The sequence below is a fragment of the Suillus clintonianus genome, assembly GCF_016758775.1.
Source record: "Suillus clintonianus strain FC179 chromosome Unknown DEU56scaffold_80, whole genome shotgun sequence".
In the NCBI taxonomy this organism is placed as follows: domain Eukaryota; kingdom Fungi; phylum Basidiomycota; class Agaricomycetes; order Boletales; family Suillaceae; genus Suillus; species Suillus clintonianus.
The window spans coordinates 36,145-170,622 of NW_024539304.1; the positions used below are offsets into that span (position 1 = coordinate 36,145).

General features: G+C 48.0%; 29 protein-coding genes across 29 annotated transcripts; 14 read left to right on the forward strand and 15 right to left on the reverse strand.

Annotated features, from left to right (window-relative positions):
* The first annotated feature begins 3,416 nt into the window (after positions 1 to 3,416).
* DEU56DRAFT_556152 (uncharacterized protein) lies at positions 3,417 to 6,348 on the forward strand. Its single transcript, XM_041346791.1, has 11 exons — positions 3,417 to 3,628; positions 3,680 to 3,743; positions 3,797 to 4,008; positions 4,064 to 4,249; positions 4,304 to 4,434; positions 4,488 to 4,619; positions 4,678 to 5,001; positions 5,056 to 5,187; positions 5,244 to 5,530; positions 5,584 to 5,622; positions 5,677 to 6,348. Exons 2-11 carry the CDS (start codon positions 3,705 to 3,707, stop codon positions 6,199 to 6,201), a joined length of 2,007 nt encoding a protein of 668 aa, XP_041204903.1. The 5' UTR covers positions 3,417 to 3,628; positions 3,680 to 3,704; the 3' UTR covers positions 6,202 to 6,348.
* A 1,365-nt stretch (positions 6,349 to 7,713) lies between these two features.
* On the forward strand, positions 7,714 to 9,676 carry DEU56DRAFT_822902 (uncharacterized protein). Its single transcript, XM_041354174.1, has 7 exons — positions 7,714 to 7,844; positions 7,896 to 8,021; positions 8,076 to 8,414; positions 8,465 to 8,596; positions 8,649 to 8,962; positions 9,012 to 9,050; positions 9,106 to 9,676. Exons 2-7 carry the CDS (start codon positions 7,934 to 7,936, stop codon positions 9,526 to 9,528), a joined length of 1,335 nt encoding a protein of 444 aa, XP_041204904.1. The 5' UTR covers positions 7,714 to 7,844; positions 7,896 to 7,933; the 3' UTR covers positions 9,529 to 9,676.
* Positions 9,677 to 14,584: 4,908 nt separating this feature from the next.
* On the reverse strand, positions 14,585 to 15,332 carry DEU56DRAFT_743137 (uncharacterized protein; the record flags this gene model as incomplete). The annotated part of the gene is made up of 2 exons (XM_041348989.1): positions 14,585 to 15,007; positions 15,057 to 15,332. Coding segments are annotated over 2 exons (699 nt in total), but the record flags the coding sequence as incomplete, so codon positions are not given.
* Positions 15,333 to 17,802: 2,470 nt separating this feature from the next.
* On the reverse strand, positions 17,803 to 18,393 carry DEU56DRAFT_697367 (uncharacterized protein; the record flags this gene model as incomplete). Its single annotated transcript, XM_041347254.1, has 1 exon — positions 17,803 to 18,393. A coding segment is annotated over one exon (591 nt), but the record flags the coding sequence as incomplete, so codon positions are not given.
* Positions 18,394 to 19,583: 1,190 nt separating this feature from the next.
* DEU56DRAFT_711743 (uncharacterized protein) lies at positions 19,584 to 20,595 on the reverse strand (the record flags this gene model as incomplete). Its single annotated transcript, XM_041347512.1, has 5 exons — positions 19,584 to 19,674; positions 19,726 to 19,901; positions 19,954 to 20,089; positions 20,146 to 20,336; positions 20,389 to 20,595. Coding segments are annotated over 5 exons (801 nt in total), but the record flags the coding sequence as incomplete, so codon positions are not given.
* Positions 20,596 to 22,469: 1,874 nt separating this feature from the next.
* Positions 22,470 to 25,108, forward strand: DEU56DRAFT_743123 (uncharacterized protein; the record flags this gene model as incomplete). Its single annotated transcript, XM_041348986.1, has 4 exons — positions 22,470 to 22,624; positions 22,673 to 22,982; positions 23,039 to 24,761; positions 24,807 to 25,108. The coding sequence occupies 4 exons, from the start codon at positions 22,470 to 22,472 to the stop codon at positions 25,106 to 25,108; spliced, it is 2,490 nt and encodes an 829-aa protein (XP_041204908.1).
* A 2,878-nt stretch (positions 25,109 to 27,986) lies between these two features.
* On the forward strand, positions 27,987 to 28,418 carry DEU56DRAFT_743102 (uncharacterized protein; the record flags this gene model as incomplete). Its single annotated transcript, XM_041348985.1, has 2 exons — positions 27,987 to 28,143; positions 28,249 to 28,418. 2 exons carry the CDS (start codon positions 27,987 to 27,989, stop codon positions 28,416 to 28,418), a joined length of 327 nt encoding a protein of 108 aa, XP_041204909.1.
* A 680-nt stretch (positions 28,419 to 29,098) lies between these two features.
* On the reverse strand, positions 29,099 to 31,116 carry DEU56DRAFT_960610 (uncharacterized protein; the record flags this gene model as incomplete). Its single annotated transcript, XM_041359321.1, has 6 exons — positions 29,099 to 29,117; positions 29,173 to 29,298; positions 29,349 to 30,411; positions 30,466 to 30,572; positions 30,623 to 30,751; positions 30,809 to 31,116. 6 exons carry the CDS (start codon positions 31,114 to 31,116, stop codon positions 29,099 to 29,101), a joined length of 1,752 nt encoding a protein of 583 aa, XP_041204910.1.
* Positions 31,117 to 37,674: 6,558 nt separating this feature from the next.
* On the reverse strand, positions 37,675 to 38,615 carry DEU56DRAFT_903490 (uncharacterized protein; the record flags this gene model as incomplete). Its single annotated transcript, XM_041356639.1, has 4 exons — positions 38,495 to 38,615; positions 38,246 to 38,434; positions 37,940 to 38,188; positions 37,675 to 37,882 (listed from the first exon to the last, which is right to left on the reverse strand). Coding segments are annotated over exons 1-4 (708 nt in total), but the record flags the coding sequence as incomplete, so codon positions are not given.
* Positions 38,616 to 43,456: 4,841 nt separating this feature from the next.
* Positions 43,457 to 46,795, reverse strand: DEU56DRAFT_758971 (uncharacterized protein; the record flags this gene model as incomplete). Its single annotated transcript, XM_041350277.1, has 11 exons — positions 43,457 to 43,893; positions 43,923 to 44,309; positions 44,360 to 44,434; positions 44,489 to 44,678; positions 44,738 to 44,753; positions 44,788 to 44,936; positions 44,989 to 45,324; positions 45,516 to 45,572; positions 45,625 to 46,110; positions 46,253 to 46,501; positions 46,547 to 46,795. The coding sequence occupies 11 exons, from the start codon at positions 46,793 to 46,795 to the stop codon at positions 43,457 to 43,459; spliced, it is 2,631 nt and encodes an 876-aa protein (XP_041204912.1).
* A 1,505-nt stretch (positions 46,796 to 48,300) lies between these two features.
* Positions 48,301 to 50,719, reverse strand: DEU56DRAFT_960621 (uncharacterized protein; the record flags this gene model as incomplete). Its single annotated transcript, XM_041359322.1, has 9 exons — positions 48,301 to 48,623; positions 48,670 to 48,697; positions 48,720 to 48,996; positions 49,056 to 49,275; positions 49,321 to 49,694; positions 49,744 to 49,955; positions 50,003 to 50,344; positions 50,395 to 50,546; positions 50,647 to 50,719. The coding sequence occupies 9 exons, from the start codon at positions 50,717 to 50,719 to the stop codon at positions 48,301 to 48,303; spliced, it is 2,001 nt and encodes a 666-aa protein (XP_041204913.1).
* Positions 50,720 to 54,322: 3,603 nt separating this feature from the next.
* Positions 54,323 to 56,425, reverse strand: DEU56DRAFT_822918 (general substrate transporter; the record flags this gene model as incomplete). Its single annotated transcript, XM_041354175.1, has 13 exons — positions 56,373 to 56,425; positions 56,233 to 56,316; positions 56,079 to 56,178; positions 55,949 to 56,031; positions 55,839 to 55,897; positions 55,739 to 55,783; positions 55,459 to 55,549; positions 55,372 to 55,391; positions 55,072 to 55,320; positions 55,007 to 55,013; positions 54,670 to 54,957; positions 54,542 to 54,596; positions 54,323 to 54,481 (listed from the first exon to the last, which is right to left on the reverse strand). Coding segments are annotated over exons 1-13 (1,267 nt in total), but the record flags the coding sequence as incomplete, so codon positions are not given.
* Positions 56,426 to 62,423: 5,998 nt separating this feature from the next.
* Positions 62,424 to 65,318, reverse strand: DEU56DRAFT_556359 (general substrate transporter). The gene is made up of 17 exons (XM_041346792.1): positions 64,844 to 65,318; positions 64,749 to 64,791; positions 64,609 to 64,692; positions 64,457 to 64,556; positions 64,322 to 64,404; positions 64,212 to 64,270; positions 64,118 to 64,162; positions 64,065 to 64,068; positions 63,998 to 64,014; positions 63,848 to 63,938; positions 63,760 to 63,779; positions 63,460 to 63,708; positions 63,394 to 63,400; positions 63,056 to 63,343; positions 62,927 to 62,981; positions 62,710 to 62,868; positions 62,424 to 62,656 (listed from the first exon to the last, which is right to left on the reverse strand). The coding sequence occupies exons 1-17, from the start codon at positions 65,026 to 65,028 to the stop codon at positions 62,526 to 62,528; spliced, it is 1,620 nt and encodes a 539-aa protein (XP_041204915.1). The 5' UTR covers positions 65,029 to 65,318; the 3' UTR covers positions 62,424 to 62,525.
* A 2,389-nt stretch (positions 65,319 to 67,707) lies between these two features.
* On the reverse strand, positions 67,708 to 69,797 carry DEU56DRAFT_903495 (uncharacterized protein; the record flags this gene model as incomplete). The annotated part of the gene is made up of 4 exons (XM_041356640.1): positions 67,708 to 68,372; positions 68,424 to 68,500; positions 68,554 to 68,722; positions 68,773 to 69,797. 4 exons carry the CDS (start codon positions 69,795 to 69,797, stop codon positions 67,871 to 67,873), a joined length of 1,773 nt encoding a protein of 590 aa, XP_041204916.1. The 3' UTR covers positions 67,708 to 67,870.
* An 891-nt stretch (positions 69,798 to 70,688) lies between these two features.
* Positions 70,689 to 75,848, forward strand: DEU56DRAFT_556422 (AAA-domain-containing protein). The gene is made up of 10 exons (XM_041346793.1): positions 70,689 to 71,825; positions 71,885 to 72,044; positions 72,094 to 72,165; positions 72,217 to 72,390; positions 72,440 to 72,894; positions 72,947 to 73,079; positions 73,134 to 73,343; positions 73,393 to 73,547; positions 73,600 to 74,133; positions 74,181 to 75,848. The coding sequence occupies exons 1-10, from the start codon at positions 70,830 to 70,832 to the stop codon at positions 75,672 to 75,674; spliced, it is 4,383 nt and encodes a 1,460-aa protein (XP_041204917.1). The 5' UTR covers positions 70,689 to 70,829; the 3' UTR covers positions 75,675 to 75,848.
* A 662-nt stretch (positions 75,849 to 76,510) lies between these two features.
* DEU56DRAFT_556493 (uncharacterized protein) lies at positions 76,511 to 78,779 on the forward strand. The gene is made up of 17 exons (XM_041346794.1): positions 76,511 to 76,731; positions 76,787 to 76,868; positions 76,926 to 76,939; positions 77,000 to 77,108; positions 77,166 to 77,183; positions 77,239 to 77,264; positions 77,317 to 77,342; positions 77,397 to 77,434; positions 77,485 to 77,509; positions 77,570 to 77,581; positions 77,642 to 77,657; positions 77,713 to 77,853; positions 77,905 to 77,964; positions 78,022 to 78,049; positions 78,100 to 78,157; positions 78,211 to 78,459; positions 78,514 to 78,779. Exons 1-17 carry the CDS (start codon positions 76,667 to 76,669, stop codon positions 78,522 to 78,524), a joined length of 978 nt encoding a protein of 325 aa, XP_041204918.1. The 5' UTR covers positions 76,511 to 76,666; the 3' UTR covers positions 78,525 to 78,779.
* A 442-nt stretch (positions 78,780 to 79,221) lies between these two features.
* On the reverse strand, positions 79,222 to 82,563 carry DEU56DRAFT_556518 (uncharacterized protein). The gene is made up of 11 exons (XM_041346795.1): positions 82,114 to 82,563; positions 81,923 to 82,056; positions 81,739 to 81,871; positions 81,549 to 81,689; positions 81,183 to 81,499; positions 80,607 to 81,133; positions 80,410 to 80,553; positions 80,204 to 80,356; positions 79,661 to 80,152; positions 79,482 to 79,604; positions 79,222 to 79,431 (listed from the first exon to the last, which is right to left on the reverse strand). Exons 1-11 carry the CDS (start codon positions 82,486 to 82,488, stop codon positions 79,355 to 79,357), a joined length of 2,616 nt encoding a protein of 871 aa, XP_041204919.1. The 5' UTR covers positions 82,489 to 82,563; the 3' UTR covers positions 79,222 to 79,354.
* A 7-nt stretch (positions 82,564 to 82,570) lies between these two features.
* On the forward strand, positions 82,571 to 85,487 carry DEU56DRAFT_822953 (glycoside hydrolase family 85 protein). Its single transcript, XM_041354176.1, has 7 exons — positions 82,571 to 82,784; positions 82,841 to 82,858; positions 82,944 to 83,017; positions 83,077 to 83,160; positions 83,215 to 83,496; positions 83,557 to 83,662; positions 83,713 to 85,487. Exons 1-7 carry the CDS (start codon positions 82,608 to 82,610, stop codon positions 85,258 to 85,260), a joined length of 2,289 nt encoding a protein of 762 aa, XP_041204920.1. The 5' UTR covers positions 82,571 to 82,607; the 3' UTR covers positions 85,261 to 85,487.
* A 1,661-nt stretch (positions 85,488 to 87,148) lies between these two features.
* Positions 87,149 to 89,547, reverse strand: DEU56DRAFT_916154 (calcium-activated chloride channel-domain-containing protein; the record flags this gene model as incomplete). Its single annotated transcript, XM_041357832.1, has 4 exons — positions 87,149 to 88,471; positions 88,527 to 88,928; positions 88,983 to 89,262; positions 89,309 to 89,547. 4 exons carry the CDS (start codon positions 89,545 to 89,547, stop codon positions 87,149 to 87,151), a joined length of 2,244 nt encoding a protein of 747 aa, XP_041204921.1.
* A 203-nt stretch (positions 89,548 to 89,750) lies between these two features.
* On the reverse strand, positions 89,751 to 92,130 carry DEU56DRAFT_822965 (heterogeneous nuclear ribonucleoprotein HRP1). Its single transcript, XM_041354177.1, has 6 exons — positions 92,069 to 92,130; positions 91,609 to 92,014; positions 91,176 to 91,216; positions 90,949 to 91,109; positions 90,645 to 90,896; positions 89,751 to 90,589 (listed from the first exon to the last, which is right to left on the reverse strand). The coding sequence occupies exons 1-6, from the start codon at positions 92,097 to 92,099 to the stop codon at positions 90,002 to 90,004; spliced, it is 1,479 nt and encodes a 492-aa protein (XP_041204922.1). The 5' UTR covers positions 92,100 to 92,130; the 3' UTR covers positions 89,751 to 90,001.
* Positions 92,131 to 92,201: 71 nt separating this feature from the next.
* On the forward strand, positions 92,202 to 93,454 carry DEU56DRAFT_822970 (PdxT/SNO family). The gene is made up of 5 exons (XM_041354178.1): positions 92,202 to 92,401; positions 92,458 to 92,589; positions 92,637 to 92,836; positions 92,889 to 92,972; positions 93,034 to 93,454. The coding sequence occupies exons 1-5, from the start codon at positions 92,356 to 92,358 to the stop codon at positions 93,286 to 93,288; spliced, it is 717 nt and encodes a 238-aa protein (XP_041204923.1). The 5' UTR covers positions 92,202 to 92,355; the 3' UTR covers positions 93,289 to 93,454.
* Positions 93,455 to 107,832: 14,378 nt separating this feature from the next.
* On the forward strand, positions 107,833 to 109,578 carry DEU56DRAFT_983012 (uncharacterized protein; the record flags this gene model as incomplete). The annotated part of the gene is made up of 12 exons (XM_041359924.1): positions 107,833 to 107,950; positions 108,016 to 108,048; positions 108,099 to 108,118; positions 108,170 to 108,184; positions 108,230 to 108,268; positions 108,318 to 108,346; positions 108,405 to 108,418; positions 108,674 to 108,733; positions 108,789 to 108,923; positions 108,977 to 109,205; positions 109,262 to 109,319; positions 109,375 to 109,578. 12 exons carry the CDS (start codon positions 107,833 to 107,835, stop codon positions 109,576 to 109,578), a joined length of 954 nt encoding a protein of 317 aa, XP_041204924.1.
* A 2,770-nt stretch (positions 109,579 to 112,348) lies between these two features.
* DEU56DRAFT_983013 (uncharacterized protein) lies at positions 112,349 to 113,164 on the forward strand. The gene is made up of 3 exons (XM_041359925.1): positions 112,349 to 112,889; positions 112,944 to 113,088; positions 113,149 to 113,164. The coding sequence occupies exons 1-2, from the start codon at positions 112,401 to 112,403 to the stop codon at positions 113,052 to 113,054; spliced, it is 600 nt and encodes a 199-aa protein (XP_041204925.1). The 5' UTR covers positions 112,349 to 112,400; the 3' UTR covers positions 113,055 to 113,088; positions 113,149 to 113,164.
* A 3,130-nt stretch (positions 113,165 to 116,294) lies between these two features.
* DEU56DRAFT_983014 (uncharacterized protein) lies at positions 116,295 to 117,998 on the forward strand (the record flags this gene model as incomplete). The annotated part of the gene is made up of 13 exons (XM_041359926.1): positions 116,295 to 116,367; positions 116,433 to 116,465; positions 116,516 to 116,535; positions 116,587 to 116,601; positions 116,647 to 116,685; positions 116,735 to 116,763; positions 116,822 to 116,835; positions 116,888 to 116,919; positions 117,081 to 117,147; positions 117,206 to 117,340; positions 117,394 to 117,625; positions 117,682 to 117,739; positions 117,795 to 117,998. 13 exons carry the CDS (start codon positions 116,295 to 116,297, stop codon positions 117,996 to 117,998), a joined length of 951 nt encoding a protein of 316 aa, XP_041204926.1.
* A 1,641-nt stretch (positions 117,999 to 119,639) lies between these two features.
* Positions 119,640 to 120,083, reverse strand: DEU56DRAFT_743154 (uncharacterized protein; the record flags this gene model as incomplete). Its single annotated transcript, XM_041348991.1, has 1 exon — positions 119,640 to 120,083. The coding sequence occupies one exon, from the start codon at positions 120,081 to 120,083 to the stop codon at positions 119,640 to 119,642; it is 444 nt and encodes a 147-aa protein (XP_041204927.1).
* A 2,561-nt stretch (positions 120,084 to 122,644) lies between these two features.
* Positions 122,645 to 124,270, forward strand: DEU56DRAFT_823053 (uncharacterized protein). The gene is made up of 5 exons (XM_041354179.1): positions 122,645 to 123,264; positions 123,327 to 123,350; positions 123,405 to 123,467; positions 123,527 to 123,736; positions 123,792 to 124,270. The coding sequence occupies exons 1-5, from the start codon at positions 122,905 to 122,907 to the stop codon at positions 124,038 to 124,040; spliced, it is 906 nt and encodes a 301-aa protein (XP_041204928.1). The 5' UTR covers positions 122,645 to 122,904; the 3' UTR covers positions 124,041 to 124,270.
* Positions 124,271 to 124,655: 385 nt separating this feature from the next.
* DEU56DRAFT_557062 (uncharacterized protein) lies at positions 124,656 to 127,481 on the forward strand. Its single transcript, XM_041346796.1, has 13 exons — positions 124,656 to 124,838; positions 124,906 to 125,077; positions 125,128 to 125,280; positions 125,332 to 125,864; positions 125,919 to 125,972; positions 126,032 to 126,212; positions 126,271 to 126,361; positions 126,416 to 126,522; positions 126,574 to 126,778; positions 126,824 to 126,968; positions 127,022 to 127,191; positions 127,247 to 127,260; positions 127,320 to 127,481. Exons 2-13 carry the CDS (start codon positions 124,944 to 124,946, stop codon positions 127,348 to 127,350), a joined length of 1,818 nt encoding a protein of 605 aa, XP_041204929.1. The 5' UTR covers positions 124,656 to 124,838; positions 124,906 to 124,943; the 3' UTR covers positions 127,351 to 127,481.
* A 2,149-nt stretch (positions 127,482 to 129,630) lies between these two features.
* DEU56DRAFT_983018 (uncharacterized protein) lies at positions 129,631 to 131,488 on the forward strand (the record flags this gene model as incomplete). The annotated part of the gene is made up of 14 exons (XM_041359927.1): positions 129,631 to 129,703; positions 129,769 to 129,801; positions 129,852 to 129,871; positions 129,923 to 129,937; positions 129,983 to 130,099; positions 130,158 to 130,171; positions 130,224 to 130,321; positions 130,373 to 130,378; positions 130,433 to 130,492; positions 130,548 to 130,682; positions 130,736 to 130,967; positions 131,024 to 131,081; positions 131,137 to 131,400; positions 131,451 to 131,488. 13 exons carry the CDS (start codon positions 129,631 to 129,633, stop codon positions 131,338 to 131,340), a joined length of 1,065 nt encoding a protein of 354 aa, XP_041204930.1. The 3' UTR covers positions 131,341 to 131,400; positions 131,451 to 131,488.
* Positions 131,489 to 133,873: 2,385 nt separating this feature from the next.
* DEU56DRAFT_758990 (uncharacterized protein) lies at positions 133,874 to 134,424 on the reverse strand (the record flags this gene model as incomplete). The annotated part of the gene is made up of 2 exons (XM_041350278.1): positions 133,874 to 134,025; positions 134,076 to 134,424. Coding segments are annotated over 2 exons (501 nt in total), but the record flags the coding sequence as incomplete, so codon positions are not given.
* Between the last annotated feature and the right edge of the window lie 54 nt (positions 134,425 to 134,478).

Below are 134,478 nucleotides of genomic sequence, written 5' to 3' on the forward strand. Positions count from 1 at the left end.
GGGAATCGTCGAGGCAAGAGAGTTGGGCATGCTTACTAGGAAAGACTCTTTCCTTCGTTAGAGTGATAGTAGAGCGTGAGGGTATTCCTCCCCGTTGTGTATGGTCAGCGTCAATGTCACCTGTCCATGGTTGCTTCCGCGGGATCAACACACCCCCTGATTTTTATGAAATCTGTACCTGCATTGTGTGGGAATAACTTATGACACCCCCAGCACTGCTTCAATATTGTTGTTCATTGTACTCTGATATCCGCCAATAAAATACAAAGTATCTTCTCAACCCACTCTCCTTTCGACGCCCAAAATAAATAAACAAAGGTGTCAGGGACTGGCGTGGCCGAGCACTGTTACCATACTATACGTTGCTTCCGTTTCGTGGCCTGAGCCATTATTCTCTACGCGAGCTGATCATCGCGTATGTGCGCAACCTTATGTCCATTACCTACTGAATCTATTTTATGTAACAAGAGCGATAAGCCTGCCCTCAGCCCTGTTATCATTAATATTTACCTTTATAGATAACAGAGAACATCGTTCGCTTTCGAATCCCCATCATAGGAAGAGCGAATGCAAACTATCCTCCAGAGGGTTGCAATACAAGAGAGAATCTATAAATGTTTAACAGCACTGGGAAAAAGGTGAGCATCGTCATGCTAGTAGTAGTACTTGGCTGATGGTGATGGGCCTGTCAGGCTGTCCCATCAACATCAGATTGATGCCAAGGGATAACATGTACTATGCATCAATTGGCAACGTGAACTCACAAATTTGGACTATATGGCCGATCCTGACACGGTCCCAGTGTGTTGAAGTTGATTCTTCGGTATTGGGTCTGAATTTGGTTTGAATGAACAGAACAAGATATGTAAGTACAGTGGCCGCCCAGCGCGCTCAACAATCGCACGTGATGCAGGTCTGCCCGTGTGAACGTACGACGTAGAACTTGACAGCCCATTTGACTCAATTGATGCCACTCGATTCTTCAATCATCCCCATGTCCCGGAAATCCCTTGCAGCGCTTGCAAGGACATGCAAAGCTTGCTCACGAGCCAGCTATGCATTTTCTTTGGTCTGAGTTGGATGCTAGGCTGTGTGACGAGGTTACATCCAGACATATATTGTAGCAGTTGGGTCAAGCTCGGTCAGTGCGGTTTATGTTCATTTCATTTCGTCCATTGGCTCACCGAGCACTAGACGCACTACTTCCGACGGTTCTGAAGGTGTCAAACTATTGTCTGAGCATGAAGGCCATCTTTTTTCGCGTCACATCGGTCGCGTTCGCTTATTGAAAATATTGTACGACGGAATTTTCCCCCTCTGTCAGTCTTCCCGATCGAGTGATTATTATCATTATCATTATCAACGGATCAAGATCTGAACAAACACTCGCATCTCTTCCTGTCCCCCAGGTTGCATCGCTGTGCCCTACCGGTCGTTTACCCGGAATTGAAGTCTGTTGCCACCCGTTGTGCTGCATTAGAGGACTCATCCATCAAGGCCTCCCTAAAAAGCAGAGTCGGAGATAGAGCCGGAATGCCTGAGGGTTCCTGATTTGAATGTTCCGTAAGATCAGGAACTCTTGGGCAGCACTTTGACGGCGATCACACAGTCTCTTGGTTTCACGCTGTTGCGAACTCTGCAAGCCGGCTCCATGTTTGCCCCATCTAACTTGACGACGACCTTCTCGTGGAAGCCTTTTTTTCAAGTTGGCCGCACATCCGCGCACTTGAATTGGGGACTCGCACTGTCTTGGCCCACCGTTACATTTCAAAGATACTTCGTCTATGCCACCACATGCGTACCCTGCGAACGGCAGTGAATGATGCACGTATCGATATTGATCTTAAAGCCGAGTCATTTCAACACAACTTTCTACACACGCTGGATGTACGCTCCTCTTACGCAGCGGATGACAAAGCGCCGCTCGCATCGTTTTCTCGATAGGCTTCCCCGTGCCCGCGTAATGACCTACGAGCAAGACAATGGAAGCCGCCTCCTGATGGCCTGGCTGGCGCGATATCAACAGGCATCCCAAGTCTTTCAGATCTTCCGCGATTCTTAGACGCCAGATCACAGGAGCGGCCCTAACGACCGGAGCCCAGAATGTGTACTCTTGTTCGGTAATTGCACTGGAGTCTCACGTTTAGAACGAGGGAGATGTGGGACGAGCAAGGGAGGTCATGCTTAGGCCTGTGGCCCGTACCTGTGCTTGTCCAGAACTCGAACAATGATTTGTGCGCCGCTGTCACAAGCTTTCTTAGTTTGACTCTTCGGATCAACCAAATTTACAAACAACTCTCTTGGCGAGGTTGAGTTGAATTTTTGTTGGTTGGTTGGTTTGGACAACCATTAATATTGGTTCAGGCAGTCACCCATTCACGTTTGGACTTGAGCCTTGCCAGTTTTATAAGTCAGGTGCATAGTCAGGGATGACAAGTGCTGCCGAGTAATAATATTAATAGACTTGCAATTAATAGATTGATACTCCGCTGCATCCTAGGCGGAGACGGCCTGTTCTCTGCCTAGTGCCTACAGCATCCTCTCCTTTTATGCAGTGGTTCGACATGACCTCGAGTATACAACTAAACAGGTCACAAACCACGGGAAAAAAATTGTAGGAATATGATACCCAGCCGCGGTCCTGAGTCAACATTCAACGTTCCATATTGATCTCTGGCTTGTGCTCATTGAACTTTTCGAGCCAGATGAGGGAGTCCGGCCCCGGGGCGATGCACATGCCCTATCACAACGTTCCATTCTGCTCCACCGGCCGACTTTTTGCATATTTGTGCCTCGGCTGGATCCTGCGCATATTATGCCTCGAGGCCTCATCACTGGTGGTAATTTCAAAAACTGTTCAATCCACACAATCGACACTATTTTCTGATGAATACCGCGGCCACCGCACTGCTTCTCCACCCTGGCAGTGTCTAGGCTACTGCATGATATACTGCTGTTTTGTCTCTTGCATGTGATGATCCACCACATGTACCTTTTGGTGATGTTATCACGACAATGTCCCGTTACTCGTCAGTGGATCTCGAAGTTTTTCCAATTCTAAATTGCTTTCTGACCGCACAGATATAGTGCTGCTTCAGAACTTGAACCAAGGAATATAACACGAAACTGTCGGACGGTTCTATTCGGGTGGTGGGTCTCCTATTTTAAAACATATTATTCTCGCGCTTATCGAGTACATACGCGGTCTTTACAGAGTCGGCGCTTAGTTTTGAACACAGCTCCGTTCCATCAGGCAGCCCACATGCATTCTGCACTGCAGATGCGTTTCACCGTAGTGACCGACCAACTCTCATGTCATGCATCAAGCGCGCACACGTTCTATGTAGCTGCTCATTCCCACGGAATATTATCTCGAACATTTTTTCAACTGTTCGATACGCTCCCCCGATGACGCGCGGGTTCCGAGCGACTGCATAACCTGGTTCTATGGTAAGAAATGAGGGACTCTGGACTGCTGATCTACTCGCCGATCATTGGATTTGCAAAAGAGTGCGGCAGAATGTCTTTCAAATGCAAACAACCTATAGCTATACACCCTGCTCAGCCATGGGCGTCAAGCATAATAGAGGTACGTTACGAGAAAAAAATCAAATGGACGGTACCTTTTGTTCGGAAATATGTTAACTATATAGCCTCTTCTCTGATCGCATAGTTTCAGTGATCGAGCAGCGTGCTCACCTGCAATGTTCTCAACAATGGTATCGTCACCTTTTAAATTCAAGGTATATCCACTTGCATATTTGCGCTCCTTAGGCGATGCTGAGAACACCGACAGGCGTTCTTCACCCGTCATACTTTTCCATTATTGGCAACCATGGTCACACAGTCCCTTATTCTCGGTTTTGGATGGGGCTTTATGGGCGCCCTCTGGTATTACCAGTACATGGCCCTCCCGGATTGGACAGTCAAATTAATTCTCGAATACCCAACGACCATGACTTTGGTGGTATCTCTAATCTCCACTGTATTGTCTGTGATCACGACAAGGTCGGTTGAATTTCCGCGAGACCGCAACGGCATGTCCTGACCTCATGTTTCCCAGCCTGCTCGCATTCTCGATGAAGGAGGCTCTGAGGCATGACTTAGCAAAGGGCATCTCGCTGTTCGGGCTCCGCGCTGCAATTGCGCTGACGAAACCGACTTGGATTATCTGCAGAGATAAGAGACACTGGAAGTACGTTTTGCTCACAGGCACCGTCTTCGCGATGATGACTTTTCTGAATTCCTGGTAAATATGCGAAGCCTTGGCTTTTTCAAATACTTATCTGGAATTTCCCTGCAGTTGGAACACGCTGCTCTTGCCAACGCTGATCGAGTGGTCAGTCACACTATCAGGAACTGAACTGGACATTAGCAACAGTGCCTTTAACGATATACTGAGTGCGCTTTTGTTAAACAATTCAGCTCAATCTAGTTCGTGCAGTTTGTGTTATCATTTTTGGTCTCATCATTCTTGTTTTACGCAGCATATACCAAGGCATTCGAAACGTTGGATATTACTGCCCTCTTCAGTGGCGCTTCTGCCGCAAGTTATGATGCCGGTGTGCGCACAAGCAGTATCTTTAATTATAATGGAGTCTCGTACAGCGAGTCGACAAGTGTGTGAGACTTCAATTCCATGTATTGTTGAAAGCTCATCGCAGCACATTTGACTAGATGGTCTTCTCCCTGCTGTGAATGATTCTGATTACAGCGGCTCTCCTGTTGCCCAGACCGCAGTTGGACTTGCTTTTACCAGTGGTTTCGTGCCAATCAATACAACAATTGACTTAGGTCGCCACCGTTTTGGTTCCCCTCCCCAGGGTCTCGGAAAGAACTATACCGTGACCCAGCAAGGCCTCACTGCAGAGGTCAACTGCCAAGAGCGGAACATTTCTGTATACTCTTATAGCGCCAATTCGAATAACTTCTCAGTTTCATTTCCCACTGGAGACAGCATCGGCTTGACGATGTGGGAAGTGGTAACAGAGTGTCCAAATGGCAAGCAAAATTATTTCTGGAATTTTGAGAAGAATATCACATCTTACACTACAGGAAACAGCTCTATGTTATACTCGACCTTTGCAAACGCGACTACTCTTGACATGAACCCCGATACTGAGGGCTTTCTTCCAACAGTCGTGTGTCCGCAGCCAGGCGCTCCAGGTTTCAGCCCGTACACGTTCGGTAAGCGAACGAGCCCGCCCGTTCACTATGTACTCACCAATTCAACCTTCTGAAAGATATTCTAATGGCAGGCCGTGCTAAATATGCGTTCCTGCCTACAACGGTCTGCGAGGTCGTACTGTACGTGACGACAGTGGACGTCACATATGATCAAGGAATTGTTTCGGCAGCGGTAACTGATCGTCGTCCTTTCGAAGACTCGAACATGGCCCTCACTGAGTTCATTGCGAGTGCGATCATGTACCAAGCAGAGAACAATCAAGGCTTCCAGGCCAATGTTATCGGGGACTACTTGACTGCTTACGTTGATAGCAACTCAACGGATGCCATTTTCCGTCAAATGGTAAGAAAACTAGTTACTGCTGTGCTTGGATGCAAATAATTCATTGACTACAGGAAGACTATTGGCGCGGGGTGGTAGAATTCAGTGGCACAGTAAGTTGCAATCACTTCTTCTGGCGAAGACGCTGATGGCTTTGTCTCTGGTAGTTTTTGAGATCTGGTTTCTCTGCCACCGGCGGTCTTCCCTGGACAGAAATACCTTCCCACATGTCTGTTGTCACGAATGGCACCATGTTCGTTAACACGTATGGCTGGGAAGAAGGGCGTCCCATCTACCTGTTCCTGTTTGTGATCTTCACGCTCATTTGGCTGGTAACTGTCATTGCCGCTGGATTCAGCTTGAGGAAAGAACTGCAACATCCGCGGGGAGGCGGTGTCATGTTTGACTACTGCGACCCCATTCACCTCATCACGGCTGCTGCGGCTGGTGGGCTAGAAGGGAAGCTCTATGGTCTTGAGCACCCTGATTGTTTGAAGAGGAATGAGGAGATTGAGATTCGGTATGTGGAAGAGGGGATTAGCCAGCAGGGAAGGATGGTCAAGAAACGGCTAGAGGTGGTATCTCGTCCTGAACTGCAGCCTACCATGCAGATGCCGGTGCCGGAACCGCACCATAATACCTTGCAGATACAGGTGCCGGATTTACGTCGATGGCACAGTAACTTCATATAGCGAGGATGCATGATGGATTTCATTACATAGTCGGCCGGCGGCAGGAACATGGCTGGATCCGAAATACTGCTTCGATGACAGCGTCTGTACCGATTCATCGAGCTGCATGTTCCTTATTCATACTCAGATATACCGTCTCGTAGTCACACAGGGTGGTTTCTATCGGACCCTAGCCTTCCGATAATGTGATCTTCGCGTTCCAGCCTGAACGGTAATGAAATACATACCGCCCGCTCAACCGATTAAGCATCAATACTGTGGGAAAGTGGCCTGACATCAAACCACGGTCATCCCAAGTCATGGCATGTACATGCCCCTCTAGCCTAATGCATTGAAGATTCTCTTTAACTCGCATGCCCCCCCACGCCTTGGAGCTCGTAGGATGTTCTATCACCGCGCGCTGAGGGTGCTGCTGAGGGATGCAGTTTCCTTACAAGTATGGGAAATTAAGCGTCTTTCTCCCAAGTCTGCCATGACACTTGAATCTTCGAAGGATCTATGGCGCTAAAATTTAGTTTCTTAGCAAAGAAAACTGGGCAGGTAAGTCATTTTCTTCGTGTGTTGCTTTCGTGGATTAATGAATATAAACCCTTAAGTAGCAGAGTTCAATCGGTCAAGGGAAAGTTTAGACCTCATTCGTACCTTCAATCTGGAGTAGTATTTAGTCTGTGTAAGCACGTTGATGTGGCACAGACATATGCTAAGTCCATTTCCAGTGGGTTCTATCGCCCAGTTTGCCTTAGAGTTCCCGAGGGCAAGTTGTCTTGGGCGAACCAAGATTTTAAATGACGCGATGTGTCTATGTCTACTTACCATTGGTAATGGAGAGTGCGTTACCGATCATCCTCATTATGTGGATCCTGCACAGTTCCGCTCAAACTTCTGCTTCTATAGTTCAGGCTGTGTCAAGCGGTCGTGGCGTGCATGCAGCAAGGTCCATGCTCCGTCAAGTATATATTTCCGAGTCCCAGCATCGATTCTGCATCAATCCCTGCTCCTGCGATGTATCATATCCCCGTCAACTTTGTGCGCCTGACAACTGTCATCGGTAGCCAGATTATTATCTTGGCATTTGGATACGGATTCCTTGGTGCAGTTGCCTACTTTGAGTACCTTGCGCCAGTCGATCCAGTCTGCGAGTTAATGAGGAGTTATTCTGGAGAGTTGACAATGATTGTCACATTAACGGCAACTGTACTATCAGTCTCCAACGCTACGTATGTATACCTTTTGCTCTTTTCGACTGATTAATTAGTGACATGATTTTTTTTCTGTCAGTCTTTTCACGGTGTCAGTCAAGGAGGCACTGAGACATCGCATGTGGCAGCCCATTTCTCTAATTCACCTGAGCACTGGTGTCGCTTTATCACAGGGCTCTCATATTCTGAAACGTCGGCATGTAGGATTGACCATCTTGACGTTGTTCGTCTTTGGGACGCTAAAGCTCTTAACGGCCGGGTGCGTCTTCTCTGAAAGCATTGTCGAGATCCTCTCATTTGATTGGAATCACAGGTGGACAACTCTCTTGACACCGACCTATTTCCAGTGGCCAGTACAGTTTATTGGGTCCGAACTTGACATTACTGGAAACGCATTTTCCACCTTGCTCCACGAAGAATTCTTGCGAAATGGTCTCGCTGACAGTGTGTGTCTCCACTTTCTTTGATGAGATGGTCGTAAATGGGACAACAAAGTCCAGGACAATGCTTTCGAAATTCTCGACATTGGCGGAATGCTCAGTGGAGTCGCTGCTGCTGGATTCTCCTTCGGTCTTCCTGGAACATTCAATTTCAATGGTGCAAAATATAACATATCTACTCGTAGGTCCAGCCCCTCAGGTCACTCGAAACTTTTTTGCGATGCTGTGTAACTAGAGGGGGTCGTGCCTACCATTGAGGAGTTTTCCGGCTCGGATGGAATTCCGGATTCTAATAATACTCGTCTCGGGTTTTCTGGTGGAAATGTCACGGTCAACACCAAAGCCATACCTGGATCGCACACCAGCGTGTCTATTCCTCAGGGCTTCAGCAGGAACTATTCCATGTGGCAGCAAGGGTTAACAGCCAATGTCAGCTGCCGGGCTATTGACTCGAATCAAACGCAGTACGTATGGAACACAAACAACTCCTACATTATCTATGCCAACGCAGCTGCTTCGAACAACTCCATCACTGGTCTCCGTTTGTGGAATATCAGTGCAAACTGTGGTCCCAGTGAGTTAAGATCTTGGATATCTTGTCTCAAGTTCACGTACAGTTCCTAGATACGCTTACGACGTACGAATACGTGACCATGGTGGATGCAAACGGAAACGCGAGCTCGTCAGGGAGTGGCTTTCTTCCTTCCATTGTCTGTCCGGGACCTATGAATATGAATCAAACTCATACAAACTTCAGTAAGCCATTGAAATATGCCATTGTAATTGTTAACTGAATCTGTCCCTGTAGCAATTTTCTCACAAGGATTTTACAAGTATCAGTTCCTTAAAGCTAGTGTGTGCGATGTGGTCCCCCTGTTGACCACAGTCCGTGCCAATTATTCCAATGACTTGATTTCTTCCGAGGTCATTTCGTCCACCCCATTCCAGACAGAGAATGTCCAGCTACTGTCATTCATCGCTGGAGTTGCCAGGTTTCAGTCGATCAACTCGCAGGGGCTTATGAGTAGCGCAATCGGGGATACCCTTTACTCCATCTATTCCTCGACTACAATCGGATCCATTAATGACAATCTCAATGACACGGTGGTTTACCTCGAGCTCGTAAGTTTCATATCATATTGTCGTGATCCACCTCTTATAACTTTCTTAGGAGGATTACTGGCGTGGTGTTGTTGAGTTCTCATCCACGGTGAGATTGCTAGTCCTCTCAATATAGTCCAAATTGACCTGTCATTACTTCACAGTTCCTTCGCTCTGGGTTCATGGCCGTGGGCAGCTTCCCCGATAACGTCATCCCGAACAACATTTCTTCTCAAGTCAATGGGACCATGTTCATATCGACGATAGGCTGGACTCGCTGGGCTAAGAAATCACCAACATATCTGCTCGCTACACTCCCACTCACCACTATCACCATCCTTACATTCGCCTGCGCGTTGTACAGTATTAGGGAGGCATGGAAAGACCGAAGGTCTGGTCACTACCACAGGACCACCTTTGACGCATCAAACACTATTCATCTCGTTATGGCATCCGCTTCTGGGGAGCTCACACTCGCTGGTTTCGATAAGCAAGGGATTATCGTCAATGAGGATACGAAAATTATCCTTGATGAGTCCGAGCATGCCAAAAAGAAGTTTGTGCCAGCAGTGAAGGAGATGGCATGATTTTTAGCCATATCACGGCATGGTAATTTCTGTTCTCCTTAGTCTTGTTTGATATTTGTAGGGCACGATTCGAACTGCAGTGGTAAAGGTGATTATTTCGGGTTTTGGCGACACATTATGAATGTAATTTTGGACGAACAAACTAGGGACTGGTGATCGTCGTCCTAAACGCATGTTGAAGTGGTGCATCCACGACTGCCTGTGTATCGCGAGCAAGGCAAGGGTGCTACGCTACGACAAAGCTGATTGGCTAACTTCATGCATTCCGCACGGAGTGCTGCCTTCGATGCGATGATGTGACTCCTCTGTAATGCTCGTGAATGTGCAATCTTTGAACAATATGCAAACGTGGTACAAGTGCGTTGAGCATGTGATGATGAATGGGGACAGCCTGAGTCACGTAAGTTGAACAGCAGGCACAAATAATAAGCTTGCTTGTTTTAACTTTTCGCAGAGACTCCAACACCGGCCTCGAGCTCTCAAAGCTGCTGTAATTCATTAAAAGTCACTCTAAAGTATTCCCGCCGGCTTTACCATCCGGGAGTCATTGCCTGACAGCCTCCGCTCGTTATTACCACATCACGCTGGACTGGCATGTTGACCACGCGCTAGGTGCTATTGTTGTTTCATCTATCATCAACGTTATGCTGTATTCCTTGGGGTAAAGAATAATCGAGCTTTCCTTACATAGTTATTAGTGATAGCGCACACCCATTTCTCAGGATCATTCACTTGAATTGGTCTAGTGGTGGTTCAACGAGGCTGTACGTATAATCAACTTTCGGAGTGTTTTCTGTGGCAATATTGATATTATTTGTGTCTAGGCAAATAATGATAATGCAAGCCGAATTAAACAGCAATTCCAGGCTCGATGGGGGCCAGCTGTTCTATTGACTTGTACTGTAGTGAGCCCAATGGAACACTCCAAGCCTCCTCCATACATGTGGTGTTACGAGATCTCGCTACAATTCTTCCATTTATTCATAGCCTCGTCGTGGTTTAGGCTATGAAATGAGGTAATCTCACCATGAACTTGTCACGATGCAGGCAAGGGCCCCGAAACTTTGGAGTTAGCACTCCGTCAAATTGATCCTATTTCTATCCGAGCACCGTGATTGATTCTGCACTACCCACCCTGTACGATGTTTCGATTGCCCATCAGCTTTCTGCGTCTCACCGCCATTATCAGTAGTCAGGCTATTATCCTGGCATTTGGGTACGGATTCCTTGGTGCAGTTCTCTATTACGATTACCTCTCTCCACCCGATGAAGTTGGCAACTTATGGAGGCATTACCCTGGAGAGTTGACGATGGTTATCACATTGATAGCAACAGTGCTTTCAGTGATTACCGCTACGTATGTATACCCTTTCAATTTCTATAACTTACTATTCAGAGAGAGATGACATCCCTCTAGTCTGTTCACGATTTCAATCAAGGATGCACTAAGGCATCGGATGTCGCGGCCCATCTCTCTCGTTCAGCTAAGCGCGGGTGTCGCTTTGACAAAGGGCTCGACGATCTTGAGACCTGAATACTTGGGACTGACTACCCTGACACTGTTCGTCTTTGGGGTGCTCAGACTCTTGACAGCTGGGTAAGTCGTCTCTGGGAGCATCGTACTATTTCAGTGGTCTTATTTAAGTGCGGATATAGGTGGACAACCCTCCTGACACCAACCTACTTCCTATGGCCAATACAGATGCATGGATCCGAACTTGACATTACTGGAAGCGCATTTTCTGCCTTGCTTGCCGAAGAATACCAAAAGCAGGGTCTCACTGACAGTGTGTATCCCTATCTTTTGTTTTGTCCCGTTACTCATACGACGGACAACCCAAGTCCAGGACAATGCTTTCGAAGTTCTCGACATTGGCGGAATGCTAAGTGGAGTCTCTGCTGCAGGATATACCTATGGTCTTCCTGGGACATTCAATTTCAATGGCGCAAAATACAATGTATCCACTCGTACGTCCAATCGCTCAGGTCACTTGAAACTGCTTTTTGATTATGTGTAAACAGAGGGAGTCGTGCCTACCATCGAGGATTTTTCTGGCTCGGATGGAGTTCCCGGCGCTAATGGTACTCGTCTTGGGTTTTCTGGTGGAAATGTCACGGTCAACACAGAAGCCGTGTCGGGAGAACACACCAGCGTGCATATTCCTCAAGGCTTTAGCAGGAACTATTCCATGTCGCAGCAAGGGTTAACAGCCAATGTCACCTGCCGGGCCATTGAATCGAGTCAAATGCAGTACGTTTGGAACACAAACGACTCCCAAATTATCTACGCCAATGCAGCTGCTTCGAACAACTCCGTCACTGGTCTCCGTTTGTGGAATATCAGTGCAACCTGTGCTACCAGTGAGTTTGGATCTTTGGTATCTTGTCTCAAGTTCACTGACAGATCCTAGATTTGCCGACGACGCAGGAATATGTGACCATGGTGGACGCAAGCGGAAATGCGAGCCTGTCGGGGAGTGGCTTTCTCCCATCCGTTGTGTGCCCAGGGCTTAGGGATATGAACAACACTTATACAAACTTCAGTGAGCCATTGGAATATGTCTTCGTAGTCATTGACTAACTCTGTTCTTGTAGCGATTTTTTCACAAGGGTTTTACAAATATAGGTTCCTTGATGCAAGCGTGTGCGATGTGGTCCCCCTGTTGACCACAGTCCGCGTCAATTATTCCAAAGACTTAATTTCTTCCGAGGTCATCTCGTCCACCCCTTTCCAACTAGAAAATAGCAATCTACTGTTCTTCATTGCTGGAGTTGTTAGGTTTCAGTCGATCAACTCGCAAGGGCTTTTGAGTAGCGCAATCGGAGATACCTTGTACTCCATCTATTCCTCAACAACTAACACATCTATCGACGATAATCTCGGAGATAAAACGCAGGTTTACAAGGAGCTTGTGAGTTTCCTGTCGCAACGTCCTTACTGATCTTCAACTTGAGTCTTTCTTAGGAGGAATATTGGCGTGGCGTCGTGGAGTTTTCTGCCACAGTGAGGTTTCCACCTCCTTCAATCCAATCCAAATTGACTTGGCTTCGATTTGTAGTTCCTTCGCTCCGGTTTTATGGTCGTGGGTAGCTTCCCGGATGATACCATCCCACCCTACCTCTCTTCCCCAGTCAATGGAACCATGTACATATCGACAATAGGTTGGACCAAGCGGTCGGCGACATATCTTCTCGCTATCCTTCCCATCACCATTATCACTATTCTCACATTCGCCTGCGCTTTGTATAGTCATTTGCAGGCTCAGATTGAGAACGGTCGCTATAGGACCACCTTCGACGTGTCAAACACCCTTCATCTCATTATGGCATCCGCCGCTGGGACTCTCGCACTTGAAGATTTTGGGAAGAAAGGGATTATCGACAACGAGGGCGTGAAGGTGCAGCTGAAGGAGTCCAAGGGCGATGATGGTGTGATGAAGAGGTTTGTGGTAGCTGATTCTTCGGATTCGGTGTGATCGAAGGAGAATCTCGTATTATATCAGGTACCATCGCGCTGTGGCAGTTGTCTGTTTTTACCCATAACCCATTCTTACTCTTGTCTAGTGTATGTAGGGCCTCGAGGAAAATGTAAACTCGATGTACGACACCCTATCGAAATATGCGATTGAATTCTGCTGGTTTCTTATGTCAGTCAAACTGAACACACGGTCATGCCTTCAAGCAGTGGTATGTCATTCTTGATCTTATTTATGGCGCACGTGGCCTAAGCAGACCGTGTAGCCCAACTTATCTGGTTGGCAGCCCAGGCCCAGATTTTGTATCATTTTGCAGCGCCCGATTCGGAAACGTTAATTTCCGTGCGCTTCACCAATGGAACCGAAACTTTGAGGGATCCGAGATGAAAATATGCAGTGATGAAGCACATGGCCAGCACAAGCATGCGGTAAGTGGGATAAAAAGAAAGCCTGTGTAAGGTGAAGGGGCTAAGATGACGAGCTCGGATAGAGCTCGTATAGGCTAAACGTAGTGCTACTGAGAGGCGCAGAACGCTGCTTGTGCAGAGAATGGGATTTTTTACGCTAAAACGTGAGGAAAAGGAGAAACGAATCAGCGGTGTGTTATGCTGCTAATTCGGGTTTTTGTGTGGGAAGGTCTGGCTTTGCCAGACCGACGCAGCGACGCGCCGGGTTTGTGCTCGAAACGAGGCTCCCGAGAATAAGAGGATTTTGGAGATAAAAATCGATCTCGGGAAGGAAGAACAAAAACAGACCTTCTGAGCGAGTTCTGATCTAGGCCGTGTGCAGACCTCGGGCCTGAAGGAGACAAAAGTCCAGACCAACCTAGAGCGCAGCTCACAACAAGACGAGTCTCCTTCGGAGACCGACCACACACATAGAGCTGAGCGAAAAAGATGCATTGCACGATGAGAACAAGAGCGCACAAGTAGCAGACAAATGGCCTAAGTTAAGTGTAACGTGGAGAGGGATGATTAAGATGAAGCGGCCGAACGTGGAAGATGATGATGTTGAGCAAAGGTATTCATGAGCGAGTCTAATTCAGTAAAACGTTGCGGATTGTAAGATGCTGATACGAAAAGTGGCAAGATGGTCTCGATACGACGCCAGTAATCTAGAAAGGATCTGGAATTCCAACGACCTTGAGTTGCGACAATGTCTGGATGTATGCCCCCCAACAAGAGCTCAGTAGCTCCGCCTATGCGAAACGCGTGACCTGGTAGAGCTGGGAATCCTTGCGCCTCCCAAATCTCACTGCACCGCCTCATGAAGACTGGCTTGGCGAGTGGCACCCAACCGGTGGTTGAGGTGTCTTGGTAGGAAAAAAGGGGAGCAAATGAGGGGATGGATGTGTTGACGGAAAGGTGAAGTTCCAAAGCGACGATTGGGCAAGTTCGATGGTTGCGTGCCGTGACAGAAATGTCCGCGCCAACTTCCTTGGTGGTCTTTGTCCAAGGTATGGGGAAGGAGACGGATCGGGTGGAATCCGCTGCAGTATTGAAGTTGAGCGGCAGTATGGAGCGTGACACGTGTTTAAGAGGATTGAATAGCCCCAGGCTAGGGATGAGCAGTTCACCCAAACGGCAGCAGGACCAGAAGGCTACCATGGCAACGGCACCGACAGCGCAGTCAAGGTGGGACGCAGGATCTAGATTGTCGAACAGAATGGATAAAGCTTCTATGGTCACGGGAGGACGTTTTGCACGATGAGAGGACGGAGGAACCATCTTAGAGAAGCCTCTGCGAGTGTGATGCAATAAGGAAGCTGAAGGCCAAGGTGCGCCGTTGATAATGTGCCAGAATTGTAAGCCGCATAGCCAATTGTTAAGAGTCTTTGCAGACGCGGAGCCGGCATGCGCCGCTGCGAATTGAGCAACAAGAACCTCTGAAGCGGGCATGCGATCGTGTTCTGGGACGTTGATTGAATCGCAAAATTGCGTGAAACGCAGGAGCCCAGCTCCATAATTACTGCGCGTGTCTTGATCAAGGGAACGGATCATGACCTAAAGATGCATTAGGATGTATAGAAGAGAAGGACGCGGGATGGCGTACGTGAAAGAGACGATATAAAGAATGATCAGGGAATCTGCGTTCAAGATCGGCTTGCCACTCAAGACCTGCCGGAGTGGACCATATAAGGAGTCTGTCGCTAGCGAGGACAGGTGGACGATGAGAAGAAGGAGCGATAGAAGAACCAGGGCGAAAACGTGATGTACGTGGGCGAGAGGTTTGTAATGATTGCGCGACAGATTCTCGTAGGACGGAGGGTGTGGAGGCGATGCCTGCCCAAAATTCGTCTGCAGAAGCGCGGACATCAACACCCTCCATGAATTCACGATAGAGATCACTCTCTTGCATGGGAGAAGAAACGATGAATGGGTTTGGGAATGGAGGGAGGTGAAGGTAAACGAAGGTGCGAGGGAGGATATATACCTCGCGACACTGGATCCGCCAGGTTGATCAGAGTGTTTACGTAGATCAAGGATAAAGAGACACACGATTCGCGTAGTAGTTCCTCGGAACGTTGAATGCACAGGTTGATTTGGAAATTGGAGCTCCTGCCTTTCTGGAAGGCAGCAATAACACCTTGGTTATCGCTGCGAATGAGGATGTCGGCGTCCGTGATGCCTTTTGAGTGGATAAGGCGAACCGCTAACTCAACTGCTACTGCCTCAAGCCAGCCGATATCGCGGGATGGACCTCGCCATTTAGGCGTGGTGGACCATGCGTCCCAGTGTTCGTTCCACACGATGCCTATGCCTGTTGTGGTGGAGGCGTCAACCCAAATTCCATAATCGTGAGTGGGAGGACGCGGAGATAGAGGAATGGGTGTGGGATCCGAACGTAAGAGTTCTAACCACCATTTGAGATCAGAGACGGCGGATTTGCGGAGCCAACGAGGGGCGTGTTCGTCTGGATAAGCGGCTATGGCTTTATAAACACTGGAAAGGTATGAACGCCCATGAGGATATACAAATGTGGCGTGAGTGAGGCATCCAGAGACGCGCTGGAGTTCGCGAAGAGAGACGCGAGCGTGTTCAAAGAGGGCAATAAAGTCTGACAGGCGAGAGATGTATTTTCGCCGCTTTCGTTCGACGAGAACGACAGTTCTGTCGGGGACGCTCCAAAAGAAGCCCACGTACTCTCCGTCGTCCTTGAACGGTTGACCTTTGGACTCGTGCCATGGAATGTTGGCTTCTGCGACGAGAGACTTGGCACTGGATAGATCATAGTCGTAGTAGTGGACTTGGCCGTTTGAGAGACCGTAGAATATGCCGTGAGACGTGGGGAAACGCCAGATGTAGACGTCATCAACCCATTTGCTGGTGGGTTTGATGTCGAGAGCGTGCCAGATGTCCACTGTTGCGTCCGCAACTTCGCCTTGCAAACCAGTGGCAGATGAGAGTCCGAATGGGATATTATGATCAATATAAAGTTTACCGTCGTGATAGACAATGAGGTAAGCTTTGTGCATTGGGAGGCACGGGATGCTGCGATACGCTGCCTCGATGTCCAAGGTAGCGAATTGCGCACCTGGAGGTGCGTCGCGGATCTGCGATGGATGTTGAGTATGGATGTGAGACAGTGGTGTGCACCGAAAATGCGACTCTCTTGACTGTGCCTTCGAACGCGCAATGAAACAGGTGAACCTGAGACACGACACGCAAAGTGCATCCAGCCAGAGGAAAGACGCGAGAAAGTGGTGCGAGAGAGAAGGGTAAAACGTACTATGTCCGCAAATTCGGCCGCGGTACCCCACGTCGTGGGATATTCGCTAGAATCAATTCCATCATTGATGGAATGGCCTGCAGAGCCCCGGTAGGATAGATTACGACAAACTCTATACTTGTCTGGTTCTCCGTCGATGCCTGCTTTAACAACGACCTGGAGAGGAGAGGAACGAAAGTGTCCAATCTTGTTGAAGAGCTCCTCGTGCGTATACGTCCCCGAGAAGCGATTTTTGGAGAGCTCGTCTGCGACGTATTCGTCGCAGACTGTTTTGAACATGTCGGCACCAGGGAGATTATTGGGAGTGTAAGTGGAAGTGAGGGGATCGAGGTTGCCGATGGGAAAGCCATTTCGGAGCTTCCAAGTGAGCTCGGGGTATTGGTCGACGAGATTGGTGCGTCGCAAGAGATTGTCGAAGCCGTTTGCTGAATATGGCGTGTTGATGCGAGAGAAATCGGGGTCGGAATCATGCGAAGAGGACTGATGCTGCAGAGAATCGAAGTAAATGTGACGAGGAAGAGCTGCGCAAGAAGTGGGGACGCTTGGGGTCCACGTCAAGAAAGTGTCTTCGTGCGGAGTCTCAGATACACTGGCGCGAGAGCGCACCGTGTTCTGTTTTTCCGCAGAAGGAACAGACGTGTTGGTCCACATGTTCTCGTTTACAGACGCGACGGGGATTGTTGAGGTTGAATCCGACGCAGATCTGGGTGCCACTGGAACGGCGACACAAGTTTCCGGAAGCGTATTTCGCGAAAGTTTGTGAGCCTTTCGCCGATGTCTCTTCGCTGCAGAGAGAGAAACGGTGGCCGAGTCTTCCGCAGATGATGCAGAGAGGGTCGGTGGACTGAGAGGGTTTGTTGGAGTCACGAAAGGAAGGGGTTGGCGTGTCTGATGTTCTCTTGTTGTTGCGCTTAACAGAGGCATTGCGGTCGTAAGGCTCGTAGCGGGTACCAAGCGAAGAAGGTTGACGGTCAGGAAAAGAACGATCAGTAAAGAAGGCGTCTTGGAGAGTAGAATACTTTTTCCGCTGGAGGCGAGCTTCCCACTCAGCTTGATTGTGCTGGTGGGGGCGGAGAGCGTAGTTCTGACGGGTCTCGATGTCGAATTCGAGAATGGCACGAAAATTCTTGCGAACGGCTTCGTCCTTCGAGAGCAGAGAGAAATGATTGGTCCATCGCTTGAGGGATGCTTGATCGCCGACATCGGCGATCCAAGTGAGGTATCGTTGGTACGCTTCTTGCCAAGTGAGAGTGTCGAGGTTGACTTCGCTCTCAAATTGTGAGAGATCAAGGAGATGGTGTGATAGCCCGTTAACGTGAGTCTTGGTGCGCTTAAGGGAATGGCCTTCCCGATGTAGACGTTCAGTGTTTTCAGCCGAAAACAGCGTGAGCGGACAGTATTGTCCAGCGTCAGCGAGATCTTGAATAAATGAATGGATCCCGAAGTTGTAAGTGGAGTCGATGGTGCCGGATGAGAGCACCTCCTTGGAACTGTCAAATAAGACTTTGGCGACGGGGGTGACGTTGGGACGAGAAGCAGTTGAAGATTGATTGGGCATAATAGAGTTTAGAAGTACCGATCCTTGTACTTGAGAAGCTGGGGAAAGCTGTGCAAAGGCGGCAACCCAATGATGAAGCTTATTAGCCGGTACATTGGGATTGGGGGGAAGGTTAAGGATGGGCTCATCTGCGGGAACATTAAGTTCCCCGGCGTCACGACGGATTTGGAGTGCGAGATTGTCAGCGACGCGACGCGTGTTTTCTGCGACGGTCTGATCATAGGATAAACTAGTGGTAGCAGTAACGGGATTAACCGAAGAGGATGCGGTGGGTACGATAATGTTAGAGGAAGTCATTGTATGGTAAGAAAAAGGTCGAAAAAATCGTACGCGCGTCGCACAGGAAGATGGGAATGAGAAGAAAAGAAACGAGGCAACGAGAATCTGCGAAGTCCCGTCTTATGAGGAGTGCACGGGCCCCAGTGCTTCACTAAGGAAGAAGCACTGGGAGGGAGGATCTTCACGTGACAGCTCTACGAAGGCCTAGCTTCACGCGTCAACGCTCGCAAGCTCGCGATCCGCTGTGGAGCAACCACTTTTTTGAGCAAACAGACACAAACAAACGTTAAGGCCTTTTTGCAACTGGAAGACGATTCGTGATCATGTTCCGTGGAAAACCACCTAGCTAGCTAGTTAGTATCCATTTGGGATGTTACAGCGAGGAAGTGAAAAGCAAGGACACTGCAGGATTGTTGAAGGAAAGGCGACAATACGGCCCATCAAACCAGACACCGCCATTAAAAGCAGACACAGAGCCTGGCGCGCAACCTCGTCGTCGAAAGACCACATAGAACCCATGACACTGCGAAATCTGGAGAATTGCATAGCTGCAGCGAGATGGATCGACTCGTGATATACATGCCCATTAATGGCAGTAGCGCTCACAAAGTTCACATGAGTGTACGGCATGTCAAACGTACATCAGGAAAAACGGGAACTCCAATATAGCGCTACAGAGGCTATGTAGCACTTATAGCCTGGTTGCATCTCCCCCCCCAATATTGTACCATGTAGCCTAGGATATATTTTTAGTTGCACAATATAGTGTCTGGTATCTCGTACCTTGGCAATGTAGCGCAGCTATGTAGTGATCTATAGTAAGTCATTGTGGTAAGTACATCTCATGGTACATCATACTACTAGCACTCAGGCTTGCGCACTTGCAAATAGCAGGGAGATCAATGGCATGCATTCACGGTTTAATACAGTGGTCAATTCTACTCGGCCTCGCCATCAACACCCTCAGACTCCAAGCCAGACTCCACCTCGTCACTGGCCTCAGCGCCGCCAACCTGTTGATATTCACGGATTGCTTTGTTGATCTCGTCGTCGGACAAACACTCTTCGTCTCCAACATTGATCGGATCCACCTTTGCATGCAACCTGTTGTATGATTGTCAAACTTTGAAGTTCAAATCCTTGAGATGTACTTACCTGCCATTGTTGTTGAGTTCCGTGAGGATACTATTGAGTATCCCATGATCCTTCGTTCGATCGTGAAATTTTTTGAGGTTCGTGAGATGTCGATCATAAGCTTCCTTGTATTCACCGCTCGAAAAGCTGATATCCGTGCGTTCGCCGTCATACCATTCATCGATGCAGCATTCAGCCTGCAGACGAAAATGTCACTGGCTAAAGCCAACGAGAAATAGCACGACTCACTGCGGTGTACACCAAGGCCAATGCAGGTATCGGAAATGGAGAAAAAACGTCCTCGAACACGACTCCATCATCCTTCTTGTTGCGGTACCAAACTAAATTTGCTGCTTGCTGATTTAACCTTGTACGAAATAGACCGCTGCGAGGCACGTTGTTCTTTCTGTCCCCGAGGTCCTTTCAACCAAATGTCAGTACAAAACATGACTCGAGATATGAGAACGCACCCGGTAACACATCCCAAATTTATCCTTGAGCTGACGGGCGAGTTTGCGATTCCTAGACTTGATGGACTCCCGATTGGTGGACTCGAAACCGTAAATACTCTCAACAAGTGGGCGAACCTTCCCTTTCACCTCACTCGTGAGATGCGATGTGCGCCGCGTAATCTTGATCCAGAAAGAAATTAGATAGATGAAATAATAGAACTCGAACACGTACCATTTGTATAATCTCTCCATTAAAACCAATCTCTATCTCATAATGGTTGCATGCCTCCTTCCAGGCCTCCTTCGCCCACAATACCTGAGTCATTCGATCCGGATAGGCATACTCGGATGCGAGCCGCACACAAAAATGGCTGATTGCATACTTGATAAGTTGCTGGACCGCTACCTCGTAATCCCGGGCCGCTACACGGCCCTTACTCTGATGAATCTTGCGTGGAAGTCGAGTCTGTTCACCTTGCTGTGGCGAAGGCGAATGTGAGGACTCCCGCATCCGTTTACGACTGTGTTCACCCTCATCATCTGAGGGTGGTAGTCGCATACGCTTCAAGTGGCGCTGATCTGTGTGATCATTCAGCTCCCATTTGAATGGATGGTAGAGTACTACTCACCCTCATAGTCGTCACCCTCACCATAGAATGTATCTCCACCAGCAAACACATCGCTGTCGTCCCCATCGTGGGTGTTGGGGTCTTCGTTGTTGTTGTGGTCTTCGTAGTCGTCATGGTCTTTGTAGTTGTTGTCGTCTTCATCGTTGTCGTGGTCTTCATAGTTGTCGCCATTCTGCTCAGTGCCGTCATATTGCACACCATTGTTCAAGTCGCCATTGGACTGCGCACGTCGGAGTTGAATGAGCTCGTTGGCGCGTGCCGTCGTCAACTTCCTTGGTGCAGGCGGGGGTTCACGATTCGGGGGTTCACGATTGAAAAACCCAGTCTCCTTGGAAACAAAGCATCAACGTCCAAGTCAAAGTGAAGTTAATCATGCGGCTGACTTACCTTGGTAAGAGGGTCATCACACCAGCCGCCCCCAGAGCCCCCAGACACAGATGTTCTTGATGGAGCTGGTGTGTGAACCTTTGAGTTTGATCAGTGGTCAAATGCTAACGGTCAAAGGTATTCCAAGCTTACCTGTGTGAAGGGCTTTGGCCGTGGGGTGTGCTTCTCTCGTGGGGGGACTGTGCTGAACCGGGGTCGCAGATCAAGTGGACCATTGGCTGATACATTACCTTTGGACAGGGCGATGGCCTGTGATGAGAACTGTGTGCTGTCTTGTGTAGCTGGGCATGATTAAGTAGCCGGAAACTGATGCGACAGTCAACACTCACCTCTGTCGCCACGATGTTTACGGGTGGGCTTGATTTTTTCTTGCCCACTTGGGCGGCGTCGTGCCTCACGGCGCTCTTGGTCCTCCTCGACTATGTATGATATAGTTAGTAATAATAGTGGTAGTGCATAAAAATTAACATACCTTGGTACAAGGCCTTCTCTGAAGGACGACGTTCACGTCGTTGACGCTGAGAGGGACCAGAATCAGTGTGATTGATAAGATTACTCAGCGCTTGGCGAGTAGGAGCAGTAGAAGACATTCTGGGTGTGAATAGGAAGTTAGAATGTTAGGAGGAGAATATGGGGACAGAGCGCACCTTTGTTATAACGTCCCATCCTTTATAATGTCGCGTCGCGTCCGTGAAGTTAGACGATCAACAATCGACGTGCTGCAATCAACAATCGACGCGACGCGCTGCATCAACAACACAAACGCGTGAAGTCAGGTGCACTGGCAACCTGCGATCTTGAGAGATGGTACTGATCTTGAGGAAAAAACTTTCGATGTCCGATGTCGGACAGATGGCACAAGTCAGCCAGGTGAAACCGGACGAACTGTCACTTACAGGTCGGCTTTTTCGGCTTGTCAACCTCCTGCTCCTCCATCATGCACCGCTGCAATTTTTGCCTGAAAGGCAATTTCCAAACTGCGAGAGCCGTTAGCATTCATATCAGCAGAACTAGAGCCTGTAAGGAACACATGGACCGGCTGCGCAACCACGAGCAAGCCTCAAAAGAGACTACACAAGCCACACCCAACAATGACCATGAGATGGACGTTGGCGGAGACATACCTTGGGAGTTTGATGGCCAGGCGGATGGCATACAGGAAGAGCTAAGATCCGTGACACCAGATCAGCATTGCGGTGTCCAAGTTGAAGAAGTAGATGATGAGGAAAGTGTGTGGATGCGTTTCGTGCAGTCATACCCAGGTCGGGTAGCGCAAACGCTGGGCCACGCTGAAACAATGTTCCATGACATCAAAGCCCAACAAGAGGCTCGAGGCCTGGATCCATGGGCGCCGTTCGCAGATGCAGAGGAATGGGGACTTGTCAAATGGTTGGTATCGCGGGTGGGCCAAAATGCCATAGATGAATTCATGAAACTACCAATAGTAAGTCAGTGTGTTTCAGCTGCGATTCACAATGTACTCACCAATGCGCAGACGAGCTGCCTTAAAACATCTTTCACAAGCAAGTACAGTCTGATGAAAGCAATAGATCAGCTTCCCCGCGGCACAGAATGGCAGTTGAAGAGAATAAGCGTTGAGGGCAACAAACTCACCAATGAACGGCAGTATGAGACTGAGGATCTTGAGTTGTGGATGCGGGACCCAGTAGAGTGCATCCGCGAACTCATGGGAAATCCGGAGTTCGATCACATGGTGTCCTATGCACCAGAGAGGGTGTTTTCAGACGTGGAGGGCAAGACCAGGCGGTTTGATGAGATGTGGACAGGTGACTGGTGGTGGGAGATGCAGGTAAGCGCCAGTGTCAACAAATCTGGCAAAAAAACGCACTAAAGCCTTTCCCACAGGGAAGATTGCCCCAAGGGGCCGTTGTCGCTCCAGTTATCCTAGCGTCCGATAAGACTTCGCTGTCGCAGTTCCGGGGAGACCAGGAAGTTTGGCCTGTGTACCTGAGCCTCGGAAACATCTCAAAAAATGTCCGATGTCAGCCATCCAAACACGCCACAGTCCTCATCGCATACTTACCGATTTCGAAGCTAGAATGCTTCACGCGCGACACGCGGTCCGTTGAACGTTATCGGCTCTTCCACTATTGCATGTCGCTGGTCCTGGAGCCATTGGTCAGGGTAGGTGCGGAAGGAGTCGATGTCACCTGCCCAGATCGTCAAGTACGACGCCTGTATCCCATCGTGGCAGCATATATTGCTGATTTTCCAGAGCAGTGCCTGGTGGCGTGCTGCATGGAAAACCGGTGCCCGAAGTGTGTAGTGGGCCGAGAGGAGCGAGGGGACATGAAGAAATCACCAATGCGAGATCGAGACTCCACGGTCGAAAATCTGCGCTTGCACTGCGATGGTGAAATAGGAAAAGATCAGTTTGAAGGAGAGCTGGGACTACGAGCGATCTACTCACCATTCTGGGCGACGCTCCCTCACAACGACATCTTTTCATGCATCACCCCCGACATTCTACATCAGCTGCATAAAGGAGTTTTTAAGGATCACATTGTTAGCTGGTGTGCTGATATCATAGGCGAGGAAGAACTTGACGCACGGTTCAAGGAGATGACGTCGTATTCAGGACTCCGACACTTCAAAAAAGGCATATCCAAGCGCAAACAATGGACGGGGGCAGATTATCGCGAGTTGCAGCGTGTCTTTCTTGGTGTGATTGCTGGCGCAGTTGACAACAAAGTTCTGACGGCAGTGCGTGGCGTCTTAGATTTCATTTACTATGCACAGTATCGCACGCACACGGATGACACACTTGCCCATATGCACGCCGCCCTCACCTCATTCCATGCCAGTAAGCACATTTTCGTCGACCTCGGGGTACGCGAACACTTCAACATTCCGAAGATTCATTCGATGATCCATTACATCGATGCCATTCGCTTTCTCGGCACTGCGGACGGTTTCAACACTGAATTGCCTGAACGGCTACACATTGATTTTGCCAAACGGGCTTACCGTGCATCGAACCGCCGCGACTACGTCATGCAAATGACAACCTGGCTACAACGTCAAGAGTCCATCCACATTCAAGATGCCTACATTCGCTGGTGGGAATCCCATCACCCCGTCAATCAAGAGTGGCAAGACTCGGATGCCAGTGACTCTGGTTCAGATTCGGATGGCGCAGGAGTCGGACCTGGACTATTGGATAACCATGTTGACTTACCCTCTCAGGTCCAACGGTTCACAATGGCAACGGGTTCTCGTGGCTACTTCGTCCCTAGGACATGTCCGTTTCCGAATTCAACAATCCAGCGCTTACTTACCGACCACGATGCATCCCTTTTCATTCCAGCTCTTGAAGAATTCCTTCAGAAACATGTTCGAAGCTGGTCACGCCGAAAACTCACATCGCAAGATCGGGTGGATGTTTACAAGTACCTCAAGATTCTCTCTCCACCACGACCCCATATCAACAACCGCAAGTGCTTGTTCAAAGTTCGTGCGTCGCCAGTGATTCCTGCGTCAGACGTGAGGAGACCGCCGTCACCTGCACACTTTGACAGTGTGTTGGTGATTGAAGATGGGAATGAGTACACCGGTCGAGGTATATCTGGTGAGCATCATAAATTGGTTGTGGGCTCGTTCTGACCTACCTTAGGTCTGCGAGTGGCCGAAGTCCGAGTCATTTTCAAGCTTCCATCACGTCTCGGTAATTTTCCACACCCGCTGGCTTATATTCACTGGTTTCGACCCCTTCAAACGTTTGATGAAAATGTGCACAGCTTCCGCCTCAGCAAGTCTTCACGTCAGCGTGGTCCTAACGCACTGGTGGTACCGGTCCATCAAGTTCTTCGCCCATGCCATCTTATCCCTCGCGTTGGTCGAGAGTCGGACGTGCGCGAAGACTTTTATCTTAACAGGTACATAGATCTGGAATTGTTTGACCGCTTGTCTGTATAGCTATGCTACCATTACTATTAACTATAGGGTGCAATATTGACTATGAGTTGTTGGGAAGATTACATAGCTACTATTGGCTTCACGGCTCGCTACATTGCGATATTTAGTGCAATGGATGGTCTATAGGTGCTCTATTGTACTACCAAGGCTACGTAGTGCTATATACTGTTGCGGCGTGCAACTCGCGTCCGACCTTTTTCCTGATGTACTCTCTGACTTGACCTGAACTCCCATTGTCCCCTACTTTCCGCCCGTCGCTATCGTCCTCGGTAAGTAATGAATTTGGAATTTGATGGGCGAAAGCTGAGACAGTGCTGCACTCGGTAGTTAAAATTCTGGAATGTCTCCGCCCACCACCAAAAAGAAAGAGATATCAGCAATAACGCCTCGCCAGAAATTTGAAGGACACACCGCGGTGGTCTGGGGCGCCATACACCTGCTTGACGGACAGCAGATGATTACTTGTTCAGAAGATGGCTTGCTGCGGGTATGGAACTTGGAGAGCGGGAAACAGATAGGAGAAGACTGGCGGGACGGAGACAGTGGCGAGCTCAGTATAACGTTATCCCCAGATGGGAAGAAAGTGGTTAGCGGGAGCAGGGACGGTGGAGTGAGGTTGTGGGACATCGAGACATGCAAGGTCATCGCGAAATGGACGGGACACACAAAGGAAGTGTGGTCTCTCTATTGGAGTCGAGATGGTCAGCGAGTGGTGAGCGGATCTTTTGATGGGACTGTAAGGCAATGGGATGTGGAGAGCGGAGAGACGATCCTGGCACCCGGGCTAATCAAGACAGGGCATTTCGCAGTGTACGCAGTCGTCTATTCGCCAGACACTACCATGATTGCGACTGGTGGACATGATAAACCCTGGATTGAAGATGAAACCGAGTCTTCGATTGAAATCTGGGATGCGAAGACAGGCGAACTTGTCGCAACTCTCAAAGGACACACAAATACTGTGATGTGTCTGGCTTGGACCCCGGATGGAAAAACGCTCATCTCCGGGTCATACTATGACTTGATTCGGACATGGGATACAAAATCATGGAAGGAGGTCGTAGTTCTGGATGAGCACACTTCTCTTATCTATGGCATGGCAATATCTCCAAATGGCCGCATCCTCGCAAGTGTATCGGTCGACCAGACAGCGCGATTGTGGAACCTCGACAACGGCCAGCCTATCAGTTCTCCGCTCCAACATACACATGCACTTGTCTGCGTCTCATTTTCTACGGATGGAAAACTACTAGCAACTGGCTCCTGGGACACCAATGCGTACACATGGGATATTGCTACCGTTGTTAGAGAAGCTGGTCTCGACAAACTTCTGTTGGATCCACAGGTGAGTCAACATACCTCATTTATTTCATTCTCACAACTGAATGCGCTCTGCCAGGCCAACAAGTCGGAACTCCGTGTATGTAACACTTTCGTAAAATATCTCATTGCGTTCAAACACGTACACTATAGGTCAATGCTACACGACATGCGGTCCAGCGACGTCAGCCTGCCCATTGGGTACCCCAAGGGTTTTTCGATGACACACGAGAACATGTATGTCATTACTATCACTTTGATGTTTTTTCTGACTTCGTGTGCTCAGATCTCTCCACGAAGCCGCCTCCACTCCTCAGCACCGCAAGGAAGCACATTTCTTGGCCGCTTATTCCACCGCAGCCACTCCGATGCACGTGATACCTCACCGTCCTCTGTCGACTGGGCTCGACACCTTTTGAAACGGCGCGGACGAGATAGTGAAGGCATCGAATTCCACGGGAGCAGCCCAGCAGTTGTTGAGGTCCCGTACGCACAGGGAAAACGTGTATGTTTTTTCTCCTTCTCAGACGTTTGACTCGTCTTCACATTATGTAGAGGAATGCGTCAGCAAGAGAGAAACGAAAAAAGAAACCATTACGCACCACTCTGGGCAGCTCGCGGCCTCCCAAGCCCAACGCCACACAAGCCAGTGGTGCGACTCAGACACAGCCATCTTCGCAACCACGACCACCTGTTTCCAATTCGTCTACCACACCTGCTATTGGTGATACCACCGCAGCTACAAATTCCACTTCCTCACGCCCTGACGCGACAATAAGACAGGCTGGGTGCTGGACTCGCTTCTGGCTCTTCGTTGGTTGTTTGTCTCCTGAATACACGGATGGTCGTCATCAATCTACGATGTCATCGTCCCGATGATTTCCCGCGTGCCTCTACCCGATTACACGCCTTTCTACTATGTTTTGGACCGTCCTTTTTTATACCACACACCTCCTCACCTCCATCTGCAATATACAATACGCAGAGGCTACGTGTTTCATGTTTCTTTGCTTGTCGATCTGACTTACCATGCAATACGATGCAACCACTCTGATAAACATTCCTTGACGTATCTGCCATGCTGAAGGAGGAGGTTACAGTGGATGAATAACTACAATGGTGACCTCCAGCCTTTCATATTTACTTCTCACCAGACACAACGCGCGGTTTCACAATTGAAGCCGGTATCACGATTTGAATCTCTCTCGGCTTGAACGAAATAGACAGCTCGTTATATGAGATCGTTCCGGGATAATGTGATCTGCTACGTTGTGGTCTCGGATTCTATGTCTAGGATACAGCTGGTCGAAAATAAGTTGAAACCGAATGAAAGGGGTTACCACGGCCACCCGGACTGGACGAACATACGTCGACAGACCACAAAGAACATATGACATTGCGAAATCTGGAGAATTGCTTAGCTGCAGCGAGATGGTTCGACTCGTGATGTACTACATGCCCATTAATGGCCCGTTGAGCCAGTAGCGCGCATAGAGTTCACACACTTGAAACCGGATCTGCGGCACTGAACGCTTCCCGGTTTCCTTTACCTACTTTCATGGATCCTTTCAACTTGAGACGGAAATTTGAACGGTTCCGGGTCCTCATCATAGGAAGGGCGAATGCAGGAAAAACCACCATCCTACAGAGGGTTTGTGGCACACAAGACAGTCCAGAAATATATGACAGCGCTGGGGAAAAGGTGCGCATCGCTAGTAGTGGTAAGAAGCTATCATTGACCCATCGAAATCAGATCGATTCCGCCATTTTGATGACATCTAGAGAGGCAAGCTATGCAATTAGTTGGTAGTAACATGAAGGCTTGACGTATTCTCAGCGCGGACAGCACGACATCGAGAATGAAATGGTGTTCAGAAACAACCCAGGTTTCGTCTTTCATGATTCACGTGGTTTTGAGGCTGGCGGGGAATCTGAATTCAACAAGGTAACAGGCTATACTGTCCAAATTATGCATAACCATGTGTGGTAAGAAACTGCATGGTTATGCATGGTTGTCTGTAGTTCTAGATGGGTGAGCCGTTATGCATAATAGATTCCCACCATGCATAATGCTGCCAGAGATGATCCGCCACACCATTTCTCAATTCGGGTACCCACTTTGTGCAGCTCTTAGCCTAATTTAGCCCATCTCCCTTCTTGTATACCCTCGGCGGGACACGCCTTATATCCCCTGGTTCCCCGCACCCCGATTTGGCAGTTCTTAGCCTGATTTAGCCCATCCCCCTTCTTGTACACCCTCAGCGGGACACGCCTTATATCCCCTGGTTCCCCGCACCCCGAATTGGCAGGAAATCGAGATTTTACATTTGCCGTACCTTTGATGGCCTAGCCCTCATCGATCTCTGCGCATCAGCGGAATTTTAATTCATTTCTAGGTATCGGTATTGCCTGAGTATTAAGACTGGCTGCTCCTCTCGTGCCTAGATATGTAAATATTCACGCTATGTCCTGTCTGCCTTGAAAATATTAATAAGACTGGTTGCTCTTGTGCCTGATCATGCAAAATTTCACGCTTATGTCTTGTCTGCCTTGAAAATCTGCCTTTCATCTCACAAAACGCGAAGTCTCAACAAGAAATATGCTCATATTCTCAATATGTCAACAACACAAGACACGTAAACATCGACAGAACACAAAATGTAGGTAGTATCACATAGCCTTTCTCCTCCTAGAATTGAGTTAGTGTTCGCGCTTGCAAATAATAAACACTCAAAATCACAAACCTCTTTTGAGAATGGCCACCTATGCTATCAGCCTGTGCCAAACGTGTCGTCTGCTGGCGCACGCGCTTTGTCTTCCTAACAGCAGGAACAACTACGTCATCGGCTTGCACAGCGGAGCCCGATGCACTACCGACATCAGAAGGGAGGAGCGCCAGCTGTTCTGAAACCTGGGCAACCTCAACAGTGGAGGGTGTGTAAGAGCAGAATCCAAGTCCCTGGCACAGCTGGAACCACTAGCAGAGGATACTACCGGTGGCGCCAAAACCTGAGCTGTTCCAGCAGCTGTAACCACTGGAGGATCAGGCGGGTGTGTAGAGGAACTGAAGTTATACTTTTCCGTTGATACCGGGAAGGGGGCAAAAGACGGTAATGGGGTGGCAATAGCGGATGTACTGCGGAAGCGAAGGCGAGGGGGTGTCATGAGGGCAGACGTGGATGTACTGTACATCTGTTTCCTCCATGAGGTAATGGGAGTTTCCGGCATTGGACTAGATGATGGCATTGGACTGGATGATAAGGTAAGATCTGGCAATGAGTCTCCCATAGTGGACGCTGGGGTGGTTGCACCGGATGATAAGGAGTGGGCAGGTAAAATGAAATCGAAGTTGGATGCCGGGGTGCTGGGTACACTGGTGCCATAGGGATCAAAAGACATGGCGTCGGTGGTAAAGCCAGCGGGTATTTGATTGTCAAAGGTAAGGCCGGCGCTTGTGTCTCCCATAGTGGATGCCGGTGTATTTTCGCTGGATGACAAGGAGCAGGCAGGTAAAGCGAAATCGTAGTTAGATGATGATGTGCTGGCGAAGCTGGCGTCATATGGATTGAGGGACATGGAGGTGTCAGTGCCAAAGTTGGTGGACATTTCGTTATCAAAGGTAAGGCCAAGGGGGTTGCTGAAAGGCAGAGGTCCCTGCATCTGAGACGAGTCGACACCTCGCAGGGTGTCCGAGAGTGTCTGCATCTGAGACGAATTGACACCTCGCAGGGTGTCCGAGAGTGTCTGCATCTGAGACGAGTCGACACCTCGCAGGGTGTCCGAGAGTGTGAGGGGGGCATGCAGGGCAGTTCCATGTGATGCTGGAGTCACGGTCGATGACGCACCCTCCAGTGACCCAGATCCTTCACCTGAGGGAGATGAAATCGCGGGTGGTAGACCGTTTGCAAGTGAAGTTGTGGGTGATAGACTGTTTGTGAGTGGGGCGACGACGTCCATGGCACGAGACTTTCTGACATGCTCGGCTATTGAATCCAATGAGTATGTGTGACCGACCATCAAACGGAAATGTTACTCACGAAACAGTGTTCCAACAAATTCCAAGTATGGATTGAGATGCTTCTCAATGAATTTTGGGGTGGCTTGCCTCCAATTGTGTCCATCTCCATTCACTCCTGTATGGTAACTAAGAAGTCTTGAGCATTCTGAAAATGAATGAGCGAATATGAGACGCACCTCATCGCATTTAGTTTGCCACCAAGATGAGGGTCAGGCCCAGCACCAATAACAGTCCATTCCCACCCTGTCATGTCCTTGATGACTTGCAAGAACTGCGCAATGGGAGCAGTACACTCCTGGAGAGCGCTGGTAATAATGTATAAGCAATGGGAAATTGGTGTACGGGCAAAAGCCGAAACTTACGTTGCATACTGTTTATTGGTAGGTGCGGATTTTTCAATAAGTGTGACTTTCGCTTCGTGCTCTTCTCGGACCTTCTCCTCACACAAAGCTTGGACTTCTGGTGGTGCGGCTTCATATGCTTCGCGTGTAAGTTTTCGAATAGCTGTCAATTTTTCCTGTTTAGTAACGAGCTCGCCGGACTTAATGGCGTCTTGAACCCGCTCTTTTACTTCCTCCTTATAGGCAATGGTCGAAAAGATCTCGGCAGGGGTATGAACCCGAGTTCCTTTTGCTTTGTTGGTTAACGTTTTCTGGATTACTCTAGTCATTGAGTTCACAGCGGAACGGCCACTTCGTTGGGACCTATAATTAAACCAGGTTCGTATTTGCTGTTTTGAGAATATCAGTATGTACATCATCGATGAGGGCATCATGAGGGCAGTGCTTACCTGTCTCCGCTGTCTTGTTACTTGAGGGTCTTATATAGAAGCGTGTAAAAATGCAGTGACAATCACAACTACACTTTCATAAGACTAAAAGTTGCCAGCTCCTCAAGTCCACGGTCAACGGATTTTTGTTCACTTCTCGGTTGATAACGTGTCGTTCGTGGGTGGTCAAAGAGTAAACAAGTTACCTCTATTTGTTTGAAGAAACTATATAGAAATGCAACTGTGGATTTGTCGTGAATAGAAATATGATAGGTATGTTTCACCCTAGTAGGTCGTGTTTCAACCTATGAAAGTCTGTTTCAACTTTGTCGTGTTCTCCTGTTTCGTGTCTCTCTAAGCCGTAAAAGAGAGAGGTATTCGTTAAGTATACGTGGAGCTTAGCTCAATAAAATAGTAATAGCGAGCAACCTAGTTAATCGTATAACTAGCAGTTACTTTGTTGAAATGATACTTGCACCCTCACTATGTCTTGCCTTAATCTCACTCTCAAATAGTGGGATAGGTTTAGAGTGGAAGTTTAACTTAAATTCGTACTTCACCGGCACTTTGACTATGTCTTGCCTTAATCTCACTCTCAAATAGTGGGATAGGTTTAAAGTGGGAAGTTTCAATGTCTTCTAGGCACCAATGGCCTGCACTTATGTGTAAAGTGGGAAGCTATATTCACAGGGTGTAAAATGGGCTCCTTTTATACCTTTTTGGAGGCCAGATTACTAAGCATGATTCATCACATGGATTGGTAAGAATGTGCTTACAAACCCTACCATTTGGTGTGCTGAGTCAGCTTGTTTACTAAATACATTATAAATACAGTGCTATCTTACAAAGCATGATAAATCAAAGGTATGAGTCATCTCATGGATTGGTAAGATTGTGCTTACAAACCAAGCCTTTTGGTGAGCTGAGTCATCCTGTTTACTAAGAAGATTATAAATACAGTGAAATCTTACAAAGCATGATCAGTCAAAGGCATGAGTCATCTCATGGATTGGTAAGATTGTGCTTACAAACCAAGCCTTTTGGTGAGCTGAGTCATCCTGGTTACTAAGAAGATTATAAATACAGTTGCAAGTCTTACAAACCATGACGAATCAATGACAAAACATGATGAGTCAGGCTGAATCCTTACAAATCACCTTATTTCCCAGTCACATGACCTGATTACAAACATGATCAGTCAGCTAGTGAGAAAGTCTGATGAATAAGCCAAGAAAAATAGAAAGAAATGGAAGGTCACAGAACAAAATAGAAATACATAGAAATCCCCGTGTATGATACGAGAAATGAAACACGAGAAACGAGGCTTCAGAAAACAGACTGATGAATCAATGGAAAATGATAGAATCACTTGGTGATATGGTAGAGTACAGTTCATTATACCTTCCTTATCTTTTGTATAGCACACATGTCATGGTATGAACTGCATACCATGCATGACATCCACCCGGCACAAGAAATTACAACTGTCCCCAGTTGTGTGCGTAGTAGATTTTTTAACTGAAGAGGTCGAAAAAATTTCGATGAAATTTGAACATCATGGACATAAATTTTGATATGTGGTCTTTGCCGTTGACGGTGCAATGGTTTAATAATCCGAAGAGAGAGAAGAATGATCGGATTCTGATGACGATAAATTTTCCTCAGAGTGTTGAGCGTCGACAAGGGTATCAGCAATTTCGCGTAAGGCAGGATCACTTCGGCTGACATACGGAATCAATCTAAAGGCAGCTACACCACGTCTAGACAGAGTTCCATTCATTTCTCGTAAAATGTAAGATCCTCCTTTGGTTTGTCTCTCAACAACAAAGGGTCCTAAGTATCTTGGTTTGGTTTTGCGATTCAATTCTTTCTCAACTTGAGTGTTTCGGACAAGGACAAGATCACCAGGATGGAATGATTTCTTATGCATCCTGAGGTGATATTTTTGTTCAAACTGAAGCTTAGACTTAAATCTTGCCTTCTTTCAAGGTCTTTGCTGCACGTCTCAAGTCTTCAGTTCTTCTTTCGATTTGGCGTATTCGTAATGCGAGGAAATCAACGGAGTTCATATTCGCGTGAAATCCATCAACAAGAAATGTAGTCTCAGTAAGATCGAAAGGTAAGACAGGGATGTACTCCATGAAGGAGGTAAAATGGTGAGAATCCAGTTGCACGACTGGTCGTAATGTTTTCGGCAAAGAGTGCCTGAGGAACCTTCTCAGGCCAACGTGAGATGTGTTTTCCACAACTTTTTACTATTGCTTCTCTGATATTGAAGTGTCCACGTTCAACTACCCCATTGGCTTGTGAATTGTAGGGTGAGATTTGAATATGTGGAATGTCCACTTGTTCAAGTAACTGTTGGAATGCTCCCTTAACTTCAGGGCCATTATCTGTGACAATCTGTCCAATTGCACCATATCGGCAATACAAGTCTTCCCAGAAGAACTTGGCCATAGCTTTGGCGGACGCAGATCGTAGTGCTCTTCCTTCTACAAATCGTGAGAGATCATCACGAGCTAACACTAGATGCTTCATACCATTCCCGGTAGGCATCTTGAGTATGTCGATATATGTCTTTGTGAAAATTGTAGCAGGTGTAGAGACAGTGATAGGAATGTGCATTTTCTTAACGGTTCGAATTTGACAGTCATGACAAGACTGCACGTGATGCTTGACGTCGGTATACATGTGAGGCCAGAAAAATCTGTAACGTACGGTTTCAAAGGTTGATTGAATTCCTTTGTGGCCTAATTCTTCGTGTGCACCCATGAGTATAGAAATTCGTTTCTCAGGGTCGAAAATGACAAGTAAAGGTGGTCTGTCAGGTAGGCGTTTATACATTTTGCCATTCTGAACGAAAAACCTAGTGGTTCGCTTGACAAATTTCCTTCGTTTTGCAGTACTCTCGAAGCTTGGTGCTTCTAATGTAGTGAGGAATTTAAAAATGTCAGTCAAAGTCTGCTCGTGATCAGCAGCTGACAAGTATACAGATGGTAGTGTGCTTTCGCTATATGATTTGGTGGAAGAACTTGTGATAGATGACAATAAAACGATCTCATCTAACCAAGAATCGTCTTCGGGTGTGATTTCTTCGTCTGAACCAAGAGGGCGTCGAGATAGGCCGTCTGGTCCTTTAAAATTGGTAGCAGGTACGTGATGAAGTGTAAAATCGAATAGTAGGATTCCTTGAATCCATCTGTTAATTGTGGCATTGGGTTGAAGATCGGGCTCATTAAGCATGCCCTTAATATATTTTGCAGTCAACTTCAACATGAAGGTTTTGTACTCCAATAATGTGGAGTCGATAGTGACGTAATGCACGGAAAAGACCATAGAGCTCCAGCTTAGGTTGGGAATAACGTGACTCTGCTTCTCCCATAGGTAAAGAACCATAGCGTGCTGGACGTCTTTTTCCATCATCATCGATTTGTGACAAGATGATTCCCACAGCTATGAAGCTGGAATCAACAGAAAGGTAAACAGGGTTTGAAGAGGTGTAGTCAATACTTCTCATGGCAGGTGCTGAACATACACGCTCCTTCAAAGTTTCAAATGCTTCATTTTGTTTCTCCCCCCAAATGAAAGGGGTGTCTTTTTTCCAGAGCTGAGTAATAGACTTTGCTAGCTCGGAAAATCCTAGTATCCAAATACGAACAGTTCCACAAAGGCCCATAAATCCTCGAGCTTCCTTGACTGTGGAAGGGATTGGCCAGTTAAGAATTTTCGATATTTTCTCAGTATCAGGTAGTCTTCCTTCTGGTGTGCACCTTTGTCCAACGATAAGCACACTAGGAAGGCATAGTTGAATTTTTGTAGCGGAAAATGTTGCACCTACGTCTTTGATACGGTGCATCACTCGGTGAACGTCGTTTGCGTGTTCCCAAATAAATTGTCTAATCCCTGGATTTTCTTTTAAGACCGTGGGATTTCCTTCATTGTCTGGGTAGATGGTCTTTGGTCCTTTGACAGGAAGATCATCAATAAAAACATTGGCTACTTTAGGGATTTCGTCCTGCAGAACAAAGCTCGTACATTTCTGAAATTCTGCAGGCGCGTTCGTATATCCCATTGGTAATGATGTCCATCGGAGCAATCCTAATGGAGTTAGGAAGGCTGTTAAATCTCGGCTATCTGGGTGCATTTTACGTGCATCAAATCCCCAGAATAAATCAAACACAGGTGTAACACTGAGCTCCAGCAAATGATTCTACGAAATCATCCACTATTGGAATGAGACCAGCAGTCTCGAATAGAAATTTTGTTTAATGGTTGGAGGTCATGAACTAGTCGGAGTTTACCATTTTTCTTAAGTACACAGAACCATCGTGAGCGGTAAGCAGATTGGCTTGGTTCGTATACTCCTGCATTGATCTTGGACTTGAGTAGTTCAATAACTTTCTGACGTATCCCAGGCGGGATCGGAATATTCTTGTATTCCCAAGGCACGTGTGGAACGGTGGGAATAATATACGGAGTGAAGTATGATTCCTTGAGGGTCCCCCTGTCGGTTTCCTCGAAGGCGAGTGTTTCTTGGTTTAAGAGCATAACATGTTGAAAAAGCTTCTCCTCCTCAGGCCAAAGAAATCCTTGTGAGTTTAATTTTAGACTTTGAAGTCTTTCTTGGGTTAAGTGATCACTAGGAACGAAATTGGGAGGATATGGAGTCAAATGGATTAAATTTCGTAGAGGGTCGTGCGGAAAATGACGATCCACGCGAGCTTCCTGAGGAAAAGTTACCAGACACGGGCTTCACTTTCTTGTCAACTCGTTTATACATAGTAAGCACGGGGTTTTCCTCAGGTAGACAATCGGTTTCCGTTGTGATGATAAGATCAGACTCGCTGTCCGAGTCATCTTCGGTTTCTTGATAACAAGAATTTTGTGAATCCTTAAGTCTCTCGTAGCAATCTGCAATGGTCTCATCCTCCAATAAGTCTTGGGGATAGACTAGACATTCAGATGTTGAAACTGTCTCAAAAACATTAGAGACACTAAGACTAAGGTTTTTGTGTTGATTGGGCTTAGAAAAATCAGACAAGTTTTCGGACCGCAAAAGAATCGAATTACGGAACAAGTAACTCGTATCTAAAGCTATCACTTCTTGACTTTTTTCTCCTATACTTCGTAGCTTACAAAGCGAACATGGAAGCCTGCATTGTGGGTTTTGTATAAGAACAAACAAACACAAACTCATGAGGCAAAGCATGAAAAGGGAAAATAAGAAAATGATGGCAATATAAATACATAGCTTCGAAACAATGGAAACGAGGGTCCATGTTTTTGTTGATAAGTTGATTTTGACGAGAACGAGTAGAAGTCGATAAGGAAATTTACACGATGGAAGAAAAAACGAGCTTGAGGCCAGAAAAATCGATAAGGCAAAAAACGAGGCTTGAAAATCACTAGAGTTCGAAATGAGTAATGAAAATGGTATAGAATTGAAAAAGTTCACCTCTAGAACACTAGAGAAAAAACTTCTTCGGCTTCGGCTGCTCATCCTCGTCCTCTTCATCAATGTCCGAGAGAACATACCCTTCGAACATTTCGGACTGAAAAGGGGAGGTAGCCACAATGACAAGTCCAGTTCTCGCGATCCTGAGAACAAGGTCTCGATCGAACGCGAAACGAAGGATGTCACGAATAGTCCCAACATCAAGAAGTCGAGACTCAGTAAGGGCACTAATGGTGTCCTCATCAGGGAAGGGCATAAGTAGAGTGTCGAGAATTTTCGAGGCCAATTCTGGTTCTCCGTGGGCCTCGGCAATAGCTGCGTATGAGTTAAAACGTTTAGCCTCGCTCACCGAAAAGAACGGGTTAACGTCGTCGTAGCGCCCGGCATAGGTAGAATTTGTTAACCCCCCCTGAACGTGAAGGGAGTTGTCACATTTAATGGTGCCGGCGCGGGTAGATGCTTCTGCGAGCATACGAGTCGAAAGGATGGTTTCAACGAGATGGATAAGGTGTCGAGTGTGGGCACGATGATCAGTGATTTCGTGGACGCGTTCTTGCCACGTTCGGCCCGAACGAGGTCCACCGGTGGGGAGTTTCTGTCCCCCAGAGATAACAGGGTGTCCAGGGTAAGTGCCGTCGTGGAATAGATGCACGTTCCAGTCGTTCGCGATGAGTTCGTCCTGGCAAAAACAGTAGGACTCGATGGCGTGAACGACATTGGGGATGTAGACGGAATGATAATCATTATATCTAGAGGCTTCTGTTAGTAGATAGCCTTCGGCTTCGGACTGCGTTAGTCCGTCAAACGAAATAGAAGTCTTCCCGTCTGCGCGAGAAAGACCAGAGTAAGGAATGGTGCCGCTAGTGGGCATATGCGCAGGCTCAAAGTCGTTAATCATGTGCACGTCCTCGCTAGACTCAACGGCTCTCGAGCCTCTTAATTCAGGCTCGGTCGGTGTAGAGCTGTGAAGCCTTGTATCGGAAAAACGAGACAGCAAATGATCAATTGGTTTAATTAAGCTAGCTTTCGAATTCGGGGGTGTACGAGGAAAAACACTCGAGGGATAGGCTGCACTCGAGTTGAAGTATGTTGGAGGCTCCTCATTGGGCATTGGATGGACAAAGAAGACGTCGAACTTGTCCTTTGAGCCCTCAACATTATTCTGAGCCTCTTTAGCGGCAATGTCAGGCCGGTCTTCGTTTATACGGCCCGCTGGATTGATATTAGTGGTGAGCGCATCATTTGGATTCAATGAATACACGTTCTCACCCTTAAAAACGTTGTCGATGGATTCGTTTTCGTGCCGAGAGACATCTTGATTGATGTCTTCGAGGTTGGGGTCCAGAACGGGTGTACGCGAGACATCGGCCTCGTCGTTGAGTGCCGTGTCTGCGAGCAGCGTAAGTCCTGGTTCGTTAGTGCGGGAGACGACATTGTTGTTTGATGATGAGTTCTCCCTACCAAAGTTCATGGTAGTGGGAGACATGGTCTCGATGGGCGGAATGAGGTTTTGAGACACTGACAAGTCAAAAATGTTGTCAGTATGAGTAGGCATGAATGAGTTAGGATAGCTACCCAAAGTCCTGAACGTATTCTCAATGCCGTTGGACATGCGTTGGGTGTGCGTGAGGTTGGTTGACAAGGTGGGTGAAGTCCCAGCGCGAGCCTCTGAGATGATAGGCGTGGAGGGATGAGTCAAGGTCCCAGCGCGAGCCTCTGAAAGGATAGGCGTGGTGGGATGAGTCAAGGTCCCACCCAGGGCGTCTATATTGGAATGCATGAAGTCTGAGTAAAGGGTGGCAGAGAAAGAGGCGGAAAACTCACCAGTCCTCCCTCCTTCAATGCTACTATCTTCCAGCTCATCCTCCTCCCTAGTTGAGTCGCCCATAGATAGAGTGCCGTTAGGGAAAGGTCCCTTGGAGACGGCTCAGACAGACAGGCGTCTAGCCCAGAGTCCTCAGAGTTGGCGCCAGGGTTGGGGTTGCCAACAGGGATGTAGCCAGTTGCCGGCGCTACAATAGGGTTGTCAGGACTGACAGACCCACCCCGCCATACAGGTGAGTAGGATGGAGAGGGAGGAACGGACTCGGTAGAATCGATAAGGGACGATAAGGGGGATGACTGGAACGAAAGCGTTAAGGCATCGTTTAGAATAGTCGTAGTGAACCGGAAATTTCCGGGGTTCTGGAATAGGAAGTCGGCCAATTCGGCACGACTTTGGGTGAACGTGTTGTCCGGCATATTCCGGGCGTGAGACGAAATGTCTGATGTAATGATGGATGGTTGATGCCTCGCGCTGATCTTCCCAGGCACGAGGCTGATTGGCATTGGGCGCAAAGTCATATCTGGCCCGTTTTTTATAGACGTTTGAATTTCATTTAATCTTAATTGATCTGAGTAAGTCAGAGGGTTACTTAGAAATCTCTGACGCATCAAATGCTCGGCTTGGAGCACATTTTCAATTTCCTGAGTAATATGATTGGAATTTCCCGGGGATGGATTACTAATTTTAATTTTGTCCAAATCTGGTGATTCTTCGATGATCTCATAGAACATGCTAGATTCTCACAAGTTTCCGATCCATGTAGCCGGTTCAAAATCCCAATTTGGGTCATTTCCATCAGGTGTACACAGTAACTCGTACCTGACCTCCAAATTTAGCGGATCTTTAAATAGCAACCATGTGCCATCTTTCCTCTCATCAATAGACACATAATTACCACGCTGCCATGGTCGGCCCAATAATAAACTGAACGGCACGTGATCTCCGACAAATAAATTCGCCTGTGTACTAACACCTCCACAGTTTAGTGGCACGTTTTGTACAAGTCCGCGTAGTTTGCCTTCGCCGCCGTTTGCGTCATTCATAGATATAGACTTCGCGATGTCGATAGGTCTGTTGATAATGGTTTTCCAAATATGTTTATTCACAATATTTAATTGTGAACCGGTGTCAATAATCGCGTTGATGGCCTGGCCATCACATTGCATGGCTATTTTGATTAATAAACCACGCGTATTTGTCCACACGGAGTGTGCTTCAATTTTCGAATTGTTTCCTAATGGCTTTGGCTTAATCGCGTTAGCCAGAATACCACTAAGTTCTCGGGAAGTTCCGAGGAGTTCTCCTACCTCCAATCGGATTGGTGTCTTAAGAACCGTCTCAAGAATTCGCTCTGGCTTTACTTTAGCCGATATATCTGAGACACGTTGACGTGTTGTACCTCGCCGATCAGGGTTCAAGTTCGGTTTGTAAGTGTTTTCCTTCACTTTGTCATTCTTTTTCATTTCTTCGACGTCATCCATGATGATGTCATCACTATCCCAGTCCTTGTCAATACTTTTGACTCGTTCCTTTACGGATAGGCTGGGCTTGTTGATACTTTGGGACTGGAGTGGGTTCAGCGCTCTTAGCTTTAGGTTGGATGGGGATCCTAGTTGGCGTCTTCTTAGGTACGCTTTCCTTTCCCTTGTTTTCATCCTTCCTTAGCGTCTGTCCTTGCTTGGGTGGAAACACCTTCTCAGTAGCGCTCTTTCCTTCCTTGAGTAGAGTTTCGCGTAGTCCTTTCAACTGGATAGACACGGTACTCATCACTCAGAGTCTTCGCTAGTCTCTTGGAGGTAAGTGTTCCTTCCAACTTTCACTCTCGTCAGTCTCCGTCTGTGACTCGGTGTCATATTCTTCGAATATACGCGGTAGATTTCTTACGTTTCACGCTTAACGCTGACGGTGCGTTTTGTTGACTTTGATCATCAATTTTGATGAAGTTAGACGTAGGCGTTTTATTCTCTCTGTTGAACGCCTCGACAATAGGACTCCTCTGGCATTCTCCTAATTATTCTCCCATCAGGCCTAGCTACTTTGCCTCTCTCAGTTCTGGTGAGCTTACCGTCTGTCACAAGCTTTGTCAGCTGTGGACAGTTGGTCATGCTGTGCCCTGTCTCGCCGCATCCATAGCATTTTCGCTCTTGGAATGGTGTGTCAGGGGTAGAATAAAACCTAGAACCTGGATTGCCTCGGTACTGATAGTCCCCTCGGGTCGAACTAGTTCTGCCATCTGTAGTCGCATTGTTCCTAGCAGTTGTCCGGTTTTGCGAATAGACAAAGTTGTCTCGCTTTTTAGCTGGAGCAGCTACTAAGTCTTTAATCGTAGGGTCCATCCTAGTTGCTCTATAGTATAGCAACGCATAGTCTGGGTCCTCAAGTGAGATTGAACTCATTTGCTTGATAAGTCCCTCTATCTCAGTCCAAAGGTTCCAAGGAGTTATTTCCCTTAGGATTAATACCTTTCTGATCTTGATAGGAACTTTTATCATTTTTAATTCCTTTAGACTTTACTTTCTTAGTCTCTTTCTTCTTTGTATGCTTTCCTTGGGTTTTGGAATTCTTACGAAAAAACTCCTGTTCGGATTCGCTTGATTCCGTGTCTGAGTCTTCGTCCGAAGATTCCTCACTCGATTTTTCAGTCGTCTGTGTCCTGAATCGATATCAGACACTAGTAAATCTGCATCGAACCTGTCTCGATGTAAAAGCTTCTCTGCAGTGATCGCAACTTTGTCAACTGGGAAGGCTAGCGTTAAATCTCTGTCTGGCTCGCTTGCCATAAGTCTGGACTCGATTTTAGTCCGGAGTTTTTTATTGATTCCCTCCCAGAAGTAACTGGCATATTCTTCGCTTGTTATTTTGCTAGCTTGCTGAAGCCAGCCTCCAATGCGGATAAATCCCCTTACGTACTTCTTCCAAGCCGTAAGACTAGAGATTCGCTTATCGCGCATTGTTTTCACATAAGAAATCAGATCCTTTCTCCTATATCGTTTAGTGTCCAGGTCTGCATCATAATACTTCAAAATGTCCGCTTTGAGCTTGCTCCAATCCGGAGTCCTGAAGCTCAATAATCCTTCGACGAATTCTGTGACATGGCGTGACATATACTGTGTGACAGATTCACACTTATCAGAGTCAGAGACTACATTATGATAGTCACATAACTTTTCGAAATGTTTCAGAAATCCTTTAACTTCTGAATAGCTCCCTTTGAATTTTGCCGGTGCCGCTTTGGTACCCGGGTTAGGCATTGTCAACACGGAGAGCGTTGTCATGTTGAAATCCTATACAATATGAACGATAGTAAACGATTTGGTGCTTCGAAGAAAATCCGATGTTTTATCAATTTTGCTCGAAGTCTTGACAATACGGTAGTTTCTTTTGTAAAGCCAAACAAATAAAGCCACCCTCGCGGTGGGCTCCAGTGATGTCTTGTTACTTGAGGGTCTTATATAGAAGCGTGTAAAAATGCAGTGACAATCACAACTACACTTTCATAAGACTAAAAGTTGCCAGCTCCTCAAGTCCACGGTCAACGGATTTTTGTTACTTCTCGGTTGATAACGTGTCGTTCGTGGGTGGTCAAAGAGTAAACAAGTTACCTCTATTTGTTTGAAGAAACTATATAGAAATGCAACTGTGGATTTGTCGTGGATAGAAATATGATAGGTATGTTTCACCCTAGTAGGTCGTGTTTCAACCTATGAAAGTCTGTTTCAACTTTGTCGTGTTCTCCTGTTTCGTGTCTCTCTAACCGTAAAAGAGAGAGGTATTCGTTAAGTATACGTGGAGCTTAGCTCAATAAAATAGTAATAGCGAGCAACCTAGTTAATCGTATAACTAGCAGTTACTTTGTTGAAATGATACTTGCACCCTCACTATGTCTTGCCTTAATCTCACTCTCAAATAGTGGGATAGGTTTAGAGTGGAAGTTTAACTTAAATTCGTACTTCACCGGCACTTTGACTATGTCTTGCCTTAATCTCACTCTCAAATAGTGGGATAGGTTTAAAGTGGGAAGTTTCAATGTCTTCAAGGCACCAATGGCCTGCACTTATGTGTAAAGTGGGAAGCTATATTCACAGGGTGTAAAATGGGCTCCTTTTATACCTTTTTGGAGGCCAGATTACTAAGCATGATTCATCACATGGATTGGTAAGAATGTGCTTACAAACCCTACCATTTGGTGTGCTGAGTCAGCTTGTTTACTAAATACATTATAAATACAGTGCTATCTTACAAAGCATGATAAATCAAAGGTATGAGTCATCTCATGGATTGGTAAGATTGTGCTTACAAACCAAGCCTTTTGGTGAGCTGAGTCATCCTGTTTACTAAGAAGATTATAAATACAGTGAAATCTTACAAAGCATGATCAGTCAAAGGCATGAGTCATCTCATGGATTGGTAAGATTGTGCTTACAAACCAAGCCTTTTGGTGAGCTGAGTCATCCTGGTTACTAAGAAGATTATAAATACAGTTGCAAGTCTTACAAACCATGACGAATCAATGACAAAACATGATGAGTCAGGCTGAATCCTTACAAATCACCTTATTTCCCAGTCACATGACCTGATTACAAACATGATCAGTCAGCTAGTGAGAAAGTCTGATGAATAAGCCAAGAAAAATAGAAAGAAATGGAAGGTCACAGAACAAAATAGAAATACATAGAAATCCCCGTGTATGATACGAGAAATGAAACACGAGAAACGAGGCTTCAGAAAACAGACTGATGAATCAATGGAAAATGATAGAATCACTTGGTGATATGGTAGAGTACAGTTCATTATACCTTCCTTATCTTTTGTATAGCACACATGTCATGGTATGAACTGCATACCATGCATGACAGCGTGAACAGTAAATCATCTACAAAATGCAGGTATCAAAGTATAGACTTGAACAGGTAGAAAAAGACGGTGCCCTGAAAGGCTTTGAAGAAGAAAGATACTGTGAGTTAAAATGTCGAGCCGAACATATTGATATTAGTGAAGTCAAACACAGGATTGTCAACATCAGTTGATGATGACGGCGCAGGGCCATAGATTCGATCTAATGTTTCCAACGCAGCATCACAATCAAAGGCGCCAAGTTGAGTAAGGCCATTAGGATGATTGTCGCCATCGAGGGGACTGCCAGGCACATAAGGAGGAAAGGTAAAATGAGTGTTGGCGTCAAGGGAACTCCCAGCTGCGTGGGGAGTGGAGGAGTTGGGAGCGGCGTCAGATGGCTTGAAGGTGAAGTTGGGAGTGGTGATGGATGGCTCGAAGGTGAAGTTGGGAGTGGTGACGGATGGCTCGAAGGTGAGGTTGGGAGTAGTGTTAGCATTAGACGGCTGATGAGGAGAGGGTTGGGGAGTTGTCTCCCCACCATTGTCCCTCGCCGTTGTCCTCGCTGTTGTCCTCGTTGTTGTCCTCAATCACTGTCCTCGATAGTCTCAGCACTTTTGTATTTCTTGCGCTGAGCTGTGTTGTCGTTACTATTGGTAGCTGCCAGCCTCTTGCGCTTCGTCCCTTTGTCGGATCGAGTCCGTCGGTGAATGTCTTCGATCTCGCCACTCTTGAGCTTCTCATTGTGCTCCTGACAGATCTTCGCGAATTCTTCATCCGTTAAAGTCTTCCAGAATGTAATACGTGTATCCCACAAATGAAAAAGTCTTTCAAGCTCTGGGAGAGCGCTAGAGACTTTGCTAAGGTTCACAAATGGGATGTTGTCGGGCCATCCCACTATTGTAACTTGATAACGTCGCACGATGTTGCGGAAATAGTGAGTCCACTGCATGTTGGCATGAGGTTCCCCAGTAATCTTCCCTATAGTTTAGTGTTAAGCAAATACTTCACGGAGAAGGGGAAAAACTTACGAAGACCACTGTTGATTATCTCGCGGATGGCTGAACGTACATCAGAGACGCGATCTTTGTGATTTTTTGCGGCCCCTGGTTGAAGATTAAATTAGCGTGACAAAACAAAATAAAAAAAGCTGCTCATACCTTTCATTCCTTGGATGGCGAAGCCCTCCATTTTACTGACCAAGTCTTGATTGTCAATACTCATCACAGAGTGCATGAAGTGCTCAACACCTTCGGTCGTGAAGGTTACACCACGGAGGGGAAGATCGGTTGACCCACGGGTCGTGTATAGGATAGTTTCTGCACCCGTTCGACAACGCAGGCTATTGAGCTAGTATTAATTAATAGTATTAGTCAAACTGTGAAATAAAAATCAAGGGGGAAACGTACCTCATTTCTCCACAGCCTTTAAGGTCTGTGTGATATCGATAATCTTGGACTTGGTGGAGATCCGTGTGCCGGTCGTCTTCGTCTTCGTCCAGTCGGTATACTCCTTCAGCAGGACTTCTTGTTCTTCCTTCGAGAGTGCAAGATACTCATCCTTATGCTCGCGAACTAGTTGTTTGAGCGTGGTCTCGACCCTGGTTCCCTGTAAGACATAGTATTAGTGCGTTCAAAGTGTGAGGAAAAACCAGACTTACGATTCTCACTGTCTTGACCTTTTTTCCAGCAGAACGCGTTCCACATATTCGGTTGGTGCGCCTCGAGCGTAGTATTCCATGACCAATATATAAATCATTTTGTACCCGGCGAATGCTCTTGTGGTGGGCTGATGCAATGGTCTTCGTTGCGTCGTCGAGCTGGTTCCAAGCCTCGTCAAGAGCAACCTTAAACTGACGAGATTTGGCACGTCGTCCAGCAGTAAGCGTGGCGCGTGCCTCTTTGCTCATGGTGACTTTTGGACGGATGCGAGGGTGTTGTGTTCGAACACGCCTCGAGTCATTCTTGCTAGTATAGAAAGATTGGGACACCATTGTCTGCAGGAGGGGAAGCGAAAACCAAGTCAGCCCAAGTAGCACGCGAGTCTGAATATTTACCAAACACGGAGACCATTAATTGTCTCTCTGATCCACGATATAGATCCCACAGTAAATTGACACAGTGTTGCAAACTAAGAAGTCCAACGTTATCTACAATAGTATCAACAATCCAAAGAGGTAAAGCGCACATAAAAAGACCAAATAGCAAGCCACTTTAGAATGACGGAGAGCACAGACGATTTACGCTAGTGATCGATTAGCATGCAAATATGCGCCACCTATAAATATACCACTAACCTCGACAATCTCATGGTTGAGTGGCATTCCTCGAAGGTCTGCGAGAAGCGCCCTTGATAAACCGAAGCTTGCCTCATAGGTCAAATCCCATTTCTGGGACCTAAAGACTGACTCCCACCGACTGCTACGCACTGTTGAAACCAACAGACGTAGCTTAGGTAATGTGTCGTCTCCCAGTTTGAACTGGTCGAGGGCAGTGTCAGTATTGGGTCCGATACTAATCAATGGGGGTTCAAATTTGTGAACATCACGATAGAGTTCTGTCAATGGCTGTCCCCGAAAAATCGGGCCAGGGTCGCTATTGGCATTGAAGACATCCGCTGGCCGGCGTTGACGAATTTGCGAACGTGGAGTTAATGGGTTCACTTTGGTGGCAACTTTCGCTGCCCATTCGGCTCCCTCACGAATCGCTGCCGAATTCGGCTGCTTTGAGCCTGCAACAGCAGGGGATGAATTTTGCAAGTTCTTCAAGAAGGATTTGGGTGCCTGCGCGGAGCAGAGAATACGAGCCCCAGTAGGAACGACAGGTCCAGGGAGGTATTGTGGACCCTCAGTGTTAACGTGAGCAGCGGGAACTTCGAGGGTATGTTAGTGGTGTTGAAAATGGGAAAAAATCAATTGAACTTACAATACTTCGGTGGCTGGATCTTTCGATGGCACAACGCTTAGTGAAATGCTGGAGATGGGGGACTGCGAATTCTTGAGCAAACGCTTGAACTAATACAGCGACGTCTCCTCCAATCTGCTGAGGCGCTTCATGCAGCTCTCGGGGTGTAATGTAGAGGTCCAAAGCAATTTTCTCCGGTGAGATTGCGTCAGATCCTGCGCATCGAATAAGTAGAGAGATACCGCCGTCAAGACGGTCCTGCATGGTGATCTAAAGAATATGAGATTGAGCCATGAAAAAAACAAGTTCACTCACCGCATCGAACACGTCTTGCAGTGCTGCCTCGCATAGTTCTTTCTGAGAGAGAGTTCTCTCTGACTCGTGCTGTTGGATGGGTTGGAATGCTATGTATGAGGGATGAAGGCCAGCAAATGTCTTGGTTTGATAATGAGTGCCGTCTATCTGGACGTCATGCCTAAGTAATGCTCTGGCGGCAGCCTGACGCTCATTGTTACTGAAACCTTGAGCAAAAGTGGAGCAATGTAGCGCAGCGAGACCAGACATTGTGAACCGGTGTGGACTCTGTGTTCCAGTATCGGACTGCATGGTTGTTGGAGACATGAGCGTAGTTGTACTAGTAGCGGATGTAATGAATTTGGAACATAAATGGGCTAGTACTAAAGGATTAGATAACGCGCAGTGAACAACTTTAACACTGCACAAAGTCAATTTATGTGGACTCTACCTTGGTTGGCAAACAGAAATGTGAACACGTTGGCAGAATAGTCCGTCTCCAAAAACAAGGCTAAATGAGCTTGTACCATTGAGGCGATGGGTTGTTTGAGGGTACATGAAATGACAATGTGTTCTATGTACGGTGCAACACACACTGCCAATTTAGGACTTGGTACGAACATTGCTTAGTAGTAGATTCAATTACAGGAGTATACTTGATTGCAGCAAATCATACCAGCAGTTCACTGTGGCCACTACAGCATGTACTTATTAGTTCATGACACTTGTACTGTGCGCCGATGAGAGTCATTACAGTCGGCTATGCAACGGGGATGGATGTCAAGAGTCGTTGAAGTATGCAGTGGTGGGTATTGGTTTCAATGACTCTTCACAATACGAGTGTCATGCACTCGTATTGTGAAGAGTCATTGAAGTATGGAGTGGCAGGTATCAGTTCATGAAACTCGTACTACTGTGTATTGGTACATTTCATTTAACCTATTGGTTCATGACACTCGTACTGTGAGAGTCGTTGAAGCATGCAGCGGCAGGTTCATGACACTCGTACTGTGCGGCAATGAGAGTCGTTGAAGTATGCTGCGGCAGGTATGGTTCATGACACTCATACTGTGAGAGTCGTTGAAGCATGCAGTGGCGGGCATGGTTCATGACACTCGTACTGTGCGGCAATGAGATGAAGTATGCAGTGGCGGGCATGGACACTCGCTGTGTGGTGATGAGAGTCGTTGAAATATGCAGTGGTGGGGTACTGGTTCATGACACTCATACTGTGCGGGGATGAGAGTTGTTGAAGTAGGCTGTGAGGCAGAACTGTCAATAGTCATTGAGATGTATTCAACTACATGTATAATAAGTACATGTCGAAAAGACAACATGCGCGCGTTAGTCAACGATAGAATGTAAAAAGTCAGCCATATCCTCTGTGATTATGCCGTGCTCCTCGCGATCAATAGCTTCAATGTCAGTGTAGTCAGAACTAATAATTGCGCTAATGTCATCTGCAGCGAGATGAAAATAAATAAGCATGAAAATTTGGGGGGCGGGGGGGAATAAGCTTGCCTGACTCCATGTGGGCATTGAGGGTCGTTGACAGATTCTGGGCGGGGGGGATATCAGGTGTTGTCGAATTAAGTTGGACACGGACGCCAACACCCCTGACACCCGAGAATCCAGTGAGGCATTCAATGCGATCTAAGCGATGCAAATGGACAGCGTTGATGGCGGCACGCGAACACCATTGGCGCTGCAACTCCTCAGCAAGTTTCGGGTCCGAAAGATGGAGATCCTCTATCACGGCAGTTGTTTGGACTTGTTCAGCATGAATAGCGGTGCGTAAGCGACTGAATTTCGACATTAAGTCGCGTGATCTCTTCATGTGCTCGACAAAGCTTGAAGTATTTTGTAGTTGCTTCTCGATGGGCTGGTTTGGCCCAATCCTCGCTGCGAATATCGGTGCGTGAGTGTCGTAAAAGATCGAACTCGCCCAGAAAGCTATAGTCAGCGATATCTTTCCATGAAATCTTCGGACGCGGGGGATTTAGGGCTATAGCTTGAATATTATAACGATTGATCGCATTTCGAATGGCTTCCGAACGCCGTTGCAAAGCCTTGCCGATCTGTTGACGTAACTTGTACCCTAGAAAAAATATTAGAGAGAAACTGAATCTCAATAAGCAACTCACCTGTCCCCGACAATGACAATTTAGAAAGCTCGAAACAATCGCATCACTACGAGCCGCTCCAAATCATCGAGTGCGGTGCGGTACTTGCCAAGACAAGCTTCCATCTTGAATCGGTTGTATTCATCACCGCCTATCTCCCACCGTCCCTCTACAGCGAGTTGGAGTTCAATGTGCACCACTAGCATTTCAGCATGCTGTAACTTGGCGTAAGACGAATCAACGCGAATCCGAGCTTGGGCTAGGGCTTCATTGATCCGCTCCAAGCTGCCGGTTGCAATTTCCGTAAGAGCATTGTTGGCTAATTCACGCGCGGAATCCCAATCAGTCCTGAGTTGGTTGATGTTGGCAACAAAACAATTACATAGCAGACAAAATGGACGACTAACTTTCGTTCGGCTAATTCATCGAGTGCCTCAACGTATCGGATGCAATTTTGGTCTCTCGTAGGCGGCTGTTTCAAACCATCCAGATAAGCGCGTTCTTGAAGTATGTACCGAGGGAAATCGTCATCAGTAATATCCAGCTCAGCTTTGATGGCAGACAGTTCGACGGTGAGTGTCTGAACTGATTTCAAAGCCTCGCGATAGTGGTTCCAGAGAAAATTGCCTAATGTGTATTAGCATTATGATTGAGACACAGAGAAAAACTTACTGAGAGCGGCGTATTTATCGTCATTCCAAAACGTAAAATGTTGATTGATTGTCTGATGCCGATGAAACGTGCTTGCATGCCGGGTGCCACGAGCGAGTGCGTTCGATGCTGAAAATATGTGCTCGCACCCCTCTCCTTCGCTGTGTCCGGTTCCAGAAATGTAGAGTGGATGCCAGTCGAGTTGGCATTTCCGATTGTGAGCGTGCCCATGAAAGGCCCCGACCATAAGACGAAATCCAAGCTGGTGTGCACGCGACCCTAAAGAACTATTACTTAGTGTCTTCGTAAATGCGCACCCGATATCATAAGCACAAGCGCCGCCCTTGCCATAGACAGCAAGAAGCTTGTCAATCATAGCAAGCGGATATTTCGCCCTAATACATTAGTAGTAAATGAAATTCAATTGATTAGCGACAAACTTACAATTCACCACTTCGGATCATGTCGCAGCCTAAAAGCACCAAACGATGGCGGCATGCCGCAATGAAGATGCCCGATTCGTCAAAGACAGAAAACATTTTCTTCCGCATTTCTGGGCCCGCATTTTTCCATCGATCTGCACAGCTGAATGGAGCAGGGTTAGTTTCCGCTGTCGTATCATCGATTAAGGCATCATCGCCTCGATTAGACATAGCCTATACAATATAGTGAGAAAATTCGGGTACAATTACTCAATACTCACCGCATGCCCTCTGACTTCGCCGTTGAATTTGTCGACAGTGTCCGGATCAATCCAAATATCTGACTGGACCTTACGAGAGTCGAGTCGCGCATTTGTCCCGTATATCGTGGAGTCCCACCTCTTCAAACTGTTGTTGCCGTCCATTGTTACAAGCCAGTCAAAAGGAAGGTCGGGCTCGTCCTCCAGCTTGTAAAAGCATGCTGGACATGCATTTAGAAGACGCCAATTAGGCGTGTCGCGTTTCAGAGCTGTGCGAAGACGTTGATCGATGCGCTGAAGAATTTGTAGATAGATGTCGAAAGCAGCCGATAATTGGGTAGTGAGGTAAGGTCGGTAAGGGATCTGTCAAAATCTCATCATAAGTTGACATAATAGATGAGCGACAAGCCTACATCATGAAGAAAGCACAGTGCTTTGCACTGCGCTTGAAAACTGAATGTAGGACATACTCGGTGTGTCTGGCGGTATGCAGCTAGAGTGCGCAGAGAAATAGCGACAGTGGGATACAACGGTGTGCACCCAAGATAGCCATGGTAGATCAAAGCTTCATTAGGATAGTGGTGGTGGGGCTGTGATTGAAGGGACGAGCGCCTTCGCCCTGCGCAAATACATCAGCGATGACAAATAACAAGGGTGATACGTACCAAAGATGTCGATGAGCTCAATTTCGCTCAGCGAAACACGTTGACCATCATGATCCGAAGGTGATGGAGGCATTCCGTTGTGTGGCACACCGCCTCTTGAGTCACGGCAGCGGTAGTCTAAATACGCCTCCACGAGTAGGTCCATTTGAACGTTCCAGTGATCAGTCTCATTTTCAATACGGTCGGAGCGAGTACGAGGGTCTACATAGCGGCTAGAACCCAAGTGTAAACGAGAAACTGTGGGCAACGAAAAAATGACACATACCATCCACTGATCCCAGCGACTTCATGAGCGAGCCCCTCGAACGCTTCGTATTCACCTCCTGCATGACTCATGTCCAAGCCTTCGTCTCCTGGGGGCGCAGTATACGGTAGTGGGTCGAGATCCATACCATAGTCCACCATCATTGTTTCAACCATCTCACGGTCCTCGGCAGACATCTCTGTGTAATAAATTAGTATAATAGTGATAGAAAGAAGGAAATATGCCAGATACCTTGGAACTGGGCCTGGCGGCTTGCTGCCGCTGCTTCGATACGCTGACCTTGCTTGCCGGCTGTCAGCACGCGTGTCTGGCGATGACGCCCTCTGAAGTGATGGGATATGATTGACCTTGAGAGGCCTTTCAGCCTAGAAGCCCCCGTTCCGCGGGGCATGGCGGATAGTGTGATTGGAGTGTAGCGGGGACGAGGAGGACAGCGTGCAGGCAGATATGGCGGCAGGATGTGGTATTGACAGAGAACAAACACGTTGGAGGGGGTAGGGCAGTGCCTGGGGTGGTGTCCGGTTACTTGGGTTGTCGGCGATCGTGCGTTGTACCGCCCTGGAACGTTGTGCGTGTGGAGGAAAGGAGGAAAGGGCGTGGGAAGCCGCCCGCCCTTTCACAAGGTTTGGAATAAGTCGGGGGTTGCGGGAAGTGCCGGCCGCTAGGAGAGGGCGGGATGTATAGCCGAACAGGGCTTACTCTTTTGGGCGGGGTAGAGAGAAGAGCTGTAAGGTAAAATGGGTATTTGGGGCGTGATTTAACACTGGTGTTGGGGAACTACAACATCCAAGCCTTAGTAAACTTGGTGAGACACGTAATCACCAAGCTTAATAAGGCTTACTTATTGGGAAGGCCAGGTGCATAAATGACACGCTCTGTCACGTGTTTCTGTGACCCACTCGTGTTGTCTCTACCGTTCAGCCTCGTAATGTTACTTTACCAAGTGTTTCTCACTACTTACTACTCAGTCTCTACTCGACTCTGCTTTGATACCACATCATTTCTGATTAAGTGTTTTATTGCTTGTCCGGATCTAACATCAGTTTTCTTGGTGTCCCTTGCGTGCATGTCTGGCTAACGTCCATTCAAAAAAACGATTTGTAGATTCTACATTTCGAGGTGCCCACCATTAGAGGTAACCTGACAGGGCGCTAGTAACCTCGCCGCGGGGTCCTCATTATATCCGAGTCATTAACATACTCGACTGACCTTAAATTCACAGAACGCGCACGACGTATCCAGAATGATGGAGATGTCAGTGTCGACTCCAATTCATGGTTCCAAGTATAATAATTTATTGAGCGTTCTTGCAATGATCTTCTATATGTTTGCTCTGGTAAGGTTGACCAACGTCGCTACTGTAGTGTGCAGGTTAGTCGATGAGGATAAGGTTAAGCATACATCTTGAGAATTCGTTCTTCCCTAGCGTTCACGCTCAACGGCGTTCGTGCATATTAGCAGAGACGGTGGACGGTGGACGCGATGTGATGTTAGGTCACATGTCCGTTACTTCAACGATTGAAGAAATGAACTTGCAGCCTTCGGGCTTGGGTCATAGTTACTTCCAGGGCGAGCGAATCATGTTGCATGTTATTCCAGGCCTGGCGACCATGTATGAGGCCAAGGATTGGGGAGAAGACGTGAGAATCCAAGAATAAACTGGGTTATAGCGCTGTGATCGAGCCGCATTACTCGATGGAGTGGAGGTGCTTCCCGTGTTAGGGGCAAAATGCAGGAGCGGTGCAGGGAGGCGTCGAAGCTAAGAAGAGAAGATGTTAAATTGCCGAGATAAGAAATAATATGAAAGATAGTATCGGGAAATAATGTCGACAAACGGACTGAAAGAATGACAAGGGGCTATAAATAAATAAAAATAAAAAAATAAACCAACGGTGGAGGGGTATATGGGGAAGAAGTGGCGACGGTGAATGTCAATGCTTGTAGAGGGCGACTATAAATAAGACAGGGAGATAGGACGGGAAATAGAAGGTGCATCTGCAATCTGGTAGATGGTCGAAATGCCGAGGGTCGGAGTGACGTTCAGCGGAAAGAGAAAAAGGATGACAGACCGAAGACACGTCTGACATCCAGTAGAAAGAGCGGTGACAAACGAATGACGAAAGTTGAACCGAAGATCAGCGGTGTTAGTCTCAAACACACAACGCTGCCGAGCTTGGACACAGGGGTATTCCTTGGTTATACTTAGAGCGTCTGACGTGGAATGAATGCACGTGGAGCTCTGCCAGATGCACAAGTGTGGACGTATCATGAAGGAGAGGTTGGGACGAGATAAGGATAGAGTGGTGGGGATAGGACATCGAAGGTTCTTGCGCACAAGTTTGAAGAACGGAAGGACGTCCGATTGAACAGGAGGCCAGGAAGGAGAGAAAGCCAGTCGAACAGTCCTCGTGTTGGATAGAGGAATTGATGCCCAAAAGAGAGACTCGGGTGTGAATTGGAGAAAGGTTTTTTTTCTCATCAACACAGTCAACGTTGGGCTTTACTCCATTCTGTAATGAGAGATATCAATTGCAACAAAAGGGATATTCTTGCCTTGCTGGACATATATGACTTTGGTTTATCAACGGCGCGACGTCCGCATTTGCGAAGATAGCGAAAATGCAAATGCAAAAGAGCGAGGGTGCAAGCAAGGGAATCATCTGTGACTCGCAAAAGGTCGATCACGACTTCGAACAATGTGAAATGGGGGCAAAGGAGGCGACCTTCGACTCTTGAGGCTGATGAAGTTCAAGAAAGGTATTGGTATGGGCCAGTGTGAATGTCAGCCTCGATTCGTTGAATCTCATACAGCTTGACGGGTGCACCGGTGAAGCCTGGCAAGGCTGGCGTTCGCAGGAATTATTATCAATGTCCTACTGACAGACCATGGATCAGTCGTGATGACATTGACAGAGTTACTAGAAAGTTGAAATTTCCCACAGTAGAGCTTGAGACATGGTGTTAGGTCACGTGTCCATTGACTCAACTTGCGCTGAGCGCTGAGCAAAAAAATACATACACAAGAAACTACTTATACTTGAATCGCCTCTCCATCCTAGCCCGTACTTTATACATACATACACTTCTCTATACATTCCACAAGTTACTGATACACACACACACCCAACCTTCATTAGGCCACAACGCAGTGACCACCGCATCTAGACAGGTGTCCTGGCTTCACTCGATGACGAGAATGACGTCGAAGGCTTATCCGCATGGTGATATTGAACGCCTGTGCTAACACCGAGAATCTCATTCGCCTCCCGTGATCCAGCAAGCGGGACGTCTTTCCGAAGCGAAACCTTGACAGGATCTTCACCAGTATTGTACGCCAGCGCAAACACAACGTCGAGGTCTTCCAAGATAAAATTAGCCATGATCCTAGATAGAAGATAGTGTAAGACTTACCTTCTAAAGACCGGCCGCCAGTTTCGGGGAAGAAAAAGTAAACAACTGGAACAATAGCCGCGTTCAAGGCTGCGAAAACAATGTAGGTTCTCCAGGAGATGTTATTGAAAGACGGGCCAACGACCATCACGACAACAAAGTTGAAAGTCCAGTTTGACGCTAGGAAAAAAACAGGTGAGTAAATTTGTCTCCATGTCTTGGCGTACGAGATTGACAAACCCGTGCTTAGTGCATTTGTTGGAGCACGAGTTCTGAGCCCGGCAAGCTCAGCGCACTGGAAATCAGCAAAGAAAAGATCAGATCAGCGAAAAAGATCACAAGATCAAAACCGCCGTTGCTGTACTCACGTATAACCAGGCCATTCCAAGCCACCCAATAGCAAAAAACGTATTGAAGCCGAATAGCAGGACTACGCTCACAATCTGCGCTGGTCCATTGTTGATATATCCTAAGATAGCTAAGAGCAGCATCACGATACATTGACCGATAGTTCCAATCAGCATGAGTTGGCGCCTGCCAACATAGTCTATCGCATAATAAGCAATAAAAGAAGCAAGGAAATATTCTGTGCCGTTGGCAGCAGCGGTAATTCTAGCGTTGACGTCGGAAAGACCAAGACGCTGGAATAAAATAGTCTGCGTGACATCAGTATCATCGCAGCAGACCACGGGCCGCATGACATACAGCATAACTGTTGACGGTGCATTTTTAGATTACAACAGGTCACATCAGGAGACTGAAATACCCACTAGGTAACGAGGTTGATGCCGGTCAGCTGCTGCATCATCTGACAGACCACCGCAATGACTGTTCGTCTCAAGTTCTGGCTGCGACCACCGGTAGTGAGTTCACGTAGTGAGCCTTGACTGGATGTTTCAGCGGCAACAGCTTCACGAATACCGTAGTAAGTGCGCCGGACTTCTGGATCAGATGGAGGTTTGTCTTCCATTGCGGATATAACAGCCATCGCTTCTGCATTGCGACCATGCTTTACTAACCTAATATTCTGATCAGCTCCACAAAAATAAGCGAGAATGACAAGAACTCACCACCTCGGTGACTCGGGGAGCTTGCGTAGTGTACCAAACCGAATCTGTTAGTACTAGTGGGCGCATCTTGGCAAGAATAAAACTCACAAATCCAATACATGTCACCATAATGATCTCAAACACCAATTGCAGAGCTATCGGAACTCTCCACTGAGCAGACGACCAATTTACGAAAAATCTGATTTGATCGTTGTCATTGGTCAGATCAAGCTCAACCAAGGTATAATACTGAAACGTACAGTGCTAAATCGATCCACTAAAGAGCCTCGTCAGCAAAAAAGAACAAATGATAATAAGGATTCGCATACATAGCTGCAGGACGGCAATCAATTTAGCAAACAAAAACTCGATGCAGTACGACACTCACGCAATAGTTACTCCAACCACGATGAGAGATCCCTCCATCATGATCCTAGAAGAATTGTAAGTTTTTTTTCAAATTATATTGTGTATTGCCAACAACGTACATTCGACCCCTCTTTGCGGAAGGGGAAAGCTCCGCATGATATGTTGGAACCGTCGATGTCTACAACTTGGTTTCAGTGGAACTTTGGACACGAGTAGACACGTCACTGACAATCAGACCATTTCCGTAGCCTGTCAAGATACGAGAAAAAATCAACTGTGCGAAAGAAAACGCAGTAGTTTGCAGAATTGCCCCTGTGAGGAAATTAGCCGGTACTCTTAACAGGATATAATTCGCCTACCGATCATCATTATGCTGCCTCCTAAAACAATTGTTCTACGGCGACCGAGCTTATCTCCCACCCAAAGATTGGACAGGGCACCGAAGAGACAGCCTACTTCCTGCACGGTGCCATATGAGCACAAAAGATGACGTACATAAAGGTAACAACATACGTAAATGGCAATTGTGAAGCTCTGAAGAGTGGCGTGATTGGGGTGACTGGCCTCCACTATGACTTCTGGAAAGGAAGCTTCAAACTGGTAGAATGAGATATGGACATTCGCATGCAAAGCTCGATGGAACATGACGTTACCTGATTGCCCGTAATCAGTGACGACATGACACCTTGGTCATACCTGAATAGAAAAACGCTAAGAATTTGATTGATTGTTAGTTACCTTTCAACGCACCCAAAAAGCGTGAACCCAGTTCCTGCTACAAACGCCACCGCAGCCGTTAGCTTGCGACCGCGCAGCGACGGCGCATGAGCAGCGATATCTGCTGGATCCAAGTCGAATTGTGGCTGTATCTGCTCATGGTCAAGATCAGTCTTTTCTGCGATAGATGATTGATGTTTCAATGAAGGAATAGACATGGTGCTGGGTGGGTATAGATTCTTGCTTCGGAGAACGATATTTAAACACTTGGCTGGCTTCCAGCTTTGATCCTGACATTAGGTGATCATGGGAGCCCGTCACAATGTCTGCTGACGATCTCATGATGAACTTCGGGGATCAGGATGCAGCTGCGTACGGGAGGCCGAAATGTGAAATGTTTCTGCCGCTCATGATGGGAGATAAGGTCTAATGTCGAATTGTAAGTGTCGGATTCTATCACGCAGAGCAGTGATGACGTCCTAAGGGACAGAAGCGTTTTCTATAAGAAGCTCCCAGCCCCGATGAATATCGTGGCTCGTGACACGTTTCTTGCATAAAAATAGGCTGGTGAATTGAACTTGAATACAACACTGGAAGATAAACATCATGAAGGTGTGAAATAAGATAATATTGTTGAGAGCGACCAGCGAAGTCAGGCTTGTGAGGTCCTCGGCAAATCAGAGATACGAGGCAGACGATAGGTCTTCAATTTCCACGCATGCTATAGTGATGTGGTTGAACGATGAGAAGGATTTGACAGTGGTCAGTTACGTCAGCATGAGAGTAGACACAGAAGCACTGATGCCCAGTGAGAATTGGCTGTGCCCGGATAGGGCCGAATATGTCGAGATGCGCGTTTGAGAGACAGAGCACATACTTGCGCATCTCGCCCGATATCCGGACTCACAGCATATTTTCTATAAGACGGGGCAGTGCCTCGTGTGCTCTCTTGTGCTTCTTTTTACACTGCGCATATCTAGGCATATCCACGCACAATCGTGCTGTCCTCCCAGAATGTGCTCAAAAAGTAGCCAATATGCTCATATTGTTTGAGTAGGCATATCCACGCACACTTGCGCTGTCCTCCCAGAATGTGCTTAAATAGTGTCAAATATGCTTTGATTGAATGCTAGGTATTATGCAGAATACAATCGGTATACGAAAGCAGCTGGAAACTGGTGCGAAACAGGTGGAGTATACCTTGAGAACACGTCGAGAGCCGAGCAGAAAGGATGTAAACAGCAGAGCGGATCGCAAACATCGAGAGCCAAGTAGAAAGGACGCAGACGGCAGAGCAGATCGAAAACATGTCGAGACCAGGCAGCGGGATCGAAAATAGGAAGCGGATAACACAGCAACGAAGGTGTGGCAGACGCTGGTAGCAGAATGGAGTGAAAGGCTAGTAGATTTGGCCCTCGTTGACATTCTTATTCCACGCGTCGTTGGACACCTGCAAAAACATTGATTAGTACCATAGACAACCGAGTAAACACAATATACCAAATTCTTGGCTTCCTCGTTGTATTTCTAAAAATCGAGCAAATAAGAGTTAGTTAGCGTATACAAGACTCGGAGTATAGGTGACTTACTCCAAGCTGATCTGATGTCAATGTCCCGTAGAAGGCATTAAACTCGTCCGTTGTCCCATTGATCCATGGTGCCTCCACTAGCAGAAGAGTACATGATATAAGTAAGAGTCAGAGCAATACGCACATACTACAAGCCAGATGTCGTGAGATCTAAACTCCGCTGGAAGCTTCCGATAAACGAGAGCGAGTGAGGCAATTTTATTGTGCAGATTTAGGGCAATACATGCGATAACAATTTGTACAGTACAATAATTCTATGGGGAATGTGAGCAAGATGCGATGCGAGAACAGGACACAAAGGGTACAACAACATGGAGCGAGTGATGGGTGCAAAAGTGCGACGGTGCAAGACGGTGCAAGAGACGGTGCAAGAGACGGTATCGTGATTGTGCGACAACGAATGAAAGAGACAATGGGATGCAAGGGTTACATGGTATGCTCCGTCTGAGGTTACTGCGAGTGACGTGATACGAGACGTTACACGTTGCGATCGATACCGCGAGTGACGCGAAATGTTGTGATGCGCAGTGCGCTATGCGTCGTTGGTGCAGTTACAATGTGTTAAAATTGACGAGTATCGATTTCAACCGAAAGAAGCATAACTCGACATAGTACTAAAATGGTAATTCTCATCTCAACATATTCGGCCCTATCCGGGCACAGCCAATTCTCACTGGGACTGATGGCTCACAGCAGATGACTTGCTCAATGTTTGCCCCAGATCTCATGATGCACGGAGACCAAGTTCACTCTTACAACATGTCGGCAAGAGACCCCCGGTGCCGCAGACTGAGACAGCAATCTCGACGCTGGTAAGATATCAACCGGTCCGTGACGTTCGTCGTTGAACTGTTTCATGGAGCATGCTCGAAAGGTTGCAAAGAAGGGGTTCATAATTTGAAGGCGGTATCATTTTGTCAATCCCGGGCGGGTGCCGTCGGACCTTGCCGGAGGATCGGCACCGTCCGACCGTAGGGCCGTTCCTAACATTGAAGGAAGAAAGGAAGAGACTTCCTTCCGCAGGTCTGGCTAGCGCTGGGGAGACTTTAACATTGATGAACGCGGACCCTCCCCGAGACAGGACCAACGTTTGTCTAATCCAATAAATACGTTTGTTAGATGAGGACCGCTGACCGCGAACTTACCACAGGTCATTGTAGGTAATGAGCGACGCTGTACTAGGCTAAGGACGCTTGTCGCTCGTGCTTCAACATATGGCACACTGTGACTGAAGTATTAATGGCGCACACATTACAAGCAGCCATCTAAGATGGTGACTTGGAATTTATTGTCGACATCGTTGGAACTGGAGGAGACGGTTCATCATCAGTACCACTTGCAGCAGCCATCGTTGGCTCGTTGCCGCAGTCGCAGGTGCTCTAGTGATCAATCTAGGATTGTTTTGTATCTGCTGCAGTAACTTCTAAAGAGGTAACCAACAAGCATGGAAGCAGGGGCTTCCTCTGAATCTGTGGATCTTTCACAATCTCTCGACTGTTTATTTACTGCACAGGCACTCCTTTCCCATATCTAAGGTACTGTCCTCGCGCTTCATGACCATACCGCAAGTCCTTACCCTGCAGGATCATCAACGTCCTCATAAACCCTGCACACCCACAAGGTGTGGTTTGGGGTGTGGCTGAGCATGAACTCGGTTTCACCTTCGCTTGGCCCCTCCGGAGTCCGTGACGTCGGCGTGGAACCTCGTGGAGCGCACTCTCGTGGTATGTGGAGTCAAAGGACTGAAAGATCTGAGATCAGCCGTGCCAGCGACACGCGCACATGACAATCAATGCTGGAGGATGGCAAAATTAATTTGCACACAGACCCTTTCGGACTGAGTGTCCATCCACTCATATAACTGGGGAACACCGACAGTAATATTCAAGGCACTCCTCAACTCGGGTAATGACAGGTAATGACACACCGGAGCCACTGATGACCGTTCTGACACATCGATAGACCATATTCACCACCTGCATTTGGTGTCTACTTAGAGGAATCCTCTACGATGCCAAAAATAGGCAGATGGGTCGGTGCACAACACTAATCCTCGCGGGCCAATCTGTAATACTTGTACAAATGCTTAGCATATCGACTTAATTATGAGCCAATATATTTTTACTACGTTTGGCTCTCACAAAAACCTGAACTTGTTGAACAAGGTTCCTGCCGGTGCAGTTTGGCCCTGCTGTAATGAGGAACTGCGCAACATAACAAAACAGCGTCTACCATGCCATCAGGGTAGATCCCATCTCCATTATGCATAATAGTATATGGTGAGGTAGAATCTTTATTGAGCCAGAATTATTACGCGAGCTTTTGTATGTCTGATCCTGTCCAGTGTCTCACCAGTGGTTATGGTCAATTTCCGCGAGTGATGGAGTTCTCCTACCCTCTCGTACCTGACATTACCGCAGTCATGTTTCTATCGGACATGCATGTGAATGAGCCATTTGTTGCCGAAATGCAACATTGACCTGGCACCACAGCATGAGTGAACTTGAGGCATAGTACGAAATAGCTCACCGATATCGATACAGACATTTTGAAGGAGCTCGAGACTGTAATTTTTCTCTCCGATAGGGACAACCAATTATGCCAGCAGGTATATAGGCTTCGGATCATTCTCGATTGGTGCTCATGCGGCCATCGGCGCTAAATGTAGGGTCGACTGAATGATTGATTCGCGGGCCTCAGGGGATTTCTTAGATTCTGCACGCTCGCGATGGGCTGGCGTAATGCTGGGTTTGAACTCAAGGATGAATATTTTGACGAGCAGCAGCTATAAAGTGCGTGAATGCAGAACTGACGAACTGCAGAACGAACAACAAACCCGCGCTTTGGCTTGACACTAGTTATCAACTCGCACTCTGTGACGGTAAGAGTCAAGCTATCAACTTGTAGATCCAAATGTTGACATTGGTGGTCTAGATGAACCTCTTGACAACCATTCTCCTGGCATTAACAGCCGTCAGCCCTTTTGGTGCGCAAGCCATGCCTGGCTCAGATACTACCTTGTCATGCACTTGGGCGGCATGTGGAACAACGTGCTCAGGATATGTCGAGACCGTCGGAAGCTGCTACTTGAACGGTATCCTGTGGGATCAGTACTGTTGTGATTGATGACCGCCGTGACGGAGGAGGTTGCGGCGTAGTGGCGTAGTAGTGTGGGGAAAGTGTTGTAGTGCAAATGAGAGGTCTGGAGATGTCAGTGATGAAACACTTAGTCAGATCGCGTACTGAGCGCAAAGTAGATTGCATCCTTCAGAGATCAGGGTCTAAAAGAAAAAGTTATTCGATACAGGCGACAGGCAAGGATGAAATGTGTAGTCAGAATAACAGCAGGTTTGGTACTTAAGCGTGGGAGGTTAGACTGACTGGCCAACTCATGGCGCTGAAACTTACATGTTGTAATATCAAGTTGGTGTCTGAGTCGAGCTCGAAGGCCACCTGAAAATACCAAGTTTGGGAGTCATGGCATAGACTCGTGACCACCCGCCTTACACAACTATAACAAGGCGTGTGGGTGGGTCATACTTGGGATACACGCTGAACAAAATCAACTCGCCTGCGACTTGTGTTACTAAAGGTTACTAATCTGCATTGCAAGGGTGAACATGAACGCATTGTCAGTTGTGATTTTTTCGGGTTCAACTTCAACACAAGAAAACCATACTGAAATCTCGTTTATTGTCCGCTGGGACGTAGCCCTATAACAGACAATACGTACAGTATGGTGATTCTGTGGCATATATGATACTAATGTGCGAGTCAGTGTAGTGCCTAATAATGGTACAGGCTTGCCCGAGGACGGTTAACGCAAGCTGGAGGCGAATGCAGGAGTGAATGGCTAGCTTGACTAATCACGGGCCTCCTTGAGTCCTGGTCTTCTGGCTTTCCGGGGGCTGACGTCGCCGAAAACAAATAACAAGGCGCTGCGTGCGAGTGATGAACTTGAGAGAACTTGATTGATGCTTTTCTGGGCGCTGAGCAGATGCTTTAGTTGATTTGTGTGGGTTCCCAGTTTGACTCGGAGGGTGCTCATTGCTGCGCCTTGGTTAGGCATTCGAGAAGAAAGTGGTAGAGTCGATAGACCGTTTCCTCGAAGTTCCTGTCACAGGTCACGTGCCCATCACCAACCCACTACTCAAAAAGACCTACAAGTTGTACAACGTCGGTCATGGCTACTTCTTCAAGCTGACCACTTGGTTCAGTCCTGACGAAGAATTCTTGTATTGATAGCTATGAAATATATACACAAGAAATAAAAGTACTCAACACTCCCTCAGGCTAGCCTTGTTCATTTAATTCGCCACCATGCCGTAACCTTACAGATCTCTATGCATTCCGCAAGTGATGGGCGCTCACATTCCATTCATATGATTGAATCGTAAGCAACTCGCTATTAGGCCTCAATGTAGCGATCGTCGCATCTACACCGGTGTTCTGACTTCGCCCGTTGAAGAATAGCATCGGAGGCTTTTTCTCAGGGTGATATTAAACGCCTGTGCTAACACCAAGAATTTCGTCCGCCTCGCGTGATCCAGCAAGCGGGACATCTTTCCGAAGCGAAACCTTGACAGGGTCTTCACCAGTATTGTGCGCCAACGCAAACACAACATCGAGGTCTTCCAGGATAAAATTAGCCAGGAACTGGACCAGAAGACAATCTAAAGCTAACCTTCTAAAGACCGACCGCCAGTCTCGGGGAAGAAAAAGTAAACAACTGGAACAATGACTGCGTTAAAGGCTGCGAAGACGATGTATGTTCTCCAGGAGATATTGTTGAAAGCTGGGCCAACGACCATCACGACAACGAAGTTGAAAGTCCAGTTTGACGCTGGGAAAAATAGGTAAGTAAATTTGTCTCCATGTCTTGGCGTACGAGATTGGCAAACCCGTGCTTAGCGCGTTTGTTGCTGCGCGAGTTCTGAGCCCAGCAACCTCGGCGCACTGGAAGTTAGCAAAGAAAAGATCAGATCAGCGAAAAAAGATCACAAGATCAAAACCGCCGTTGCTGTACTCACGTATAACCAGGCCGCTCCAAGCCACCCAAAAGCAAAGAACGTGTTAAAGCCGAATAATAAGACCACGCTCACGATCTGCGCTGGTGTGTTGTTGATATAACCTAAGATAGCCAAGAGAAGCATCACAATGCATTGGCCGATGGCTCCAAACAGCATGAGTTGGCGCCTGCCAACATAGTCTATCGCATAATAAGCAACAATGGAAGCAATAACATATTCTGCGCCGTTGGCAGCAGAGGTAATCCGTGCGTTGACGTCGGAGAGACCAAGACGCTGGAATACAATAGTCTGCGTGATGTCAGTATCATCGCAGCAGACAATGCGGCCGCATGACATACAGCATAACTGTTGACGGTGCATTTTTAGATTACAGCACGTCGGCATCAGGGGACTGAAATACCCACAAGGTAACGAGATTGATGCCGGTCAGCTGCTGCATCATCATCAATACTACAGCAATGAGCGTTCGCCTGAGATTCTGGCTCCGACCACCGGTAGTGAGTTGTCGTAGTGAACCTTGACTAGACGTTTCAACGGCAACAGCTTCACGAATACCATAGTAAGTGCGCTGAACTTCGGGATCAGATGGAGGTTTGTCTTCCATCGCCGATATAACGGCCATCGCTTCTGCATTGCGACCACGCTTCACCAACCTGGGCTTCTGATCAATTTCACGAAAAGTATGAAGAACAACGAGAACTCACCACCTCGGTGACTCGGGGAGCTTGTGTAGTGTACGAAACCGAACCTGTCAGTACTAGTATGTACATTTGGCAAGAAAGAAAAACTCACGAATCCGATGCATGCCACCATAATGATTTCAAACACCAACTGCAGAGCTATCGGAACTCTCCACTGAGCGGACGACCAATTGACAAAGAATCTGATCGGTCGTTATCATTGGCTAGATCAAGCTTAACTGGGGATGAAACAGAAACATACAGCGCTAAATCAACCAACTAAAGAACACTGTCAGAAAAAATGAACCAATAAAATAACGATCGCATACATAGCTGTAAGCCGGTCGTCAATTTTGAAAAGACCGATGGAAAGCACACTCACGCAACGGTCACTCCAACTACGATCAGAGTCCCCTCCATCATGATCCTAGAAAAATGATGTGTCTTTGATTGTACAGCTATTGACAACAACGTACATTCGACCCCTCTTTGCGGAAGGGGAAAGCTCCGCATGATATGTTGGAACCGTCGATGTCTACAACTTGGTTTCAGCGGAACTTTGGACACGAGTAGATACGTCACTGACAATCAGACCATTTCCGTAGCCTGTGAAGATACGCGCAGCAATCAATTGTGCAAAAGAAAATGCAGAAGTTTGCAGAATTGCCCCTGCGAGGAATTCAGCCGGTGCTCTTAACGGGGCCACAGATAGTTCGGCTACCGATTATCATTATACTGCCTCCTACAGCAATCGTTCTTCGGCGACCGAGCTTATCTCCCACCCAAAGATTGGATAGGGCACCAAAGAGACAGCCTACTTCCTGCACGGTGCCATATGAGCACAAAATATGATGTAAAAAGATGATAACATACGTAAATGGCAATTGTGAAGCTCTGAAGAGTGGCGTGATTGGGGTGGCTGGCCTCCACTACTACTTCAGGGAAGGAAGCCTCAAACTAGTGAAATGAGATATGTATATTTGCATGCGAGGCTTGATAGAACACGATGTTACCTGATTACCCGTAAGCAGTGACGACATGACACCTTGGTCATATCTAAATCGAAGGATGTCGAATTTTTTCGATTAATAGCTACTTCTCAACGCACCCAAAGAGTGTGAACCCGGTTCCTGCTACAAAAGCCACTGCAGCCGTTAGTTTACGACCACGCAGTGACGGTGCATGAGCAGCGATATCTACTGGATCCAAGCCGAATTGTTGCTCATGGTGAAGATCAGTCTTTTCTGTGATAGATAGCTGATGTTTCTCCTGGTCAGATGAAGGGAGAGACATAGCACTGCGTGGGTATTGATTCTATTTGCTGAAGACGGTATTTAAATACCTGAGAGGCTTCCAAGTTTGATCCCGACAATGATGGATGGTGATGGTTGCATGTCTACTGACGACCTCTGGATAACCTTCGGGAATCGGGGGCCGCAATGTGAAATGTTTCTGCCGTCTGCGATGATAGATAAGGTTGATAAACGAATTGCAAGGGTCGGATCCTATAACACAGATCGGTGATGACGTCGAAGTGTTTTCTATAAGAAACTCCGGGCCACGCTGTTTTTGCAATATCGTGGCCCGTGACACGTTTGTTGCATAAAAATAGGTTGGGCTTGAATGTACCACCTGAGCATGTTAGAAGACACATCATGAAGGTGTGAAAGCGGGGAACATTGTATTATTGGCGATCAGCGACGTCAAGCTCACGAAGGTCCTCGGCAATTCGAAGATACGACGCAGAGGAGAGTTCTTGATTTACAAGCAGGCTATTAAATGGTGCGATTAAATGTAATGAGATGGCCTTGACGGAGATCAGCCAGATCAGCATGAGAGAAGACTCAGAAGCACTGAAGGCTTACATTATGGGACTTGCCTGGCCCTCAGGCTGATCTCCTGATGCGAGGAGACCAAGTTCGCTCTCACAGATGCCCCGGCGAGCACTGGAAGGAGAGCCTGGTTTCACAGACCGAGACAGCAAAATCTATACTGGTAGATATCCGTCGTTGAACCGTCTCATGAAGCTCAAGCGAGGGCCACGCGAGGTGCCGTCGGCCCTTGCCGGAAGATCGGCACCACCCGATCGTTCATCATCCGATGGATCATCTAGAACAGAATCAATACAAACAAACTCGCTCAATTAATTTTCTGCGCGTTTACTCCATGCTCGATACCAGTGATGCGAACATAGTTGATGCTACTCCCACCCTCATCATCGGAGGGATACATAAATTATTTTCGAAGACAAATTCAACAAGGACACGAGGATCGGCGACCGCGAAGTTACCACAGGTTGCTGTAGATGATGAACGACGCGTGTACTAGGATGGGGCCGACGCCTCATCGGCACACCCGACTGTCCGTCAACCAAGTTACCCAACTTGGTTGATCACTTGTTTGGTAGTCACCGCCGCCACAACTGTTGATACCATTACCTCTTGCCTGAAAGGTCGTCAATTCCTGATCCTGAAACCTCTTGGAATACAATTGTGTCCTTGGTAAGAGGCATCATCTAACCGCCTTCGAAGGCCAGCGGCTCCCGCAATACTAGTTCGCCCAACTTCCACGGAAATGATTCAAATTGAGTCATCCATTTTTTGAAAAGAATATACTTTCGGGGTCATCACCCATGCTTCTTCAACCAGTGGGCGAGCTCAATTGACCGTGATGCAATTTTAGAAATCGTCGGCAATTATGCTCCCATCGCTGACCTATTTCGGACTTCGCGGATGATCAGACATCACAATAACCCATTCCAACAACTCATCTCGCCAAAATATTACGGGTGCGGGCGTACAAGGTGGGGTTTATTATTCTCAAATGATTAGGAATAACGGCACTTTCATAAATAATAGCACTCTCGGTTATCTATTAATCGAGGTGAGTTGATCGTGGAAGTGAAAAGGATCGCTGACATGGGCCTGTTCCAAGGTCCAAAAATGAATAAAGTTGAGTTCTGTAATCCCACCGGGGTTAAGACCAGCTTGTCTGCCCCCCGTGTGGATTGGTATATTTCATTGTGGCGTTTCCCTATCCACTTGTTCTGTAACTTGGCAGCCTCGTGTTTGTAGGTAACCTTGGACACCGCAGTACGATCTCAAGATCCACGCATTGTCAAAGCAAAGCCCATCCTCGGCTCAGCTGGGCATCTTCCATATAAAACCCCTTTCGTCTGTCAATTTTCTTCAGTCCTCATCCCCAACCATCTCAAATCATCATGTCATACTTTACCCCCCCTTCCAACAATAATGTTAGCAACAGACATGGACACTCGCAGGCCCCTTCGCACTCCACGTCTTTCTCGTTCACCTCGTCCGGTGGCGGGTACGCGCAGCCGCCACTGACGAAGAAAGGTGGATCTATCCCTCCCCCTGTCGGTGCCGCGTATGCATCTGGGCAAACTGTGCTTCAATGCCCGCGCTGTCGCGAAATTCTCCCACCCGGGTTGGATGTCGCCACCCATTTCATTGGATGTGGCGTAACAGAGCTCATCACCAAGGCCTTTACGCCCTTTGAATATCCTCCGCCGAATTATAACGGCAGATCAGGCTCCCGCAAATGATTGTTGCGTGAGTCAAAAAAGTATCTTCTTGTACACACCATTAACGCTCATCCTGTGGTTAGCTCCAGAAGCTGTCCGAACACAACACAACACACTGCTCTTTACTCTAATTCATCACGATTACTGCGCTTTTTTTCCACACTAGACGCTGTATGACATGTTTGCACGATCTGATCTTTATCAGACAAATTTTTCTGTCTGATGTTTGACACTGCCTTTTGGTTATTGTATACGCTTTCCCATCCGCCTTATTGTTCCCGATCCTGCCTTGGTTTTGATGGAATTTTCTCGCTGTCTGTAGCTTACTCGACTTGGTATCGGATTTGGTGTATCACTTCTTTCTGCTGTAACTTGTTTCCAACGTGCTTAACTAGACAAACCAATAATTTTTTGAACGATCTTCCATTGCGAGGTTACAGTTTACCTGCCTACAAGTAAGGTACATCAAAAAGAGCGGATGAGTAGGTACATAGTAATACAGTGTCAATACCGCCTAACTGCTCGCGAAAGTGTCATCCTGAAAGAGCGGAGGTATCATTGTAAGAGTCCAAATTAAGCACACAATTCCATTCAATCACTGGTGGCCCCATTCATCACAGCCTTCTCCTTCTCCCGCGACAATTCGTTGGAGCTACGGGGACTAGCTTGCAACACACTATCAAGGTTCGTAAGGCCGAGGCCTGTGACAGCTGACAGCACGCCGCCATCAGACGGACGGTCCCCATCAGGACGCCCGCGCGCCTCTCCCGTGAAGCGCGCTCTACCTCTTGACGGATGTCCCGCCCGTCTCCCTCGGTCCTCCCGCTCGCGGTCAGCAGAAGGCCGTGCCTGCCACGAATCATCCGTGCCCAACAACCGCATCTCACCTTCTACGTCCCGCGTGCGTCCGTAGTTATGCAGCGTCTTGACGATCATCATGAAGTCAATCAGCCCGACTATGAATAGGGATGTGATGGCGATGCGCGGGCCCATTATGGCGGTCGGGGAGAGCGGTGCAGGGGACATGCTGTCTGTTGAAGAACCTGAGCGCCACACGAACGAAAGAATGGCGGCGATAAAGAAGAACATGGACCTATGAGGCACGGGTGAGTGTGAGAACGCGATGACAGCGGGGAGGACGAACCAGGCAAGCCAGACAGCAGGCATTGCTAATAGGACCCACACATTCCACCAAATGAAGGTGGTTGTCTTACGTGCTTCCTGTGGGGTTGCTGTGAGTGTTTGGAAGGATAGCAGCGCCACGCGCCACATACCTCAGCCCAGCGGGTAGCTTTGTACATGCTTCTCATGGTGCCAAAGCGGACAATGTAAATACAGCCGAACGACAGGCTCATCAATGCGGAAGTGAGCGAAAGTAGTGCTGCTGTGCGGATCACAGGATCTTGAGCAATCTCGGTATCCTGAAACATGGATAATATGGCACTGTGGGAGGGACATTGAACATCTTCCGAAAGTAAAACAATGAAACTTACGAAAGCAATAGAGCGGAGACCAGGTTTAGGGTCTTCCACTCTCGGAGCAGGGAGTCGATAAACGCCTCCCAGGACCCCTTGAATCGGATGAGAGCTGGGGAGACGTTGGCGATGGTCCATTCGTCTGCTAAAGGGAGAGCAGGCTGTGGGTGGTAGTGAGCCCCTGGTGGTATGGGGCTGGAGGAGGGGTTCTGCGTTTGAGACGCACAGGCATCAATCAATCGCTGAATGTCCGGACGACTGAGTTCTGCGTCCTCATAAATACGAGCAATGCGTGAAAAATAAAGAGAAGGAAGGCGGAACAGTAAATGCAGGTATAGTTGCCTGGGGAAGGTATCCATCAAAAAATAACGAGAGGAGCGAAAGAATCTTCGCGAAGTCTTTAAGGGGATGCATGATATTGGATGGGGTAGACATTGCCTGAGCGTGTCCTCGCAGTTGGGATCAAAGCTTTCACCGGTGCGGGGGTCAGGGCTACCAATAGAAAATCTGCGTAATGGGTTTCGCCTCTGGAAGGGGTTCTCCGGGACGAATAGTTCTTCGCGCGTTTCCCTACGATGAAAACCAGCCCATCCAAACATGTTGCGCATAGGGGAAGCAGCTCGAGATTGTGACGCGGAAGGAGAATCGAAGCTACCCTTCCTAGGCGTTTGAGCTCCTCCACGCATGACGGAGGGTGGACGAGGGGGGTCACTTGGGTGACGAAAACGAGATAGCGTTGACTCGATAAGTGGGGACCTTGAAGGCGGAGCGCCACCATCGCGAAGCAAAGGGTGATGTACGTTATTCCCAGGACGAGAATTATTACTTGGAGGGGATGGTACACGAGAAGAGCCGCTTTCAAAGGAGACGCGTTGGAATGGACTGCCCTTGCCGATGGAACCCTCTGGGGCTGTTGGTTTGGGTATATCGTAGTCAGGGGTGAAAGCATTAGGATTACCTATCAGGCGCTCCAGGGAAGGAGCGGATTGCGAGGTTTGAAGGCCCTGACGTTCAATCCTGCTTGCGACACGGGGACGTGTCATAGAAGAGTCCGGAAGCGCGGATAACTTGTCTGAGCTAGTAAGCTCTGAATCACTGCTGGATCTCGCGACTACAATTTGGAACAAATCAGAGGACTTTGGAGCGGTTATCGAAACGACAAAATCACACCATGAGATGGGAATGCCTCTGTTCGGGTATCGGATGACAGCGCGTGCTGGCTGATTGTTCGCTCAGATAATGAAGCATGAGTTTGTTGAGGGAAGTCAGAAAGTGGGGAAGTATTATTCATGAAGTTAAAAAACTTGAAGTCGTACAGGTCGTGAATACGTGATAGAGAAATGGGAGAAATTAAACCATAGGGTTCTTCTGCGGGCTGTCGCTTGTCGCTTTAAATATCATGGGTAGGCTTGTTGCCGTAAACTCGCCTCTTGAAGGGCTGCTGGCTGGTGGAAACGAATACGTGCTCCTTTTTTGGGTTGCTTTGATCATCCGTCACTTTTGTGTGACGAGGTCACGGGCCGCGAATTGCCGTTTACGTCATGAGCTTCAGCAAGTTGGAGGGATGGCAAACAGCAGCATCGACGACGAAAACTGAGCACTTCTTCCCTTGGAACTTCCACCACGCCTTGTCAACCACCTCAACTGAAAACCCTCATCTGGCCTTATTTTTCCCTTTTTTTCTACTCAAATTCATGAATTTCTGCTTGGATCTCCGAGACTACCAAGATCGCAAAGAATCTATGGTTTCCAAGTGGAGAAACTTGGTCTTTTGGAGAGAATTGGCTAGTTGAAGGGGAGGGGGAAATGGGGAGGACACCACTTCGGAGCAACATGGTCACCACGCGCCATCAAATACAAACAAAGCCAAACAATCAATAGCAGGCAATAGCCACCTGCAAACAAAGGTGGTGTCAGTACTTCTGCCAACGTCCTAGGCAATTTTGCTTGTTTCATCCAATTTTCATCTAAAATCATTCAAAGCACAATCAGGGAATCATCGAAGTCATAAAGCCCCACCCAGCGCACTCCTCTTGCGCTCCTTTTTTCGCGATTCTGCGCTGTGACTTTTGTCTATGCAAGATCCCGATCCACCGCTTCCTCAGCAGCACTTTCATTTGGTAGAATCATCCGAACCACTCCACTTGCCATCGCCCAACGACGAGCCACCGCCAGTTGCACCGAAAATCACCATTAAGCTCCCTCCAATGAATCTGCGTCGTTCAACCAGAAACGGTGGATCCTCCCAATCCAGTTCAGAGTACCTCGCAAGTGAGAAGTCCATGATGGATGAGGATGACCACCCACCAGTCTCGGCGGATTCACCAGAGTCTCCTCCCCCTGCTACCTTCGTCAAGTCCCAGAGAGGTCGCACAGTCAAGCTAACCAAATATAACGAGTCGAGCGACGACGATGTCAACAAGATATTTCGAGATGATGACGATGTCGAACTCGTCGATTCACATATTGACGCGATGGATGGTGATGACGAAGATGATGATCAACCACGTCGAAAAACGCGCTCTTCTAGTAAACGAAGTTCCATCACTAATGATGACATAACAAGCAATCGTCGTGTCCTTCGCAATAGGAACAAGAACCCCCCACCTCCCCCTACGACTTCTAGTGGACGCGTTACTCGTCAACCCAAGCGCTATGACCCCCATAATAACCCTGCCAAGAGATTGACGCGTGCACAGAGTAAAGCTGCTGCCGAAATGGACGATGGCTACATCGACGAGCCATCGGACGGCTCCGCTGATGCGGATGGCTCTCTTGATGATGCACCACGCACATCCTCAGATAACGACCTCGATGCCGAAGGCGAGGTGGATTTGGATGGCGAGGTAGAGCATGAGCATCAGGGATTGCAGCCGAATGGTCGGCCGTACTCACTACGACAGCGTGCCAGAATCAACTATGCCATTCCACCAGCGCTGGAGGAGATGAAACAAGCCAAACCGCGTCAGGCTGGTGGCCGAGGTGGTGGTAATCGAAAGCGTGGTCCAGGATGGAGTGCTTCTGGTGCTGAATTGAGCAGGTGGATGGGTATGGCCCCAGCAGATGATTCGGTGCGTCATGATATTTTTTTTGCCACACGCAGAAATTAGCTGATGCACTTTCATGCCAGGATTCCGACTTTCCAACTCGAACACCCCGTAAACCTTTTGGAGGTGCCGGGGTTTTTGGTGCCGGAGGCCCTATTTCCGCAGGTGGCGCCGGTCTACTACCAGGCGACCTTGCTGCTGCTGCTGGCACCCCTTCAAACCTGGGTAAAATTGGTGATGCAGGTGATTGCCGTTGTTGCTTGCAAATTTTCTCGAACTTATCTGTTCGCAGCATTGGCTGACGCAGACCCATTGGGAGTGAATACCAATGTCACCTTCGATGAAGTCGGTGGCTTGGATGATCGTACGTGCTCTTCCATTCCGTTGCCATACATTTTTGACCTCCTGTCTTTAGACATCCATTCTTTGAAGGAAATGACTATCCTCCCACTATTGTATCCAGAAGTCTTTCAGCAATTCAATCTAACACCTCCTCGTGGAGTGCTATTCCACGGTCCTCCTGGTACAGGAAAAACGCTCCTTGCCCGTGCTCTTGCCGCGAGCTGTCGGGCTAATGGCAAGGGAGTCTGTAAGTTGCACTCCTTTCCGTCAGCGCATCACCTCTCATCATTTTCTAGCCTTCTTCATGCGCAAGGGCGCCGACTGCCTGTCGAAATGGGTCGGTGAGGCTGAACGCCAACTTCGTCTTCTGTTCGAGGAAGCACGTAACTGCCAACCGAGTATCATCTTCTTTGATGAAATTGATGGATTGGCACCCGTCCGGTCATCGAAGCAGGATCAGATACATGCTTCGATCGTTTCAACGCTTCTTGCGCTGATGGACGGTATGGATGGACGAGGTCAGGTGATAGTCATAGGCGCCACCAACCGTCCAGATGCCATCGACCCTGCGCTACGAAGACCTGGTCGATTTGACAGGGAATTTTACTTTCCCCTTCCATCTCTCGAGGCTCGTGAACGTATTTTGACGATCATGACCAAGGACTGGGAGGGCTGGCAGGGTGAGGAAGGTGCTGAGAATATCAAGGGACTTGCAAAGTTCACGAAGGGCTACGGTGGTGCTGATCTTCGGGTATGTGATTTTACTACCACATATGCTGGTCATGATACTCACCTAGCCACAGGCTTTGTGCACGGAGGCAGCCTTGAATGCTATTCAACGGCGATATCCTCAAATATACCAGTCCAGTGACCGACTTCTCCTCAAGCCTGAGACTATCGGCGTCACATTCAGAGACTTCATGATCTCCATCAAAAGTATGTTTTGTTATCATACAATACAGATTGTTAAAACTAATGTTGCGCTTCTAGAGCTCGTCCCATCATCTGCACGCTCATCGTCCTCATCCGCATCACCTCTCCCGACCCAGCTTGTTCCTTTGCTTTCGGATACCTTAGAAAAGGTGAAAGATGCTATCAACAGGGTACTTCCTGTTAGCAAGAAGCGCACTGCTTTGGAAGAAGCTATGTGGGAAGATGATAGTGAGGCAAATGCCCTCGATAGGGAACTATTCATCCAATGTGAGTGCTGGCTACTGGCAGATCGATATAGCCGCTAATTGTCCCATAGCGATGGAGACCTTACGGGTCTATCGACCACGACTTGTGCTCCATGGGTCTGCTGGTATGGGACAAGGCTATTTAGGAGCCGCCGCCCTCCATCATTTGGAGGGATATCATGTTCAAACTCTCGATCTGGGGACACTTATGGGTGATTCAACACGGGTAAGCTTATCTTATTCTCCTGACAAACGTGTCCTCTTCATGGTATCATTAGACTGTGGAAGCCGCTGTAGTTCAACTATTTGTCGAGGCTAAAAGACACCAGCCCTCGGTTATCTACCTTCCTTCTCTCGATGGGTGGTCAGCAGCAGTTTCCGAGACTGCACGATCCACTGTCAGGTCCATGCTTGATTCGCTTGCACCTACGGACCCCGTCCTCGTACTTGCCATTGTAGACGGTCCATTTTCCTCACTACCCCGTGACGTCCGTTCGTGGTTTGGTATGACCCGCGAGAATCGCCTCACACTACCGAGTCCCACCGAAGCCCAGCGAGAAGCGTTCTTCTCGAGTATCATCGCGGACATCCGTCGACCGCCGAATCAGTTCGCAGATGGCATCAAACGACGAAAACGAATTCTTGAGGAGTTACCGATTGCGCCTCCGCTTGAGCCCCGTCAACCGACGGCTGCTGAACTTGCCATTCAGGAAGAGAATGACCAGCGTGTCATCACGCTACTGAAGTACCGACTCGGCCCTATACTGACGGAGCTGAAACGCAAGTTCAAACGATTTACCAAGAAAGCTAGGGTGAGTGTGGGCTAGCGACTACTTGCAATGATTAACATCCTTGCTAGGAGGAGTATGACTTCGATCCAATTCCTGTGGTCAATGAAGTGGAAATCGTTGCTACCACTACCACCATAGCCATACAAGGCGAAAACGATGTAATCGACATTTGTGAGCAGGTCACCCAGGAGCAGCCAAACGGCATCATCAACGGCATCCATCCTGATCCTCAGCCAATCGAACATCCAGAGCCAGAGCTACAACCTCAACCACAACCGCTGCCACAGGAACCACAACTATTCGACATGGACCTCGAGAGGATGCACGTTGACTTGTACAAGGGCAAGTACCTCACTCCGCACGATTTCCTAGAGGACATCAACAAGATTGTTTTCAACGCCGCGGCCCGTGTGTATCAGGATCCTAATGGTGACCGGCTGTTTAAAGCACAAGCTATGTTGACCGCAGCCGAAGTCAGCATCCAAGACTTCGATCATCAGTTCAAGCATGAGTGTCAACGGATGGCTGAGCGGGAGCGGAAAAGAAGGGAGGAACACAAGAAGGCGAAAGGGAAGGGCCGGGCCGGAGAAGACGCTCAGAACGGCGCGGCAGCGCCTCGCAGGAGTGCTCGCCACAACGGCCAGCAACTTGAGATCACTATCACGGATCCGTTACAATTAGAGAGGCGTCTGAAAAGGGCACGTTCGGATGAGCGTCACAGCGGTTCTCCTGAATCAGGTGACGATAAGGTAGAAGAACCCAGCACCCCTCGGAACTCGAAACGTCAGCGGACGATAATGAGCGATGATGATCACGACCCGATGGACATCATCGGTGCATCTCGCGCTCAGAATAGAGCTTCGGCTGTGCGCTTTGCAAATGACGTTCAGCCGCCGCATCCTGATAGTGACACGTTGCCCGTTTATGGTGCACCTACTGTACCTGCTGTCGATGGTCTGCCAAGCTCAAATGCGATGGCCGTCGACTCTCCTTCCCCGCGCAAACCGCCTGGCTTTGACCCTATGCTCTTAAACCCGATGTCCCCTGACATGGGGTTCCCAGCAACTTCGATATCACACATCCTAAATGGTGCAGGACCATCTACAGTGCCCATGCAAGATGGAGTGCCCGCGCAAGATGGATATACTCCTCCTCTTCCCTTGTTGTCCCCATCAATGGGAGTCGCGCTTTTAAATCCATTACTACCGCCTCCCCGCACACCCTCTCCACCAGCCACTCGATCATTTACTCCCACTGCTGATGTTGTGCAAGAGCAACCCATGGTGGTCGTACCCCCAGTCGAAATAGAAAGACCTCCTACTCCTTTGCCAGACTTCCACGTCGACGAACATCTGCTTTCGACTCTTCAATACGACCTATGTTCCAGAACCGCGCAGCTTTCCGTCGAGCTTCTCGAACAGCTTCGTGCAGCAGTGCTCGGGTGCATCTGGAGACATCGTACTGACTGGGATCGTGACGAGCTCATAAAAGAGATGAAAGACACTCTCAAGGAATTTTTGGATGACTTTGCTGCTGGGGGCGATGATCCTGACTCGCCTTGAGGCATGGAGTGTGTTAATTTGGGTCCTGGGGTCGATTTGATATGATAGATTATTGTTTTTATTTCGCAGTTTTATGTATCTTATCATCGTTAGTACTTGTAGTTTTTGCAATCCCTCTTGCGTGGAATCGATTTTACGGTACGCCGTCAACTACGAAGTTCTTGCTAATCCCGCGGCATCAACTGGTACCATCAACAGTAAATTTCAACTACAACGACTATCAAAATCAACAAACGAAAAAAGGCTAAGAAAGGCCACCGACTCGTTCCTTGCAACTTTATAGATAAGGTCTATTGGCAATTTGGCACAGGTAAGTGAGTGTGATGCCACTCCACTGACGGCATATCCTTCAGGCTGGGTCACAGCCGCGGCGCATCTCCTTCACACCTGATGCTATGTCGAATCTGGACTTAAGGAAGCTGCATCTTGTAAGTTGTAGGTCTTACGCGCACGGATGTGACTCCCCTGCAGGCACATATGGCACTGAAGTTCCTCCCAATCATCCTGGCCCTGACGCAGTTCGTAATTCGAAAATCGCCGTGCGGATAGGTGCGGATGACCTTCGTAAGTGATGGTGACGCTGACGCCGGGGCCAATGGAGGCTGCGTACTGATAGCGTTGCCGCAGTTTCGGCCATCACACACGCGACCAAACTGGTGTGGTCTCGCCATTGCAGGTGATTCAAATCACGGTGCCCTTCATATCCTCCATCCACATCAAGGCACAGAAGCTGTTCCCGCGGACTTCTGACCTATCAAAATCAGTCGTTCCAGCGGGTGGACAAAACATCTTTGGCGCTGCCCTTTGTTGCATGGGAGTGAGTGTCATGCTAGGGGCTGTGTATTATGATCCAAAATAAATAATAAACCTCCCTATCAACACTACTTCTGTTGATGCGCGCATCGCTCTTAGACAGGGTATAAGTCACGAAGTTGGAGGACCTTACGACCCTCTTACAACTCTCTTGGGAGTACTGGATTCTAGCACCCAACATGGCACAACTTGATCTGAATAGCACCTTCGGTGCGCTTTATATCGGCGCTGCTATCGGTGCAATGTGAGTCCAATATTTAATTCGGAGTCATAGGTTTATTCAGTTTCGACTGATCTAGTTTTTTCGGCCTGAGCAATGTCCAAGTGTTTCTTTACTTCCAGTCACGCAGAAACTCGGGATTCACATTCTACAAGTTTGCGGTAAGTCCCTATGTGCTAAAGTGAAAGACAGACATTGATCTAACACAATGCTTCAAGGTATGCTGGCTCTGGTAAACGTTTCTAGGGCTTTTTACTGGTGCTTTGGCTAACTTGGTAATCGCGTTTGCAAGGTTTCTAGATGCTTTGCATGTCGCTTTGGTGAATCATATGATATACTATTATCTGATCTCCAACTACGCAAACCCACTGGCTCTTCTTGAAATGGTGTGGAGCTTTAAGGTGCGAAATGATCACAACTATACTGGACTTTCCCCTTCTGAACTTCATCACGCGTAGGCACTAATAGTCATCGACGTAAGTGAGAACAAGCGAACTACTTCGTAAGATGCTTCACTTCATTGCTTCTCAGGTATGTATTGTGTATAGCGTGCACCTGTAAGTATTACTTCTGCCAGTGGATTTCCTTTGCTGATGTGTTTGGATATAGCCTATACCTGCAGCGTATATGGATAAGTATGTATCCACTCGTGCTACAATGACACTCATGAGCTTACCTGGTTGTCTTAGTTAGCAGAGGGAGGACCAGATTTCTCCCTGTGTTCATGGTAAGTGATCATGCTATAACTCGTCTTCTCCCACCTTAAAATACCACAAGACGGTATTAATCGTCTTGGCATCAAGCAAGTGTATAATTGCGTCGTGAAAAAATTATGACTGACATCAATCCATCTGTATCGCAGGTGTTGGCTTCGGTGAAGTAAAATGTGACATTTTGTTGATCCGTTTTTCTGACCTCTGTCTCCCTCCACCAGTTCTCTTCTGGGCTGTGTAAATCAATCCGTCGCCGCATCTGTTGTTTTTCTCACCAAACACACTGATCTAGATTCAAGTCCTACCTTTTTACGGACCTGGCCAAGATTCGGTGGACCATCTACTTGAGTTTGGGCACAATGACTATGATCGATTTTCTCATCGCCTGTTCATTGTGTTACCTCCTTGCCTCTGCCAAGACGGGGTTCACTAAGTATGACCTTTCCTGTTTTTCTCTCTCCCTCTCTGACTGATGGTATCGTAGAACGGATATGACACTCCGGACGCTCGTAAGAGACATTATTAATACAGGATGCCTAACAAGGTATGCGTCTCGCGATTGTTCATTACCAGCCTGTCACTGATTACCCACTCTCTCAAGTATGTGCTCGATGGCGTGCATCATCACGGTGAGAATCCCGATGGCATCTACAAACATGTAGCTTATAACCTCCTACAGGACGCATCAATGCCAAACAACTTCGTCTTCCTCGCAATCGAGTTTCTACTGTCCAAATGTACGCTTTGCTAGTTTCCTATTGCGTGCAGAAAGCTTATTTGATGCACTTAGTATACGTGAACTCCTATATGGCTCTACTGAACGCGCGTCATTATCTAGGGTCGGATGGAGGCTCCCACAGTTCCCAAAACCGAACTCCGCATGTTTATCGCCCAGAGTTACCGGTCGACGTTTTACGTGAATCACAAGACAGATCTACCCCCCAAACATCCAACGTCGACAAGTTCCAGATCTCTGACAGCGCTCTGGAGCACGCCAATTACTATCCTCCTGCCTCGGCTCGTTCCAAGATGACTGATAGTGCGTACAGTGGTTAATTCAATTTTCAGACGTGACGTACTCATCACACTGCAGTGGTCGTATAGATGGTGTCGTTCTTGAAGCAAAATGAGGTGGTGTCTGTCTATCGGTGTCTCAGAGCTTGCTTACTGGCGTAATACATTATGGAATATTTAACCCTGTACCTTTACATATTTGTTCGGTGCTGGGATATCTTAGTCGAGGTTTATTTACTCGAATAAACAACCCTTCAATAATCTCTCTGTTTCCCCTGGGACCTTTGACCGTTGTTTAGCAGTGATTCCTGTCGTTCAAACGTTCAAGCTTGAATCTCAGTGAGAAATCGGCTAGAATTGAATTCAGAATTATCCAAAGTCTACTTTGATCACAATGATGGATTATGATATCTAGGCACACCAGTGGTCAGAACGAGCGTTGCAACCGAGGACGGCAGGTCAGAGACTTGGTCTATCCTAGACTCATGGGACTTCTTCACAGTCATATTTGGGAACAACAAGAGGTACTGAGGAAGGCGCTACGCAGTGCACATCTCAAGAACTGATCTACGCCACTACCGTCGCAATCATCCAAGACTGTTTTCACGCAACAGACTTGGTAAGAGGAGGAAGTAGTTGGCGATGGTATGTCGAGAGAGGAGTTAGTACATTGGTGCAAAATATTGTCGTGCCATTATACTCACTCAGCGTTTGAAACTTGATTTTTATTCTGCTCTATAAAAAGGAATGAGTGATCTTGTACTGGTTTTGTTTTACTATACGATCAATTGTGAATGAAGATATATGATGGTGAGAGTGCTGCGGAATCACTGGACTTGCAATATGATTATAAAGAAAATACAGGAAAAGCAACGATTACGAAAAACCAGGGGTTAGATTTTAAGCACGTCAGAATAAAACTAATAACGGCGACCGCCACGGGTTCCTCCCCCAGGCCCTTGGTATGGTCCATAATCCGGAGGTGGACGACCACCACCTGTGCATAAATTAGAAGGTATGTCCATTGAGAAGAATCAGGATACGCACCAGTACGCGCAGCAGGAGGCGCCGGCGGGAGCGGCGTGGGTGGTGGGGTAGCACGTCTGGTAGCACTAGGAATCACAGCATTGCGTAACAACATCATCAGGTCGTCAGTTCGGAACACGGGACCTAGATTTAATCTCGCATCAGTGATTCCTCTGAGTTTGAAAGACAGAGTGACAGACCATCAAAGGAAGCTGGGCTAGGTAACTGTCCAACAAACCACGAGATAACTGTGGGCAAAGTAGACGCTTTGTCATCTTCGCGATCTTTCTTGACATGCTGCAATTCTCTGTCTCGTTCTCTTTCCCAGCCTGCGGGGCTTCCAAATCGCTTCCTAGGGGGACCCTCCCACCTCTCTCGGTCACGGTCCCGAGGCGGAGGAGATGATGGCCTCTGCCGTTTGCTGGGGGGACCAAAATCAGGTCTGACAGAGCCCTCGCGTCTCTTGTAGTCCGGAGATGAGGCCCTCTTTGTGGTCGGCTGACTGGCTGGCATATGCGAGGCTGAAGTCAAGGAGAACAAAGAGTCTGTACGCTTTTCAATAGAATTCAACGTGCTGGTTGAACCCAATGCGGCAGGCTGGCGAGCTGCCATGGAAAAACCAAGATCCCGTGCTGCAATGGCATCAGTTCCTAGATATGTATGTCGTTGAGCAAACCGTTTGATGGGCGGATCTTGAAACAACTGTAAGCTCCACATCCCGAATAAAGTATGCGTACACGTACCCGAAGGATAAACTTCGGCTATTCTCTTTTCAAGCTTCTGTGCTGCCTCAAGATCACCATACTGGTACTCATAACGCGCCCACCTTTCCCAAAGGGGACGAGCCCGTTCAGGCGGGAAAGCTGTGATGACCCGTTCAAAAAGAGCTCGGGCATCTGAGTAAGGAAATAATGAGTGGGCGAACAGTGCGTAAGAAATGAAACGTAACTGTTTTCGTCATTCACAGATATCAAAAATCCGAGATATCTCAGAACAAACTCAATCTCGTCACCGTAAGTTTCCAAACCTTTCTCAAAGATACGCGATGCCACGCCGGTACCACCATCTTTGTTGCAGTGGTATTCCATTAGAGCTGAAGAGGGACCATCATTATCTGCGAGTCTAACTCGTGGGCCTTCGACGTACCAGCGGCTTCATATACCTCCCACGGCGTCCATCGGTCACGCCTAGCTTTCGCAAAAACTGAACGGAAAGCCTTGAGGTCCAGAGCACGGCGTGCAAACCGAATGTACATGATCCAAACAACACCATATTCTTGTCTTCGGTCGGAGAGCTCTTTGACTTTTGGAGGCTTCTCATCGGAAGCCTGAGTGGCAAAGGACGAAGTATTGGAGATCGTTCCCGCTTCTAACGTCCCTGAACCATTCCCAGCTGGAGCACTCGTAGGCACAGTACGACCGGAGCCATCAGACGTAAAAGACGAGTTGGCGGAATTTATACGACTTTCGAGCTCATCCAACTCAGCACGCAAGACGTCAAGGAACTTGTCGAATGTCGCAGTGACCTCAGCATGTTCCTTGCGGGACTCTTGCAGCTCACAGTATGCAAAGTGGAGGAGGAAGCTGGTAGGGTTGGCCTCCATACCAGACTTGAGGATATTCAGCGCCTCTTCCGGCTTACCCACGCTGTTTGTCCACACGAAAGCCATATACCTGTACAGACGATGAGCTATCCATGACAGAGTTAAAATTGGAGACAAACCATATTTCCGCATAGAACCTCATTCGTATAGCAGCTTTGCGATACACGCCCTGTATACGTGAAATAAGGGTTGCTTTATCCTTGTCCTCAAACTCGAGTGGGTTGCTCTCTTCCCACTTCAAGTACGTTTTCCAAGCCCCAACAAGTGCCCTTTCAGCCGCATTGAACGTAGGAGTAGGAGGTAGGTATAGATGTGGTCGTGCTGACGGAGAAGCTGGAGGCGGAGGGAACAGTGGTCCGAGGTGACGTTGAAGCTGACGAAGCACTGTACGAGCCTGCATGTATGATGGGGATAGATCTGACATGAATTTCTTGGCCTATACCACCGTTAGGATGAGATCGAGCTATCAGCAAAGTATAAATCACCGTTATCTTGTTGAGACTATTCTCAAAAGTCTCGAGTTCTGACCAGAGCCTCTCGACATTTTCAAGAGGGATTTGAACGGCACGATGGTAGACCTTGCGCAGGGCATCCATCTTTTGCTGCTCCTCCCATGTTGTGGTTGTCTGTGACAGGTGTTAGTGGCACGTTGTAAGTGGCAGGACGACGACAAACCTCTCCGGCCTTGAGGAACTGGATATAATCACTCCAAATGTCCCCGCTATCTTTGTCTTGGCCTATCCGGCTCAAGGCAAACTCGTACGCTTTGCTAACGGCTTCGCGACTGGCTGGCGATGTATTGACTCGTCTGGGCAAGCAGTTCAATGCGTCTGGAATTGTGCACACATATCACACTGACCTGACGTAGGTAAGATAGAACTTCCAGAGGTCAACTAGAGGAGAGGATCTCAGGAATCTTCTGAAGAGTTCTTCGGCGTACGGGAAAAGACCGGGGCTCAGGAAATGGTTGAGATAGGCAATTTGAGCGGATGACTTGATATTTGTGACATGTGTTAAGGGCTGTCGAATGCAAGGCTGGAAGGTGCATACCGTGTTGGGATAGACTTCAAGCAGAGCTTCATAGGTCTGTTTTATTTGTTCAATTTCACCGCGCGCCTCGGCGAGGTCGACGAGTCTGTTCCAGCCCTCTGGATCATGAGGTTGCTCACGCAGCTTCTCGCGCAGAACATGCCATTCAGACGGTGCTTCTTGACTCGGAGTATCTTGCTTGGCATTGACTTGTTGAGCTGGAGATTGTTCGTGTCCGTTTTGAGCGGTTGTCTGGTTGAGAGCTTTCAGAGCATTCAGAATCTCTTCGGTTGGCTGAGTCTTGTCTCCAATATACTCGGTGTCGTTCGTTGCGATTTCTGTTGGTGTTTCGATACCGACTGTACTGTCCTGTTGTTCCTCAGACATGTCCGTCATGAAAACGGAAAAAAAAAGTTCGGTTTGGAGGAGAGTTCATCCTACACAACAACCCCACTGCTATTTCCCACGCTCTTGTTCACAACAACCGCCAGCTTGAATTCGTGGACAAGGACATCATGCCTCTCCGAGGAACTAGTCATGGTAAACTTGTTGGCGACGAGGCACCCTACTTCGAGTCTCTGGCCGAGCTTGATCAATGGGCTAGTATCCCTCACGAAAAGTTGATGGCCGTCTTGGAGTATCAGGCCCGTCCTCAGTTTGCAGAATCATCGAACCAGAGAGGGAAGCTTTTGGTGAAGAAGCAAAACTCATGCCCTTCCACGATGCCCCACTGACCCGCCTATCAAAGGTGTGCCACGATTATAAAGTCAGTAGGTGACTCGGTTGATTTATGTCATGATTAGTTCCTTCTCAGCCGCAAATGAAATGACTCTGTCTTCCATTCTGCACAGGGAGGGTACACAGAATCTCCATCTGGCCTGTGCTATACATTCAATTTTTGGCCTCTATGTGACTCATTCGTTTAGTACGTATTCACGGTTTAACCTTATTGATTATCTTATCACATCTTATCACTTGTGCCAGCTTCTCGCATCACAGAGTCACTGTTCCTCCATCAGGATGGATCAATGCGGCGCATCGACAAGGGGTTAAGATGCTCGGAACAATGTAGGCTCCACAAAACACCATTACATGATCCGCATTCCACTCACCCCGTTCCAGAATCTTTGAAGGATCTGGAGAAGCTGACTGCCTCCAGCTGATAGTTGGATGCCCTCAGGTGGGCGCAGGCCCAACTTTACGTACAGATTCGATTCCCATGTCAAGACACTATGCCTCAGTTTTGGCAGAGCTTGCTCGTCAGCGTGGGTTTGATGGTTATCTCCTGAATGTTGAATGCCCACTTCGAGGGGGCCAGGAACAAGCACGGGCGCTTGCTGGATGGATTTTACTTCTGAGATCCGAGCTCGTGACAAAAGTTGGTCGCCATGCCCAAGCTATTTGGTGAGGTCAAGGCCGATCAGAGATCTATAATAAATGTTCCTGACGCAATTCAAATCACAGGTACGACAGTGTGATAATCAACGGTCAACTGAGGTGGCAGGACCGATTGAACAACCTGAATTTGCCATTTTTCCTCTCGTCCGATGCCTTCTTCACGAACTACACTGTAAGTGTGTGTTCAGATGCGCCACCTTTATCTCAAACGTATTCCATAAGTGGCCGACGTCTTTCCCGGCTCTCACTGCCCAGTATTTCATGAGCTTGGATCCAGTGCTCATCAGTGATGATGCGAAGGGGTCTTCCGTCAAGTCTCTTCAAAGCATATTTACAGGTGTTGATGTCTGGGGTCGAGGATCGCACGGTGGAGGAGGATTCGGTTCCTACAAGGCCATTACACATATCGATCCCCAATCACTCGGCCTGAGTGTTGCCCTTTTCGGGCAAGCATGGACATGGGAGAGCGAACAAGACAAGCCAGGATGGAACTGGGATCAGTGGTGGGAATATGAGCGCAAGTTATGGATCGGTCCAGCAGACCCTCAAGAGGTGGTCCCCGTGCCTGATGCTCCCAGACGTCCTGGAGAGCCTGAGTGTCCTCACGGCGCATTCAAACCACTGTCGTCATTCTTTGGACATGCCACCCCTCCTGATCCCGCCCAGCTTGTCTTTTACGCATCGTTCTCTCCAGGAGTTGGGCATTCGTGGTTTGTTGAAGGCGTGAAGGTTCTCCAGACAGATGCCGGCTGGACTGATGTCGACAAGCAAAGTTCCCTTGGAAATTTAGTGTGGCCACGACCATCCTTGATGTGGGAAGACAATGATAGAGAAGAACCACTCCCTTCAGCGTCATCCATGTTGGACATGAGCGACGCATGGAATGGAGGGAATACCCTTAAACTTTCCATCTCTTGTGCTGGCAGTGCGGCCGATGATGCATTTTTCCGGTGCATCTGGCTCCCTGTGCAGTCATTTAATGTGACTTCCCTGATGTCATATGACGTTAGCATCGTTTACAAGACTGCCACTTGTGAGGAGACCGACCTCGACCTTGGACTTTACGTAAAGCCGTTGATGACGGGGGGCGGAGATCTTTCAGAGGTCAATGTCGGGGCATCCACTCAATCTGATCTCAAGAACGGTTGGACCAGACAAGTCCTTAGCTTTTCGGTTCCTCCCGGCACAACTAACGTGTCGATTGCGGTTGGCTTGATCATTGGTTTTACTGCCGAAGATCCATCTCAGCCACTTGATTTTTCAATCTCGTTAGGCCAACTTGCCGTATATCCATCTTCTTCCACTGCCCTCGTCTCGAAGGGAACCCCCGGGATTCTGTGGGCTAAATTCCAAAGCACCAAGCCCCTCACCCCCCCTTCAACTGGTCTCAGCGGGCTTCTCACCTGGGACATCGCATCCTCTTTCCCACGTCTCGCGTTGCGGACGATATCATCACCCGAAGACCCGAATCCTGCATGGATTCTAGATACCAGAGAACGATTCCCCTCATTTCTCTACTTCAACATATACGTCAACCCATACCCCCTCTCGGGAAGTGTCGCGGAGGCCACGGCGGCGATATTCATTGGAACAACAGGCCTAGATGGGCGTGCTAATAGATTTTATGTGGATCCAGCGATTCTGCCGAAGAGTGTGGTGCATGGGAAAGGGTTACGCTTTTATGTGCAAGGAGTTACTGACAAAGGCGATATCCTACCATGGGAGATGTGTGCGCACGTAGATTACATGTTCAACCTTGGAGGCCGTTGATGACCATGCAAGACACGGAGCATGTATATACAGCTGTGAGAGGCTCCTGTGTTTTTTACGTTGCTTGTAATTATGAGGACAAGACGTTTGGATCCGCGGAACGTCTTCGCATGCTGAACTACCTCGTGTCATAGCTGGTAGACTCTGCTTGTGTTCGTGTTCATGCGAATACCAAGTTTCCGAAAGTCTCCAAATTGAGTCCAGACATACGCATGCACCAAGTCCATATTTGGTCAATTTACCCCTCTGGTTCAAACAAATAATGACAGTCAGCCGCTTGCTGTGTATAAAACTGACTAGTCCTGCTTCACTTCTTCGCCCGCTCTTTCTCCTCCTCTCTCATCCTTTGCCTTGTCAGACCCATACCGAATGCTGGAACGAGACATGTGGCATTGTATACATGCGTCACATCGATATCCTAGTACTGACAAGCTGGTGTCCATTCCACCACCATGACTAGTATTTCTGTTTATCTTCCCCGCCCGTCACCGCATGGTATGCTCTGTATTACTCCCTCGATGTCTGAGGCTTTGTTTTCTCGATTGTACCCAGGTCGGACAGCAATTACCATCGAGCGCCACAGGTATGACTTGTGCGCACCACATTCGACGTTCAGTACTTTACCCTGCTTTAGGAAAACTCCAGCGTGCATTGAGATTTAAGATTTGAGGACAATGCGAAGCAACTGAAAGACACTGCAACGGCTGACCATCACTTGCGGCGTGGACGGGTCTGCTGGCCGCATTCGCCAAGGCGGCTATCAGGTGTTCGACTTTCTCTCAACACTCTTCGCCTCCTCAGCATGCCAAACTCCCCGGTCTGGTCGCTGGCCCAGGGTGGTTTAGGCGCTCCAGTCCTTGTCAACTCAACACTCTCGCTGCTCCGTAAGCCCGGGTGTGAGATGAGAGGGTATGCTCCACATTCATTATATGGCCCAACCACTGACATCGTTCCATTTTCAGGGCATCGGCGGTCGTTTCTGTCTACGTCGGGACTTTGTGGATGGCTCGGGACGTGGAACTTGGGTCCCCTGTTTTTGAAACCAAGGATGCCCGCCGGTAGCTCAGTCTCCGTGTCGGGTTGAGGTTGCAGGTGTTTGGCTGACGTTCCACCCTGTTCGCCCCTCAGTCCGCCGGGTCCGGGGGTGGCATCATCAATAATCCAGCATGCTTCCTCGCAATTTGGCAAAGAACCCTCAGCCTAGTTTATTACCACGACTCAGTACACCTCGGCTCAAAACAATGACAGCGACGATGGAAAGCACGTGCTGGGCAATTGAACAGGAGAAGGACGAGGACGTGGGCAAGAGGTGAGCATCTTATTTGCTCGATACCGGGTCATCGGTCGCTGCCGCACCCATAACCTTTTCCTTCCTGTCCTCTTTGCGAGTGACTTTCTCCGTATCCTCTGTGGCCTGCAACTTCGGTAACTCCACGGTGAGTCTGTGTCCCCGAATTCATTGAAACATGACTTATACCAACTCCTTCCCAGTCCGCAACACGCCGTTTACCTTTTGAAATTGAACGACCCGCGTCACAGCATTCGTGCTGTCTACGCCTAGTAAACCCTTAGTATTTGACAGGCCACTGGAAACTGCCATTTCTTACCTCTAAACATTCTCCACACCTCCTGGCATCGATCTCACATCCCCAAACAGTGATTTTCAATTTGCCAGCTCTAATGATGTCCTGTACAATTGTACAAGGCTGAGAACTCCCATTGTGTCTACAGGACATCATCGATGCATCATCTCTTGAATCGTCAAGAAAACAAATGCCGATGCACATACAATGTTAGTTACAATGAAACACCGCCGAAATAGTGAAAACACCAACGAGATGCCCAGGTCCAATGCCGAACATAATACCCCGACCCACGATCCCATGACTCAAGCATCTTTCACCATCTTCCCTATGTCATCCATCCCCTCGTCTATTGTCCAAAAGTTGGCCCACTCATCCTTCTCGTCCGACATTTCCAATATCACATTTTCACCAGGCACGCACTGCCCGAGGCTACTCAGATATTTCTCCTTCATCTCCCGCTCTACGTGTTCTGCCTCCTTCATCTCCTTACTTCCTATCCATATGGCACGGTTCAGGAGATGTCGAACGACGACACGCATCACGAGATAGCCATGGGACGCTAACATCGCGATCAACAGAGCGGACATCAGAAGTTCTCGGGTTGCAGCGAGACCATTAGGTCGATGATGATTCAGGTGCTGCGACTCCTCAGTCACATTCGCATTCATCGCGGTTCCCAGCTCGTGCTCCTGTTGGGGGGGACGGAAGAGATACACCAGTGCAGAGTTCGTGAGAGCCGACAACCATGTTAGAAACGATAGGGACTCGAGCCATGGCCCTATCGTATCTGTCCGGACAGGTATCGGTCGCCGGGTGTGCATCGCGATTTTAAACGCGTCAGAGCGAGCTTCAATGTAGTTGTTGAGAAGCGCCATCACCGGTGCAAGTGGCCATATCGTCGACCAAAGAGCAACGTAGCCAAATTGCGTCACCATCTCGCTGTAGTCCGTGAACACATCATACTCTGGCAGCGCCACTTCGCTCCGAACGCGCTCGAGGAATTCGCGCTCCTCTCTACCGTGTGCATCATGCCCCACAGGTTCGTCATCAAACGCCACCCGCTTTTTCTTCCCGTGTCCTTTTCCATTGTTATTGCGAAAACCTTTCCCATTGCGGAACGACTCCACGGCTCGGAGGACATATGGCAAGCCAATCTCCGTGAAGGTATCCACCACTTGGTTTGTAACCGTAAAGGCGAACATCTGCTCCTGAAGCCTCGACGAATTCAACTTGCGTCGCGCATTGCTCCTATCCGACTCCCATATACTGAGTCCCGCCGCACTGACTGTCTTTCCAGCGCTTCCTCCAGCGCCGAGATGCGACGTGGCGTTGAAATTGATATTGAATTTCTCCAATAGGGCCAACGCACGATGACCGCCTGTGAACAAGTGTGACTGGACAAAGTGCATGACACTTTCGCCGAAAGGGACGTAGACGAATGCGGACAGGGCAAGGCCGAGATAAGCATTCATCGCCGAGAGCGTGAAGACCTTCAATGCAAGAGAACTGCTATGGCTCGACTGATGCTCGTGATTTTCCCAATCCGTAAAACTCGTGGCGTGTTTCTGGTACATTGCGAGTAACCGAGGAACAAGGAGCGAGAAAAGTATCGTTGGGGCGAAAGCCTGAAAACGAAGGATGCTCAGATACGCGGTAAGCGGCAGGCATAAGTTAGCTTACCACATATCTGTGACCGGGACCTTTGTAAAGTTGAGTCACAAAAGCTTCCAGGACGAATATGCCTGTCAATATGACCGCAAGGATAGTCGCAAAGAGTAGGATGACTGGAAGGCCAGCCATCATGCGCGTCTCCTGCTTCCACCAGGGGAAACTCGGCAGATGATCAACTCTCCGCTTTTCCACGCGCCACGAGCCACGAGTGCACCATCTGACTGACAGGATACGCTCTTGCAGTCTCCACCATTCGACGAACACAATTGACCACAACAGGAGTAAAGTGGAATATAAGGCAGAGTAGGGGTTGCCGCAGAGATAAAAGATAGCGCCAAGAGCCGCGGGAAAGATCAGGGCCCGCGTGTATGCTGTGAGGAAGAAAAAGTAGAGCGCAACGGAATCTCCGAACTAGGATGGCAATATCATAATGACGTACGCGAGATAAAATTAACTGAGACAAACCTGGTCTCGAATCTTTTCGAGTTCAACGTTCGCTATTCGGTGCCGTGTCCATAGGCGTATCCAGTGGTCATTGAAGTCGTGGTCGTGAAGTACCATTACAGACTCCACGAGATCCCATTCTTTTCGCCCTGGAATAATACCCAAGCCTCTATCTTCGGGTGTAGAGGAAATGAATCCATGGACCAAACGGATACGGTCAGCGGTAGATAGTGGGGCTGATTCATATTCATTCGTGGACGGCATCTTAGACATCGGAAGTCCGTATAGAAAGTCTGAATTTCTGGAATGTATAAGAAGATGGAAAATGAATTAGTCGTGACACTCACCGTTCACAACGAATAAGGTTCGCAAGCACATTCTGCGGGCAAGTCACCATTACAAGCAATTGACCTTGGCTCTCTCCACGCCTCCCAACAGCTTTGAGGCCAGCTCGGGTGAGCGTATCGATGAGCTTGGAATACTGCTTTTCTGCCTTGACAGCATTCTGGCGCACCTGCTCTTTAGAAAAGCTGGTTCCTTTCTGGATAGCACGAAAAACTATGACCACGTCCACATGAGGGGGCATTGTATGGGCACACGTGGGTGCCCTGCCTTAGATTTGAGCTGTATTGAGGCCTCTGCGAGTGTTGATTATGTTGCAACTAGGAGAATCCTGTGGAGCTGATGCGGCTAGAACGACTCGGGAGATATCTACACGTTTGAGTATGTCATGGCAAACGACGTCAACGGAGGAGGCGGAAGTATTTGATTACATCAGCAACGTACCTTGTCGCGTCGTTTGCAGAAGGAACTTCCCGGTCTGGGCTTACTCCCATGGAACGATGCTTGATGCGGCAAGTACAAAAGATTCATTCCACACGGCTTCTGAACATACTACAGGAACAGCAGTTAAAAAGCGGAAATGACGAACAAGACTACTGCGTATATATGCATATGAAAAGGTCCACCATCTGCATGCGTACACGGGCCAGCTTTTGAATTGATAAGTTAGTAATGCGAATCCAGCGATGTCACGGGAACTAGCGCGCATAAGGATGGTAACTGTGCTGCCCTCGTTGTCCCGCTCGTTGTGGGCCAACGCCAAGACCACCAGGACCACCCGGACCACCTTGTGCTCCTCGTGGACCACGTGGGACATTCGGACCCAGGCTGGCTGGCCCTGTAGGTGTACCACCACCCCCCATGCCCTGTCCGCCTCTCCCCATTCCACCACCCATCCCTGGTCCTCCACCGCCCATACCACCTGCCATTGCGGGACTTCCCATGCCGCCTCTGCCCATACCCATGCCTGCGCCGCCACCACCACCATAACCACCCATGCCACCCATCATGCCCGGATTCATACCTGGGGTCATGCCTGGATTCATACCCATACCCATACCTGCCATCATGCCGCCTCCGCCTGCCATTTGGAACATGCGAGTGTACAAAGCGGCAAGGGCCTGAGGATCAAATGGAGTGTTGCCCGAGGGAGCCGCGGGCATAGGGTTAGCTACCGCATTGAAATTCCCGCCCTTGTTGGTGTACTGTTGTTGCTGCTGCTGCTGACTGCCGTCCTCATTGAAGTTGTCGCGCTGATAACGCGGTTGCGCCAGCTTCACATCAATCTTAAACAAGGGCGTAAATGAATGAGTCTACTTCTAGATATAGCACGTTACATACCAATTTGCCATCGATCTCTAGGTTCCCAAAACCGAGGAAGGGCTGGACATTTGTGTCTTCGAATGAAACAAACCCGAAACCCTTGCTTCTTCCTGTCTCACGGTCTAACATGACAGTCGAATCAATGACCTTGCCAAACTGCGAGAAGAAGTCTCGCATCGACTCGGACGTCACACTCCCTGCAAGACCGCCGATGAACAGTTTTGTGGCCCGTTGATGCTCTTGTCTAGGTATTGCTCTCTTTGGATCAATCTTGAGATAACGGGTAAATAGACTTCAATGCTAGATACAACATTGTACGTACAATCTTGCCATCTAGGAAGTGCTCCCGCACCATCACCGCATTAACGCTTGCGGGGTCGTCAAAAGTCAAAAAGGCGAAGCATCTCGACCGGCCAGCAGCATCGCGCATGATCGTGCATGCATCTACTTTACCGAACTGGGAGAAGTAATTCCTGAGGGACTCTGCCGCGAATGACCTTATTTTAGTACTACCGAACGGTACAGAGCAAGTAATAATGATGTAAGTACCATCGGTTGTGTCCCAGTTGAGACCGCCAATGAACATCTTGCTATAGATAGTGTCGCACGCGCGAGGCAACATGGTCGAAGATACGACGAATACGTTCGGACGGCGGTAATTGAGCGTACGATATGAAAAGCAAAGCTCGCTATTAGTTTCTGTAGAGACAGGGGTGTTATGACAGAGGAGAAAAGGAAAGACGCTACTGTCTGTTCGCGTTATGGCTAGCCTAGCTTAGACTGGACGTAGAGAACGCGAATACGCTAGAGCTAGACTAGTCGTCCTAGTCGACATAGCTGAGTAGCTAGGCATGACGATGACCGAGCAACTACGTCGGCATTATTGACCGTCAACGACTAAGATCCAATATTCCCCAGCAATGCAAAATTGCATGACCCAAAATTTTATAGAAAGTTAGTAGAACTGTCCTATGCAACTCACCCTTCATCCTTCATCTCAGACGGCCGCACACTTCTCTCGTGGCTATGTTGGCGGTCATAACTACCCACACCTTCATGTTGGCCCATGTCTGGTCCATAGTCAGATTGAGGTTGCTGGTAAGTCGGTATTTGTTGCGTAGCTGGAGCGGTGTAGGCAGGAGGTCCAGATTGAGCGGGAGTCGACGTGTATTCTTCATAAGTCTGTACTGGATAAGTCTCTATTGCAGGTGCTTTGGGGGCGGCGGCCGGCACGACTGGTGAGGGCTGTTTTGATGGCGTCGGCGGGGGAGCCTTCACAGTGGAAGCAACAGGTGCTTGAGGGGGGGCTTCCAATACCTCTTCTGGTTTAGATTGGTCGCCGTTTTCTGTTGGAGTCGGAAATTCGGGCTCGTCATTGCCGTAGAGGTCTAGAAATGTATCAAATTAAAACGGAGCAGTTCGCGTGCGTTAGGAACACATACCGCCATAGAGGTCAGCGTCAAGCTCAGACATGATGGTGGTTGGGGTGAGAGTGAAAAAGAGCTCGGGTCTTAGTAATCGCGTCATCACTTATGCCTGAAAAAGTCCCACGCTCTGCGCCGAGCGGGCCGTTTCGGCCAACTGTCAAATTTTCTCCTCCTCGTAGACTACATTTCAATTCTCGCTGATCATGACTGGATCCGCATCATTCCGCCCCGTATATGTTTCCCTCAAGTTTCCGTGAGTTCTGTGACGTGTACAACAGATCGCTTCGTTTCTCTTTCTCATCATGGCCCACGCCCAGGTCAGCAACAACGTTACCATCGGCATACTAGGTAAGTACGGTATATGCGCTAGTACAGTATATACATTGTTTCACTGGAAAATACAGCTCTTCAAGGAGCCTTCGCAGAGCATCAAGTCGCCCTTCAGAAGCTCTCATGTCAGAAGAAAATCGCGGTTATTCTTGTGCGGACCGCAGGAGATCTTTCAGCATGTGATGCTCTGATTATCCCCGGAGGGGGTGAGATAAGCGTCACTGTACCTAAACTCACTCATATCATCCGATAGAGTCCACCACTATCGCACTGCTCGCTAAGCTCGCTGGGCTTTTAGAACCTCTACGGGCGTTCTTGCAGAACAAACCTGTGTGGGGAACCTGTGCCGGGGCAATTCTTCTTGCACAGGCAGTTGAGAACACCAAAAAAGGTGGTCAGGAACTTCTCGGCGGAATATCAGTCACCGTCGCTCGAAATGGTTGGGGTTCACAGGTATAAACATCATGTTTCGCAGTCCTTCCTCTGTTGACACCGTCTTCCGAAGATCGAGTCTTTTGAGGCACCTCTTTCAATAGACGGTCTGCGGGATCCAACCACTCCGTTTATGGGTGTATTCATTCGTGCTCCTGTGCGTGTCCCTATTTTACACCCATTCGTATCATTGTATTCATTCGACTTTCCTTGAAAAGGTTGTCTTAGCCTTACATCCATCCACCGAGAACCCACCAATAGAAATCATCGCTCGCTTACCGCTTAACGTTGTGCCAAATGCACAGAAGCTGATGGTACACGATGAAGGCGACTCTGATCCACGCAATTCACAGAGTATCGTCGCATTAAGGCAGGGACGACACATGCTCACTACATTTCACCCGGAGCTCACAAAAGACAATCGTTTTCACGAGTATTTTGTGCGGATTTGTGTTTTGCCTACTCTCCTGTGAAGTGAGGCAATATGACACTTTGGGCCATGTAATAGACTGAGCCTCATAGAAGGTTTTACATTGGTGGTTCTCGCGACTTCTTTTTTTTGTTTTGTTTTGAAATCCAATTTTTTGTCTTGGGGCAGCGCCCGATGTAGACAATACATGCAATATACTACTGCGACTATGTTTCGATGAGGTGTACATTGGTATAATTCAGAACCATTGGCTCGCACTCCGTACTGAGGTTTGGAGTTGGTAGAGCATTATGAGGCCAATCTGAGGCTAGGAGGGGGGGTGGGTGTATGCGCGGATGCACGAGGTTATTTCTGGGGGTTTGTGCTGATGATGGGGCTATTCGGTATGGTACTGGGAGTGCGCTTGGGGCGAGGTGGCTCAGCTCCTTTTTAGTTGTTTTCTACTGGCGCGACGTTACCGAAGGCATTCTCTAGGCGTTTTCGCGACTTCTTGGGATTGCACACATTTGTTACTGAGGACAGCCAGCGAGCAACTCCAAGCGAGAGCAGGACCCAGAGAAATTTGGACGGATCATTGAAGTGAAATATGTATTGGACGATTTTATGCCTGCCAGACCTTTTGCGTATCGAGAAGGGCATCATCCAACAGCGTTCTGTCCGACTTGGCCTTGCTGCGTTTTGTAAAGACGGCATGAGACGCATAATCCAGGTTGATCTCCCCAAGGTCAATAGCCGTGTAATAATCACTCGAGATGATGGCTCCATCTCTGTTGGCAAGGCAGGACGCACTGCATTTTCTTGAAAGCTCAGACTTGCCGCCGTTGGACTAGTCAAGACAGTTGGCCTTTGTGTTGTCGTAAATTAGGTGTCGCAACAATTCCAGGGCTTCTTCAAGCCTACTTACCCGAAGGCGTGCATTGCATCGTTCCTGGGTGCCTTTTGCCACAAGGACTTCAGGTCCCAGCGAAGAGCTGGACAAAGTATACAGTTACGACAAGCTTTTTTGGATGTATCATCGTAACGTTCGACGATGAAGTCCTCATACATGACGTTTGATGCGAATGCGCTGGAATTTACGGTGGTAGTAAAGTGGTCGGTTGCTTCGTCGTGATGCGCGCCATCCAAGGCTTTGACTCGAAGCTGAACGCGTAGATGTGTCCGACATGCGAGTTGCAAAGATCAGCGTTGATGGTCAAGCTCGGTGACATGATACTCACTTCCACAACACAACACGCGAGAAGATCGGCGTTCAGATAAGTGGCAGTGAGATCTTTGAGGAGTTGCATGGTCTTCTCATGTTGATGTAGATTGAAGACAATGAAGAGGGCGGTGACCCGAAATACGACACGAAGCAGCCAAAAATAAAACCTGTTACGAAACACCTATTAGCGCTGCTTCATGAAATCCTGTCATCCATACGAGGCTTCCCCGACATTGTTAGTTTGCTACCAGAGAGGGCCGAGAAGTAAAAGCAGTGAGTACTGTGCAATTGTTCTTCTCATTTTCTATCATGACCAGTGTAAGAGCCCAGAAAATATACGGACGGCTTACCCTAATGAGCATGATGACTTCCGAATCCCTTGCTGCGACACCGACCATTGAGGAAGCTATGCCTTCTGAATCTGAATCACTTGCAACGCCGTCCACTGAAGAAGCCTCACCTCCACCGCAACCCCAAAGACCAACTCCCAAGCACGAATTTGAGGGGCATGCCATGGACGATGTTTGGAATGTTGTCTTCTTGCACGACAACGTCCACATGGTGAGTGGTTCGGAGGGCGGCATAATGTGCAAGTGGGATTGTAACACAGGACTTCTTGTCGGGGAACCATGGACAAGCGAGGGCGGAAGCATATGGGCAATGTCTCTTTCACCAGACGGAAAGACAATTGCGTGCGGGAGGGAGGATCGAACGATTCAGCTATGGAACACCAATGGAGAGATGATTAAAGCCATCTCGACGGGTCACGTCAGCTGGATCAGGTCACTGTCGTGGTCTCCCAGTGGGGAACATATTGCAAGCGGATCTAGTGATGAAACGATCCTCATTCAAAAGGCCGACACCGGAGAAATGGAAGTGGGTCCTATCAAGTCGAAGCAGGGTTATGTGTCTGCTCTGGCATATTCACCGTCAGGTGACAGACTCGCATCAGGCGGATGGCTAACAATTTGCATTTGGAACACCAAGACAGGCGAGCTCATTATCGGCCCCATCGAAGAACTGGGTTGGGATGTGCGGTCGTTGGTGTGGTCGTCGGACAGCACAAAACTTTACTCTGCGTCAGCGAGAGAAGCACGTGTTTTTGACAGTAGTTCAGGTACCCAACTTCATCTCTTCGAGCATCCCCATGACCTGGAGTCCGCCGCACTTTCACCCAAACATAATGTACTGGTGTGCGTGGGCGACGAAGGTGTTGCACAGCTATGGGACACAGAGTCCCATCAACCACTCGGCCTGCCATTCGACCACATTTACAAACGCCTTTTTTGTGTGTCATTCTCTCGAGATGGGAGATTCCTTGCATATGGCGGAGAAGGCGGTGAACTCACTCTGTGGACGATAAAAGAAATAGCTCCAGAGCTTCTGGTACGTGCTTTCACAACCATACTTCAAGGTGACAACAGTAAACTCGTTCACAGTCACCAACACCGTCTTGCCTTGATGTCAGTGCTCTTGTATTCGACCGCCCTCCTTCTCTTGCTCACGGAGCTATTACAGGTCGACGCTACAAATCTTCAATCAGATGTTATCACGGACGAGGGGCATGATCCGTATCGAAACTTTTTTCAAGTAAACATTGTGTTTTGTCATGCGAGGGCTGCTAGTGTTGACAATAAACATTTGTAGACTTCCCACCCTTATCATACTTCAGCACCATCTGGTCCCTCTCGCCGTTCTCGGCGTCCCAACCCATCCCCAGCTTGGCGCATCTGGAACATCATTGTCCCATCTCTACGCCACTCGCCGGAAAATGAGTCTATCGCGCTGCAACAACGCCCCAAGCGCAGTTTCTTCTCGCGACATGCAGGCCCGCGGCCCGTAACAATCTGCGCCGCCAGAAAAAAAAAAGTAAGCAGTGTATTACGTGTCCCTCGTTCTGCTGTACTTATATGTAACCAATCCTCCAGAGGCGCTGGATAGTGCTTCCCCCTAAGAAGACTAACGCTCAGACTGGTCAGTCGTCCTCAACGACAGCTCAACCAGCGCAGCCAAACTTGACGCCACAGCCTCAGCCACAACCACAGACGCAGCCTCAGATTCAGACTCAGGTACAGACGGTGATACAACAACCTGCACAAGAACTTGAAGATTATGGTAGTTGGGGCAATTTTTGCCTCGCACTCTGGTGCATCCCACGCCGCCCTCGTGTTGTCTCCACCGTTCAGCCTGCTACCCTCGTAATCTTTACCAAGTGTGTTCTCGTCGCTTCCTACTTACATCTCATCTTGCTTGTCCGGGTCTAATTGTTCTGTCTCCATATACATCAATTTTCGTGTTCCTCGCGTGTGCGTTTGGCTGATGGGTCCATTCCGACGAAATTTTGGGGTTTGCCGTTATCGACAAGCCAGTCATCAGCTTATGTATACAATATTAATGGCCTTCAAACTGGCTGTTGTCGATGCTGAGGAGCCCAATATAGAATTAGGTGGCGCTATAGCTAATATATGACTTGCGGGCAAGCCGGTTGGGATCTGCTCGGTCGAAGTCGGATTTAGTGAAAACGACAATCAACAAACGACAATTGAATAACTCAGCCGAAAACGACAACGCAGGTGACTGTTTACAACGTATCTATCCCAATCCTTCCACAAAAATCAAAGGGCTTAACTGCTGCGCGTCAGATCAGCTCATCGAGACTCCATGCGACAACAGTACATGCCAAGTCATTCATGCAATGCCGTCGCATGGCGTCTCGAGCTGATACCAGTCTCGAAGCAACTATAAACATCAGGAAATGAAACTACTCACCTTTCCCCAGGACCAGGGTCGCGATAGATCTTTCTCCTCTTGTGCAGAACACGTCATTTTTTTGGGGATTTTATTGTTTTATTGTTTGTTAAACCGGGCGTGGACTTACTCGCGCTGACGACCTCGGCTCTTTGAGCCTCTTGGCGCCGAGGAAGCAGACTGATTAATTGACGACGCCACACCCGGACCCGGCGGGCACTGAGGAGCGGACGGGATGGAACGTTAGCAACACCTGCAACCTCAACCCAGCCGGGAGACTGAGCTTCCCGGTGAGCGTCCTCGGTTTTAAAGCAGGGCCCACGTTCCACGTCCCGAACCATCCACTAGGTCCCGACCGTGGGCGACAGCGACCACCGATGCCCTGAAGATGGCATGATGTCAGCGGCAGGCCAGGAGATAAAAGAGCCCATAATGCTATATAGATACATCAATATACTACTATAGCCCTAAAATAGGGATACATTATCCAGTCTACTTGTCCACTGTCCACAATGATATATCCAATGGTGAATCACAATAAGCAGTTTTAGGCTGCAATTTTGGCTCCCCAAAGCGAAAATTCATAATATATATTCCATTTTGGTAACCTCCTCATGTCAGGCCTCCCCACATTATTCCCACACATCATATGTTCGCATTTTTTCAGCCCCACAGTGTGGGAATTACCCCACAACACCAAAAACATCGCCCAATTTGGGAATCTCCACAATATCAATTATTCCCACACCCTTCCCACCTCACTGCAGCTTCACCACCACCCCACAATAGGTCCCCCTTCATATATAAGTGGTAGTTTGGTATATATATATATATTATAATATAATAGTCCGCTTTTTTTGTTTATTTGTGTATCTGCTCCTCCTCCAGGGCCCTTTCAACATAGCCTAGGGTACAGAACACTTTCGCATTTTTGCCCCTATGACAGGGAAGTGTTCTAAGGCATTCAGAACATGTTCAGGAGTATATATGAATGTATTCCCATCTTTATTTTACCCCCTGAAGCGCCCTACATCAATAGTTATAGCATATACACATAGAAATACAAAATATGTTCCCATGTGTGCATTTCCAAGTGAACAGACTTGAAAATTGTATCCCCACAATCCACTAAACAGTAGGAACAATGTATCAGGAGATCAGGACCACAGAACAACACCCTGTTGAATGGTATACCCCTCTTCTTCTGGTGGTTTACCCCCTGTGAAAATTTTTCCTAGAAGGCTAGACCTTAGATATGGCAGGGAGTCTATTCCTATACATATCTGGAGTATATCTATCACATAGCTACCACAGGAAGCCTTTAGGGCCCTTCAATAGGAACAAAAACATAAAACATCACATATTTCACTTTTTTGATGTTTTGTACTACCTTACCTTTTCACAAATAATACAACATGATCATATATCATTAGTAGGGCATGTATACATGTTTCCTATGCTAAGGATCAGCTGGATATAGGGTGGAAACATTAGATCTGAGGTAAAGGGGGTATTTCCACTGATTAGAAGGCCACATGGAAATAAAGAGTTTTATCAGTGATCAGACACCTGGGATATATCTCATATATATCTCTAATGATAGGTTTAAATCTATAGAAAGATCCATCAAGGTTTGAATGAATGGGAAGGAAAATGACTGGTGTTGTTCTGTGGTCCTGATCTCCTGATACATTGTTCCTACTGTTTAGTGGATTGTGGGGATACAATTTTCAAGTCTGTTCACTTGGAAATGCACACATGGGAACATATTTTGTATTTCTATGTGTATATGCTATAACTATTGATGTAGGGCGCTTCAGGGGGTAAAATAAAGATGGGAATACATTCATATATACTCCTGAACATGTTCTGAATGCCTTAGAACACTTCCCTGTCATAGGGGCAAAAATGCGAAAGTGTTCTGTACCCTAGGCTATGTTGAAAGGGCCCTGGAGGAGGAGCAGATACACAAATAAACAAAAAAAGCGGACTATTATATTATAATATATATATATATACCAAACTACCACTTATATATGAAGGGGGACCTATTGTGGGGTGGTGGTGAAGCTGCAGTGAGGTGGGAAGGGTGTGGGAATAATTGATATTGTGGAGATTCCCAAATTGGGCGATGTTTTTGGTGTTGTGGGGTAATTCCCACACTGTGGGGCTGAAAAATGCGAACATATGATGTGTGGGAATAATGTGGGGAGGCCTGACATGAGGAGGTTACCAAAATGGAATATATATTATGAATTTTCGCTTTGGGGAGCCAAAATTGCAGTCATAATGTATGTTTAGGATTTCTGCTTGCTATATTAGATACATGGATTCTCAGACTACATGGATGTATCACTGGTGAGTGGACAATTAGATTGGGGGATGTATCCCTATTTTAGGCCTATAGGCCAAAAGGATACATCCATCCCCCACCATCAGGTGGATAAAAATGGAATGGAACGTACACTCTCATCTCGTGCTCGTGCTTACGAAGCTACGAGAGTATTGAGTTGACGTGGGCCGGGGTGCCTAAGCCACGGTGCGGGCCAGTGCAACCGACCAGGGAGATGCTGAGGAGGTGGGCAGGGCGGAGAGAAATCAGACTCCTGAGAGCCCCGGCGAATGTGGCCAGCAGACGCGGCTTGAAGAGGGTCAGGAGGACCCAGGTCCTATCCACTGCGCTGTCCACGCCGCGAACGACGTCCATGAAGGCCAGCAGCTATGTTGTAATGTTCTATCATTTGTTTCTCCGTATACTTGAATCGTAAATTTGATGCACGCCGGAGTTTGCCTACATCACCTGAGCAGTCGATGTCAGTTAGTAGATGGATAGGAATGTGGCGAAAAACAGACATACTTTTGTTGTCCAGTGAAAGCTCGCTGTCAGATCCGGGCAGTCACGAGAACATGTCGTCTGGCAAATTGTAAGGAAGAGACTTACGATGTAGCATCGGGCAGGCGTGATTCAATGTGTGCTAGTGGCAGAAAGAACAAGATGTCAGCTAAGTCGGAGTCTGAGTCGCACGCCACATACCTTCAAGTTGCGAGAACGTCCAAGACTCCAACATGAAGAAGTGTCACAAGGTAGAAGCTGTGAAGATGAGAGCGAAGGAGGAAGAGCGGATGAAGGAATGAAAGCCACTGAGGGAGTTTTACACAGCATGGCGGCTGACAGTTATGTACAGCACAGCACAGGGGTGAATTTGCCAAATATGGCGCTTGAACGCATCGGTCACATGATGTAAACCTTCTGATCCTAACAATGCCAAACATGCATGAACGCCTAAGACACATAACGCGATGTCTCGACCTGCGATTTGACGAGTCCTCGAGCTTCAAGCTTCAAGTATATAAAAAGCTTTTCCTCGCTGATTCCCTAATCTAGGGTCATGCTAATCCGGTTTTCTCATCACAGGTAGCTGGATGCTTTACTGGCTGATGACGAACCTGACATTCAACATGCTGATGCAGTCCTCCAGGAGGATTTCAATGGTTTGATTGTCTAGGAGTTCACGGATGACGAAGGGGATGATAGTGTAGACGAGTGGTGATCTGTTGTGAACTAATTGATTGATAGCCGGACAGCCGCGCTCTGTACCTATAGCTCTCTGGTGCTCGCAACAAAATCCGCGTACTGAGAAGTCTTAAGAAAAATGATAAAAGCAACATCAGATGTGTACGGAGTCCACAACTTGTGACTACCGTTTATAATGGGCCATACCACAGGCGGTAACAAGAGCGCGGCTGTTAGGCTTTCCATATGCTAGTGTGAGATGAATGCTCTCGTAGCAAAACACGAGACGTAAATTCTGATGTTCTACAGCAAACTTCTGTTGCATTCGGCCATGCAAACCTGTCCCCTGGCCACGAGCTAAGTCCAAACACAGCAAATCTCAAAAGTTACATTGTTGTTTTGATTCTGATGGGAAAATATATGTCCAGTGCGTGGAAGATCGCATGATTGGAATGTAGTGAGTGACCATGAGGATAAACCTAGCCGTAGCGAGGCAGCGGCATGGCTTGGCAAAAATAGAGCCTGTTACACAACAACTATTAGCGCCGCCTCATGAAATCCTGTCATACACACAAGAACTCACCGACATTGTGACTTTGCTACCAGAGAGGACCAAGCAGAAAAAGCAGCGAGTACTGTGCAACTGTTCTTCTCATTTTCTATCATGACCACACGTGTCAGAGCCCAGAAAATATACGGACGGCTTACCCTACATAATGACCTCTGAATCCCTTGCGACACCGACCGAGGAAGCTATGTCTTCTGAATATGCCGTCCACTGAAGAAGTTCCACCCCCACCGCAATCCAAAAGACCAACTCAGAAATCGCCCACCACGACCAGCACGTGGGAAGTACTTGATTGCTTTGTCATAATGGACTGCTGTGTAACAAGAACATCTCGAAAACAAGGTGACGAAATCACGAACAGCTTAAATTTACATTAATATTCTTTCATTCTTTTGCAATTGCGGTGTTCAAGTGAACGTTCGTGCACCTGTACGAATGTTTCATGACCAACTTGATTAATGATTCATGTCCCACATCTTTAAATCAGTATTTTATTAATATTGGCTGATGAAGCACTGTTGGAAATAGGCAAGTGTGCCCGCAGCCGAGGCACGTCACCATTCCCTATTGTTTCTATTCGTTATGCGTGTCGACCCGTACGTTTTTATTTCATGCGCTCTTGTTATTCACTTTTCCACTATTGTGCGTACTGAAGCCTTTTGTGCGCTATGGCCAGCGCCGTCTCTCGCATTGTCCTATGTTTTACTTACTTACAAGAGCATTCTAGCTATTTAGCTATATTCGTTTCGACTCGTTACCTCAGACGTTTGCCCTCGCGTGCACGATCTGAGGTAAGATACTTAGTTCTTCATTTATTTCACCTTTACTCATATTGTGCAGAGTGTCTGTCTACTACAGGTGAATACACAGACGTTTGCCCTCGCGTGCACGATCTGAGAGTGTCTGTCTACTACAGACCCGCGCGATTCTATTAATCTTTTAGGTTATGAGCCCTGAGCTCTGAATAGCCTAACGTCTCACCTTCCCTGCCAAATCGATCCAATTCTCGCGATGTCCATTGCCGTTCCCGTTACGACGGATACTCTCCCGTCCAACGTGCCAAAGCTTGACTTAAAGGGCTCTAACTGGGCCATCTTCTCGTTGCGTTTTAAAGTCGCTGTTGAGGCCAAGGAGTTATGGAAGTATTTTGACGGATCGTGTCCCCGTCCTGCTTCGCCCATAACCAGCACAGAAGTCACCGCTGCTGAGAAATGGCAGAAGAACGAAAACCTCGCTAAGCATCTACTCACCCAACGAATTCCTGACTCCACAGCTCTTCGCGTTCGCAATCTTGCTGATGTCGCAACTATGTGGGCAGAAATTGTTCGTGAGTACACTGAGAAAGGCGCATATGCGCAAACGGACCTTCGAACCAAATTCCTTGAGTCGAAGTGTGCCGCTGGAAGTGATGTGCGTCAGTTCCTGGATGAACTGCGCGCTAAACGCGACGAACTATCTGCTGTTGGCGTCCAAATCGAGGAGAAGGACTATCGGTCCACGATCATCCAATCACTTCCCAACCATCTAGCCGGCTTCGCATCAGGACAGCTCGCTACTGCACGTCTTTATAGCACTACGAAAACCATCGACCCCGACATTTTGATTTCCCTAATTATTGAAGAAGCCGAGCGTCGTAATCGCAAAGACGGCCGTCTTCAACGTGGGGGCACCCCCTCCCGCCAAGGTGGTGGAAATGAGGCAATGGCCTTAACGGACGTGTCCCACCGTGGACGAGGCAATTTCCGCGGAGGAAATCGAGGGTCGAATCGAGGTAGAGGTAATGGTGGCCGTCAACGCCCACCATGTTGGAATTGTGGCTCGCGTGAGCATTTTAAAGCCACTTGCCCCGAGCCGGAGAAAACACCTGGAAGCAACTCAGTCAATAGAGGATCCGCAAATGCTGCGGACGATGAAGACTCGGAAGACGACGCAGTGTTCGCCGTTGAGTGCTTCAGTGACCACGAGTCCTCGTGTTCAATCCCGAACCTCCTTTCCATTGAATCGTCAGATGACGACGCTGAAGAACGAGCCAACTTCATTGTCAGCGATGAAGACTGGTTTTCGGACATCGACGAAAACGACTCACCATCACTCAGTGACTGGGAGTCAGCAGCCCCCAACAGTGGAAGCGACACAGAAACCTTTGTCGAAGTCGCTGCTGAAGTCGTCAGCAGGCATGAAGACGACACCGTTGTCGAACTCTATGACTCGGGTACAACAAGACATATCTCCCCATATCGTGACCAGTTCACAACGTTAACCCCCATCCCACCCAAAACGTTTGCAGCCGCAAATAAGCAGCGCTTTGACGCTACTGGGATTGGAGAATTAGTTATTGAAGTCCCCAATGGTGTTGACGTGACCAAGTTGACACTCACCGAAGTACTTTACTCCCCCGCTGTCGGATATACCCTTGTATCAATAGGCCGCCTTGACGAGCTCGGATACTCCATCACTTTCGCGGACGGCACCTGCGTCATCCGAGACCCTAAATCAGACATTATCGGGCAGATTCCCAAGTCTGGGCGCGGGTTATATAGAGTCGTCCACGAACCAGACGGACATAGTGCAAATGCCACAGTTGAAACAATCACTGTGATGGAACTTCACAAACGAATGGGCCATATTGCCCCATCCGTTGCACGCCGTTTGGCTGAAAACGGACTTGTTTCTGGAGTCAAAGTCGATCTGTCATCCGGCGAGACCACTTTTTGTGAGTCCTGCGTGTACGCCAAGGCGACACGCAAACCCGTAGCCAAAGTTCGTGAAGGGGAGCGAGCCACAGAATTTGGAGGCGAAGTCCATACGGACGTATGGGGACCAGCCCCCATTGCTACCTTGGGTGGCAGAAGATACTATATCAGCTTCACCGATGACAAGACGAGGCTTACATACCTTCATCTTCTGCGACGCAAGAGTGAAGCCTTCACTGCCTATCTTGACTTCGAAGCTTGGTGCCGCACTCAACATGACGCTGATGTCAAGGTTCTCCATTCGGACCGTGGTGGGGAATATCTGAGCAAGAACTTCGTTGATCATCTCAAAGCAGCCGGTACGAAGCAAAAACTTACTGTTCATGACACTCCACAGCATAATGGAGTGGCGGAAAGGCTCAATCGTACCCTGCTAGAGAAAGTTCGTGCAATGCTGCACAATAGCGGATTGCCGCGATCGCTGTGGGGAGAAGCTGTCCGCCATGCTGTCTGGCTGAAGAATCGGACCCCCACTAAAGCTCTTGAAGGTGGCACACCTCTAGAAGCTGCTACGGGCAAGAAACCAGATCTTCGACGAGTCCGTCCCTGGGGATCTCATGTCTGGGTACGTGTCGAAGAAGGGAGCAAGCTCAGCGGCCGAGTCGCTGAAGGCCGGTGGGTAGGTGTCGATGATGGTAGCGAGAACGGATGCAGAGTATATTGGCCTGCCAAACACTCAGTGTCCGTGGAGCAAAATGTCTATTGGGATCCGTCCAACGTTAAGCCGTTACATCGCGAGGGAGAGGAAACTGATATTGTACCTAACGCGATGATAACTTCTTCAACATTGACCCCACCAGCGACACCCAGCACACCCATACCAGCCCCTCAAACCCCAAAGGCCCAACCTCCTTCAAAGATCCCTATCCTTGCGACTTCGCCGATACTTGACCTAGTCGCTAAACGAGTTAGGAAACCGAGTCAGCGTGTGCTCGATATAATAAATGAAACAGGTACTGTACCCAGAGGAATCCAGTTACCCAGCGCCACGCCCCGATCCATCGAAGAAGCAGCAAATGAGGGAGAGAACACTGTAGAACAGCTTATGGCCATACTTGAGGACTCAGACGATGAACTATGTTCTCTCGACTACGCTATGGCGATCGGAGAAAGAATCGCAGAGGCAGAAGCCCTCGAACCGAGCACGTTAGCCGAGGCAAAGCGTCGCCCTGATTGGGCGCAATGGGAGGAAGGAATAAGAGAAGAGTTAGCAACCTTGAAAGCGGCAGGGACTTGGGAACTTACAGACTTACCTGCTGGAGCTAACCTCATAGGCTCCAAATGGGTATTCCGCGCGAAGAAAGACGCTGCGGGCAATGTGGTACGCCACAAAGCTCGTCTCGTAGCCCAAGGATTTTCCCAAGTGCCCGGTGTCGATTTCTTCGACACATATGCACCCGTCGCGAACCTTTCCTCCATTCGAACCGTTCTCGCTTTATCCGCACGCTTGAATCTAGAGCTACACCAAATAGATATCAAAGGCGCATATTTAAATGGTAAACTCACTGACGAAGAGGTTATCTATATGCGACAGCCCCCAGGCTTCGAATCCGCCGAACACCCGAATCAAGTCTGTCGCCTCCGAAAAACGTTGTATGGTTTGAAGCAAAGCGGCCGACGCTGGTACCAACGACTCGTGGAGATCTTGGTGCAGAAGCTGGGCTTCATGCAATGCGCTGTAGATCAAGCCGTTTTCTACAGGCGAAAGAGGAGTGAGGAGCACACCATTGTCGTAGTGCATGTGGATGATTGCACCATCGCGGCGAAAACGAGAGAAGAGATAAGTGAGCTAAAGGATCAGATTAGGAAACACGTGGAAATCACCGACCTCGGCGAACTCCATTGGTTACTCGGAATCGAAGTAACACGTAATCGCGACGAACGCACCATTTCCTTGTCCCAACGATCATACATAGACTCCATCATTCGTCGATTCAGCCTCGACGATCTCAAACCCGTCTCGAATCCTATGGAGCCAAGCGCTAGGCTCCATTCAGGCCAAGCACCTTCCACAGGCGCCGAATTCGCGGCTATGCGACACATTCCCTATCGAGAAGCAATCGGTTCTCTTATGTATGCGTCACTAGGTACGAGGCCAGACATATCCTACGCAGTAACGACAGTCTCGCGCTTCTCTGGGAACCCAGGAATGGCTCATTGGGATGCGGTTCGGCGCATCTACAGATACCTTCTGGGAACAAAGGAGTTGAAGTTGACTTATGGAGGAGTGGAAGGGGCATTAATTGGGTACGCAGACGCGGACGGAAGTATGGCTGAGGACAGGAGAGCTATCTCGGGATACGCCTTCCTTATCGACGGTGGAGCGGTCTCCTGGTCCTCCAAACGACAGAGTATCGTTTCTCTTTCTACCACAGAAAGCGAATATGTCGCAGCGACTCACGCGACAAAAGAGGCTTTGTGGCTTCGTTCGTTGATCGGAGAACTATTCACGCCCATAACCACGCCAACCACACTCTTTTCTGACAATCAATCCGCAATTGCCCTTGCTAAAGATCACCAGTACCACGCACGAACCAAACATATCGACGTCCGTTTCCATTTCATACGCTGGGTCATCGACAACGACAAACTACGACTTATCTACTGCCCCACCGCAGATATGATCGCCGATACCCTAACTAAGGCTCTACCATCGCCAAAAGTTAAACACTTTGCCATCGAACTCGGACTGCGCTCACCTTGAGGGAGAGTGTTGGAAATAGGCAAGTGTGCCCGCAGCCGAGGCACGTCACCATTCCCTATTGTTTCTATTCGTTATGCGTGTCGACCCGTACGTTTTTATTTCATGCGCTCTTGTTATTCACTTTTCCACTATTGTGCGTACTGAAGCCTTTTGTGCGCTATGGCCAGCGCCGTCTCTCGCATTGTCCTATGTTTTACTTACTTACAAGAGCATTCTAGCTATTTAGCTATATTCGTTTCGACTCGTTACCTCAGACGTTTGCCCTCGCGTGCACGATCTGAGGTAAGATACTTAGTTCTTCATTTATTTCACCTTTACTCATATTGTGCAGAGTGTCTGTCTACTACAGGTGAATACACAGACGTTTGCCCTCGCGTGCACGATCTGAGAGTGTCTGTCTACTACAGACCCGCACGATTCTATTAATCTTTTAAGCACAGGCGTGTTCCAATCCATCCACGTCCCTACCCTAGCTAGGTCCTAGGAACAACGCGAGTAGAGCTCGGCATTCACATCAACCGCATGATACATTTATGGTCGCACATTTTGCATCGGTTTTCATTAGCGTTGAGGGTGTGCGTTGGCAACTGTTGGCAAGTGTGTTATCTTGTTCAAATCTCGGACTTTTCTGATGGCGTGCCAACAGAGTGTAACCCCCTTCAGCCCTGGGATATCACAGATGCTGCTGAGGGTCATATAAATAATACTTATCACCATCAAGATCCACAAAATCAAGCTGTACAGCACAAAGAACAACAAGTCGGGCTTCATCATACGGCCATAACCGTGTGTTCGACTGTTCTTTTCGCCCATGTCGTCTCTCAGTGCTGTCTTGATCTAGAGATTGCTTGTATCTCCATCAGATATCAATCACAGAATTTTAACTAGGTTGTCCCTAACCGTGAAACCTGATGCTTGTCACCACTGCACCAACTCCATGATGCAAATAGAAGATTCTGTGCTAATCATTTTCGACATCCACATAAGTTCAAACGTGACATCATATCTATTGACAGGAACGGATATCATCCCTCGATCTCATTTTGGCCATGCAAGCACTGGATGGTGGTGGTATATCTAGCACGAATATCATCGTCGTATGTCCACCAAGTTTCCCGCTCCTTCACATCCATCCTCTGACAGTATGACTCTAGTCTCTGACGACCCTAGTTATTGGCCACTCATCAACTCTTTTCGTATTGACAGCTATTTCATAGGTTCGTGAAGAGCAACCAGATTTCGGCGCTCATGTCTCGATCTGACCTTGACTGTGGTTTCCCAGTTGCCGCCTTTGTTGCAGTGACATATGATTGGGGTGAGCGTCATAACATTACAGAATTGCTGATTTCCTACAAGTATTTACAGTCCTTACGTTCGGACAAGAGGTATGTTGATCCTATGACCGGAGCATCCATCTCGCTAAGATCTGTTTGTAGGTCGAACTGGTCTGGGTGAGCACAGTTCCACGTCAGAAGAACAATATTGATTTGCGACAGAGGCAACGTTGGTCCCTGATGGCCATTCTCTATCTGAGCGTATGTAGCTTGCCTGCTCTGAATTTGTGCTGACTTGACAATATCCTAGGTGCGCTATCTTGGAGTATTATTTGTCATGTATGTTCAGAAGGCTTGACAATCGGTGTCGTACTAATCTTTTATCTCTCACAACCAGCATGAACATACTAAGTAAGTCTTCTCGCATTCACCGCGTTTGTTTCTTCTGACCAGTGGCACACAGCCAGTGCTCCGACGATTTCGTTGACAGATGCAGTGAGTCTTTTGCACTGATGCCTGCTATTCCCTTTCAATTAACCCCGACACCCTGTAGGGGTGAGTGTCATTCTTGACCAGCTTCTTCGTTTACAATCATGATTGCTACAGATGTGAGTCTTTTTGTGGTGTGTGATCCACCCAAGGCCCATCACTCACCAGATTTCTCAGGCCGGATTCTGTACCTCGTGTGGAATTGGACGAGTGTTGTGGCATTTCCAATGCTGTGTGGTGAGTTGTGCAGTTACGAGACCTATGATATTGACTTGACCGAAACATGTCGCAGTCATCATGATCACACGGTTACATACCATGTATCAACGATCCAGAAGGATCCTGATATTTCTCGTCGTCGTGTCCTTGGCAGTCAACATTTTCGACGTAGCGGCCACTGTAATGGCAACGAGGGATATTTCAGGGGGTACACTTAATTGTGAATGAAAAACATGCATGAGGCTCATTGATCAATACCAGAGGAACTCATTCTCTCTGGCGCCTATGTGTGCACGATTTACAATGTGGACAATTCCATACTAAATTCCATGACTTGGATACTCGGCGCTGTCTGGGAGGTCCTCGCACTGTGTCTCGCAGTCTGGACTGCTGTAAAACACTTCCGTGAACTGCGACAACATTCGGCAGGAGGGATTATCGGCGACTGTTTTACGGTGTTGATCAAATCCCACGTGCTTTACTTTGCGAGGTGGGCTCATATTGTGAATATGGTTCCCTTTTCCGCTGAATGATTGAACGTGCTAGTTATGTTGCTGTGTCTTGCTTCTACCTCATTATTTATTTGTTTCCAACGCTCTTCATGGTATCTCAATCTTTCACTGACCTCTGCATGCGACCGCGGTTCATCATTTCTATAGGACGTATTTTCCTTCAAAACTCAGATTCTTATTGGTGTTCTTCAGATTTTGGAAGCCATACAGTTCTTTGTGTTGGGACCACGCCTCATCCTTAGCGTTCGAGAATATCACGCTCGGCTCGTGGCTGATTCTGATGCAGCAACCGGCATGATCTCAATCGCTTTCCAGGAGCGCGTGCAAATATCAACTGGCAGTGGCGTGTAGCACGGGAGATGCTCGATGAAGTTAACGGTAATCTGGTGCTATGCAGGGAGTAGGAGAATTAGCTTTTTTTACAAGTTTTGTTGTGGTACTTATTATTTGGTGTTGCGAAGTCGATTTCAAGGAGACATGGGTCTTGGCACATATTTCGTTGTAATATGTATTTAAGTTATTTTTTTCGAAGAGCGTTGACGGAGACAGGACAAGGTGTTCAGTCAGACCTAGGCCACTACATTATTTTTCGCATTTACGTTCGCAGACTGAAGTCCCCAGGCCGAGTTAGCGAGGCGAAGACGCTGTCGATTTCGTTCGGAAGACCTGACTGGTGTTTCTTAGTCACATCCTTTTGCACAGAACGAGAAGTTATAATTTGCGAGGCTGCCCAAAGGGAAAGGGGCTGTCATTCACAACTTACAAGCATCTGGGGATGCAAGGCCCACAGTGATTGCCGCACGACTTGAATCTTTGTTCCTTCGCCACCAACTGTAGGAACGCTTGTGACATTCAAGCTTGTCATAGACCGTGCTTGCAGAAAGGAAGTTGATGGTCAAGACAATGCTACTAGGACTTTAAGCTCCATGCATCGCCATTGACAAGTCCTCTTTGACACGCGACTTTTGGAGAAACCTTCCCTCTCATCGATGCTGGGGATACAGACGTAGCCAAGTCGTTCTTGAAACGATTTTGGGATTCCTGAGCGCGGTGCCTCAAGAAGATGTCGACTTCACCTTAGAAGATCACTAGTTTCAAGTGCACGCGCTTAGAACCATGTGTGTTTTTCATACGCAAACAGTAGCATGGGGTACAAACGTGTCTTATGTGTGGAGATTTACGACAAGCCATAACTCGCCGACTCCACTCCAAGCTAACAGAAGGATGATAATCAGAGGGGGCGCTGAGAGGGCCTAAGGGGTGATGAAAGGACGAAAGGATGGAGAAATGGGTATAGAGCGCCGAGACAATCTGGGGTGCATATTCTTCTAGGGCGACCATGTGTCGGGGCCAAGCATTGAGGAGACGAAGTCGAAATCCAACAATAAACTGCGACCAAGTTATGTTGCTCGATAGTATGGAGGTGCTTCATATGTCAGGGGTATAATACAGGAACGTGTGGGGAGGTGTCGAAGCGAGATGTTGAAATGCCGTGATAAGAATAGAGGATGAAAGAAACGAAATGAGGGGTGATTTGAAAGATTGTGGAAGGTATCAGGAAAGAGTGATGACGTTCGGACTATAAATAAGGAGAGGTGGGACATAGAAGGTGCGTCCGCAACCTGGTAGAAAGAGCGACAGTGGTTGGAATGCCAAGGGTTGGAGTGAAATTGAAAAAAAAAAAGGATGGCAAACAGAAGATGCACCCGTCATCCGGTAGAAAGAGCGGCGGTGGTTGAACTAAATGAATGACGATAGTTGGAACGAGGTTCAACGATGTTATGCCGCACTGCCGAGCTGGACCAGAGGCGTCGATGGTTTTGCTTGGAACGTCCCATGTGAAAGAAAAATGAATGCATGTGCAGCTCAGCCAGAAGAACAAGCGTGGATGTATTGTGAAGGAGAGGTTGGGAAGGTAAGGGTAGAATGGCGGGGATGGAACAGGGGAGTGCAGAAGATACTTGGAGAACGGAAAGGACGTCCAGCTGGGAAGGAGGGAAGGCCAGTCAAAAAGAAATCGGTGACCAGATAGAGATGAGGATGAAAGGAGAAAAAGCCTTTTTGCTCACCGACACAACCGATATTAGGCTTTATTACATTCCTGAAGAAAGATGTACAAATATGACTTTGGTTGACCAACGGCGCGCAACATCGGCATTTTCTGTGTTCGTACGAGAATTACGAGAATGCAAATGCAAAAGTGCGAGTAAGAGAATCGTCCGCGACTCAGATGGTGTGCTCAAAGTTCCAGAGCATAAAGCCTGAGGGGAAGAAGGTTCTGTGCTTGAACAAACATCCTCAAGTATTTCGAGCGTGGCCGCTTTCGATTCTGAGCACATGGACAGCCATGATCGTATAATGAGGTTCACATCATGGGTGATTCGTTGGACGGCACGATGTGCAAGTGGAACTATGACACTGGATTTCTTGTAGGAGAACCATGGATAGGTGAGGGGGGAAGGATATGGGCAATGGCACTTTCACCGGAAGGAAAGAAATTGTGTGCGGGAGGGAAGACGGAAGCGTTCAGCGACGGAAGACCGACAGATGGATGATCGAAGGCATGTGGGCGCGTCATAGTTGGAACGTGCGGTCACTGTCGTGGTCTCCCAGTGGATATTACATTGCGAGCGGGTCCGAGATGATGGAACAATCCTTGTTCGAAATTTTGAAAAACAGAAAGCAAAGAAATCGAGGTGGGCCCAAGACGGAGTAGCAATGTATGTGGTCTTGCATATTCACCGTCAGGCGACAGAATAGCATGAGGCGGAGGTCAAACGACCTGAATTTGGAACACTAAGACAGGCGAGCTGCTTGCCGGTCTTATCGAAGACTGGGGGAACAAGTACGGTGTGGTCGTCGGCCAACACGAAACTTTACTCTGCCTCGAACAAATTCGCACGTTTACAGTCCTTTCGGAAAGTCTTGACTCACGTGTTCGAAATGGTTCAAAATAGTGGGCTCAGGTAAATTGCCGCATCACTGCCACAACTTGCCGCACCCTACCGCACCACTGTCGCACCCATACCAAATCATAAGTACTACACTTATTTTCGGCCTGCACTGTTCTCGTGCACCAAAAAATGAACTAGGAGTGTTTCTCGTCCGACTCCTTAATTATCCACTTCACACTAATGCATTTGAGAGTCTGAATTCAGAGAACAATTTTGAGTATGTTGCGGCACGGATGTGGTACTGAGTGCGGCAGACATGTCCCTGGTGCAGCTAAACGAATTATCAATTGGCTGAACTGTGCTACATATGCACATGCTTGCACTATCGTAGTTTCGAAGCGCAAGAAAAACTTACTCCAGGAGCCAGCCCAAAATATCCTCGTTGAACGTCGCTCGTCAGGACCTGACGTGAACTCAGTTCCTACTCCCGAAGAGCAAGAAAACACGATGCTCCAGGCTGCCTGGCTTGACCTCCAACTCAGCTATGATCTGACCTCGATGGATATAGACGTCGACTTGGAGTGTCTTGGCATACTGGAACAGCAGATGTTCGAGCTCTCGTTGGCTGCAGGAGCTGCAGGAAATGAACAATGGGAAAAAGATGCTGGTGCACACCAAGACCGATGGAATCCCTATGAGGGCCACCCTGAGCACTGGAATCATGGCGACCGAGATTCATACGCACCAGAATTTGAAGGAGAAGTAGACGTGCGTCATCATCGCTTTTCATCGCGGATCAGTCTGACATGGTTCGACTAATAGTGTGGACCGAACTTTAGCGAGGGAAGTGAGCCCGACATAGTTAAGAAAGAGAAACACACCAAAAAAACCAAACCGCGGCCACGACCAAGGAAGATACACAAGGCTTCATAGGCTGAGGCCTCGTAGTAGTAGTTTGTACTCTGAAATGAACGAGACTCAGTTTGCAAGGACAAAAGGCCACACATATATGACATACATACCTTAAAGCCCCGGTATCCGTTTGCACAGGTTGCTGCAGAACGTGGTAGAGGAGATGTGTGACAGTGAAGTCAGGCAAGGCATGCAACCAGCAAAGACAGGTGTTGAATGATAGGCGGAGGCATCGAGGCGCCAAACCTGACAGGCGCGAGCCTGTGTGAGGGGTTGTTGAGTCTTCTCACCAAGTTTCGCGCAGCTGCTCATAACGGTGCTGCAAGTGGACTTGATAAGAAGGGTGGTTTGGTGTCGGTGCAGTGGTGCGGTAGTGCACAGCCACTGCCGCACCCAACAACAGAATTGCCGCACCGTGCCGCATCACTACCGCATCACTGCCGCACCCATCAAGTACATATATCACTGTAGTACCACTGTTAGCCTTACACAAACACCTGGAATATAGTATTACTTATTCTTAAATCATATTTCAGACAGTTGCGTACGACGTAGACGTATTGTAGAGGCATATAAGACATTATTGAGTAGGGTGCAGCAGGGTGCGGCACAGATGCGGCAATTTCCTAAGGCCCCAAAATAGTGAAAATGTCGAAAATTCATTTAAATCACTTTCAAGTTTTGTATGCCTCTGAACGGCTTCAAAAACATCATATTTCACAAGTTTCTCACTCAGACTCGTCATGGTCTACCAGAGGACCAGGTTTGATCGGAAAGAACGAGCCCTGTGCCTGCTTTTGGAGGAAGGATGGGACATCGAGCGCATTGCTGTTGCTCTCGGAATATCGTCAAGAAGTATAGAGCGGTGGGAGGCAAATTATGATGAACATGGACGTATTAACCCTCCTACACCAATCATGGGTCGCCCTCGCTTGTTGGATCAAGTTATGACAGACGAGATCCACGAGCTGCTAGCCGAAACCCTGTCACTGCTACTTGACGAGATCGGTGAATGGCTCGCCATATACCACGATCAGCCAATATCGACGACAGCTCTCCACGAACACCTCAGGGACCTTGGTCTCACCTACAAACGCTTGAGAAGGGTCGCGGCCGAACGTGATGACGGTTTCCGAGCTGATTGGTTGCACAACATGACAACCAACTATACAGCTGAGCAGCTTGTGTTCCTGGACGAGTCAAGCAAAGATGACCGCACCACACTCCCTAGATATGGTTGGTCACTCAGTGGACAAGCCCCCTTTGACAGTGTCCGCTTGAACAGGGCATTCGATACAGCGTGCTGCCGGCTCTCACCATTGACGACTATATGACTGTCCGAATCGTTGAGGGATCTATAGACGGCGCAGAGTTCTACGATTTCGTTGTCAACGACGTAGCAAGTATATCCTTTTCAGCGTCTGAATCATCAATAGATTCATCATCAGAGTGTTATGAATGAGAGGCATCCTCCTCATCGGAGCATTCAGTTACTGTATTAGACATAATCTAATGTTCAAAAGAATGACAGATATGCTTTTCTGCTCGACTTTGAAGGAGAGTTTGCTGGATTTTCGATTTATTTGAATTTTCAACATTTCTACTATTTTTGAACCATTTCGAACACGTGAGTCAAGACTTTCCGAAAGGACTGTAACTCGGGCACAGAACTCCATCGCTTCAGACACAACAATTTAGTGAATTCCGTCGCACTTTCACCCAAACACAGTACTATACTGGTGTGCGTGGGTTATTCTGGTATTGAGAAGTGATGGGACACAGAGCCCCATAACTGACCCAGACAGTCATTAAGCCAGGAGGATTGCAACACCCTTTCGTGTATCGTTCTCTCGGGATGGAAGATACATCGCATATAGTAGAGACGATAGCAACATCGCTTTGTGGATGTAGCTCCTGATCGTGCTTTTACACCAATGCTTTTTTTCAAGGTGACAAGCTACACATGTACAGCAGGGCACTTCGCCAAGTTGCCGCCACCGCCTTGCCTTGACGTCAGTTCGCATTCGACTACTTTCCGTTGACGCTACAAATCCTCTCACAGAAGATTCAGAGGGTGGAGAAGATCCATACAGCGGCTTTTTTCAGGTAAGCCTCGTGTTTCGTCATGCAAATGGTACCATTGTTGATAAACATTCGAAGGCTCATCATGCATCGGTACCATCAGGTCCCTCTTCTCGTTCCCAGCGTCCTCATGCTTCCTCTGCTCGCCGCCTCTGGAACTTCCTCTCGATATCGTCCTACTGCAAGGGGGTCTATTGCGATGCAACAATACTCCAAACGCCGTCTCTTCCGGAACAAAAAAAGGTAAGTAGTGTATTATGTGTTCCTCGTTGTGCTGTATTTATACATTATCCAATCTTTAGAGAGTCTACGTAGCGCCTCCCCCTGTGAAGACTAACTTGAAATCTCAGACTGGTCAGTCGCCCTCAGCAGTAGCTCAGGCACAGACGGCGACACAACAACCTACTCAAGAAGACCAAGATTGTTGGGCAATGTTTGCCTCGCACTTTGGTGTATCACCTTTGGTAGTGACTGATCTTTGGATACCCGATTTATGCTAACTCTCATGATCTGGAGGCTCTGCGTTCTCGAGTCTTGATCTTTAGTGGGTGTTCTGGGGGTGTTGAGGTACTATGTAGTCCTGGTAGTAATTGGCTCACGTGAGATATTGACGGTATTCCATACCAGGCTACCCTACGAACAACGAATGAAGAAGTCGACTTCATCACTCCAATCGACATCGATTCATTTCGCATCGGGCTTCGTTGTATTCAACGTGGAAGGTGTGCGCTGCGCGAGGACGTGAATGCTTCTTATGGATGTTCGCGGTGAGCTTCTCAGGTCGTCTGATGCGGTTCACAAGGTGTGCTTTCCCATCCAATTGATGCAGTCAGGTGCTTCCCACTCTTCATTCCCTCATGTCGCTATCTTAAGCTGGAGATGGTGTTGTATCTACACCAGATATCAATCATGGAATCTCAACTGTGATGTCTCTGGCTGTGAAACCTGGCGCCCGCCACCACCCCACCAACTCCACGGTGCAAATCGAAAATTCTGCACCGACATTGACAGCATGTGAGAATAGTATTGGAACCAAGGTGACGAAATCACGAACAGTTCTATGTATATGTTCTTTCATCTTTTGCGGTATTTAAGTTCCGCCTGTGCAAATGTGTTATGACCAACTGGTTCTACGTACGTACCACGTTCCCCGCTCCCTCACACCCACCTTCTAACATCATGACACTGATCTCAGACGACCCTAGTTATTGGCCACTCATCAACTCTGGGCGTGTTTCCAGCTATTTTATAGGTTCGTGAAGAGCAGTCAGATTTAGGCGCTGATGTCTCAATCTGACCTTGATTGTGGTTTTCCAGTTGCCGCTGGTGTTGGAGTGGCGTATGATTGGGGTGGGCATAATAACATTTGAGAATTGTTGGTTTCTCACGAGTATTTCCAGCCCTCACCTTCGGACAAGAGGTATGTTGATGCTATGACCAGAGCAATCATCTCGCTAAGATTTGTTTGTAGGTCGAACTGGTCTGGGTGAGCACAGTTCCATGTCAGAAGAACAATATTGATTTGCGACAGAGGCAACGTTGGTCCTTGATGACCATTCTCTATCTGAGTGTACGTAGCTTTCCTGTTGTGATTTTCTACCGACTTGACAATATCCTAGCTGCGCTATCTTGGAATTTTATATATTGTGTATGTTCAGAGGGCCCAACAATTGGTATCGTGCTAATCAGCCATTTCTCACACTCAGCCTGAACATACTGGGTATGTCTTTTCGCATTCACCGTGTTTATTTCTTCTGACAAGTTGCATACAGGCAATGTTCCGACGATTTTGTTGACAGATGCAGTGAGTCTTCCGCACCGATGCCTGCTATTCCCATTCAATTAACCGCGACGCATTGTAGGGGTGAGTGTCATTCTTGACGAGCTTCTTCGTTTACTATCATGACTGCTTCAGATGTGAGTCTGTTTGTAGTGTGTGATCTCCTCAAGGCCCATCACTAACAGGATTTCTCAGGCCTGATTCTGTACTTTACGTGGGATTGGACGACTGTTGTGGCATTTCCAATGCCGGGTGGCGAGTTGTGCAGTTACAAGACATATGATATTAACTTGACCGAAACATGTTGCAGTCATCGTGATCGCTCGGTTATATGCCATGTATCAACGATCCAGAAGGATCCTGATATTTCTCGTCGTCATATGCTTGGCTGTCAACATTTTTGACTTAGCGAACGCTGTAATGACAACGAGGCAAACTTCAGGAGGTACACTTAATTGTGAATGAAAACCGTGCATGGCGCTCATTGATGAATACAAGAGGAACTCATTATCTCTGGCACCAATGCGTGCATGATTGTCTATACGGACAATTTCTCTCCTCTGTTTTCCATTACTTGGATACTCGGCACTGTCTGGGAGGTCCTCGCGCTGTGTCTCGCAGTCTGGATTGCTGTAAAACACTTCCGTGAACTGCGACAACATTCGGCAGGAGGGTTTATGGGCGACTGTTTCACGGTGTTGATAAAATCCCACGTGCTTTACTTTGCGAGGTGAGCTCATATTGTGAATATTGTTCCCTTTTCCGCTGAATGATTGAATGTGCTAGCTTTGTTGCTGTGTCTTGCTTCAACCTCATTATTGATTTGTCTCCAACGCTCTTAGCGGTATGGAAATCTTTCACTGACCTCTGCATACGACCGCGGTTCATCATTTCTATAGGACCCATCTTCCGTCGAAACACAGATTTTTCTTGGTGTTCTTCAGATTTTGGAAGCCATACTGTTCTTTGTGCTCGGACCACGCCTCATCCTAAGCGTTCGAGAATATCACACTCGGCTCGTGGCTGACTCTGACGCAGCAACCGGCATGACCTCAATCGCTTTCCAGGAGCGCGTGCATATATCAACTGGCAGTGGTGTGTAGCACGGGAGATGCTCAATGAAGTTAATGGTAATCTGGTACTGTGCAGGGAGCAGGAGAATTAGCTTTTTTTCTTGATTTACAAGTTTCATCGTTGTACTTATTTATTTGGTGTTGCGCAGTGCATTTCAAGGAGACAGGGCCTCGCAAATATTTTTAATATGCATTCAAGTTATTTGTTCCGAAGAACGTTGAAAGAGACGTGACGAGGCGTCGAGTCAGACCAGGATAATCATTATGGAGAAGAAGAAATCGGCGTGGCATAAAAATCAATCTTTGGGTCTAATATTGGTGCACGCGCATGAGGAGGTTGAACGTTGACATTGGCATTGAATTGAATCATGGCATAGCTAGTAAGTACCGGCGAGGATATCTGAAATTCATGAAAATGTTGAGTTCCGACAGCGCAGATCATAATTGACAGTCCGGACCCTGATGAAATTAGTGTTGTGCATTTAGCAATCAGTTTTCGTCAGTCACCCTAGTATGGTGGATGTTTGGTTACAGTTCGACTTCCCGAGATGCCGCACGGATTTTCAATGTCCGATTGCTGTTTGGTTTCAGTAATATTGTTTCTTCGTGTATATCCCTAATTATATTCTACTAGAGCGATTTTGTACAGAATGGCAATCCAAATTCCAATCTAAACTCCTCAGCGGTCCAGAGGGGGTTGTAAGTTGTGAATCCGACGTCCGTGGTTCATTGTATCAATATATCTTCTCATTGAACCACTGACGCAGGCTGGCGCTTCAAGGCTTGCTCTAATGCCCAACCCGCAAGGCAAAAACGGGAGAGGTGTTGTTAGTCGTAAGTGTATTTGAAACTGGGTTCAGTTAACTCAATCACACTGGCGCTAATTACTTTGCAGCTCCAGATGCAATAAGACCGCTTGTAGAGCAGTATGTCGTAGCTGCCCAGTATCATCTTGGCCGTATGGCGCCACTAAGATCCAAGTCAGTACAAGTCAATGATGAAATACCTAGTACCCGGTTCTCACGTTGCTTGTCATCACCGATGAACACCATCTTTTGGAGGCTGAGCTCGAAACGCTGAAGCAGCGGCACGTAGTCTCCCACTTCGATTTGACTTGCCTCGCCAAATATCACGGTTTGTACCGGGACAAGACGAGCAATGGTATCGATATTGGGATTGGACAGCGTGCTCAACGTGCAAAGTATGACTCTTGTGTCGAGCAAAAGTCAACTGATTTCGACGACCGAGCCACCAGTCATAATGGAAGTCCTTGGATACAAGAAGCTTGGCGTGGCGAGAAGAGCCTTTGATGCGAGAGACGCAGGGAATGTCAGGAGATGGCAAAGTGTTCATGACGAGTGCCGGGCGAGTACATGCTAGCTAGACCGCTCTTTTGAAACGGCAAGGTGAAACATAAATAATAGCGGCGTCAGCTATCGATTACTGAGAGACAGGAATGAAGAGCACGATCATTCGGATGGAGATTCAAAGTTGTGCTACGGATTGTTAGATGGGAATCCGTTTGCGTTTGAGAGAGCCCTCCCCACTAACGCGGGAGTCGGGGATACAACATCTGGCATTGTGTCTGTGGCGATTCGAGATAGGGCGGCATGTGTAATGCCTGGAAAATACAGATTTAGTGTACTACTCTGAGATTGAGCGAGTGATTGCCTACCATTTCAATAAAACCTGTGGTAGGCATGATGGCTCGCCTTGGATCACATGTTGAGCCAGGTAAGGGTGCGTCTGCGAGTTCATACGAAGCGGAGAGTAATTCAACGGCCCGTTGAGAGGCTGACAAATTCTCTGCCTGGAAGAAGAATTTGGGTACAGGAAGAGCTTCTTGTGGGAAAAGGGGTAGGCGGGTAGTTTTGGGACGTCTGCTGCGGTGCATCCATTGAGAACATTGAAGTCGATGCAGCAATGTCCAGCAACCGCCAGCTTCCCCAATGCTTCGAGAAAAGAAACCACTTCCCCTTGATTGCCCTTAGGTCTCCGCAGAGGACAGACGACGGTGGCTGTCTCGCCCCGAGGGCCGAGAGTGACCAGATAACCAGCGAGAGCTGGGTGAGGTCCTATTTCCAAAAAGCTCGGAGTGCCAATGTCGTGAATCATACGCTGGATTGATCCTGTGAACTGCGCTGGGCCACGCGTGGTGGACCAGTAATATTCTGCGCTGAATCGGTCGTGTTTCAGCATACCGCGTTCGGTGGAATATGTTGGGATTTTAGGAGGCTGCGAGGCATAGCGATCGAATACTTATGTCTGCCACTATGCGCAGAAACTCGTCACGACAAGCGTCCATTAGTCTGGAATGCACAGGGATGGTGGTATTTAAGCCATATGGTTGATCGGTGACTTGTACTAGCAGTATCTGCAAGCACTGATGCGGACGTGTGATCCCTTTGGCCGCAGATATGAGCCGACTTATCTAACACGTGTCATGAATAACTGAGGGAAGACGAACACAGACGCAGAATATATGCAAGGTATACATCGAATAAATTCGAATAAATGAAATGAATGGTAATACTCGAAGCAAACACTGATCGGACATTGAAAATCCGTGCGGCATCTCGGGAAGTCGAACTGTAACCAAACATCCACCATACCCTAGGCCCTTACCACATCTCTCGCATTAATGCTCTCAGACCCAAGTCCCCAGGCCGAATTAGCGAGGTGAAGACACTAATGATTTCATTTGGAAGCCCTGACTCGAATGAGTGTCGCCAAAGTGGGAGTGTGAGAGGAGATGTGAAGTGAGAAACTTTGTCACTGTTCTTAACGTACGGTCCTGCTGCAGGTAGAGAAAGAAGCGTGAACTCAGCAGTGGGACACCACCAAACACGCGAGCCACGATGAACTCCAGATTCCCCAAGTACTTGGACCACTAGGTCGACAACATGATCCCAAAGCTCGCAGAGGATGCTGACAAGCTTGCTTTGACAATCAAAAGCACCAAATTGCTCTGCGAGGGACTGAAGCTCGGAGGAAAAGTCGGAGACTTCGGTCTGCGCGATATCGGGTGGAATGTGGACAGGATCTTGTACACTGAAGATAATCAAGGCGTCACAGCCATACTACTGGCCTGCATTGACGATAATGACAGGACCTTCTTCAGCGGCCTTCTGTAGGTCGGAGAAAAGGGGAGGCGGGAGAAAACGAACATCATTTCCTTCAGATGCGGAAGCGGCGAGTGTACCAGGAGGATTAATGGCAATGGCTTTGATATTGCCAGTGTCGCCCGTCCGGGAATCATGTTAATGTATCCCACTCCTGCTATGACGAGATGAGATGAGATTGATGTAATGGTGAAGAATGTTTTATAGCCGCAGGGTCGAGTGGGTATACTCGTGGCACCTGAATTCCAACTAGAGTGGATGTCCTTGCGATCCGCTTGAACGGGACCATAAGTGACACACGAAACTGTTGGTACTACCACACACCGAGCCTGGTCAACAATAACGGAGCTTGTTAGTTTGATGGGGGCGACAAGTCACTGGATTTGCAGAGACAGTCTTTGGAAATGTGGGATAGGACTTCAGTTGAAAAGTCCGAGTCATGGAAGCGTTTTAGCTCCGGATCGTGTCAGTGAGGAAATAAGGCTCGGGTAACCTCCTGGACAAACGAACATTCCGATGGTCCCCCCTGTGTATATCACCAATACTCTTGTTTCGTCCGAACCCGGTTCCGTCGTCCATTCGTTGTCGACCTAGGTAGATTTACTCTTATGCTCGTTTAGAGTGTTTCTGTCAGAAGAATAAGATTTTGAAGCATGTCTGCGTGTATTATAAATGTTGTACAAAGGTGGCGGTGGCTAGGTGATGTGCACCATAAATAAGCACGGTGCTCCGGCTTGACTATGTATTAGCGCTGTCTCGTGGAATTCAGTAAGTACTGATCAATGGTTCCCCTCGTTTTCGATTATAAACAGTGTCAGATCACAGATAGCTTACCGTAACGAGCTATGTCTCCCGCGACGCCGACTGTCATTGAGGAAGCTATGTCTTCTGATTCTGAATCCCCTGCGATGCCAATTCCAAAGCACCAATTTGAGGGCCATCAGAATGCTGTCCAGGATTTCGTCTTCTTGCATGACAACGTCCACATCGTGAGTGGTTCGTGGGACGGCACGATGCGCAAGTGGAACTGCGACACAGGACTTCTTGTCGGGGAACCCTGGAAAAGTGAGGGCGGAACCATATGGGCAATGGCACTTTCACCGGACGGAGAGATAATTGCATGTGGGAGGGAAGACGGAAGCGTTCAGCGATGGAAGACCGACGGAACGATGATTGAAGGCGTTTGGACAGGTCACAACGGGGGAGTAAGGTCACTGTCGTGGTCTCCTATCGGAGACCATATTGCAAGCGGGTCCAATGATGGAACAATCTTAATTCGAAAGGCAAATAGCGGAGACATCGAGGTGGGCCCAATCAAGATGGAGTGTGGCAAAGTGGGCGCTCTTGTGTATTCACCTTCGGGTGACAGAATCGCATCAGGCGGGACAAGCACGATTTGTATCTGGGACACAAAAACAGGCGAGCTCGTTGCCAGCCCCGTCAACGAAGGGTCTTATGTGGTGTCGTCTACGCTGGTGTGGTCGCAGGACAGCGCAAAACTTTATGCCCCCTTGAGCAATTTCACACGTGTTTTCGACATTAATAACGCAGGCATAGAACTTCCTCACTTCCAACTCCAGCATGATAATTTGGTAATTTCTGCCGCCCTTTCACCCAAACACAATGTATTGGCCTGTGTCGGCGATTCGGGCGTTGCACAGCTATGGGACACAGAAGAGATTGAATCCTATCTATCACCCGGCCAGCCATGCAGCCAGGAGGATTACAACACGATCGCAGAACACTGTCGCCTCGAGCACACATATGACCTGTATTCCGTCGCACTTTCACATACACACAATGCACAGGTGTGCATGAGCTGTGGAGGTATGTCTATTCAGCCAATCGACCAGCCGTTCGACCTTGAGGATGACAACTCCCTTACCGAACGCCATCGCTTCCACAACCTGGATTCCGTCGCACTTTCACCCAAACAAAATCTGCTGGCGTGTGCGGACGACGACAGTATTGCAAAGCTATGGGATCCACTATTCCGTCAACCACAACCACTCGGCCAGCCATTCAGTCAACAATTCAGCCAGCCGTTCAGCCAGGATGATAGAAAAACCCTTCTGTGTGTATCATTCTCTCAGGATGGGAGATACATCGCATATGGCGGATACGACAACAAAGTCACTTTGTGGATGGTGAATGAGATAGCCCCGGAGCTTCCGGTACGTGCTATCACAACCATACTTCAAGGTGACAAGCTGCACATTAGCAATCCCGATCTCAGGCACCACCACCGTCTTGCCTTGAAGTCAGTACCTTGCATTGAACCACGCCCCTTCTCTTGCTCACAAAACTATTGCAGGCCGATGCTACACAATTTCTCACAGAGGAGGGGGGAGATGATCCATACAGCGACTTTTTCCAGGTAATTCTCGTCCTTTGTTGCGTACAAAGGGCATCAGTATTGATGATGAGAACTTGTAGTCGTCCCAGCCATATCGTCCTTCTGCACCATCTGGTCCATCTCGTCGTTTCCAGGGTCTCTACCCATCCTCTGCTCGCCGCCTCTGGAACCTCCTCATCCCTTCTCGACATCGCCTGACAGCAAGTGGGTCCATTGGGCTGCAACAACGCCCAAAGCGCAGTCACACGAGCCCGCAGCCCGTAACAGTCTCTGCCGGAAGAAAAACAAAGGTAAGCAGTGTATCACATGTCCCTTGTTCTGCTATGTACTTAACTGAATCTGGAGAGGGTCTACATAGCGCGCCCCCCTGCGAAGAATGATGCTCAGGCTAGTCAATCGTCCTCATCGACAGCTCAGCCTGTGGCGCAGCCACACCCGACGCCACAGCCACAATCTCACCATCAGGTACAGACGGCAACACAACAACCTCAAGAAGAAGACTATGGTTGCTGGGGCAATTTTTGCCTCGCACTCTGGTGCATCCCACGTCGCACTCGTCCGGCTGTCTCCGCTGCTCAGCCTGCTGCCTCGTGATGTAACTTTTTCTGTCACTTCCTGTCCTGTATCTCCATCTATGTGCAATTTCTTTGGATACGCGATTTTCGCTTACTCTCTTGCTTGGTTGTAACATGTTATTTTTGTATGGGCACCAGGGCAGTCTGGAGCAGTCCCTCCGTTGGTGTGCCAGGGGTCCTGGAGGCGCAGTGGCTGGAGTCCAGGTTTGTTACAGTTGTGATAGAATATATTCTAGAACATCGCCTCCCGCCTTCAAGCTTCAAGTTGGCTTTCCCTTGCAGCCCATGCCCAGTCCAACGGTATCTCGTTGACACTTCATTCCAACTGTTAGTAAGCAACATGTTCGACATTCGAATTCCGAAAGTATCAGCGCTACTCATGTCTGATGTGTCCCCCAAGAGTACTTGACCTGCTCGCCTTCCTCAGCATTCCAAATTATGTTTGAGCCCTCTAGATTTCTGTCTCCAGTAGTCGAGGACTCGTGGATCTTTGATGGTCTAACTTCTCTTCTCTCGAACAGGCCGCGTACCCCAGGCTAACTTTTGGCAATGCGGGTGACACGAAGTGCCGATATGTCTGCATCACGGTACACAGGGCTGCACGAGGCTTCGAACTGCGAAGCCGCTCACACACATGATATCTGAACTCAGATAAATTTCACAGTGAATTGTACGTGAAATTGGGCATAGGGCTCCGGTTTAGAAGATCTGCCCTGTTCAGAACTTAGGAGATGCGCGACATGCGTTTGCCACTCTATCTTGGCACAATCAATCGCCACATGAGTCACACACGCCTTGATCTGCACCTCCAACCTTGGTATGTGACATTTGAACTATGAAGCAGCTGCTGCGCTGCATGCCCTTTGCATATAAACTTCAACCAGATTCCAGAACGCGAACTTCCAAGCTCCAGATTACTACTATGCTTCCACGGGAACCGTACAAGGGCTTAACGCGAAAGCTAGTGCTTGCATTTGATGTCGGGACCACGTTCAGTGGAGTCTCGTATTGTATGCTGGACCCAGGGGAAGTGCCTGTAATTCGAGGAGTTGCAAGGTCAGTAGCCAACTCAACCACCATGTCTCTTGCTCATGGTGGGATTGCAGATATCCTGCGCAAGAGCATGTCGGAGGTGACTCCAAAATACCATCAATTCTCTACTATGATCTTCAGGGAGACGTCCGCGCCGTGGGTGCTGAGGCTCTACGACAGAATATCATCGAACAGGCAGAAGACGAGGGATGGGTGAAACTTGAATGGTATGTATATCGTCGAGGATAAAGTGTGGGCTATATATTGATCTCGTTCAGGTGGAAACTTCATCTTCGCGCTAAGCATCTGGCATCGTCTCATATACGGGAGGATGATATACCACCTCTCCCACGAGGCAAATCCGCAGTAGAAGTCCTCGCCGATTTCATGCGCTACCTCTTCCAATGTGCTCGAACTTACATTCAGGAATCACATTTGAATTCCTGGAGTTCGGTCGAGAACTCCATTGAGTTCGTGCTCACACATCCGAACGGGTGGGAAGGCCAACAACAACAACAGATTAGACGCGCTGTCGAGATCGCTGGTCTCATTTCATCTAAGGAGGAGCAATCTCATGTGCACCTCTTGACTGAGGGCGAAGCGAGTCTTCATTTCTGTGTTACCAACGTGATTGCATCGGATATATTCTCTAAAACCCCTATAGATGTATCAGATTACTCAGACGAGGAGGAAGATCAATCCGACAGCCAGGGAGTCATTGTTGTTGATGCCGGAGGCGGAACTATCGATCTCAGCGCCTACTCGATGAAGTTATCTCCGACTTCGTTCGAGGAGATTGCCCCAGCTGAATGTGAATCCCGCTTTCCTGCATCGTTAACTTGTCTCCATGCTGAAGTCTACGCAGGTTGCCTGCAGGGCTCAGTCTTTGTTACCCGTCGCGCTCATACTCTCTTACAAGGTCAGTGAATCAATCAGTCATGCACGTAACCGAAAACTCATGGTCATGTGGTTGCCCAGAGAAACTTTCAGGTTCGAACTACTCCAACCCTGATATCATCAAGCAAATGACGAGAATCTTCGACGCGAGCACAAAGCTTCGGTTCCGTAATCCTGATGAACCGTCTTACATCAAGTTTGGCACCATCCGTGACAAGGATCTGACGTACGGCATTCGATCAGGGCAATTGAAATTGGCCGGGTTCGTCCATATTCTCTAGGATGCATTCCTCATGTCACTCATGTTTATTGTAATACAGCCAGGACGTCGCGGATTTGTTTGAACCATCCATTGAAGCTATCATCGAGGCTTTTGAGCAGCAGAGACGTGTGGCGTCGACTCCAATCAATGTGAGCATTATATTTCGCTCAACATACTAGGCAGATTGTGACATTGTCGTGGAGTTGGTTTGGTTGGTTGGCGGTTTCGCTGCCAGCGACTGGCTGTTTGCAAAACTCCAGGAATATTTTATCCCTCTAGGCATCCGCTTTTGTCGCCCTGATGCCCATGTGTAAGCCCTCGAATATTGACGTGACTACTTTTACTCATCACGTAACCGCAGAAACAAGGCTGTTGCTGATGGGGCCGTTTCGTTCTACATTGACCACCTAGTGTCCTCTCGAGTCGCACGCGCCACGTATGGCGTTGAATGCCACAGTCAGTACGATTTTCAAGATCCTGAACACCAGGCCCGGCAACACACCATATTCGCCGATATCACCGGTTCGCTGCGTGTCCCCAGTGTTTTTCAGAGTATTTTGCTGAAGGTGAAAGAGGTTCACTCATTTGGTACATATTAATCTGTCTTATAGGGAACTCAAGTATCTGAGCTTTGTGAATTCCGAAAGCCTTTCTATATTACACCAACGTCACTCGCTGCATGCGAAAGTCATAGCACGGATATCATGTGCTACAAGGGTGCCCTCCAGGAGCCGCGGTGGTTAGACGTTGAACGGTGTACTATTAATAACTCCCAGTTCGAGCACCCATGCTGACTTTATTCAATTCAGCCTCATTTTCCACGCTATGCACAATTCATGCCGACCTCCGCGAGCTATCCCGAACACTCCGTCCTCAAAGATCAGCTATAAATCAATCAGAGTATTATAAGATTGAATTTGACGTCGTCATTTTATTTGGCCACACAGAACTGAAAGCGCAGATCAGTTGGAAGGAAAAGGTTCGCGACTCGTTTTTATTGATTTACTTCCTAGCTGATCGAGAACGTTGCAAAGGGAATTGAAATGCGGTGAGCCCAACTCACAGTCTTATGATTAATTTTAACTTCGTCGCCTTAATCCATTATAGGAGCCCAGCAGCTATAGTGTACGACGAGTAGTGTCAAGACCGAATCGCAGCTTTTTGCACATACTGCAGCTGCAGAAGAGTGTTAGCATCATGTAGGACAGTCGTGCTATCTGAATCATCTGTATCCATGTTACCTCAAATATTACCGAGCTTCCTATACACCAACGAACAGCATAACTTAAGTCGAGCAGAACTTGTTGAGGCGGTCCAAGGTATTCACCGCACCTTCAAAAATCTACACTTTGCCTTGGTCAAGACGGCAACGGAGACTATGACTCTAGTATAGATAGAGATATATGGGAGGAGCGGAATTATATTCTTATATAGTTCACACGGTTACAATCTCAAGGACTCTTGAATTCACTGATAGACTCGGTTCTCTGATGTTCGCGTTGAGCTTCTCAGGCCGTCTGATGCGGGTGCAGAGTACTTGTCTTCACAAGGTGGGCTTTCCCATCCCATTGATGTCATACGTTAGACTAACATTGAAAATAGAGGGTAGCAAATAACTTCAACATTCAGCTGCTGAACGGTGAGGCACATAAAGATATCGTGTGGTACTACCGCATGCCGTGTCTTGAGTGTAGTCAGATGGCAGGTTATAATTATGTCACTTTCCATGATGAAAGGTTGATATGTGGGTTGATGGCGAGAAACAAGAATGATTTTTTGGGGTGGTTAGTGCATGTAGAGGCGCCCGTTCTTTATTTTTGTTCAAAGGGGAGATACGAATGCAAATAGTTTTGCAATTGTGACTGTAGTGCTATGCACACTATGTAAAATTATACCGTGAAGGCTGTGACGGCGTGATGAGCGAGAAAGACATTCCTGAGTCCATATGACCCGCCACCATCTTATTGAATACTGTGAAGGAGTAAAATGGCAACATCGCACACCAAATATAGCTAGAAAAACAAACAGTCAGTGTAGTTCCAACGGTCACACCGACGCACCCAGGAACAGACATGCAAGCATCAGCACCAGCATTAGTGTAGAAGTTGAAAATCTGCTGATGTCAAATTGTGGACGTGATGACGACTTTATGGACTGACAACACAGGTAAGGATTGAACCGACAAGTGTACAGTGTTTCTCGAGTCGTTGAAGAGTGAACGAATCCCAGGGTGTTTAAATTTGACACTGTAAAAAAAAGTCGCGTTAGGAAATGCGGTCAAGAAAACGACAAAGCTTTCGGAACCGCGTGATCTGGAGGCTCTGCGTTCTCTGATCGTGGCCGGGGTCGGAGTTCGAATCACAGAGGCGGGATCACACTTTGCGCTTCAAAGACAGGCCACCGTCGGATCACGGTTTTTCGACAAAGCTTCCTGCGTGATCTGGAGGCTCTGCGCTCTCAAATCTTGATCGTTAGGCGGTGTTTAGTAGTCCCGGGCGTCGTGGTAGTAATTGGCTCGCACGAGATTCGACAGCATTCCGTACCTGGCAGGCTACACTACAAACAACGGATGAAGAACTCGACTCCGTCACTCCAATCAGCATCGACCATGATGGATTTAGTGTGGTACGTTTTGCATCGGATTTCATTGGGTTAAGTGTTGAAGGTGCGCGCTGCCAGCGGCTAGGTTGAAGAACAAGTCAGGATTCATGCAGTCATTAACGGTGCTTCCCACTCTTCTTTCCACCATGTCACTATCTTAAGCTGGAGATGGTGTTGTATCTACATCAGATATCAATCACGGAATCTCAACTATGATGTCTCTGGCTGCCTGTCACCACTCCACCAACTCCACGGTGCAAATCGAAAATTCTGCACCCACCATGACAGCATGTGAGAATAGTATTGGAAACAAGGTGATGAAATCACGAACATTTCTATGTATATGTTCTTTCATCTTTTGCGGTGTTCAAGTTCCGCCTTTGCAAATGTGTTATGACCAACTTGTTCTACGTACGTTGAGTCTCGCATCTTTAAATCATTATTTGTTCCCTGTACATGTTGACAACACTGGCTATTAGAATGGAAATAAACGATATCAGAGATCTACTAGTACCTGTAGTGAACGACTCCGATAGAAGGGAAGACAGTGCCGCACCAACACTAACTGATTCTGCCATTGGTGCGGTGACCTGTGGGATCGAATTTTTAGTATCCAATAACTTTCGCATCACCGGTATGCTATTCAAGTCCTGATGCATCACTTCATGATATCATTTCCATTGACAGGAACGGATATCTATATCATCCCTCGATCTCATGTCGGTCATACAAGCACTGGATGGTGGTATATCTAGCACGAATATCATCGTTGTATGTCCACCACGTTCCCCCTCCCTCGCATCCATCCTCTAACAGCATGACCCTGATCTCAGACGACCCTAGTTATTGGCCACTCATCAACTCTGGGCGTATTGGGAGCTATTTTGAAGGTTCGTGAAGAGCAGTCACATTTCGGCGCTGATGAATCGATCTGACCTTGATTGTGGTTTTCCAGTTGCCGCTGGTGTTGCAGTGGTGTATGATTGGGGTGAGCATGATAACATCAGAGAATTGCTGATTTTCTACATGTATTTCCAGCCCTTACGTTCGGGCAAGAGGTATGCTGATGCTATGACCGGAGCAGCCATCTCACTAAGATTTGTTTGTAGGTTGAACTGGTCTGGGTGAGCACGGTTCCACGCCAGAAGAACAATATTGATTTGCGACAGAGACAACATTGGTCCCTGATGACCATTCTCTATCTGAGTGTACGTGGCTTGCCTGCTGTGAATTTGTGCTGGCTTGACAATATCCTAGCTGCGCTATCTTGGATTGTTATTTGTCATGTATGTTCAGAAAGCCAAACAATTGGTGTCGTGCTGATCTGCTATCTCTCACACTCAGCCTGAACATACTGGGTATGTCTTCTTGCATTCGCCGTGTTTGTTTTTTATGACCAGTTGCATACAGTCGATCTTCCAACAATCTTGTTGACAGATGCAGTGAGTCTTCTGCACCGATGCCAGTGCCTGCTAGTCCCATTCAGTTAACCGCGATACCCTGTAGGGGTGAGTGTCATTCTTGACCAGCTTCTTTGTTTACTATCATGACTGCTACAGATGTGGGTTTGTTTGTATTGTGTGATTCACCAAAGGCCCATCACTTACCGGATTTCTCAGGCCGGATTCTGTACCTCGTGTGGGATTGGACGAATGTTGTGGCATTTCCAATGCTGTGTGGTGAGTTGTGCGTTTGCAAGACCTATGATATTGAATTGACCGAAACATGTTGCAGTCATCATGATCACTCGGTTACATGCCATGTATCAACGATCCACAAGGATCCTGATATTTCTCGTCGTCGTGTGTTTGGCTGTCAACATTGTCGACTTAGTGGTCATGGCAATGGAAACGACGCAAACTTCAGGAGGTACGCTTAATTGTGAATGAAAAGCGTGCATGGCGCTCATTGATGAATGCAAGAGGAACTCATTCTCTCTGGCACATATTCGTGCACGATTGGCAATGGGGACAATGCCCCACTTCTGTTTTCCATTACTTGGATACTCGGCACTGTCTGGGAGGTCCTCACGCTGTGTCTCGCAGTCTGGATTGCTGTAAAACACTTCCGTGAACTGCGACAGTATTCGGCAGGAGGGATTATGGGCGACTGTTTCACGGTGTTGATAAAATCCCACGTGTTTTACTTTGCGAGGTGAGCTCATATTGTGAATGTGGTTCCCTTTTCCGCTAAATGATTGAACGTGCTAGTTATGTTGCCGTGTCTTGCTTCAGCCTCATTGTTAATTTGTCTCCAACACTCTTGACGGTATGTCAATCTTTCACTGACCTCTGCATGCGACCGCGGTTCATCATTTCTATAGAACCCATTTTCCCTGGAAAATCAGATTTTAATTGGTGTTGGTCAGATTTTGGGACCCATACAGTCCTTTGTGTTGGGACCACGCCTCGTCCTAAGCGTTCGAGAATATAACGCTCGGCTCGTGGCTGACTCTGATGCAGCAACAGCCATGACCTCGATCGCTTTCCAAGAGCGCGTGCATATATCGACTGGCAGTAGCGTGTAGCATGGGAGATGCTCGATGAAGTTAACGGTGGTCTGGTGCTCTGCAGGGAGCAGGAGAATTGTATTTTTTCTTCATTTACAAGTTTCGTCGTGGTACTTATTTATTTGTAGTTGCAGAGTGGATTTCAAGGAAACATGGGTATTGGCACATATGCTGTGTAATATGTATTTAAGTTATTTGTTTCGAAGAGCATTGAAAGAGACAGGACAAGGTGTTGAGTCAGACCTAGGCCAACTCTAGGCCATTACTATATCTTTCGCATTTACGTTCGCAGACTCAAGTCCCAGTCAGCGGGGCGAAGACGCTGTTGATTTCATTTGGAAGCCCTGACTGGCGTTTCTTAGTCAGATCCTTGTGCACGGAACGAGAAGTTGTAAATTGAATTTGCGAGGCTGCCAATAGGGAAAGGGGCTGTCATGCATGAGGATCTGGCAATGCAAGGAGCGACCACGAAGGTTCCATCATACGGAGCTTCTTCGCACGTCGAGAACATGCATTCTCCTCTTCGTCAAAGGAGACGGATAGGGAAGTCATGACATGTGTCCCTTGTGGGATATAGGGTGCTCAATGGGCGTAGCTGCTTTTATTGCACTCGAGGGTTGTATGGAGGTGACTTTGGTGGGGAGCTCTCAGGTTGTCGACTTCTCTCCACCCTCCTCGCCTCTTCAGCATCATCTTGGTCTGTTGCACTGACCTGCACCGTGGGCTTAGGCACCCCGGCCGACATCAACTCGATACTCTTGTGGCTCCGTAAGTTTGGGCGCGAGATGAGTGGGTATGTTCTACTTTTATCGTCTGGCCTACTGCTGACATCGCGCCATCTTCAGGGCATCGGTGGTCGCTGTCGCCCATGGTTGGGACCTAGTGGATGGCTCGGTGCGTGAGACGTGGGCACTGCTTTTGAAACCGAGGATGCTCGGCACTGGGTAGCTCAGTCTCCCGCTGGGTTGTGGCTGCAGGTGTTGCTAATGTTCCATCCCGTTCGCCCCTCAGTGCCCGCTGGGTCCAGGTGTGGCATCGTTACGAGTCTGCTTCCTCGCCAAGAAGCTCAAGGGGGCATAGGTTATCAGCGTGAGTAAGCCCACCCCAGTTTCAAACGCCAACAAATTAGCGACAAAAGACACATTCTGGACAAGAGGCGAAAGACTATCGCAACCCAGGTCCTGGAGAAAGGTAAGTACCCTCGATTTACTAACTTTCTTGATTGTCCTCGAGACTTTGGGGATACAAGCGTAGCAAGTCGATCTTTAAAACAATTTTTGGATCCCTGAGCCCGGTGCCTCGAGAAGGTGTCGACTTCACCTCAGAAGATCACTGATCTCAAGCGCATGCATTAGAAACCATGTGTGTTTTTCATTCGCATACAGTAGCATGGGTTACAGTAATTCGTCAACTCCACTCCAAGCTAACAGAAGGATGATAATCAGAGGGGGCGCTGAGAGGGCCTAAGGGGTGATGAAAGGACGAAAGGATGGAAAAACGGGTATAGAGCGCCGAGACAATCTGGGGCACATATTCTTCCAGGGCGACCATGTGTCGGGGTCAAGGATTGGGGAGAAGAAGAAGTCCGTGACTCAGATGGTGTGCTCGAAGCTCCAGGGCGCAAAGTGTGAGGAGAAGAAGGTTCTGTACTTGAACCAACCCTCCAGTATTTCGAGCGTGGTCGCTTTCGATTCAGAGCACACGGACAGGCCATGATCGAATAATGAGGTTCACAACGTAAGTGATTCATTGGACGGCACGATGCGCAAGTGACACGGTATTTCTCGTTAGAGAACCATGGACAGGCGAGGGCGGAAGGATATGCGCAATGGCACTTTTACTGGACGGAAAGAAAACTGTGTGTGGGAGGGAAGACAGAAGCGTTCAACGATGGAAGACCGACGGATAGATCGTAGTTGGAACATGCGGTCACTGTCGTGGTCTCCCAGTGGAAACAATATTGCAAGTGGGTCCAATGATGGAACAATCTTCGTTCGAAAAGCAGAAAGCAGAGAAATCGAGGTGGGCCCAATCAAGATGGAGCAGCAATGTGTGTCTTGCACATTCACTGTCAGGTGACAGAATAGCAACAGGCGGATGTCAAACGATCTAAGACAGGCGAGCTCGTTGTCGGTCCCATCGAAGACTGGGAGAACACTGTGTGGTCGTCGGCCAACACGACTACCTCGAACAAATTCGCACGTTGTTTTCGACAGTACTCACGTGTTCGTAAGGGTTCACAAATACTTAGTAGAAATGTTGAAAATTCATTGAAATCACTTTCGAGTTTTATATTATCTTTTGAGATATGGGAAATCCGTCTGGTCGTTGTCAATGATTTCTATAACTTGGGTTTATGGAAGACAGGACTGCCGCGCTCCGTTACATAGCGTGACCACACTCATATTAGGCAGGTGTGATGCAGGGACTCCGTGCACCTCTGGCAGCTTTGTTTCTTCTAATAAATATGTGAACAAGTGCGGCCAAGTGTCATTCAACTGGACAACAAAAACAGTAACCCAAAACGACAAACTCGTAGTACAGTAAGTAGTCACCAATCAAATGTTTCATCATTGTCCTCCTCATCAGAGAATCCTGCAATAACTAATGCCTCCTCCTCTATGATTGGAGCTGTAGGCAGTAAGTGTGCGCCTGGTTCGTCCAACTCAGCCAGTTCATCCAGCCGGTGATGATCAGATGCATCTAATGTGCGGTAATTTAGCACAAACTTTATTCAAACTGAGAAAACGTACCTAGACCTTGTCCGCCATGAATGCCACCCATATAGTAAGCACCATCAGTATCCTCATGAAAAAAAAGGTCGTTTTGGTTTTCGAGGAGAGGCAAAGGCTCTTCGTCTGGGTCAGTGCCCGCTGTAAGAGACCTGACAATGGCTGGCACCTGCACAGAGCGCTGCATCGAATCATACAAATCTAAGTAGATCGTCCACACGGACTGGCGAGTGATTGGAGGACGGCCTAGGTCTTCATAACAGCCTTGAATGAAGTTGTTGAGGGGTCGGGGAACCAAATCGAAGACCGGATGATCAGGGTTCACATAGAGACGGCGGACATAGTCTATATCATCTTGTTTGACCGTTACCTAGAATGATAAGCCGGTTAGGGTGACAAACACGGACCATGGTTCAAGTAGTAT

Coding starts and splice junctions, on each gene's coding strand:
- DEU56DRAFT_556152 (XM_041346791.1), top strand. CDS start 3,705: ATGTTCTCAACAATGGTATCGTCACCTTTTAAATTCAAG. Junction 4,009..4,063: donor TTGTCTGTGATCACGACAAG/GTCGGTTGAATT, acceptor CATGTTTCCCAG/CCTGCTCGCATTCTCGATGA. Junction 5,188..5,243: donor TTTCAGCCCGTACACGTTCG/GTAAGCGAACGA, acceptor ACCTTCTGAAAG/ATATTCTAATGGCAGGCCGT.
- DEU56DRAFT_822902 (XM_041354174.1), top strand. CDS start 7,934: ATGCTCAGTGGAGTCGCTGCTGCTGGATTCTCCTTCGGTCTTCCTGGA. Junction 8,022..8,075: donor AAAATATAACATATCTACTC/GTAGGTCCAGCC, acceptor CTGTGTAACTAG/AGGGGGTCGTGCCTACCATT. Junction 8,597..8,648: donor TCAAACTCATACAAACTTCA/GTAAGCCATTGA, acceptor CTGTCCCTGTAG/CAATTTTCTCACAAGGATTT.
- DEU56DRAFT_556359 (XM_041346792.1), bottom strand. CDS start 65,028: ATGTCTCTCCCTTCATCTGACCAGGAGAAACATCAGCTATCTATCACA. Junction 63,780..63,847: donor TGGTGGCATGCATCGGATTC/GTGAGTTTTTCT, acceptor ACACTACACAAG/CTCCCCGAGTCACCGAGGTG. Junction 62,657..62,709: donor TGGCGGTCGGTCTTTAGAAG/GTTAGCTTTAGA, acceptor TTATCCTGGAAG/ACCTCGATGTTGTGTTTGCG.
- DEU56DRAFT_556422 (XM_041346793.1), top strand. CDS start 70,830: ATGCAAGATCCCGATCCACCGCTTCCTCAGCAGCACTTTCATTTGGTA. Junction 72,045..72,093: donor GGGTAAAATTGGTGATGCAG/GTGATTGCCGTT, acceptor ATCTGTTCGCAG/CATTGGCTGACGCAGACCCA. Junction 72,895..72,946: donor ACGGTGGTGCTGATCTTCGG/GTATGTGATTTT, acceptor ACCTAGCCACAG/GCTTTGTGCACGGAGGCAGC.
- DEU56DRAFT_556493 (XM_041346794.1), top strand. CDS start 76,667: ATGGCACAACTTGATCTGAATAGCACCTTCGGTGCGCTTTATATCGGC. Junction 77,343..77,396: donor CCTGCAGCGTATATGGATAA/GTATGTATCCAC, acceptor TGGTTGTCTTAG/TTAGCAGAGGGAGGACCAGA. Junction 78,158..78,210: donor CGAGTTTCTACTGTCCAAAT/GTACGCTTTGCT, acceptor TGATGCACTTAG/TATACGTGAACTCCTATATG.
- DEU56DRAFT_556518 (XM_041346795.1), bottom strand. CDS start 82,488: ATGACGGACATGTCTGAGGAACAACAGGACAGTACAGTCGGTATCGAA. Junction 82,057..82,113: donor TTGAAGTCTATCCCAACACG/GTATGCACCTTC, acceptor ACAAATATCAAG/TCATCCGCTCAAATTGCCTA. Junction 81,690..81,738: donor AGTTCCTCAAGGCCGGAGAG/GTTTGTCGTCGT, acceptor CACCTGTCACAG/ACAACCACAACATGGGAGGA.
- DEU56DRAFT_822953 (XM_041354176.1), top strand. CDS start 82,608: ATGCCTCTCCGAGGAACTAGTCATGGTAAACTTGTTGGCGACGAGGCA. Junction 83,018..83,076: donor CTATGTGACTCATTCGTTTA/GTACGTATTCAC, acceptor CACTTGTGCCAG/CTTCTCGCATCACAGAGTCA. Junction 83,161..83,214: donor GTTAAGATGCTCGGAACAAT/GTAGGCTCCACA, acceptor ACCCCGTTCCAG/AATCTTTGAAGGATCTGGAG.
- DEU56DRAFT_822965 (XM_041354177.1), bottom strand. CDS start 92,099: ATGTCTGAGCTTGACGCTGACCTCTATGGCG. Junction 91,110..91,175: donor CAACTGGGACACAACCGATG/GTACTTACATCA, acceptor CATTCGCGGCAG/AGTCCCTCAGGAATTACTTC. Junction 90,897..90,948: donor ACTTCCTAGATGGCAAGATT/GTACGTACAATG, acceptor CGTTATCTCAAG/ATTGATCCAAAGAGAGCAAT.
- DEU56DRAFT_822970 (XM_041354178.1), top strand. CDS start 92,356: ATGGCCCACGCCCAGGTCAGCAACAACGTTACCATCGGCATACTAG. Junction 92,402..92,457: donor CGTTACCATCGGCATACTAG/GTAAGTACGGTA, acceptor TGGAAAATACAG/CTCTTCAAGGAGCCTTCGCA. Junction 92,973..93,033: donor GTGTATTCATTCGTGCTCCT/GTGCGTGTCCCT, acceptor TTCCTTGAAAAG/GTTGTCTTAGCCTTACATCC.
- DEU56DRAFT_983013 (XM_041359925.1), top strand. CDS start 112,401: ATGTTGCGGCACGGATGTGGTACTGAGTGCGGCAGACATGTCCCTGGT. Junction 112,890..112,943: donor AATTTGAAGGAGAAGTAGAC/GTGCGTCATCAT, acceptor TTCGACTAATAG/TGTGGACCGAACTTTAGCGA.
- DEU56DRAFT_823053 (XM_041354179.1), top strand. CDS start 122,905: ATGAGCTGTGGAGGTATGTCTATTCAGCCAATCGACCAGCCGTTCGAC. Junction 123,351..123,404: donor CACCACCGTCTTGCCTTGAA/GTCAGTACCTTG, acceptor AAACTATTGCAG/GCCGATGCTACACAATTTCT. Junction 123,468..123,526: donor CATACAGCGACTTTTTCCAG/GTAATTCTCGTC, acceptor GAGAACTTGTAG/TCGTCCCAGCCATATCGTCC.
- DEU56DRAFT_557062 (XM_041346796.1), top strand. CDS start 124,944: ATGCTTCCACGGGAACCGTACAAGGGCTTAACGCGAAAGCTAGTGCTT. Junction 126,362..126,415: donor TGGCGTCGACTCCAATCAAT/GTGAGCATTATA, acceptor ATTGTCGTGGAG/TTGGTTTGGTTGGTTGGCGG. Junction 126,523..126,573: donor TGTCGCCCTGATGCCCATGT/GTAAGCCCTCGA, acceptor ACGTAACCGCAG/AAACAAGGCTGTTGCTGATG.